Source organism: Phascolarctos cinereus, unplaced genomic scaffold (genome assembly GCF_003287225.1).
Source record: "Phascolarctos cinereus isolate Bilbo 61053 unplaced genomic scaffold, phaCin_HiC Scaffold_2;HRSCAF=192, whole genome shotgun sequence".
Classification (NCBI taxonomy): Eukaryota; Metazoa; Chordata; class Mammalia; order Diprotodontia; family Phascolarctidae; genus Phascolarctos; species Phascolarctos cinereus.
Window position 1 is genome coordinate 370,367,729 of NW_027555625.1, and position 144,179 is coordinate 370,511,907.

Sequence of the window (144,179 nt, forward strand, 5' to 3'; positions counted from 1 at the left end):
AGGAGAATGTTTGAATAAAGATCTGAACAGAAGCAATATTGCAGGTGAGTATACTATAGACTACTTGACCAGGTGGAGGAAATGGATGATAAAATCTATAAAGACATAAAATTACTGTGGTAGCATTATTTAGTAATGATGGGGACTTTAGCTATCCAGATATCTACTGAAGATCTTTCTCTAACAATAAGGAACCACTGCTAGGCCCAAGAGGCTGGGGTCCTACATCTCTTATGGCCTCTCTTCATGGGAGCCATGCCCACGGTCCTTATCAAGTTTAGTCTTGGAGGAGCCTGGCCTCTAATGAGAGGAGGGAGAGTTTCCCTTTTTCTCACACTTCAGCTACTAAGTCCTCACTCTGGTATCGTAGAGAAAATTGCTTAAACTTAGGTTTTGGCTCACGTTTAGGTCTGCCCAAAATGAGAGTAAAAAGGTACTCAGTGTGCAATATAATCAGGTATGGGACTGATAATTATTTTACACACAAAAGAAATGCTAACAAGTGTACAGTGACAAAAAGACTTAAAACAAGACTTGGTAACTTAACTTTTAACAACTATTACAATATCTACATTATTTCCTTCAACATCTATATCTTCTGGCAAGCCAGGCCATGATTTGGCCCATTATCCTGTCAGTCCTCATCTTCTCTAGGAGTGCTGGAATAGTTGCCCGAGACAACTCTTCTTGCCAACAGTCATCTCTAGACCAAAGACACACATGATGTCCAAACATGAGGCTGCCTCCAAGCCTGGACACATACCATCTCAGGACAGTTGGCATGAGATCAGAAAAGGACAAACACAAAAAGGTAACCCAAAATCCAGGCTCAGGCTCATGTGGGCAAAACCTAACTGTTAGCTGCCCCTTGCTTGTGGCCACATGGTGGCGAGGGTGAGGGTTAGGTTAAGCTTCCCTTCTCCCCATCGCTCAAGAGAAGACTGCTTGGGATAATCCTAACAAGATCCATAGCCAGAAGGAAGGAAAATGTTGAGAGTGGGGGTCAGTCAGTGGTTTCTTCAGTGGTGTCCAACTCTTCATGACACCATTTGGGGTTTTCTTGGCAAAGATACTGGAGTGGTTTGCCATTTCCTTCTCCAACTCATTTTACATATGAGGAACTGAGACAAATAGAGTTAAGTGACTTGCCCGGTTTCTAGTAAGTGTCTGAGGCTAAATTTGAACTCAGGTCTTCCTGCCTCCAGGCCCAGCATTCTATCCACTGTGCCATCAACACTTGTAAATATCCAGTGCTCAGCCACCAATAAGAAGCCTACATTTTCCTCTCAAAGCATAGAGCTTTCTCAGCCCTAAATCCACCCCCACATGGCTGAAAACAGACGGGAAGTTTGTCATCCCCGAAAGGCTCAAATTTTGAGTCACACACGTGGTCAACCAGAAGCATGCAGGGAATATTTGCTCATGCTCTGTACATCCCACTGTTACATTTGTTTGAAGAAGAGTAGCTGATAAATTCTTTTTTTTTTAAGTGACTTGCCTAGGGTCACATAGCTAATAAATGTCAAGTGTTTGGTCTGAGGCTGGATTTGAACTCAGGTCCTCCTGACTTCAGGGCCAGTGTTCTATCCATTGCACCACCTAGCTGCCCCCTCTGATAAAATCTTTATTTGTTTGGTTTTTTAAAAGGAAGATGAAGATGGAAACCACTGTATTGTATCTGATTTTGACCAAGTAGAAACTGCTTGCCAGAAATAGAAGAGAAAAGGGAAAGTACCCCCTATATACCAGGCTCTGTGCTAAGTACCTTACAAATATTATCTAATTTGATCCATAACCAGATTGGTTGAGCTTTGCCTCCAGTACTGCAGAATCTGGTTGTCACCAAAAGCCAGCTCTTCCCCTTCTCCTCTCCCTGCCTTCGTAGACATTGGGAAGTAGCAAGGGTTCCACATGTAGGAGACCAGGGTGATGATAAGAGGTGCAGGACACCTCCTACTGCCTCTCCAAAGCGGTCATTTTTCTTCCCCAGACTCTGACAACTCTTCCAGCTCTTCTGGCAAGCATGGTCCACCTGTCACTGGGCCAACCCTGAGAAGGACCACTGCTGACCCTTCACCATTAATTAACTTGATATGTTCTGATGAACTGGCTAGGTTCCCAGAGCACATCTCCTGAGAATTGGCTAAATTCTCAGGTCAACATAGATAACCACACTCTGGCTTATAGTCCAATGTTTAGAGTCATACAGGGGACATGGTAGATCTTTCCTTATAAGATTTATCAATCACTCCATAAGGGAAATCATCTGGTCAGCAGGATGATGACTTTCTTAGCCTTGTCTCAACCAAGTGAGAAGGTCTCCACATGGTCAAGACTTTTGATATCCTTAATCCTGTAAAATACTCAAATCTTGAAGGCAATTTCAATGTTTTTTAAAGAGAAACTAGCCTAATCTTCATGGGATAGGGTCTAGGAAAAGCTATCCAAGGCCTCCATGAATCAGCAAACATTTATTAAACACTTACTATGTGCCAGGCACTGTGTAAACACCGGGAATACAAAGAAAGGCAAAACGAATCTTTTCCCTCAAGCTCACATTCAAATTCAAATTATTACATACAAATAAAACATAGGCAGGATAAATTGGAGGTGACTTTAGGAGGAAGGCACTAATATTAAGTCAACAGATTGACTATGAAAGATTTTTAAAGAAGATGCAATGTTAGCTGAGACTTGAAGGAAACCAGGAGACAGAGACAAGGAAGGAGAGCATTTCAGGTATGAGGGACTGTCAGTGAAAATGCACCAAGTTGGAATATGAAGGTGAAGAGCTAGGGGTACAAATAGAAAAGTAAGACAGTATTGGTTAAGAAACAGAGAATTGGATCAGAGAACAGATTAAGTACATAATATATTTAAGCTAACAAGTAGTAACCTCGTGCTCAATAAACCCAAAGATCTAGCTGTTGGTGCAAAAAGTGTTGGGAAAACTAGAAAGCAATCTGGCAGAATCTAAATTACACTACTATGTCACACCAGATACCAAGATAAATTCCAAATGAGTACCTTACTTAAGCATAGAGAATAACATCATAAACAAATTAAAGGAGCAAAGAAGAAATTAACTGTCAGATCTATAGATAGGAGAAGAGTTTGTGACCAAACAAGAGACAGAGAGGATCAGAGAAGGTAACATGTAAAATTTTAATTATATAGAATTTAAAAATTTTTACATAAAACCAATGCTGCTAAAATTAGAACAGAAATAGGTAAATGGGGGAAATTGTAGCAAGTTTCTCTGATAAAATTTCACTTTCTAACCTATATAGGGAACTGATTCAAAATTTATAAGAATAAGAGCCAGTATCCAAATGATAAATGGTCAAAGGAGCTAAGAAGATAGTTTTTTAGTGGAAGAAATGCAAGCTATCAATAGCCATATGGGAAAATATTCAAAATCAATAATAATTAGACAAACGTACATTAAAACAACTCTGAGGTACCACTTGATACCCTTCAGATTGGGTAAGTAGACAAAAAAAGAACAATGACAACTGTTGGTGGGGCTGTGGGAAAACAGGGACATGAATGTATTCTTGGTGCATTAATGTGACTGGCGTAGCCATTTTGGAAAGCAATTTGGAACCATGCTCCAAAAGCTATTAAACTAAGCATAATTTTTCAACTCCATAATACTGTCCATGCCCAAAAGAGATCAAAGAAAAAGGAAAAAGACCCATATGAACAAACGTACTGATAGCAGCTCTTTTTGTGGTGTCAAAGAATTGGAAACCGAGGGGGTGTTCATCAATTGCTGTTGAGTTGTTTCAGTCAAGTATGACTCCCCATGACCCCATTTGGAGTTTTCTTGGCAAAGATACTGAAGTGGTTTGTCATTTCCTTCTCCAGCTCATTTTACTGATTGAGTAACTGAGGCAAACTGGGTTAAGTGACTTGCCTAGAGTCATACAGCTAGTAAGTATCTGAGGCCAGATTGAGTCTTCCTCACTCCAAGCCTAGCACTTCTTCCACTGTATCACTGGCTAAACAAGTTACTGCAGATTAATGTGATGATTCTGTAAGAAATGATGAAGGGGCTAGTTATAGAGAAACCTGGGAAAACATGTATGACCCAATGCAGAGTGAGGTGAGCAGAGTAAGGAGAACAATTTATACAACAACAATAAGACAGAAAATTTGGAAAGATTTGGGAACTCTCATCAATACAATGATCAGCCACAGTTTCAGAGAACTCATGATAACATATGCTGCCACCTCCTGATAGAGGTGATAGACTTAGAGTGAAGACTGAGACATATTTTTTTGGACATGGCCAATTTTGGAATTTATTTTGTTTGACTATTCATTTTTGTAACAGAAGTTTTGTTTTTTATGTTTTCTTAATGGGTTGGAGGAGAGATACAGAAGAGAGAGAGGCAGGTCTTCATTTGAAAATAAAATAAAATTTATAGTCCCTGCTGTCAAGGAGTTCACATTCTAATGAGGGAAATAACACATATAAAAGGTTTTAGCTGCAAGTCACATGGATAGCTTCAGTGGCCCTTATGGTGTAGTGGCAAAGCAGATGGTAATGTCTCTTCTTTAAAAAAAAATACATTTTTATTTGTTTTGTTAACTATTTCTCAATTACATTAAATTTTTTTTAAACATTCATCTTTCAGAGTGTTGAGTTCCAAATTCTCTCCCTCCCTCTTGCTCCTCCCCAACCCTTGGGAAGATATGATATTAATTATATGATATAATATTATGATATTAATTATATATGTGAAGTCATGCAAAACATATTTCTGTATTAGCCATAGTGCGAAAGAAGACACACACAAAAAAAAGGTAAGAAAAATTAAAAAAAATAAGTCTTCAAAACATATCTAGAAAATGCACTGCACCATTTGGTGCATTTTTCTAATGAGGAAGTCTAAGAAAAAGTCACAGTGAGCCATTTTTCTAGCCCAGGACAGCATAGGAAGACAGAGAGAAAAGTCTGTGGACACTGGGTACATGCTAGTGCTAGGGAGTAAAAGAAGAGGGAGGCTGTTCACAGGAGGAAGACTAGATCTCAGACTGGGGTAGGATACACGATGTGGGGACAGGTACCAACAGGCAGCTTTGTCACTCACTACCTAGTTTCAGATCACAAATCCAGAGAAGACTAGGAAGGAGACAGTTAAGCCTGGGAGCCTCATTATGAGACAAGGCTTGGTTACAGGCCTCAGGCTGCCTATTGATTGAGGAACAAATTCAGAAGCAGAGCCAGTCAATTAATCTATAAACAGGTATTAAAGGCCTACTCAGTCCTGGCCTCCCTGCTAATTACAGAAGAAACAAAAAAAGGCAAAAGACAGTCCCTGTCCTCAAGGAGCTCATAATCTACCTGAGGAGACAGCACAAACAACTATACAAACAAGTTGTTATTTGTCCTTTGGGTTTTGTTGTTGTTTTGTTTTTGAAGAGGACCAAGGACACGCACAGGTGATGTCTAGACTTGCCCATGAATTGGATTTAAGTGAGACAGAGGTGCACAAAGTCATCAGCCTCACTCTCTCTTCCACAATCATTGACGTCTGGTGGTAAGACAAAAATCAAGGCCACTGGCAATGGTCCAGGGATGCAGTAAATGACCTTGGTATCCTCGATGTCTGACCAAACTCTAAGCACTCCACAGCGCCTGCTTCAGTCACCTTTATGGCCATTGGACCAAATTGTTCTCATCCATCCATTCTGCTGAGGGGGAAGTCTTCACGTGCTCGGGGTAGACATTTCCCTAACTCACTGAGGGGTCTGAGGCCCATTGGTTACCCTCAACCTGATTTAGCCCGTTTACAAAGATGGTTTTACTGGGGTGTGTCCTACAGCTTCTGGGAGCCACGGGTAAGAGTTGGGTGAAGGTGGAGGACACCAAAGGTGGATGAGCAGCCCTCCTACCGGAGGAGCTAGTCCTCCTGAACACCCCTTACAGCCCATACAGAAACAAGCTACAGGCCGAATAAATAGGAACTAATTAACAGAGGGAAGGTGCTAGAAGTAAGAGGGATTGGGAAAGATTTCCTGGGATTTTACCTGGGACTTGAAGGAAACCAGCAAAGGCAGAGGCAGAGATGAGGAGGGAGAATATTTAGGTATGGGGGACAGCTTATGAAAATGCCTGGAGTTGGAAGATGTGATATCTTGTTAGGGGAGGTAGGGTGTAAGGTGTAAGAAGTCTGGAGAGGTATTGGCAGAGGAGCTTTGATTATCAAAAGGAGGATTTTATATTTGATCCTGGAGGTATTAGGGAGACGTTGGAGTTTACTGAATATGTGGGGGGAGTATGTGTGATATTGTCAGATTTGTGCTTTAGGAAAATCTCTTTGTTGGCTGAATGGAGGATGGGTTGGAGTGAGGAGAGATGCGGCAAGTAAACCAGCCAGCCACCAGGCTATTGCAGTAGTACAAGTGCAAGGAAACGAGGGCCTGCACAAGGTGGTTTCAGTTCCAACTTCTAACTTAGTCTGAAATCGGCAGAAGAAAAACCAAACTAGGAATCCCCGGCCAAATGGAAGGCCAGTGTTCTGTCACCATGAATCAACAGTGTTCCAATGGGCTGATTGTGATTAAGCCCAACAATAGTCTGCTGAAACTCCAAAAGAAGTAAACCCATGGCCGGTTTCTCAAACCTAACCCCAGGTCAGGAACTTATAGAGCACAGACCAGGGTGGAAAGTGACCAGACTTTGCCCTGGATTAGCCCACTTTGGGATCGCTGAAAGCTTGCGGGTCCCCAGCCTAAGCTGTTTCTGAGATCCTGGAATAACACAACACTCAATACATCAAGAAAGCAACAGCAAAACCAACCCAGACTTTCCCATCAGATGAGTGTGGAGCCCAAAGACAGAAAGCAGGCTAGAATATGAGTAAACAAACAAACAAAAAATTCCACAATAAAATGTTATTATGGTGACAAGGATGCTCAAGAAACAAACCCACAAGAGAATGGCTTCAAAATGTCAATAAGCAAAGTCTCAAGGAAAACCACAGCTTACACATAAATTCACTTGAATTTCTGGGAGAGATGAAGAGTTTTTAAAAAAAATTTTAAATGTTTTTTATCAACTAAATGAGGGTACTGGAGGAAAAAATGGAAAAGAAATGAAAGCTATGGAGGAAAGAATTAGAAAGGGAATTAATACTTTGGCAAAAGAATTATAAAACCTTTCCCAAGCAACTAACTCCCTGAAAATTAGAATAGACCAAATAGAAGTCAATGACTCCATGAGACAACCAGACATATCAAAACAGACGAAAGACTGAAAAAAAAAAGAAAAGAAAATATAAGGCATCTCATAGCAAAAATAACTGACCTGGAAAACAGATTAAAGAGGAAAAAAATTTAAGAAACTTGGGCTTCCTGAAATCTGTGGATAAAAAGAGAACCTAGACATTGTAATTCAAAAATGTTTAAAACTACCCAGATCTCTAAGAATCTGAGGGCAAAGTAGAAATAGAAAGAATATACCGGACACTCCCTAAAAGAAACTCCAAAATTAAAACTCCCAGGAACATTATAGTCAAAATCCAGAGCTTCAAGGTCAAAATAAAAATATTGCAAGCAGCCAGAAAGAAAGAATTCAAGTACTGAGGAGCCATAGTCGGGATCACATATGATTTAGCAGCCGCAATAAAGGAGTGGAGAGCTTGGAATACAATATTCTAGAAGGCAAAGGATATAGGCTTACAATCAAGAATAATTCACCCAGCAAAACTGGTCTGGAATGATTTGAAAGACCGGGGAATTATGCTTGTTTGCCATTTGTTCTTATTTTGCCTTATTTTTTTAGGCAATTGTGGTTAAGTGACTTGCCCAAGATCACATAGCTAGTAAACGTCAAGTGTTTGGTCTGAGGCCGGATTTGAACTCAGGTCCTCCTGACTTCAGGGCCAGTGTTCTATCCATTGCACCACCTAGCTGCCCCATTTGTCCTATGTTCTTAAAGAGGACCAATGACATCAGGAGAGTGATGTCTTGACTTGCAAATGAATTGGATATAAGTGAGGCAGAGCTGTGCAAAGTTATCAGCCTCACTCTCTATTCCAAGGGTCATCTGAATCCAGTGGCAAAACACAGGTCAGAAGGTGACTCCCAATGCAATGGGAGACCTTGGTCTTTTTAAGCTAAGGTCCTTCCCAGATCTCAGTTTGCCTGAGGCAACACCCATTCTGTAATTTAAGGCTAGGTAAGAAATGAGGCAAGAGATGGCCTAGTTGGCCTACTCAAAAACAAAAAAAATCAAACTAGGAGGGAAAGACCCTCAGGGTTTCTGGCCAGAACAGAAACAAGGGTCATCTCCAGTTATCCTGACCTATATCTTGGCACTGGACTCAGATGACCGTGGAAGAGTGAGTGAGGCTGATAACTTTGCACACCCTTGCCTCACTTCAATCCAATTCACTTGCAAGGCAAGACATCACCCTCCTGATGTCATTGGTCCTCTTCTAGAATGAAGGGCAAACAACAATTTGTGAGGAGTAGCAGCTGGGGACCCAACTGACCAGTTCCAGTTGGGTAATGCTTCCTTCCTTCGTTTCTTCTTTTTTGTTTCTTCCTTCTTTCTTTCCTTCCTTCCTTCTTTCTTTTCTTCCTTCCTCCTCTCCCACTGTCCACATGGGGAATCATACCTCTGCATGTGGGTGCTCTGTCCAAAAGAATATAAATTTTGATCACTGAAACCTTGCAAGATATCTTAGGGTTTGAAGGTTAGATTTTTTTTCCTTTTTCTCCTCCCTACTTATTTATTCTATCATTTAAAAAAAAAAACTAGGACAATAAACTCTCTTGTCCCATGTAGTTTCGGTTATGATTTCTTGAAATAGTGCTCTGGAAAACCAGGGTTGATGAAGCCCATTGGGGAGCTACTTGACTATGCCTTAAACCCAGATCATTCTGGCTCTCACTGAGGGGCCAATAATAGGCCCCAGCCCAAGCCTCACTCGGTCATTGTTTGAGTTTTGATGGCTCAGAGTGAGTATAAATAGCAGTGGTTTTTGTTCCAGGGAACTCTGATCAGCACGATGACTTACCATTATTTCAGAGCAGTAATGATGAAACATGGTATCCACCTCCTGATAGAAAGCCTCAAAATACAAAATGAGACATTTTAGGGGGATATAGTCAATGTGGAAATTTGTTTTGCTTGACTATAGGTGTTTTTAAGAGGCTTTTTGTTTTTCTTTCTTTCTTTCTCAGCCGGGGGTCGGGGTAGGAGGAAGAGTAGCAAAAAAAAAAGTTTTAAATTCTACAGCGCAAGAAGGATAAGAAGCCATCAAGATTGAAATTCTTAAGACACAAACATTTCTGATAAGGAAGAAAATATAGAACTTTTCTAAAGTACAGCAGTGTGGATGCGTGGAAAATTCACTGACCAGTACAGATTTTTAATATCTATACAGAGAAGGAAAACAAGAGTAAGAACCAGATAAAACAAATTCCCACATTTGCGCTAGGGTTCTGTAAGAATACTTCCAGGGTCACTAAAGCTCAAAATGAACAGGCTAAGAATGAATGTTTAGGACAACAAAAAGAGCCTTTTAAAGCTTTCTTATGAACAAAAGTGAAAACAATGAAAGAGTAGATAAATGGTTGGAATCAGAGGTTCGATAGGAATGGATGACATGAAGAAGGCCAAAGTATTTCACTGTATTACACATAAATTTTTGCTGCTACAGAGGATAATCTTCAAACTAAGAAGGACAGAACATTAATGGTTAGCAGGAAGTTGAAACCCAAGATAAATAAATAAGGAGATAGTAATAAATATCCATCAGCCTTCAGTAAATTTAAGTCAGCAGGCCCAGAGAGACTAACTACATTCCAGGGTATTAAAAGAATTGGCAATATTATTGCTGAATCACTGTTGATTATCTTTGACAAATCCTGGAAAACAGGGACAGATGTGACTAGACTACAGACAAGTAAATGTTCCAGTTTTCCAAAAAAAGGGGGAAGAGAAAAGAGTCTTCTAACTACTGACTGATCAGTTTGACTTCATTTATTAACAAAATTCCAGGACATATTACTAAAGAGATGATTTGTAACTATAAGGGAGGTGGTTTTTTCACTGACCTAATCACAGAAAAGAGGTCAAATAAAATAGTGCTAAACCAGATGTCAAAATATTGGCAAGCCAGGAAGTATCTTATGAAGTGAGAATTAGTAAAAAGGCCATGAGATGAAGACTGATAGACCATAAAGTTGTGCATCCTTTGACCCAGCAAGAGCACTTCTAGGGCTATATCCCAAAGAGATCATACAAATGGGAAAAGAAGCCACATGTACAAAAATATTTATAGCAGCTCTTTTTGTGGTGGCAAAGAATTGGAAATTGAGGGGATGCCCATCACTTGGGGAATGGCTGAGCAAGTTGTGGTATATGAATGTAATGGAATACTATTGTTACATAAGAAATGATGAGCAGGCAGCCTTCAAAAAACCTGGAAAGACTTGAATGAACTGATGCTGAGTGAAGTGAGCAGAGCCAGGAGAACATTGTACACAGTAACATCCACATTGTGCAATGACTGACTTTGATAGACATCTCTTCTTAGCAATGCAAGGATTCAAGACAACTCCAAAGGACTCATGATGGAAAACGCTATCCATGTCTAGAAAAAGAAAAACTATGGAGTCTGAATGTAGATTCAAGCATATTACGTGCTCTCTTTCTCTCTCTTTTTTCTTTTTTTTGTTTTTTCTTTTCTTGTGGTTTCTCCCGTTGGTTTTAATTCTTCTTTACAACATGACTAATGTGAAAATAGGTTCAATATGAATGTATATGTAGAGCCTATATCAAATTGCACGCTGTCTTGGGGTGGGGAGAGGGGAGAGATGGGGAGAAAATCTGGAACTCTAAATCTTGTGGAAATGAATGTTGAAAACTAAAAATAAATTAATTAATTTTTTTAAAAAAAAAGATCGATAGACCATGCCTCCCCCCTTCAGGCAACCTTCAAAAGTAAGTTCACCAAGTCTAGGAAAGAGATTCAAAGAGGCCCTTCAGGAAGCCCAGAATATAATGGATCTGAAGAAAGGGAAACTGTAAGAAGCCACATGGATCTGGGAAAGCTGAAGCAATGACAGAAGAAAGGGACCATGACTCTGGGAGTGAGACTGCTTGAGACAATTGGGTGACAGAAACTACGCTGCTAAAACCCCCTTCCCTACCTCCATAACAAGGTGGTAAACCTATATCTCTTTTCTTCCCTTAAGGACCTTTATAATTACCTGGAACCTTTTCCTCTGAGCATAGGGGAAGTCTATTTATGTTTCCTATATATAGCTTGTTTGAATATTTTTGTTTGCATGCTGTCTCCCCCATTAGATTGTGAGTTCTTTGGGATCAGGGACTATCTTTTACCTTTTTCTCTATCTCCAACACTTAGCACAGTGCCAGACCCATAGTAGGTGCTTATTAATAATTTTTTATTGGCTGACTGCCCTTTGCTGTTCACGATGCCAGCATCATTCCAGTTACCCAGACCCAGCATCAGAGAGAGAATATCAGCACCTACTTCAATCAATAACCAAACAAGATTCTTATTTATGCCATATTTGACAAGTGGACCTCCAAGCCTTTGCTTTCTCTTCAAGGGAAAGGGAAATTACTCCCTCTGAGACAGCCCAAACACTGTGTGCCTCTTCTGGTGCCATGGGAAAGCTGCTTGACCTCCATAATCCTCAGTTTCTTCATCTGTAAAATAATCATAATAGCTAATGTTTATATAGTGCTCATCCTATCTTCAAAATGCTTTGTATATACAATCTCATTTGATAATAATACATTTGTAACACAGGCTTGTTAGATTAGGTCCCTTCACTCATAGAGAGCTTGGGACAAGGAATATATAGCTAGAGATAGCTTGAGTGACAGATTACTATATATACATGAGTGTTGCTACTGAGTCCAAAGGAATTTTGTCAATACCTGTGCTTAACCTGCAAACCTGAAGGCTGATGCTTTTGTGAAAAGTTTTGTAAAAGGGTCTTTTTGTCTTCTTTGGTATAAAACCTTACAGATTCTTAATACCCACGGGCCATCCATAACCAGATGACTGCTTGAGCTGAGTGAGTTTCCTGGGATTCAGCTCCTGTGTACCGTGGTGTGAGGGCTTGCCAAGCCCTTTTCAGGGCTGCTCATACACCTTTGGTGTCTACCTTCACCCAACTCTCATCTGTGGCTCCAGGAAGCTGTGGTATGCACAGTAACCAGAACCCAATTAAACCCAGTTGGCAGATGGGCTAAACCAGGTTGAAGGTAACCAACAGGCTTCAAACCCTTTGATGAGTTAGGGGGATGTCTACCCCAACCGTGTGAAGACTTCCCTCGGTGGAATGGGCAGATGAGAACAATTTGTTCCAACTGCCATGAAGGTTACTAAAGCAGGCCCTGTGGAGTTCTTAGAACTTGGTCAGACACCGAAGATGCCAAGGTCAGCTACTTCATCTTTGGCCATCTCCAGTCATCCTGACTTTTGTCTTGCCATTAGACTTGGATGACTCTGGAAGAGAGAGTGAGGTTGACAACTTTGTACAACTCTGCCTCATTTAAATCCAGCTCATGTGCAAGTCAAGATATCACCCTCTTCAAAAATGAGGGACAAACAACAACAATTCTCTTAGTCATCTGCACAGAGATGACCGAACCCATGAAAGCTGATGAGGTCACAGAGAGAGAAGAAGAGGGCCGAAAAAAGCTTTGGAATACATCCATACTTAGGGGGCATGATTTGAATGATGACCCAATAAAGGAGACCAAGGATAGGAGGAGAACTAAGAGACAGCAGTGTTGATGAAAAAAAAAAGAGAAAGGATATAATGTCTAGAAGGAGAGGGTCTTTAATAGTGTCAAATGCAGCAGTGAGCTCAAGAAGAGTGAATACCGAAACAAGATCACCAGATATGGCAATTAAGAGAGCATTGGTAACTTTGGAGAAAGCAGTTTCAGCTGAGTGATAAGGTTGGAAGCCAGAATGTAGAAAACTGAGGAGCTAGAGGTGAGGAAGTGAAGGCAAAGAGTGTAGATAGCTTTTTCCTTTCTTTTCTTTTCTTTTCTTTTCTTTTCTTTTCTTTTCTTTTCTTTTCTTTTCTTTTTTCTTTTCTTTTTCTTTTCTTTTCTTTTCTTTTCTTAAGGAACATCATAGAAATCTGAAGTAATTATTTTAATTTTTCATTAAATAGTACATTTTAAGCAGTGATCTTTTTAAATTTTATTTTATTTTTAATTTATGGAATAAAACAAGCATTTCCATAACATAGTATAATAAGATGACTGCATATGAAACTGCAAATATACTATGTACAACTTGCTATTTTAAATATGCAACAAAGTTACCATGTAATTTTTTTCATTTTTTTCTTACCTCACCCACCCCACCCTAGAGATAGCCACCATTAGTCACAAACATATATATATATATATATATATATGTTTATACACATATATACTTTGTAAAATTATTCTATAAATATTTCTATTTATCAATTCTTTTTCTGGATGCAGATAACATCTTTCTTCATGTGTCCTTCATAGTTAATTTGGGTATTTATAATAGTCAAAATGACTTATTCACTCAAAGTCTTTCTTAAAACAATATTGCTGTTACTGTATACAATGTTCTCTTGGTTCTGCTCACTTTGTTCTTCATTATTTTGTGCAAGTCTTTCCAGGTTTTTCTGAGAGCATCCTGCTCATCATTTCTTATAGCACAATAGTATTCCAACATAATCATATGCCACAACTTGTTCAGCCATTCCCCAATTCATGGGCATCCCTGCAATTTCCAGTTCTTTGCCACTACAAAGAAAGCTGCTATAAACATTTTAAAACATATAGGTTCTTTTCCTTTTTTCCTAATCATCTTGAAAAGAGACCTACTAGTGGTATTGCTGGGTCAAAGGGTATAGGCAGTTTAATAACTCTTTGGGCATAATTCCAGATTGCTCTCCAAAACAGTTGGAACAGTACACAATTCCACTACAAATTAGTATCCCAATTTTTCCACCCCCCCCACATTTGTTGCTTTCTCCTTCAATAATTTTAGCCAATGTGGTAGGCATAAAATGATATCTCAAGGTTGTTTTAATTTATATTTCTCTAATCAATAATTATTTATAAAATTTTTTCATATGACTACAAATTGTTTTGATGTTTCCAGATGTTTGCAATTGTTCATTGGAAAACTGTTCGTATCCTTTGACCATTTATCAATTGGGAAATGACTCATATTCTTATAGATTTAACAAAGTTCTTTATATATTTGAGATAGAAGACCTTTTACTGAGAAATTGTCTACAAAATTTGTTTCCCAATTTGTTTCTTACCTTTTTTTCCATTCTGATCTTGACTACATTTGTTTTATTTGTATAAAACCTTTTTAATTTAATGTAATTTAAATTATCCATTTTACATCTAACTTTGCTCTCTATCCCTTGTTTATTCATAAATTGTTTGCCTGTCCATAAGTCTGATAAGTAATATCTCTTTTTATGTAGGTCATGTATCCGTTTTGACCTGATCTTGGTAAATGGTGTAAGATATTGGTCTATGCCCATTTTCTGCCACACTGCTTTCCAATAATTTTTGCCAAATAATGAATTCTCATCCCCAAAACTTAACTCTTTATACTTGTCAAATAAGTTATTATATTTAATTTAGCTTTTTCTTTTCTTTTTTCTTTTTTATCACAAACTTGACAAATATTTTTAAAATGAATGTTTTCTTATGCAAAGAAAATTTTTTAAAAACCAGATTGTATATGAAGCTGTAAATCTTGATTATATGCAGAGGTATCAAACTCCAGGCTTTCTGGCCCTCAGAACTCCCCAGTACCTTGGAACCAAATTAAAAAGTAATCAGGAAGTGTTTAACAAAATAAATAAAAGTATAATCCAACATAAATAATGTTAATTTGTGGCTTTCTAAATCAATAGAGGCCCCGCCAGGGATCTATTTCTATTTGAGTTTACCATCACTAATGTAAAGCTTATTTAAAAAAAAATAGATATGGCAGCTAGGTGGTACAGTGGCTAGAGCACCAGCCCTGGATTCAGGAGGATGTGAGTTCAAATCCAGCCTCAGACACATAACACTTACTAGCTGTATGACCCTGGGCAAGTCACTTAACCCCATTGCCTAGCCCCCCCAAAAATATTAAATTTAACATAGTAGTCTATGTCCACATCTCAATATCCTTTTGCTCTCTTGTTTCACTGACATACTTTTTTTTAAAGGAAAGTTTGTAAAGAAAAAAATTTTTTTTTCCTTTCCAACATGTCTCTAAAGCCATGTTTTTAAAAAATCACCCAACTGGTAAACTCTTGGACAGAGTCTTGTCACCATTCCCAGAGTCTGATGTCTCTATGGCAGTGCTCTCTGTATAGCAGCCTAGGAGCTAAAGACTAGTTACATTCATGCATGTACAGGTTGCCTTCTCTTATAGGATAGTAGTGTTATATCACAGATCTACAGTTGATAGAATAGAAATTCCTTGAGAACTTGGTGTGAGATCAAATTAGTCAACCAATTAGCATTTATTAAACACCTATTGTGTCCTAGGTACTGTGTGAGGTGCTCCTTGAGAATGGAAATTTTCAAAGAAAAAAAAGGAAGAGAATAGAAATTTTCATTTTTGTCTTTTTGTCCTAGCACCTAGAGTAGTACCTGGCACATAGTAAACATTTTTGTTTATTGATTGAGTCTCACATTAAGCCTTCTATAAATTAATTTTTCTCTCCACTGTTTCTTGCAAGTTTATGCTTTATGGTACTGGTCATAATCTACCATCTTTCTCTGTAAGATTTTATAAATGAGTTTTTATTCTAAACCAGTGTTACCTTTGGCTTCTATATGTCTCTGATTGCCAAAAGGGCAGAGGCCATTTTTTAAAACCAGTACCAAATCATTTTGCTGATTACTGCCTTGTAGTATAACTTGAGATCTGGTTCCGCTAAATTCCCTTCCTTCCCATTTTTTCATTGTTTACCTTGGGATTCTTGATCTTTTATTCTTCTAGATGAATTTCATTTTTTCTAGCTCTGTAAAATAATCTTTTGGTAATTTTATTGGCATGGCATGGAATAAGTAAATTAACTTAAGAAGTATTGCCATTTTTATTATGTTGGCTTGATCTACCCATGAGCAATTAATATTTCAATAGGAAGACTTTTGAAAAGCATGGCGTTAACTATGATAATTAAGGGGGAGAGGAAATAATGAAGGAAATTTCAGCAACAATGGCAGCTCAGATTAAGCAGCAAAAACTGGCCTGGCGCAACCCTAAATCATACATGAGATGAACAACTTGATATGTGGAAGGAGACTGACACATGAATAACTGGAGGGATAAACTACATGGAAAAGTAATGCCCAATATAGTCATACAGATATCCTGCTTGTCATTCTACTAATGAAAGCTTTGTAGTAAAGGCACATCTCATCACACTATTTGGGAAATAATGCATTTGGTTTGATTGAAGAGATTGGCAGGGATACATGGCCACTTACACCAGGCAGAGAATTATCAGAATCAAAAATGTTTTGCTGATATAATTTATATTTATATTTATATTTATATTGTGTATATTCTCCGAGGATAATAAAATGCATTCAGAGAGATTAAGCTGCTGACTCTCAAACATCTCAGTGAAGGATGAAGAGTGATAATAATACCTCCAGTTAGATGTTCAGACAGTGGCATCCTAGTGGTTAAGTAACTTGCCTAAGGTCCTAGAGCAAATAAGGGATGAACTCAGGACTAGAATCCTCATCTCCTAGAGGAGTAAGATTGAAGGCTAAAAGTTTAAAAAAAAAATCCGATCTGCAGCATTTAAACTGTGTGTACTCATGGTATTTTTAGGGAGCTTGTCATGGCTGATTTTTCACAGTTCATTTTTTCTAAATAACACATAATAAAACGAAGAAAGCACCATTGAAAACAATGTGTTCATTTCAATAGCTTTGACTTTATTGTAGACAGACCACTTTATATTGGTCCTTGGCTAACCATTTTATGGCAGCATGGGGATGTAGCTACATGTATATGCTAAAGGCTCCTTGAAATGTTCACACATTGCCAAGAACCAGAAACACAAGATAAAGTCATTAGAACTGTCATTCAGGCCCCAGGACAAATGCCACCCAGATGGAGAAGGATTTTATGACCACAAATGAGATAAGGCATGATAACCCCTTAGATATAGGCTCCCTAATTGCCCATCTCCCCCAAATAGGCAGCATCTATAGACAGAATGGCTCTAATTTCCCAACCCCAAATAACTAGGGTTTGAGGAGGTATGTGGAAATCCAAATTTAAGGGACCCTAGGCTTTCAGACCAATGACTATGCATTTAAAGTAGGAACCAATCTGTGATCAAATGATTTCAAGGAGGACCCAGAATAATTGCCCAGGCTATAAAGACAGGTTGGGAGGACACATTTCTGTGTTTTTATATATTTCTGAGGCTCCTCTAATGGAGTGTGGAAAGTCTTCACTTCCTTTCTCTCTTGGGCAAGAAATGGGTCATAAATGGAAAAAACAAAAAAAAAAACTCTGGAATTTTGTTTATGGTTCTAGTGTTTGTGGGTGTTGGTCTTATTATCAGCCCATTTGTCTGCAAGTTGCTTTCCCCTCCTATTTCTTGCTCCCAGTCATCACAATGCCTCTGCTGGCCAAGAAGGGACTCCCTCCTGAGCAGATGTCAGTGATGCTTTCCCAAATGCTAGCAGGGGGCTAGAAGGGGTGGGCTGTAAAAAACCAATTTGGCCAGGGAACAAAAGGAATCCATCACAACGGTGTCATCAACATTTGATTGGAACTGAAACAGAGCTGGAGTGGAGAACTCTTGAGTCAGACCAAGAGTGAAACAAAAGAGAAAGATGTTCATCTTTAAAAAAAAAAATCTTTCTACAGTGAACCACCAAAGGGTATTGGTATCAGGATCACAGAAGTTGCTTCCTGTTTGTCCTTCATTCGAAGAGGACCTCGTGGGATAAGCTCTGACAGGATAAGGGAAAACCTCTACCATTTGCACCCTCTGGAAGCTCCATGGTTATAGGCAAATCACTCAAACTCCTGGACTCTACTGTTAGTGCCTTTGTAAAGGGCTCCATTGATGCTGAGAGTTACTGAGGCTTCATTAAACATGGCAGTTAGGGATCTAAGATGAAAAGTAGATTGGGAAGTTTCTTAGGGGAACTAACAAAAATAAGGTATCAAAAAAGCAACCATGTCACTGGATCATCAGGACTTAAAGGGCAAATCATTGAAAAGTCACACATTTAGAGCTTAAGAGATCACCTTGTCCAACCTCCTCATGTTACAGATGAGAAAATCGGGGTTCAGAAAGGTTAAATGATAACTCAATGCGATCACACAGGTTAAGTAGCAGGGCCAGAAATTTGAACCTGGAATCTCAGATTTCAAATGCAGGCTGTAACATGCAAAAATGACAACTCAGCCTGAATACTTTGTTCTCACACTACATCCGCACGAGGCTAAACTGGTAACATTTCTGAGTTGGAATGTGCTTCTGTCCGAGGTGATCCACATGTGTTTTGCAGGTTTCTAATAATGGGATCGTTGCAAAGTGCTTAACACAGCTCTTGCGTGTAGTAAGTGCTCTAAAAGTGTTAGCTAGCATTATTATTATTATTACTAATTATTATTATCTCATACAAAATATACTTGAGCAGGCAAGGCATTTGCTTAGGGTTCTATACTTTGTGGACTTCTCAGCTCCCCTCATTTTCCAAATCCCGTGCTGGTGTTTTTAAACAAGGACTAGAAGAGTTGAACCAGTCTTTTGACCGAGCATAAATATTAGCTGACATGATCTGAGTCACAAACTCAGGTATCTGCAAATACTCATCCTTCTCTGTAGAGGCATAAAGGTAACCAAACTTGGGCACAAAGGACAGCCTGACATTCTTTCACTTCCCAAATCCCTAGGGGGACTCTGAATATAGGAGGGCATACTAGTGAATCCACAATCACCTTTAGTTTTTTTCAGGGGGAGGGGAGGCAATTGGTGTTAAGTGACTTGCCCAGGGTCACACAGCTGGTGTCTGAGGCTAGATTTGAACTCAGGGACTCCTGACTTCAGGGACAGTACTCTATTTCGTTGTCTTTAAGCTTTGAGAGACCTATAGTCTTCCTTTTCTTCTTCTGTGGCCACCTTCATTTTTCTGAACTCAGGCTGTTGGCAGAAGGGACTATATAGCACTTTTAATATCCTAAACTAGACTCCTCTCCTCAGATTCACCATTCGCATTGCTGGCACTTAAGGCTATACCAAAAAATCCACTCATACTTCATTATGATTGAGAAAGCAAGGGTTTTCTTGTCCTGGTTAGTGACCTGCAGGGCCAGGAATTTGCAAGGCTTCCTTCTCTGCTGTTGCTCTCTGGTCTAGCCCCTAGGCCTTGGGATAGGATATTCCCATCAGTACTCTCCTCAGGTCTGACCCTTCTCCCCGCTAAGGAAAAAGAATCTCTCTTTCCACATGAGGAGCATCGAATTCTAGAAACCAATGGGCTCGTGAAGGCGTTGTCATGGAGTTCCGCTGCAGACACACTGCCTGCTCTCCTGTTTTCTTGTGGGTGCTGCTCAAAAGACAGAACCGTACATATTAACCAGGCTGGTGGGGCCACACAAGTTTAAGGGAGACAGCAGGAAGCAGGGAAAAACCCTGGACGTAGCAGGGTTCAATTCCCAGCTGTGACCTTGGGCAGGTCACTTGACATCTAGGAGTGGGTTTCCTCATCTGTAAATGAAGGGGTCAGACAAGCCGACTTCTAAGAGCTCTTTAGGCTTAAAACCTGTGATTCTAGGCAGGGTTGTATCCAAAAACACAGCTGACTTAGCCCATAACGAGGATTAGTCATATATCCATTATGCTAATAAGAAAAAAAAAGTGCTCCTCAAGTATGTAGAGATTGTTTTGATCTTTGTATTTGTAATTTAGTCAATTTTTTTCTTATTGATTGTGGATTGATACATTCAAACTGTGGGTGTTTGGAAGTCAAAATCTTTCAGTGGCAATTATTTTTTAAAATTAGATTTTGTTGTTTAACCAAAATTGTACTTTCCTCCCCTATTTCATCTCCTCCCCCTCCCCCAAATGAAAAAGAAAAAGCCTTTGTAACAAATACATATAGTTAAGCAAAACAAATTCCCACCCTTGTAATGTCCTAAAACTATAGATGTGTCCGTCCGTACCGAGCCCATCACCTCTGTCAGGAGGAGGGGAGCTGGCTTCCTCACGAGTCTTCTGGACATGGTAATTGGCTCAGTGTCAGTGATTTCTCTGGTTTGATTGTCAGATCCTCACCAAAAGCTTCACATGAGTATATTGTAAGACTTGAAGCAAATTAAAATCCATACGACTGCAAATGAAATGAATTACATTAAAATAGTTGCCCCTCGAATTATTTTCTCTATTTTATGGACTCTCAGATTAAGAATCCCTGCCCTAGAGGGTGACACAGCCAGAGTTAGGTCGGGCCTTCACGATGCCTAAAAGGGCAGAACCATATCTTAGATCTGGCTTAGTTGCTTATGCTCAGTCACACCAGTGATTATACCTCCTGTACCTAGGGTGTCTGAGACGTGTACATAGGACAAGTGTCCGGAAAAATGAGTCATTTTTCCACCGAACGATAACTAAGATAAGATTTCTATTAAGTAATTCCCGATGGTTCAAATCAAACCCTCATTCTATGTTTGAGTCTTGTGTTGATTTGACTTTATTTGATGCTTACAATACTCTTAAAATTATTTCCAAATAAGATTTACTTCACGCACAATTTCTTATCATCCCTATTTTACTTAGAAATCATGTTAACAAAAAGCCAGTTGAATAAAAGCCTCTTAGAATAACAGGATAGTTCTTGTTAGTCTAGTTCTTCAGTATCTTTCAGGATGTTTTATTCTCATCAGACTCTTGCACAATTTCCTGGTAACAGAATTTAGGTTTGTTCGGATTGTTTTTAAGCAGCCAATCAGCCAACCAAATCTAAAGGAAAAAGAAAAAAACTTAATCTTCCTTCAGTGTATACGATACAAATGAAAAGCTTATCAACAATGAGAACTGGGAAAGTAAAAATTCTAATTAAAAACCACCAAGTGTCTCTCATACGGATGACTGTCAAATTATAGAAGCCTTGAAAACAAGATTAAAATTTACCTGCCTGGACATTCTTTACTTCCCAAATATCAAATGGTATTTGACCCTGCATTAGGAGGTGGCAGTGGTGTGAATATAAACGGATGTTGTGTGGCACCCGTATGAATCTTTGGGATTCTAAATAAATTATATAATCACTCTGAGGTGAACAGAGAAATTAGATGCCTCACTGAAGAAACGAAGGATCATATGCAGACTCTAGGGTGTGTCTGAAGCCCTGACCAGCTCAACGTGGGCATCTGGAGGCAGGACTCCTGGTGAACATCCGTTCAGACCTAGAGAACCAGACACTCTGTCAAGCACACCGTAAGGAATTTGAGTACTTAGGTCTAGGAGAGGCTAGCCTGTCACTTTGAGCCATGAAGCCCAGGTCTTGAACGACGTAGGCGGTAAAGGTAACTTTTCCATCAAGGGCTGAACCAGCCAATTATTTGACCAGTACTATATGTGTTAGGAGACTAGCCAGAAGAGAGACACAAGTTGAGGCTAAAGGACAGCAGCTTCTAGGGATGAAAGGGTTGAAGACTTCTAGGTAAGGGTGAGGAGAAGTCATAAGGCCTGAAACCAAGGGAAGTTAGCTTTGAGACCCAGATAGGGAAGATATTTTCTTACTGGCAGTTTGAGGAAAGGCCACAGAGGCTCAGGTATCAGCCAGGAGACCAAAGATGAAGCAGACGAAGGCTGGATCGAGGGATCATATAGAAAGACAGTCCCTGTGTGGGTTCTAGTCTCCACTCCCAAGCCAAGTTGAGGACTGAGAAAGACTTTTTACTGCTAAGAATGGTAGCTCTATCCAGTCAAATGCTGGGTCATCAAATAAATAATAATACTAGCAGCTAGCATTTATATAGTGATTTCTTAACATGGTGTTTAAGGTTTGCAAAATGCTTTGCATGTTAGCTCATTTCATCCTCACAACTCTGTGAAGTAAGTGTAAATATGACTAGCGTTCATGTCAAGACCAAGACCAGGACCAGGGCCAGGGCCAAAGTGAGGAGTGCGGGCACAAAGGGGAGCAATTAGCTGCCTAGTAGCTGATGCTGAGGACCAGAACAATAAGAACATCTGCAAGTAAACTGTGAACGGCTAACCTTTTAATCTCATCCTATAGCCTCCCTCCCCCCCTTCTAGTCCACCGTCTATATTTCACCATAGCTTTCTTTTCAATCACCTGAGAAGTTTGATCACCCTGAGCAGAAAGGGGTGAGGATGGCACAGACCCTGTTGTCTAGATCACTAGATGTGATGAAAGCTAGAAACCTGCAAAGGGGAGGGAAGAATTCCTAGAGAACTGACCCACGAACTTGCTGGTAACAAAGCAGTGGGTAGGAGAAGTGCCCATGAAGGGTTGTTAGAAGCTTGAATATTCCTTCGTAAAAGGGAGAAAGACAGCCAGGGAGGTTAATGAAGTAGAGCTGTCTTGAGCATAATTTCCCTTGGATCTGCTTAAGGGTCTTCAGAGCAGCTGAAAATGGCTAAAAAAAGAAAAAAGCATCCAGGATACCTGGCCTTAATGGATGCTTTTTAGCCCCAATAGATAAACAGCCATCTTGTTCTACCATTCCCCCTCCCCACTCCTACCTAGCCCCCTGCATCTAGCTGAAGGACATGGATGGCTTTGGGAAGAGTTTGGTTTTTTTTTTTAATTTGAAAAATTAATAGAATTTACTTGAGAGCCAGGAGCTCTACATAGAAACAAGATTCCCTTGCTCTTTTCTTCTGTTTGTATATACAAACATATATACTGTAGTAGAAAAAGCACTGAACCTGGAATGCAAGGCTCCAGCTTCCACTCCCTGCTCTGCCACCTAACCAGCTAGCTGTAGATCTCACAAAAAGTGATTTAATCTTGCTAAGCCTCATTTTTTTTCATTTGTTTTAAAAAATGGGGATATTAGTACTCACTTTACAGGGCTGCTATAAACACTTTATAAGCAGGAGCTATTTATACACAGAAATGCCATTCAATGAGAGATACTGTATCAAGAAAAGAATATTTTAAATGAGTTGAAAATGTAGTTTGGGAAATCAAACAGAAGGAAGAAACTGAAATACAAATAAGATTACAGAAATTTCATTTGCCAAAAAAACTCAGTCCCTTCATTTTCAGTTGGGACTTTTTCTTTTGAAGGCTAGTAGACAACATTATTTTAGTATGAAAGAGATGTTTCTTACAAAGGGATCTGCTGGTTTGTGCTTACAAAGCTCTGAGAGTCCAGCCAACAGAGTTGGATTTACATACAAGTTCAGGTAATCCTTAGCAGCTTCTCCAACAGGGATGGGTTCAATAACCACTAAAACAAGAAGGATATTTAGAATCAGCATGAGACGATTGAACATGTATAATCTAGAACAAATTTTTTACCATCTCAGGGAGGAGGGAGATGAGGGAGGGAGAGAGAAAATTAGAATTCAAAATTTAAAAAAAATGTTAAAAATTGTCTTTACATGAAACTGGGGAAAAATATTATTAAAAAAACCCCAAAATAAACCACGCTTCAAAAAATTGGTATGAGAGTATAAGAAAAAGGAAATAGTCAAATTTCTGCTCTGTCATATTACTTTTTTAAATTTAAAAATGTTTTGTTGATGCTTTTTGGTTTTATATCACAGTTATTTCTGGAAATACTCTTCCATTCAAAACTGAATCTTCCCTTGTAAAAGAGAAAGCTAAGCAAAAAAACACTCAATAACAGTAACTCCATCCGATTATATCCATCTATCCATCTACCTACACATATATACACATATTCCCATGTTATCAGCACACACATTATATATAATGACACGGCACTGGGACCGATATCTCAGTTCTTTTGCCTCTCCTAAGAGTGGGAGGTGCTGATCAGCTATCTATTCTCTGGAAGCATAACTGGTTTTTCAATTGCTCACAGTTTGTGTTACCTTTTAGTGATCTTTTCAATTATATTATGGTAAGCATCATTTACAATGTTCCTTTATTTCCTTATTTTTAACAGGATATTCACAACTTGGGATAAACTGTCTTTTCAGCTGTATAGAAGAATGCAAAGCCCAAGTGCGCCCACCTTAAAACACAAAAGGACAACAATATATACTACACTTTGTGAACATTTTTATGTTTAATAGGCCTCTTGAGAGACAGAGCTTTACTAGGCTATAAATCTAGGTTAGGGAACCTATTACTGTCTCATTACCCCAGAAGAAGCATAAGGCTTTGCATATAGTAGGTGCTCAGGAAACATAAGCTGAATGTTGTCGAATGAACAAATGGTCCTTCCTCTGAAAAAGTTCTAGGATTGAGTCTCAGAATCAATAAAGAAACTGAGTAATCTGTATGGAGAGTGAAAGGAGAAAAGCAAAAGTCCCCGAATTGGGGAGGGAGTACGGTGAAGAGAGTACAGAATTGGGAGTCACAAGAATTCAGTTTGAATCCCAATTCTTCCATTTACTGCCTGTGTGATCACTAATCCCTTCTGCACCCCTAGTTTTCTCATCCATAAAATGAGGGGCTTACACTAGATACTTCTGAGGTCTCTTCCAGTGCTAAATCTACGATCTTACGAAGGAGAAGGGCACAGACATTTACTAAGCACCTATGACGTGCCAGGCACTATGCTAAGCAATCATATTATTATGGTATATTACTACATAAATATTATATTATTATAATTATTATAACATTTGATCCTAAGAACAACTCTGAGAGGAAAGTGTTATTATTAACTATAGTTTACAGTTGAGGCAACGAAGGCAGACAGAGGCTAGGTGACTTACCCAGGGTCACACAGTTAGTAAGTGTCTGAGACTGGATTTGAGCTCAGGTCTTCCTGACTCCAGGCTCAGCACGCTATCCATTACACCACCTATGACTATGTCTTTATTTCCTTGTGTTATTCACTAAAGTGCTCAGCAATGAATTTCACTTGCTCAGTTCTCACATAACACCATCTTGTTTTATTATTTTCTAATGTATTTATCACATAATCTGCATAGAATAATTATCTCTGCTAGTGTCCTAGTCTCTTAACCATAATATCAGCTGCATTCTGAGAGGCACTGTGTTGTATCTAAATTTTGTGTTAGAAGACAACTAAGTTTTGCCCTGCCCAGACAACCCAAAAGGCTAGGAATGTGGGCCCCTAAGGGTGATGGGAATGATGACTTTGTCTTTTCCCTATAGCTTTAGTTCTTGTTCAATTTCATCTGTATGCTGATGAGAGAGACACACAGCTGGGACTGCGAGGTGGGGGTGGGTCACTGATTTTGGCTTTAGGTGCACAGAATTCCCATAGAGGTTGAATAGGAGCTACATTGAATTTTTGACTCTTAAGTCAAAGTTGTCTGGGACCAAAGACTTCAAGCACTAGATAAGAAGCAAAGGATGCTCTCCTTAGGGAACAACAAAGAGCAGCCTGATGACATCAGAATCCCTGTAATGTTGGAGGGAATGGGTGCTCTTATGTAAACAGCCTCAGTCTTTGTGAATTATAGTTTTCGGAACAAGATGATTAGTCCCACTGTATTCTCTACTTGGGCAGCAGATGGCACAGTAGATAGAGAGCTGGGCCTGGAGTTAGGAAGACCAGAGTTCAATTATGATCTAAATACGTGCTCGCTATCTGACCCTGGGCAAGTCACTTCACCTTGGTTTGCTATATATAAATGTTTATTGTCTTCTCTTTCCATCCCCCACTCCAAGTATTATATTCAGTTTTGAGAACCACATTTTCAAAAGAGTTTGACAAGCTGAAATGTATACGGGGAAGGCAACCAAGGTGGTAAGAGTGGACTCAAAACCATTGCATAGAGGAACCAACTGAAAAAAGTGAGAATATCTAGCTTAGAGAGAGCTTCAAATGTTGAAAGTGCCACTGCAGAAGAGATTTGTTTTTGCTTTGTTCCAGCCAGGCAGAATTAGAATTGATAAGTAGAAGTTACACAGGCAGAGTAAGCGGGAGGACCACTTGTTTGAGACGCTGGAGAAGAGCTGCTGTCTCAGGTAGAGTTTGAACCACAAGATTACCTCTGAGGCCCCTTCCAATGCTTTTATTCTGTAGTCTACCAAACAAATTATAGTTATTCATTGCATAAGGCTGCCCTAACCAATGTTCTTTCAGAGAGCATCAATACGTTAGAGGAAGACTTCCTGTCCACTCTCCCACCCCAATATAACGACATATGACAAACAGCTGACTTAAAATGTTCCTAGGGAACCAAGTGGGCAGCTAGGGGTGCAGTGAATAGAGTGCTGGGCCTGGAGTCTTCCCAGGTTCAAATCTGGACTCAGACACTTACTGGCTGTGTGACCTGGGCAAGTCACTTAATCTGTTTGCTTCAGTCTCCTCATCTGTAAAATGGACTGGAGAAGGAAATAGCAAACCCCTCCAGTGTCTTTGCCAAGAAAACCCCAAACGGGGTCATGGAGAGTTGGATATGATGACAACACGGAACCAAATGCCCCCAGGCAACATCATCTCATGAACATCATGAACCCTGCCCTGCGATTAGTACTCCCTCCCCTCCTCCAATTGCTTTACAGTGCGCATCTGTACACATATAATATAAGCACAATACAAGCATCTTGAAGGCAGAAATGACTTTTGTTGTTCGTGTTTTTATATCACTTAGTGGCTTGCACATATTTGTTTGAGTTGTATCTACGGACATAACTTCAGATCTGGTAGAAGGGACTTCTTAGCAAATGGTCAATAACTCTTCATTCAACAAACATTTATTAAGGTGCCTACAGTGTGCCAAGCAAGACACAAATGCAACATCTAATATGACCTCCTCGCATGTACGCTACCACAATGGTAAAACACATTTTGGATTACCACCCACCCAAAACCACAGCTCATGAACTCCCAACAATATGTTTACTTCTACCGGTCAGGAAACATATTAATTCAAAACTTAAATAGTGCAGCCAATAGTGGTTTAAAAACAAAATAAAACACATCCATGTATAGATAAGAAACTCTCCTACAAGTTCCCATGTTATCAATGCATACTGCGTATGTAACAGATATGAAGGTATACACATAGAGAATATATATGACTACAAAATGTGTGCTAAATACCTCTTGCTACACACCAGGAGCCCATGAGGCTAGGACACATATACAGAAGACACACACGTAGCCCAGGCAACTCTGATCTCTAACATCAGAGGAACCTAAGGCCGAAAGGGAAAAGAGCTTCCAAATTCTCCAAATTTGTAAGCCTTCTCTATCTAACTCCATCTTCCTCCCAGGAAGAATGCTGTCCTTCCAGAAGCAGCCCATTCCATTCTTGGGAATCCTTCATTGTTATTAAGGTGTTCTTTCTATCAAGTCTAAATCTGCTCTTCTGCAACGTCCAACCATTAAAAGTCCAATCTCTTTTCCACTCAATTATCCTCCAAATACTTGAAGACAGACATCACATGACCTAGTCCCCACTTCAAGTCATCTCTTCTTCAAAAGAGAATAGCTGTTGATGAATGTCTAAATTTTACAGTAGAAAATGCAATGTTTTAGAAACTCTTTAACCTAAACAATGAAATAATCACTAGTGTTATTTTTGTTACAGTTGCCAATCATCTTTTGATCTAAATTTTGTTATTAGTCTTATTCTATAAAGGAATCCCTTTGGTAGTTTGGTCTGATACTGAATCTGTAAATTGATTAAGATAGTATTGTCATTTTTGTTAATTAGCATGGCCCAATCACGAGCAATTAATATAATCATCTCTCACTTTGAAAACGACATCATCCCAATCTACTTCTCAGAGCTGGTGATGGTAATGAAGTCTAGAAGAAAGGCTAGATGACCTAGGTATCTACAAAGTGAAAGAGAGCCATCAATGAAACCCCATATAGGGTAGAAATCTTATGTGATTATAAAGATAAAAACCGGATATGTGCAATACATTATACAAAACTCCTTGTGTATTTCTTGAGAAACACTGGAAGTACTAGTATTCTATTTAGAACCTAGATCGTTTGAAACTTTCAAGTCAATTGCCTACATAAAAAGAGAGATGACAACAAAATAGCAGGAGACCGCCTGAAAGAAAAATCAAAAGAAGATACAAGGTATTAAAATTAGTCAATTCTTTAGTTACATTTTCTTTTTCATGATGAAAATACTCACAAAAAAAAAATAATAATAAAAAGGGGCAGCTAGGTGGTACAGTGGATAGAGCACTGGCCCTGGCCCTGAAGTCAGGAAGACCTCAGTTCAAATTCGGCCTCAGACCGAACAGTTGACACTTACTAGCTGTGTGACCTTGGACGAGTCACTTAACCCCAACTGCCTCACACACACACACACACACACACACACACAAAATAATAATAATAATGAAAATAACTCACAGTTAGAAGGGAAATAAAAAGCTAGCAGTGAGATGGAACTGTAGGTCTTCATAAGAACTTTTCTTCAGAAAAAAGTCTTAAAACACGTATCTCTATTTGGTAATGAGAAAACATGTGGTAATTACTCATATATTTACATTCCACCACTGGAAATTCCACCCTTTCAGATCCGAAAATCCTTTAAAAGTCTAGCTTTTCTTTAGAAATCAGGAAAAAAAAAGAATTGTTAGAAGATTCACTTAAATTTACAACTCACATAACAACTCACCTTCAGGAAACATGAATCGAATTTCTCTTTCTGCTGAGGCAAAATTTTTACTTCCATGAAGTGCATTCCTCAGGTCATCTGTTCCATAGATTGCCCTTAGACTAAAGGAAGGTAGAATTGATGTCAACTCAACCTAACATCCTTCCCAGATCTTTTATATATGCATTCATCTTACAAATGAAGTCCAATTTACAAAGATATCGTCACTTCTCACTTAGGGAGGCTTTAATTTATTTTGAACTTGGGTTCAAAACTATCTAAAAGAGGGTCAAACAACACATTTAAATTTGCAGGAAGGACACTGGACAAAAAGGTGGGGAAGGGGGTGAACATGATGGCAAGGAAAAAAAATAAAACAGAGAAATTTGAAAGATTAGGAAGGAAAACCTTGACTAAGAGGATCAAAAAACCAAATTTGGTAGCATTGACAATAGTTTGAAATACTAACATCCCAATTCTGTTAACATGCTCACTTCACTGGCAATGTTATATAGGTATGAGAAGAAAATCAGACACTTCCTGGAGATAGTCCAAGACTTTTTTGTGGTATCTGTTATTTCATGCGTGCCGCACACACACACACACACACACACACACACACATACACACACTTAATAAAACTGAAAGAAAACAAGGAAATTTCCAAAAGAAAAGGAATATCTCATGTTACAGGAATCAGACTCCAGTTACAGAGGTAAATTAAATGTTCTCCTAGGTAAATTACCTGTCTGGGTGTGTCTCCTTAGCTTTGAAGCTATTGAATGGTCCCATAAGATCCAGCCAGTAAGAGATTGCATTATGTCTTGCTAATATCATGGCAACAAGTGGGCCTGAACTCATGTAAGCTGTTAGATTAGGGAAAAACAATTTCCCATACTGTTCCACATAAAAGTTGCTACACTGTTCAGGGCTAAAACGTAATTTTCTTCTCTATAAAGGAAACAAACAGATATGCAAGAAAACCTGATTAATTCAGACATGAAATGCAGACAATCTGATCAGCTAGGATCTAATGAAAAAACAGTTTGCCAAGAAAATTAGGACTGCATGCATAGTGGACAGAGGGCTAGCCTCAGTCAGGAAGACCTAGGTTCAAGTCCTACCTCTGATCACTACCAGCTGTGTGACTATGGGCAAGTCACTTAAACTCAGTGCCCCAGGCCACTCTAAAATGTAGATGCAGGTGAGTAACCCTCGGTATCAGCGGAGAGTTTCCAGCATGGATGATATCAACAGATATAGGCCAATTTCCACCGTCTTGCCTCTCTAGGCCTAAGACTATGAGAGTGAATGTTTAACCTCAAGGAAACAAAACTTTCAATTAGGAGATCTGACCCCTTATTTATATGATTCCAGACAGCTATGACCCTCTTCCAGCCTCAAGTTTCCCATCTTTAAGATGGGGCTGGACTGGATGGTTTCTAAGGTTTCTTTCTGCTCTGAAATGCTATCCTACTAAGTAATTTGTATACAAATTGAGATAATGTGCCAATTATAAATAAAAATGCCACCTCATATTCAGTTCAAGAAACATTTAAGTGCCTAGTGTTTAAAGGTACTGTTGTTTATATAATTCACATAACACCATAGTTTTCAAAGATCTTTTATACAATCATCTAAAATGATCTAGTAAGAACTCAAAGATGTAGGCACATCTTGCAGGAAGATTCATCTGTAAAGCAGACCTAAGATATCGACCAGACAGGACTTTAACAGTTTATAACAATTAGATAACAATTCATAATTATTAAGCTGTTTATTTAACACTATATAATTCAAAAGTAATAAACTGGATTTCTCATAAAACTTGTAATTCAGACCTTTCACAAATTCACACTGACCTTGTGACCTCCCCCCCCAGTGTTTTAATATACAGTTATCCCTTCCACATCACAACTTTCCCCACCACGGTTTTGATATATCACAGGTTGGCATTAAGAAATGAAATGGGAGCTTTTGGGGAGATTTGCAGAAGCCACAGATGACACGTGGAAGCCAGTAGATGACACAGGAGAAGTTTAGAAACTCAGAAATGAATAAAATATATGTACAGTATTATATATTATCAACCCAAATTTTACAATAGGGTACTGTAAGCACCCCATAAAAGAAAAAGAAAAAATTCAGACTTCTACTTTGGTATGAAAGGAGGGCCAAAAAATTTTATGTTGATTTTCCAGATGTCAGGGATGCCCTACCCCTAACCCCTGCAATGTGGAAGAAATAACTGTATTTCAGAAAGCAATCTCTATTAAGGGTTCAGACATGAATGTTTTCTAAATAGGCTCAGAGGAAGGGCTCTAAAGGTTCATGTTCTTTTAGTTCTGACCCCCTGGCTTGTTGATTAGTGGCTCTGAGAAAATCATTTCCTCTCAGCAGTCTCCATTTTATAGTTATTACAGTCTCACTAAGAGAGGGACTACAAGGATTAAGTCCATTTAAAAAAATCATAGAAGCTTCCTGACTTGCTAAAGGACAACATAGAAACAATCACCTTCTTGATCTGAAGGTCTCATGTTTTTCCGCTGCTCAAGTCTACGAGCTTCAGTTCCCCACATAATAGCAGCTAGCCTTTATATAGTGCTTTAAAGTTAAAGCACAGTGTTTTAAAACATTATTTGATTTTATTTTCACAACTCTGAGAGAAAGGTGATACTATTATCTTAATTTTACAGATGAGAAAATAAAGGTAAACAGAGGTTTAAGTGAAGTGTATGAGGATGAATTTTGGACTAATGTCTTTCTGACTTTGGGTCCAGCAGTCTATCTACTGAGTCACCCAGTTGCCTCTCGTGCAAAACAAGGGACTCGAAGGAGATGAGTGCCTGCCAGGTGCAAGGTACTGCTACGTACTCTTTCAGCTCTAAAATCTACAATCTTAGGAGATATGTAATATTGGGATGACAGGGGCCCAATCATTAAATGAAAGATGGATTGGAGTGGTGAGTGATGAGGCAGATAGCCCAACCACAACTATTCTAATAGTCCAGGCAAGAGATAATTGGGGGCCTGTATTACAGAAAGGTGGCTATATGAGTGGAAAGAAGTGGAGATATATATATATATATATATATATATATATATACACACACACACACACACACACGTATATGTATGTGTATATATATGCATACACATATGTGTGTGTGTATATATATATACATATATATGTATATGTATATATATACATATATATGTATATATATACATATGTGTGTGTACATATATATATATATATATATATATATATATATATATATATATATATGAAAAATGTCACAAAAATAGAAACAGATTGGATATGTGGGGCAAATGCCAAGTGAGGAGTTGAGGATGATACCAAGATTGTAAGCTTAGGTGACAGGGAAGATGGTAGTTAACTCAACTGTAACAGAGAAGTTCAGAAGAAGGGACCATATTGGTGGAAAGAGAATGAATTCTATTTTAGACATGCAGAGTTTGAGATGCTTATAGGACATCCACTTAAAAACATGCAAAAGGCAGTAGGAACATGGACTAAAAACTCAGGAGAGATTTGAGTAACTGCTCTTAATATGGGATCCATAGACCCTCCACCATGGCCAGATTTCGGGGGGTGAGGGGTGTTTGATAAATCAGATGGAAAAAATTACATATTTTTTCATTAATCTTTTGTTTCCTTTGAATCCTACGTATTTTATATTATGAATTTTAAAACATTCAAAGAAAAACGAAACAAAACAAAACAAAACAAAAACCAATCTTGAGGCAGCTAGGTGGTACAGAGGATAGAGCTCCAGCCTTGGAGTTAGGAGGACCTGAGTTCAAATCTGGCCTCAGACACTTGGCACTTACTAGCTATGTGACCCTGGGGCAAGTCATTTAACCTCGACTGCCACACCAAAAAAAAAAAACCAAAAAAAAAAACATTCAAAGAAGGGGTCCATGGGGTTTAGACTGCTAAAGGTTTCCTTAACACATAAAAAGCTTAAGAACCCCTGGTACAGTGGGAGAAGAGAAGAGGGCTTATGACAAAGGTTTGGGGGATATGCACAATTAGTGGGTATGACACAGGAGACAAAGAAGAGAATGGTCAGACCGGTGAGGAGAAATGAGAGACAATAGTGTCACAGAAACCTAGAGAAGAAAGTGTCACTTGATCCACAGTGTCAAAGGCTGCAAAGAAGTTAAAAAGAATGAGGCACAAGTGGGCAGCTAGGTGTCGAAGTGGATAGAGTACTGGCCTTGGACTCAGGAGGACTCCCGTTCAAATCTGGCCTCAGACACTTGATACTTACTAGCTGTGTGACCCTGGGCAAGTCACTTAACCCCACTGCCAAGCAAAAAAACAACAACAAAAAAAGAATGAGACATTAAATATGGCAATTAAGAAGTTACTGGTAGCTTTGGAGAGGGCAGTTTCAATTCAATTATAAGGTTAGAAGCCAGTGAGGCCCACACCAGACTAAAATATAATTGGGAAATATTTAACAAAATAAATAAAAATATAGTAAAACAGGCAATATTAATATGCATTTTTCTAAGTCAATATGTGGCGTGCAGGGTTAATTATGTACGGTTCAGTGCTTCCCGTTTCTATATGAGTTTGACGCTATTGGTGTTGTGGGGCTTTCTTAAGGAATTTATTTGAGAAAGGAAGGAAAGGTATAGGATGATAGCTGGTAGGGAGAAATGGATCAAACGGTTTGTTTTTTTTTTAAGGATTGGTCATATTTGTAAGTAGTAGTGAAAGAGCTAATAGGGAGAAAACTGAGATTAGAAAAATCGGGGATGAAAGTAGGGGCAATCTGGTGGAGAATAGAGAGCGTTGCAATCAAGGGTATTTGTAGAAGAGTTTGTCTCAGTTTAGGAGAAGGGTCACCTAAGAGACAGGAATGAAAGAGGGGATGGCGAAGGAAGGTATCCACTCCATATGAATGGAGGAGGAAAGGAGAAGTGGAAGTTCCCAGATAATGCTGTCAAATGGAAGGGGGAATCCTTAGTTTTCAAGGAGTGTGGTAAGAGGCTTAAGGGGAGTTGAAAAGGTTAGAAATAGCTATCAGGAATGTACACAGTGAATTGATTAGGAAGGAGAAAAAGTATGGCCTTGCTGCTCAGAGAGGCCAATTGAGATTAATGTATAGTAGACCCACCTGGCACAGTTTTGTAAATTTTCTCCAGCTTCTCAGTAGCATGTGAATAGAAGTGAAGGCAGTGAAAGGTGGGATATGCCAAGGTTTGGGTTTGGCCAGACATGACTGGTGATAGGACCAAGGGACAAGTCAATCAGTAGATAGTATAGAGTTAACTTGGTTCAGCAATGGGTCCAAATAAAGATGGAAGAGTGTGTAGCCAACGAAAGGGGTGGCTTATCAGGAAAAGAAAATGAGGAGTAAAGAAAGCAGAAGATGGCAAAGATGAAGATCAGTGATAGAGTCCCTAAGGAATAACTAGCAAAAGATAAAATAAAAGATTATGAATTTTGGGACAAATTATGTAGATGTTTTCCAATCTCCCTCAAGATAACACAAGAGGGAAAAGGCTTAAAAGCTGCATTATTCGAATTAGATATCTTTCAGCATTTGGCTATTCTTGTCCTAGAAGGATGAACATTGAAACATGTTACCAAAGGAAGCTTTCTTTCTGTGGAACTCCAATTTTTATGATTAAGTCAGAGCTATCTTTCCGCAACAGGGATCTAGAATGCCCAATTATATTCTATTTGATAAATAATCATTATCATCCAAGTCCTGCCATAAATGGGTAAAGAAGCTTGTGGCAAATCACTAAATCCCCATGAACTAACCCTACGATAGGAATACTATTCATTAACTTTTCATCAAGTACGAAATAAAAGAGCCATTCAGAAAAGTATTGAAATAAGTTCTTCATTTGCAAGGAAACATTTGTGCCCCAAACTTACCTGAACAATGGTGAATCCTGATTTGAGGACGATATCTTCTATCTCCTCTTCTTTGTCCACAATATCTGGTTTGATAAGAGCCAGTGTTTTTTCTACGTAAATCTGAGGTGGGGGCATTAATAGATCCATCTAAGCTTTTTAGGTAAACTTAGTTTCTTGATGGGTATGAACTACAACGAGACCCGGCCCACTTCCCCAACAAAATGCAGAGATGGTGATTAAGGAGGATGGAGAGTCCTCCGAGCCAGATAGCTGGTAATTCGGAGGAAATTTAACAACTGCTGCGTATTTTCCCAACTATTTAAGTACCACCCCGAGGGTCTGAATCAGAACCCCTCTAGCCAGTCGTCAGGTGCTCTACGATTTTTCAGGCGCTTTCCCACCTCGGTCACAATCGCGCCGTCTCTCTCCCCAGGAGGTGGGCAGAGCAGGTTGCCCAGCTTTGCAGATGAGGTCCCCTAAGCCCACAGAGCAGGTGGCGGGGATCGTGACCGGTGATAAACGCCGCAGCAGCTTCCGAGAAGGGAAGAGCAGCTGCAATGCGCACGCAGGGCTTTCTCTGACCCTGCCGGTGTCTCGCTTCCGCTCGGCCGGCCCTTCACGCCCGGGCCGGGGCTGCACTCACCGCGGAGCCGCCAGCCCTCAGACCCCGGCCCCGCGCGGCCTCTCCAGTTGCTAAGGGACACCAAGGACGCGCGGCGGCGGCCACGCCCCAGCCCGGCCCCTCCCCCGCGACCAACAAGGCCCCGTTCGTGGGTAGGACGATGCTCCGCCCGCCTCCCTCCCTCCCTCCCCCACATTAAAAGGCAGTTCGAAGTTTGTTAAACAACGTTTATTCTAAGGTCGGTCACACAAGAAGCCCGGTGAAGTGGGCGGCCTCTGGGCGGAGACACAAGCCGCAGACCCGCCCGCTCCTCCGGGGTCCCTGACTAAAGCTTCTTCTCTTGGGTGACTTAAGGCCTCTCACTCTTACGAACAAAAGATAACTCATGAATTCGAACAATCTCTGAGATACGATCCAGGGGTCGGGGCCGAGCAGAGTGCCCCTGACTCCAGAACGGCCTCGGCCCGGTCAGAGCCGAGGTCAGAGGTTAAAGTCAGGCTTGCCGCCGGAGCTGCCCGGCTGGGAAGCCCAAGGGCTCTCGGTGGTCCCCTGGTTAATCAGTCCACACCACTCAAGTCTCTTCTTCTAACCAAATACTTAGCACCTGTGCCAGGCAAGAGGAGAAAAAGCTGTAAATCTCAAAAGCGCTTGGATGTCTGCACATCGTGACAGCAGCTAGCTGCATATCCTTTCCCCTTCTCCAGCTAACAACTTTTTATTAATTGAAAAAATTCAATGCAACTAAGGCATACGGTCTTCGCATGCAGGCCTTTTTCTGACTGCTACACACCTTGGGAATGGGCAAAGATGGAATGATGTCAAATTTATATGAGCAAAAGCAGCTGCCTGAAAATATTTAATGGCTATAGCTTCTTGCTTAGAAGTTTGGCTGCAGTTTCTCCTCCCAGTGGCTGTTGACTTGTGGCTTGGGAAATTGCTCCAGGCAACCTGCAAGATCTCACCACAGAAATTCATCCTTTCAGGATTCCTTTCCTCTTCCCCCAGCTCTGCTGCTTTCCCCTGACTATTTGTGGTGTAGTGGAAAGAGCCCTGGATTTGGAGTCAGAGAACCTGGGTTAAAATCCCAGCTATGTTACCTTGGGCAAGTCACAACCTCCCTGGGCCTCAGTTTCCTCATCTGTAAAATGAGGGTGATGGATTAGATCAAGGGTTCTTAACTTGGCATCCAAAAATTTGTTTTATCATTTTGATAACTATTTCAATGTTGCTTCCTCTGTAATTCTATGTATTTTATGCATTAAAAAAAAATTATTCTGAGAAGGGGTTCATAGGCTTCCCCAAACTGCCAAAGGGGTCCATGATACAAAAAAGGTTAAGAATCCCTGGAGATGATCTCCAAGGTATCTTCCCAACCCTAAACATATGATCCTATGACATTCCATTTCTCTAAACAAAGCTGCAACATCCTCGTAACCCACAGCTTGCCTTCTGACACAGGTTTCAAAAATGGACTGATGAATCTGGTAACGGACAAAGCCTAGAAGGCTAAGGAAAGCCCCAGGCAAGTCACTTTGAATCAAAACAGGAAGAAGATGGAACAGGTTAACTTTAAATTCCTGTGCTCATCTATGCCAGCCTCCTCCAAGGAAACACTAACTGGGGCTTAGGATTTGCTGGGCTATAAACTTCACTGTGAAACCTATGAGGGGCTCAGGACTACTGCTGGTCATGGCCCCTAATCTCTAGGGGATAAGAGCATTACTCCTAGACCACCACTTATGTGAATGCTCTGCAAAGTGGCATCCTTTTCCTACAAGTCCCTAAAATATAATACCTGGATCTGCTCTAGGACCTCTTTTTGCATCTCTACAGCCATGTGGTAAATATGGTGGTCAGAGTCATTGTACATTACAGCATTCTGGAACATCAACATCAAATCACGTTGGAACTGGGCCATGCTGCGGATACGTCCTTTAGAGAGGTTCCTCTTCAAACTGGTTAAGTCCATGGGTCTGCAAGTGGCCAAGAGAGACCAGAAGGAATTACGTATGGAATATAAACTGGTCTAATGAATTCTTCTAGAAAACTGACCTGCCCCTGCAATATGAGCTACTGCTCCTGATAACACATTGTGAAACTCACATGGTTAGTAAAAAGTAGTGTGCAGAGCACTATAGACATCTTTGACTTATTTACTCCCTTTCCCTAGATAATTCAAATGCTATGAAGAATGATTTTTTCCTCAGGTGGAGAAAACCAAAGGAAGAGAAAGGACTCAAGTAGGAAAATAACCCAAATGGGTATTTCTTAAATAGAAAATATTTTTTATGAAAATTGCTGCATTAGTACAAAATTCTACTTTCATTCATATGTGGCGTACATTTGGGCTTTCTTGCTTAAAACACCAAGATTAACATCCTAAGTTTCTCTTAGGCTTAACAAACAAAAACAATTACACCCAATGAGCCTGAAAAAGTTAAGTGAAAAGTGACCAATGCTGACTGCTCTCACAATGACCATGCAGATTTTCCTTTTGAAAGTTTTAGTTCAAAAGGAAATGTTCAGAAATTACCAAGTACTAACCACAGTCTTTTAGACTCAAGAGTACATACTGCTGCAAATGATCTATTTGTCTTTTCTCACCCTCCTTTTCTTCCCAAAGAGAAAGATGTTGACTTCTTCATAGCTCTATTAACATCTTCTGCTGACAAACATTATTTTCCTTATTTCTAAGTGCAGCAAATAAGGCATGAGGTCATTTAAAATACAGGGAAACAGAATAAAAAGAGAACAGGCACGAGGATATGAAGCAACCAACCTTTCCCTTCCCCCTTCTTCACTGACCTTTTCACCACATCCTTGTACCCCGGAGCTTGCCTATCTGACACAGGTTTCAGAAATGGACTGCTGAACCTGGTAAGGGACAAACCCAGAAAGGATAAGGGGAGCCCCAGCAGGTCACTTTGAATCAAAACAGGAAGAAGATGGAACAGGTTAACTATAAAGTCCTGTGCTGTTCTATGCCAGCCTCCTCAAAGGAAACACCATCTGGGAGTGCAAAAATCTGTAAATTCCCTCGATGGGTACACATATAGAACACTTTATGCTAATGCTACATTACCATGCCAGTTTAGAGCTCAGATACTTGTTTGTGACCCTGTCTAGTAGGGTCCTAGTAGAAAGGCATTTATTTTCTATATAAATTTGATCTCAGAGGTAACACAGTGTAGTGAATAGAAAGCCAACCATGGGGTTGGAAGACCTCGGTTCAAGACCTACTTCTGACATAGTGGCTAAATGATCATGCACAAAGGAACCTCTTAGTTTCCTAGGCACTGTTCTGCATTGATAGAGGGAGTTTCCTTTCAGAAATTCTTTATCCCAATGAAATAACAGGTTCAGAAAACAAAATTCACAATTTTATCTCTTAGAAGTCCCATTTCTGAAGAAAAGCTAGAAATTTAATTCAAATGACAGTTACTTTTTCTTCCAGAGACCTGCAAAAGCAGGTTTATAAAGGTAGTTGCTGGTGCGCTGATGGATGGAAAGGACTGAACACAGGATAGATAAGCTTTTGTCTTATGTGGCCCACTTCCAATATATATTCATGTCTTCTGCTATGCCTGACCTACCTATCTTATGACAACAGAGCAAGGGTAATATGCTTCAGTGGTGAATAGCCATCCTACCACCAGCTTCCTGTCAAACTTGAGACACTTACCTGTGACTGGCAATCATTTTCCAGACTGGAAGAAGGGTTTTCTTGAATAGCAGCTGTTCCTTGACAGGATCACCCTGGTTTGGATCAGTCCTATGGGAAGGGACATGGTCATTTCCCAAATGCTGTTCTTCTACTTTTAGGCAGACAGTCAAGGTACTGCCTATGTTTAGGCCTTAACTTTTTATCAGGGCTCACCAAAGGAAGGAACTTTACTCCTTGCGTGTCTATTCAACATTAAATAACTGAAACACTACAGAATGAGAGATATAATTATGTGTTCCCATAAATGAGACTCAAAACTATGAACAAACTCAGTCTTCATGGTAACTCAATGATGGGTTTCCTTCTTTATAAGGCTTTTCTGTGATCCTGACAGCACATCTATGATGATCTTTGCCTTCTTCACTCCTGCTAATCTGCTCTTCTGCAATTCTGACATAACATAGTTGGGCTATGAAGTTCATCCCCTGACCTCAGCCAGAATGGCACTCAAATGTTGAGACTCTCTTCTGTATCTTCAGGAGAGAAGATATTTAGCCACTAATTCAATTTTTAAAGAAGTTTCACCTTCAGGAAATCCCCTTCTTGCCAAAATAGAATGCCCAAAACAGCTTAATTGTATGTACTACTTCCCCACACACATTTACAGATAGTTTTGTATTTAAACCCATGTAAATGAGATCTTATAAATTTAATGTAACATATTAACCCTGTAAAAATTGAGAAAATTGAGTTTAATATTTCTGGATTAGTATGGCTGTGAATTTCTGCCTAAGGTTCTAATGTCTCACATAGCACAAGTGGAATATGTTTCTTCTAAAGTTGGCATCATAGGTAAAGTTTTCAAAATTTCAAAACATATACCGAATTACAATTTGCTAGACATCATAAATAAAAAAGGCAAAAAGCCTTTTCGGGTTCTGAAATCATCTGAACAAAATTAAACACCTTTCATTTTCCTCTCATTTTGCTTCCAAAAGAAATAAAACCCACGAAGAAGCTTAGCAAAAATCTTAAAACCAAAAAAAAGCAAAACTTAAAAAAAAAACAACCTTAAAAATGAAAACAAACAAACAAAAAAGCCCAACAACCCAGCATTCTTTTACTGATGCAGCTCTTCCATACAGGAAAAACAGAGTTCTATCTAAAACAAGATCATTAAAAAATAACTCTGATATAGCATAGCTACTACCACATCTCATAAGCAGGTACAGGATGCTTTAGAGGTGGTAAGATGTGAACTTGGGCTCAGGCAGACTCCAAGATCTTAAATCCTGCCTCGGACACTTCCTAGCCATGTAAACCTGGACAAGTTACAACTTCTCTAAGACTTCTTTACCTCATCTATTAATAGAGACAATAACAGCATACGCCTTACAGGATTATTGTGAAGGTTAAATGAGATTTATATATATGGAGAGAGAGTACATTTTATTAACTTTAAAGTCTATGTGTCAGCTATTATTGTTACTATTTTCTTAGTATAGTACTTACTGTCTTATGTCTATGGTACTAGAGAATACAATTGAGAACATAATTATTTGGCTTCATTTTACTTTTCTAACACAAAGTTTGAGCAAGAAGGGCAGTATGACTGCTCTGACACAAAAATGTATCTTCAAACGAAGTAATATTTGTAAAAAGTGCTTAGCACGGTGCCTGGCACATAACATATCTATATAAATTTCTATGTGCTTCTCTTCCCCCTTAGCTATGATTTTCTTTAGCTATAGTTTTAAATGTTTATTGCTCTACTGGAATATTAGCTAAAAACAATTTTTTTTTTTGCTTTTTGGGTGAAGGAACTGGGGTTAAATGACTTGCCCAAGGCCACACAGCTAGTAAGCATCATGTGTCTGAGGTCAAATTTGAACTCAAGTCCTCCTGACTCCAAGGCCAGAGCTCTATCCACTGCGCCACCTAGCTGCCCCTAAAAACAATTTTTAAAACCATTTCCTCCCGCAATGAAGATCACAACCCTTCCGTGCCTTTAGTAGACGGTCTTGACCAAGTTTGGTCTATGGCCAAACAAATTTATCACAGGATGGACCGACCTGGCGATGGACCGACCTGGCAATGGACCTCTTGAAACAGGCTAGTCCTTTGACAAAAGAGAATCCATTACAGGGTCAATATTTGAAGCCCTTCCAGCTCTGAAGCACCTGCCAGAGCTTGTGCTCCTGTGACATAGCCTTTGAGAACTCAGAGCCACTTCTATGTCATGATGCTAATATTAGGGTAAGACTTTAGTGGAAGCTTGTTATTACATCCTATGAATAATAATCACCCATATTTCTTAAGACAGTTCTTAGTCTCTCTATAGCTTTCTCTCCTCAAAGATAACTTCTATAGCTATTCCCTTAAGCTCCTAAAGTCTTACTGGACCTAAGTTCAGAAAGGTTTATCACCAGAACACTGATAACCAGACAATCATTTTTGCCAAGTGACTCACAATAACAATGTAAGAAAACAAAGAGAGAGTCTACCAGGGTCTGCACGATGATAATTCGGATATTCTTTAACCTTTTAATCAACTTTGGGATTTCCCTGAAACGCAATCCCTTGCTTACTTCTGCTTCTACTTACTTTAGGTGTAGAAATAGAAATTATGATCACATGAAAGATATTCTTGAATTTGTAGAGCTCCCAGAACCCTGGCTTTCTACTACTAGGTGACAGTACAAACCAAGGGGCCAAAATTGATATGTAGTCAATAGTCAAGAATAGTCAATAAACATTTATTAAGTGCCCACACTAAATGCCAGGCACTGTGCTAAGTGCTAGGGATACAAATAAGAAAAAGAAAGCCAGTCCCTGCCCTCAAGGAGCTTACAATCTAATGACGAAAGATGTTTTGGGAGACAGACATCCATTTCTGAAGAATGTTGCCTTCAGAGGTGTTTTTTGCTAAAAGGACAACTCACAATCCCCACTTTTCAAATGTCTGCTTGTAATACAGTCAGGACTCAAGTTACTCATAGTTCTTGCATTTCCAATAAAAAGGAAATTTACTAAATTTAACCTACCTTTTGGTTTAGAGATGGAAAGCTGCCATGCAAATAGGCTGAAAAATCACCAAAAGTAAAAACATTCCAGCGTACATTTGTTGTTTGACATTTATCACACACCATCTTTGCACCTTTTTTGTTCATATACATAAGGAGTTATGGTAAAGTTTAAAAAAACAAACAAAAAAGCCCAGATCATTAAGACACATCTGACAACTGTGGTTAAAGCTGTTACTCACATCTTGGAGGAAGAGGCATTGCTGAAAATTAAATCCACCAATGGAGTCTCCTTAATGTTGAGGCCATCATCACACTCACCCAAAGGCGGTCTGCTCTCTACCTCAGAGACACATCCTTCACCCTTTTCTTCTTTGGGTTCTTCCTTTGTCCCCCCCTGGGGAGGCCAGGAGACAGAGCAAGCTTTAGAAAAAGCTTCAGCATCAAAGCAACGTCTCTTCCTGGCTAAGGTGACTTAAGAACCTACTATTCTTAGGAAGCTAATTCCATAAAGTACTGAATAAAAAAGTTAAGACTAGAGGAATTAGCAGAATACTTAGTTAATTCTACAACAGAACTTTCCCTTTCTTCCTCCAGAACAAACAGGGAAACACTACATTCTTGATATCAGCAAGCCCTGCTATGAAAAGCTCTCAAGGATGGCTGGGATGCTATGCTCTTCAATACCTACTGTCAGGGCAGTCTTCCCAGGTTAGACTAGAGCAGAGAGTCAAATTGGATGGGCAATGAGAAACCTATCCTAGTTAAACAGCTGGTTTAGCTCTTCACTTACCTCGTCACTCTCTGGGGGTGGCCCCTGAACTTCACAAATATCTGAGGAAACTGGGGCCATCTCTGGCCTCTCATTTTTTCCCTCCAGCTCCTTCTGTGCTACTGAGCCGTTTCCCTTGGCTGGAAACTCCTCGATCTCCCTGCATGGCTCCCCTGCCTCTCCCTCAACATCTTGAGTTTCCCTTCCTTCTTGCTTCCTAGAGCCAGGCTGAGATCTGCAGCCCTCACTTGTTCCCTTGCTGCTGATGCACAGTGGTTCCATCAAGTAGGCTACCTGCAATAACAGTTTATTTCCATATTCATAAGGACACCAATGGGAATCATCAACTAGACCCACAACTGAGCTAGGGACCAGGTGTGTTCCTGGTCATTCTTGAGATGGCTTTATCCTGACTGCCACACAAAACCCTTCCATCCACCACCTCCCTCGAAGCCCAGTCCATTTCAAGGCACTTAGCTCTCACCCAGAGTTATGTTTCAGCTTGAAGTCACAAAATACCAAAACCATTATCCTCATTCATATTAGGTTAATTGTTGACCTCCCTGGTTTTACCGAAAGAATGAAATGCAGCAATACTATACATAGGCCTGTGCTGCTTTAAAAAAAAAAAGCAGCTGTTCCTGTAATTTCCTAAACTCCCATATGGAAATTTTCTCCAGTGATAAAGAATGACAATTCATCTGTAACAAAATCTTAAAAGAGCTGCCTTGGTCACTGAGAGTTAAGTGCCTTGCCCATGGCTGCACAGCTAAGGTAGCTGACTGTGAAAGAGGCAAGATTAGCTGAGGTCTGCCTGACTTCCTAACTGGCCCTCTATATCACACCACACTTTGTCTCAACTCTGACACAGCTTGGTGAGCAGTGATCATCTCAGCTCCCTCAAATTGGTGTTTTAGAACAACATGAGGGTAAAGTATAAAGGAAAAGTTCTCTAAGAGGGTGAAAACTTGCCCTCATTCTGAACCTGACCACTCTGAGCAAACACGATTACCTCAGAGAGGAAATGAAGGAGGTTCTGGTGGTTGAATTGCTCTGTCTCTTCCTGGGATTCCTCACTGCCTCCATCCCCCATAAGGGGGTCACTGGACTCTCTGCCTAAGTTGCTCTCCTCTAGCTCCTCTGCTCCTGGCTCTTCTGCTTCCCTCCAGCTGCCCACTTCAAGATCCAGACTGGAGTCCCATGAGCTGAAGAGGGACCTGTAGTCGTTGCTCAGCTCAGAGTCATTAGGATAATCTTGCTCAGAATCCAACCAAACCCAGTCATGCCCCATCTGCAAATACACAGAAAAAAGGATTAGATTTATTCAACATTCCAGAACCATCCCCAACATCCACCTCTCTTCCATAGTTCAGAACAGTCGAGCAGACAGGAATTTCTCTATTAAATCTTTAAGAAGGGGAAAATTATCTAACTTCCAAGTTAATTTTTGGTCTCTTTCTCCTAATTGCAGCTGAAGGGAAATAAAGAGTGAAGAGAAAGTACTGCAATCGGCAAAATATAGCAGCTATTACTCCCGATCCCAAAAGTTTTGTTTGCGATTTCCCAAGTGTTCAGTCCAAGGCAAAGAAAATAGACCTAATAATACAGGCAAACTTCTGAAAAATACCCTTCTCCTGGAGAAGAGGCACATGTGACGAAATGCAGCAAGGTAAACCTGAGGAAATATGCCCACTAACCACAGCCCTTAATTGCTACCTTCATCTTTGTCATTCCCATGACACTGTTCCAAGTTTGCCAACGTTCTCCCAGCCAAATCTTAAAATGACAAACCTCTACTGCTTCCAAGTCATAATGTCCAATTTTCCTAGCCCTCTGACTTTTCTTTCTATCTTTCACTGGACTTATCTTCTTGCTCCCTAATGACAAACATCAACCAGGGCTTAGCTCCTGGACCTCTGGCTCACCTTATACATATTTTGTTAGACTTCAATTTTCAACTATTTTAATGACTCTTAAATACATATCATCTCCAGTTCCGACCACTCAACTTTCAGTTTCTTAGCTTTCTCTGCCCAAAAGACAATACTCCTTGGGTGCCCTGACATCATAAAGTCAACATATCCAAAATTCAACTTATCAGTTTTAAATAGAGGTTTCTCCTTTCCAACACCCCCATCAATATCAGTGGCATTCTTACAGGGTCATCATGAGCTTACAACCTTTGAATATCCCTCCCCATATCCATCTGCCGGATTCAGAGTCAAAAAACCTCTGTATAAATTGCAGCTCTGCCAGTTCCTACTTGGGTAACCTTCAGCAAATCATTTTAAACCTGAGTCTTAGTACCTTCATCTTTAAAAACAGATGATTAGAAGGGCAGCTAAGCAGCACAGTGCATAGAGCACTGGCCCTGAAGTCAGGAGGAGCCGAGTTCAAATCTGGCCTCAGACCAAACACTTACATTTACTAGCTGTGTGACCCTGGGCAAGTCACTTAACCCCAATTGCCACACACACACACACACAAAAAAAAAGATTGGACCAGATGACCTCTAAGGTCCCTTTTAGCTCTAGAATCATAATCTTATGAAGTCCTAATGGTCTCACCCCCTGCTAATTTTCACATTCACCTTTTCTTCTCTGCTCAGGCTGTTCACAGATTCACATCTAGAGTGATGGAATATCCTCCTTACCCTCAGGTCCTTCTTGCGTGACCCGACATTGTTCTAAAAACCTACATTACTTTCCTAATGAAGAACCCACTAAGATTTCCCATCACTCATTAGATCAAATCCAAACTCCTAACATTCGAATTCCTTCATCAACCAACAGACTGCTCCAACTATTCACACTATCGCTCGCCACAAAAACTCTATACTTACTTCTGCCTCTATGCTCACATAGAAAACCCTCCAACTTCTCCATCAACGTATGTAGCCAATATGACCTTCAACGCTCCCTTCCACCACAAAGTTCTTTTCTATACTTCTTTGACTTTGACATTCTCTCACAGCATATCATGTCTGCAAACAACTTGAAAATGACTTCCATTTCTTCTATCTACAACTTGACTGGAAAAGACTTTCATGCTACAGGGACTTTAGCATCCCCCTTAACACTAAGTAATGGCGCAAAAAATCAAACTCAGTAAGTGCTTCTGTTTGTTAAGGCTAGAGCCTTTGCGATTTTTAACCACAGTTAACATTCACTTATACTTTAACACACCTTCCTCCAAAGATCTCAAAGTACTTTATAGATATCATTCTTTTAATTACCCATAATCTCTCTCTGTAATGAGTACAAGATTATCATGAAAATGACCCTTTCTTCATCTGTAAACTAGGAATCAATGAAAGAAGCTAGAGTAAGGTTGGCCAAATCAAAGAATAAATTTAAAAGGCATTATTCATCCTTCACACAAAAATCTCGGAAATTCATTTCCAAAACAGACACAAAAATTCAGTGTAAACTGAGGCTTCAATACAAACAGGGAAAAGAATAGCAGGCAGTCTTCTCCTAGAAATGTTATCTGCAAAGGTGGCTTACATCACTGAAACGAAGGATAATCCTTCCTGTATGTCTACGCATTGGCTAAACTCTACTCTGAGGAGAATTCCATCAAAAAGCTAAATGCTGGCCTCTATTCCACAATGCGACTAGCTAAACATATGGCTTTAAATTGTGGGTAGTTACTTACCTTCTCTAATCACCCACCATAGGAACATACTTGATATCTTATGGACAATTTTTCCTTCTTGTAGTCTCAAACCCAAAAAATGGTGAGACAACTGAACATACACAGAGGCTAGCTGACCTCATAAAGAAAGCCATCGAGACTGAAAATGAGCACACAAAATGGCTAGGTTTTCTTTCTTCTAGAGTTTATTGTATACATAGACACTTCACAGGTTTAAAAAAGTCTGTACACTTCACATGACAATACAAACTAGCCACAATCGCTAGCTACACATGGGGACACGAACACAGGTCATCACTTCTGCCCTAAAACGGGCAGTCCGCTGAGGGCTCTGCCTCTCCGAGAGTTTACTTGGTCTGTGCAATCGCCCAGACGCCTCCTGTTCCATCCTGGGAGCAAGGCCAACAAGCCCAAGCTCATCTTCTTTTCTCTTCTTTTCTCTCGGCTTCCATACAGAAAGAAGGCGATCTAAAGCCTCACTTCTTCATCTTCAGGTCAGCTTCAATGGCGCAGCGGCGCCCTCTTGTGCCCCCATCCTAAATGACAGGCAAACAGAGAAAGGGAGCGTCAGACAGGAGTTAATGGTTAGGGGAAGGTGGGACCCGGCACGCTTGGGAGTCAAGTTTCTCAGGAGACAAATCAGCAGAGGAATCCAAGGAAATGTGGTGCATTTCTGTCTTCCCACAAAGTGGCTGAAGAGCACCTGGTGGTATGTGAGAGGAGATGCAGGGGAGATACAGGATAGGGAATCCTGTTCAAACCCAAAACAGAGGCCTTTAGCATTCACCTTGGGGGTCCCCACAGAATGAATCTTAGTTACCCCACCCACAGTTCCCAGATCCCTGTGCAAAGGGACAGGAAGAGTCAAAACAAAGATAGAAAGTCAGAAAGGGCAGTGAACAGTGAGATTCTTGGCTAACGTACCTGTCCAGCTGTTGGGGTCCCTACAAGAAAGGCCTTTCCTGCCGACTGACCCTGGCACTAGCTCCCTAGCACCTCCTGACAGCTGCTTTCCATGAGGGCAGGATAATCAGAAGGCTTCTTTCCATCTGCTGCTCTCTCCCTGCAGCCCAGCTCCTTCCTCTTGTGCAATATTTTGCTGTCTTCAATAGATAAAGGTTAGAAGACCAATCCTATAAACCAGCCTTGCAGCAGCCAGACACCTGTCTGGGTGATCCAGAGTCACTGATGATGGGCAGCAGGCCAGTAGGAAAGAATGCTGATTGTATTTAATTTGTTCTTTCGGTAGTACAGGCTGGGAAGCCTGTGGGAGAAGATGAGCTAGTGAACATCTTTGGTGGGCCAGTAAATTTTTGTTACTAATTTGCCAAGTCTTTAAAAATTTTTCTGTTCCCAACTCAAGGACACAGGTTGCCTGTGAAGCAACAGGAAGAATAATAAAAATAGCACCATCTTGCATTTGTATAGCACTTAACTCTTTTCAAACCATTTTTACAACTATAGTTTAATTCTGTCCTCACAACATCCCTGTGAGGTAGGTAACACAGGTATCATTAGCTCTATTTTGCAAAAGAAATGTATAAATGAGGCACAGATAAACTGACTTGCCCAAGGTCACAAAGAAAATTAGTGGACAAAGCTAGTATTCAGTGATCAGTTTTCCTAATCCTTAGTCTGGTGTTCTACCACACCATGCTGCTTCTCTGACCCACAATGAACAAAGTGGAGAAAGAAAAGTCCAAACCACTTCTTGATTCCATAAAGCAAACTTAAGCAGGCCACTCCAGTGGACCCCTCATCCCTGCCCCCCCCCTTGTATTATCACTGTGCAAGACCCTCTGGTATACTTGGTCTCGTAACTTATTTTAAAGGAGGAAATGAGGACAAACTTTGAATATCTGCAAGGATAAGAAGCTGTTAGAAAGCCAGCCAAACAACTGTTTCATTTGCAAAGGGATAACTTATAATAATCCTACAAAAAAGATGGAGAGAAGGAAAGAAAAGAATATGCATTCTAGACCCTTCATAACACCACCCAAAGAATACATAATCCTAGCCGCCCAGTGACCCCTTATCAACATAGGCAGTACCCACCCAGCGCGCGCGCGCACACACACACACACACACACACACACACATGCATGCATAGAAGACAGGAATATAGTAGAGAAAAACACTTCTTACTCAGTGACCTGAATAAATATAAAGTTCAAGACATTGCTAGACTCTGCATGTCAGTTTTCCCTCTACCACCCTCCCCTACACCAGGAGCTGAGAACATTTGTGGCATCAACATCCCTTGCAGCCATTCAATACTTACAAAGAGAGAGAGAAGGAAGGCAGGAGAGCCCATGGGGACACTGTCCTGTTAGAGGACAAACAAACACTGATCAGGTTCCACGGAAACTCTCAGCCACAAGCAACCCACACTTTAGGACAGGGCCTCAAGCACCATACACAAACGTATATCCACACACACAGACAGAGATACAGACACGGACACAAATTTTTAAAACTCAAGAACAAAAGGAAAGGACATTGTGAAATAGATCTAAAAGCAATCTGACCATGAAGCCTCTAGCATGGGAATTCACTGGCACCCAAACCCTTGCAAACTGAGTAGTTTCCCCCATCTTGAAAGTGCTGTCCCCAGCAAGATCACTCACTCAACTTACGGTTTCCCCCAAGTGACTGGATCTGTGTCTCTCAGTCACTCCCAGCTTCTTCAATGTTTGGTTTGGGAGAAAACATCCACCATGCTACAGGGAGAACACATCAGGACTTCTGGGAGCAGCCTATCCAACACCCAGAGGTCTGACTATTGATAAAAGGTGTGTCTTACAAATTATAAGGCATCCAACCGCTATAAATGTTGCTAAAGTCCTAAAGGTCTACGTGTATTTGTGCGTCGGGAGCAGCAGCTTTCTTAGATGTTTTGGGTTTCTATCACCAAGATCTCTGCAATACAGATTTGTCCTAGGCATAGGTACAGCCTGGCTCCCTCACCTTCTCTGAAGCATCCTGTTTTCGGGTAGAATCCCTCCCTCGAAGGCTTTTGGCACTGATTCCAGACTCGGACGTCTGCATGATCAGCTGGGTGGCCAGGAATTGCTGTTGGGAAAAGACAAGAGTGTTGGAAGAGGGCACTAAAAGACTTGGCAATGGAAGCAAGGACAAGAATGTCAGTGGGCAAAGCACAAGATTCTTAAGTATCGTTCAGTAAATAATAAGCTGGTAGAGTTAACAGCATAAGCTTTAGGAAAGACAGACTAGTTGAATAAATATAACACCCAAATTCTATAGTACTTCTACAAGTATGTGGGAGGTTTGATTTGGGAGTTTGGCAATGAAACCAAAGGACAGAGGTAGAGAAGATGCTAATTATTTGTAGAGTTCTTCTGCTGACTCTCAAAACTATAGGTGGAACATTCAAAAGTGGCTGAATGACCTCGTGTTTCCTAGGTGGGATCCCCAGGGCTACAAACTCACATTACCTCATGCCATGACTAATTTTATTTTCTGGTGATTTCTTTGAGGTAGGGAACTCCTTGGTTAAGGAAACTCCCTCCACAAATGCAGACCGACAACTGCTCTGCATCTCACAGTCATAGAAAATTGGCTGGGGTGTCAAAAGGTGGAGAGACATGCCAAGTGTCACCAAGCCAAAACGTGACAGAGCTGGGATAGGAAACCAAGTTATCCTGACCCCAAGACTGGTCCTGTAGACACTACACTAGACTTGTCAAATTCAGAGCCAGATTAAATTGTAATCAGGAAATGTTTAACAAAATAGACAAAAAACACAACATAATGTTCCTTTTTTAAAGTCACTATCTGGCTGGCAGAGATCCCTTCCTGTTTGCATTCGACACCTATGCACTACACCATGGCTATATCTCATGACTAGCATGGCCCCTTTCACTCAGAGGCCAAGCAACAAGGATTCTGCCATTACCTGGATTTGTTCCAAAACATCCCTCTGCATCTCCACAGCCATGTGGTAGACATCATGGTCAGAGCTATTGTACATCACAGCATTCTGGAACATCAGCATAATGTCTCGCTGGAATTCAGCTGTTGTCCTTATTAGCCCGTTCTCAATGTTCTTCTTAATGGTTGACAAATCCATGGGCCTAGAAAGGGAGCACGGGGTAAACAATAATGAATAAGGTGCTGCTTCTGAATTTTTGTAAGCCAGCAGCTCTATCTAGACTACACTCAGACCACAACTGTCATGACTCTAGCCCCCAACTCCAGAATGATCAATATTAATTGACCATTAACCAAGAGGCAAATAAATGTTGTACGAAGAACTCTGGTGATGGAAGAGCTACGACACTAGACTCTGAAAAACCAGCAACTGTATCATCTGTGTATTCTGCATACCAGTGCTTACCATACTGATGCTGTTGAATTATCAATCACCACTCTAGTTGAAGCACTCACTGCCATATGCCCAAACTACTGAAATAGCCTCCTAAAAAATCATTTCCTCTCCATTTCTCATGACTGGACTAATTTTTCTCAAGTTTCAATCACACTTGAGTATCTTCAGTGACTCTCTTTTGCCTACTAGTAAACAGAATTCCATCTTCTTCATCTCACATTCAAGGTCCTCCACAATCTGGTACAACCCTACCTTTCTACCTTCATTCCATATTATTCTCTACACTACACTTTGCTTTCCATCCAAAAGGACTCCTTTGCTTTGAACATAGCTGTTGCTTTCCTGCCTCTACATCCTCACTCACACTGTTCTTTATGTTTGGAATGTTTTCCCTCTTTACCTGTTAAAATTCCTACCTATCATTTAAAGCTCATCTCAAATGCCACATGTTAATAAATTCTACAGAACGTTTTTATAAAGCCAGCATTTGATACAGTGTGGGCACTTAACAAATGTTTATTATTGTTCTCTGCACCTTTCTCCATCCCAGCTGATTTCCACCTTTCGCCCCTTGGAGCTCATTTTGTTTTCTACCTTTTTAATGCATTCATTATGTATTATTTTAAGTTGCACAAAGGCAGGGAACATTTTTTTTCAATAATTTCTTCACAAGGAAATATTGTAATAGTTGCTTAAATGAATGTAAAATTTGCTAGGTTTTCTCCAAGTCACATGTCTGCTCCAAGTGCCAAGACCACTGCTTACCTCTGTACAATGCTATGGTAGCCAGGTGCTATGTCATCTGTGACAGGTTGCAAGAAGACATTGGCATACCTATCCAAAATAAAAGTCATTAAAAATTCATTTTACTGGCATAGATATGAGTAACATTTGTGGTTACACAGCCTAATATTATTTGAACATTTCTTGCATGAACAGAGAGAAGCCTGCTTCTAACTTAACAAAAATCTTACTTGCCTGTGATTGGCTGCAGCTCTCCACACCAGCATGATGGCTTTCTTCCATATCTTCTGGGCCTGAATTGCTTCTTGATCCTCACTGCAAACAGAACTGAAATAAAAAGAAGTTATGAGATAAAGGAGTCTCACATTAGGCACAGGTCCAACAGAATACACTTCCAGGGCCCTCAGTCAACTCTGAGACAAAAAGGGATGAAAAGGTGAAAGAGAGAAAAAGGTGAATTCCTATTTCTTACCCTCCCTACCCTGGGAACCCTAAGAGCATTCGATACTCACAACTGTGAAGACGCAGGGCTACTGGGGATGGAGTCTGCTAAAGTGTGGGACTGGAGAGTAGCATTGTGAATACTAAAGCCATCATCACTCTCGCTCACAGGAGGCTCATTATCCATTTCTGACAGATAACCCTCTCCCTGGTCTTCCTCCTTGGGTTCTTCTAGGCTGGCTGCTTCACTGGCCCCATCTTCATCTTCATCTTCACCTGGGGCATCCTGGGACAAAACAGAGTTACAATCAGCAAATTTCTGGTTTGGGAATCAAGTGAGATTAGTTATAAGAACAACCTAACACTCACATTTACTGACTGTCCCTCATCCACCTACACTATACACAGGTTCAAATATTACTTGTACTTATGTTCATAAAAGCTTAACACACCTGGGAAATTAAAACGTAAGTTTCTAATTAAGTCTAAACTATGAGGTTCCCATTCCATCCTTGGCTTTTGAAGGCACAGAAATGAAATGGATTTAATGTGGTGTGTCATTTTACAAATTCAACTTCAATTACTTTCTGAAAACTGGAAAGCTGCAGTGATCGAGAGGTAGAAAAAGACCAAGATTTTATTTTCTCTTTGGATAGACAATTTGCCTTTTTTGAAATGAAATCTTTTTTCTTGCCTATATAGATCTTTACTCTGGTACCACGCTCTGGTATTTCCAAGGCATATCAAAAGCATTCTATCTGTAAAAAGCACTAAGATGAGCTTTATGTAGCTCTGAGATAAGAAATGAACACAGTTTATACTAGAGATTATCAATCTTGCTCAATCCCTAGAATCAACTGTTCCATTTCCCCCCAAGCATTCTAGTTTCAGAAAAATTTGGGAGAAAAATGTTGAAATTTAGAGGCATTGCTATGTAAAATCGAGTCACAAGGCAGGAAGAAAGAAAAGGCTAAATTACCTTTATCTGGCTTCCAAAAATAGTTCCTGATTCTTCTTTCATTGAATCTGCAGAGAAAAGAGATATCTTCAAGTACTTCTCACAAATTTCTTCCTCTTCTGCTCCTCCCTCCCATGCTGACCTGTGCTCCCCTGCTGCCTACCCATACTTCAAAATATGTCAAGAATAAGAATTGATCCCACTGAGTTGGTTGGCTAGAAAGCAGAACTTCCTTAATTTACCTGACAACTCAAACTTGTGTTGATTATCTGTCTCTGAAGGGTCTTCACTGGGATTCTGACCATGTGGGAGAGACATCACACTTTCAGGAGAAGCCTGCAGAGAGAAACACATAACATTCAGTATCCGAAAATCTGACTGACAAAGAGACCAAAAAGAGAAATGCCAAGTCCCATCCACATACTCAACCACCACAGATCTAGCTTGTATAATAAGCAGGAATGGGATAGAATTCTCTTCATCATGGTTTATGGGGTTCAGGTAGTACTCAACATAACATTACAAAGAAAAGCTCAAATCAGTGCTATGGCACATGCCACTGGGAAAAAGAAAAGTGTGCCCTCTGTCACTTCTCCACCTTAATGTAACCTATCACCCACTCTCCCAATACCTCTATCTTTACTGCGGGATGTGCTGTCTCATCAACTTTCCCAATCAAGGTCTCCACTTCAGGAATCTCTGCTGCTGCTGCAGCGGCGGCAGCGATGGCAATGGTGGTGGCAGCAGGAGCAGCGGCAGCAGCAATAGCACCTCTGGGTTCTCTGGGTTCCTCTTCTACATCTTGACTTTTAAGCTCAGGGGGCTCTGCATTTGCTGTTATAACAACTCCAGCTGATGCTTCAGGGCTGGGATGACTGGGTCCTGGCTCTGCTGGTTCAACCTTGATCTCAGCACTTGGTTCCACAACGTCCACCAGATCACGGATTCCCTTGGTCTCTGGTTCCTCAAAGTCAAGCCTCTCCTGCTTAACTGTCATGTCTGCTGGGGGAGGAGGGATTGACTTCTCCTGCTCCGGCTGAAGAGAATGCTCCCAAGGGCCAGGCAGAGACTGAGGGTCATCGTTGTCTTCACAGAATGACAGGGCAGCCTCCACAGCTGCCACATCCAGGACTTCTGGATGGTCATCCACCTGTTCCGTAACAGAGAGACTAATGAGGCCATCAAGGGAAGCCTCAACCCACCAATTTCATTAGGAGATGGCCTGAATCTTAGTCTGAGACCACGGGGTCAGCAACTTTCCTTTGGGCCACAAAAGGAAGACAGGGACAGAAGCAGGAGAAATTTCCAGCAATTCTCATTCACGGAGTGAGGAGAGGCTGGGGAGAGGAATCTCGGACAAGGCTTAGGAAAAACTCTTAGCCTCAGCTGGGCACTTACCTTGTCCTCAATGATGGCGATGATATCTCCCACAGTCTCAAAGTCCAGCTCTTCTCCTGTGTAAGATACAGCAATGTCCATCTTCTCTGCCAGGTCCAAATCTTCTTTCCCATCAATGCTGGGGGCTTTTGATCCTCCAGAGGCCTCAGCTGCCCCAGATCGGAAACATTCCTCTTTGATAGAATTGATGATCATGGAAATTTCACTGCTGTCCATGGAAACAGTCACAGTGTGCTGATCACTTACAGCTTCCATAGGTACACGAGTGTCAGGCTGACTTACTAAACAACAAGAAGAATAAAACACCTCAAGAGCTTATCAGGTACAAACTGACCACCAAAGATACCATGCCTGAGAGAGGTAAGTGTTAAGTACTTAGCCATTTAGACCAAGAATAAGAACCTTCATGACTGTTTACCCTTTCCCAGTTCCGTCCAGGAGGCAAAGCAAGAACCTGGCCCCTAGTAATATCCACCCACCTGCTTTTCCATGACACAAAAGCCACCCACCCTCCCTCACCCACTGTTCTAAGAGCATCAGTCTGTGGATAAAGAAAATCAAGTTCTGAACTGGGGCTGATGTTCTTAGTCATACTTTTCCTCCCTGAAGCCCATAAGGGAATTTTGCAATCTTGGAGCAAGTGGTTTCTTGAGTGTTTGGGTCAGGGACGCACCTGGAACTACACTTTCTGATGTGGCGGCAGCTGTAGCAGAGGATGGTGCTGGCAGGGCAGGCATCATGACAATGGCAGCCTGGGGTACAGACTCTACAGGGGGTGGTAGAAGTTTAGCTGGAGACTCACTGGCAACAGCAGAGAAGGAAGTGAGAGGTGTGGTGAACTGTGTAGGACCAGCTTCTAAAAGCCGGGAAAGAGTAGGAGCACCTAACAGACAAAGAGGTACACAAAACGGAATTGGCGGAAAAGCACACGAACAGAAAGCAATAGCTACTTTCTCTAAGACTCAATTAAAAATCATTCTCTAGAAATCAGAGGATGAAAAGAAATTTTTGTGTTGAATAGGCCCTACACATACGTCACTAAGGAAACCTTTAGTCATTATCTATGATAGAAATGAGCCACCAGGATGCTCATCACATGGCGTCTGATAGGTAAATGAACAAAAAAAGTTTACACAAATAAAGCCATCAATTCTGATAAAATCAACACAATCATCTTCTTTTTCCCAGCTATAGTGATAGGTCATAACTGCCCAAACACAACTTTACCTAAGCTCTACAACTAATACCAGCCCTACCAACAACACATGAACCCTTCACTCACTTTCCAGGTCACCCCACCCTCTCCCTTCCCATCCCTTTACACTAAAGTTTATCCAGTCTATGCTATTCATTTCTTCAGGGGTGAGGTGGAGTGAGGGGTTTCAAATTCTGAAGCTTTATGAGGTTTGTGAACCAGTTTGAGGTAAGGCTGATGTGTCAAAAAACAAACCAAGCCCAAACCACCACCCATCTTTGACTGATATTAGCTATATTTCAACAATCACTAAAACTGCACCAGTAACCGCACCAAGCTTGACAACCCTGAAAGAAACAAAAGGAAAGAGCAGCAAGACGTACCTGAGGCAGCAGGAGAGGCTGCAACAGTGCTGGGTGTTGACTGCATTTCCCCTCCATGCATCATAGGAAGGACCCCGCCTACCTCGAGGAGAACACCGGCACTGTTCAGGTGGCCAGAAGCCACGGTCATCTCACTCTCACTCACCTATCAGAGAAGAAGAGAGGTGAAGGCTACAGTTGAGATTCCCCCAACCTACCCAAAGAAACTCCTGCAATGGATCAAACTTTATAAAAACTAAGCCTATATTCCATCTGACACGAAAAATTCCAGACCCACGAACACACAGGTTCCCATTTAATAGAAAGAGGTTCTCTAGGGAAGAGACCTCAGAAAGTTGTGGTTCAGATGCCTCAGGACTCAAAGCACCTGTAAAAGAGCTAAGAGACCACTCCCACTTTTGGACCTTTCTAAGGGAAAAAAAAAAAAACACTAAACATTTTAAGTCCCAGACACTCCCTTCCAAGTACTGAATGCTTATAGCTCTCAAACACCCACAGAAGTCTCCATACCAGTCTGGGGCTAGTAGGCAGGAGGCTGCCCTTCTTCAAGAGCTCTGACAGCAGAGGGGAGGGGGGTGGAGTTGCTTTCTGTCCAAGCATCTTTTTCTGGGGTGAGTCATCTGTGACTGGGGTCATGGGGGCTTCTAAGGGTGCAGAGCCTGGAGGAGGGGTATCAGGAATCCCAGGAAACGAGGTAACTGGGGTACTCGGCAGTGTCCCAGGGGTTACCTAAGAGATAACAGAGAACCTGTATCTGACTTCTCACACTCAAGGTTTCTACTAATCTGAAAGAGTTAGTCTCTCTTATCTACATGGTACTCCTCACTCCCATCCCGTCCAATCTAAGTCCCAAGCAGAATGCTTAGAAACACTTTCTAAATAGCTCCTACTCACAAGACAAACAGCATACAGAATTGTTTTGGCCACCCAAACCAACAATAAATTCCCTCCAATCCCCTCAGTAGAAACTGCTCACTCCCACTTTGCTAACAATGAATTAGATGAAGTGTGTCAAATTTCTCATCAATTTTATCTCTCAATCTAGAAAGCAAAATACCTGGCTTCAACTCTCATATGCCTAGAGACCTTAGCAAACCCCTAAGAATGAACATTTTCTTATTCAGTTTTTCCACAACTCACTCATCATGCCCTCCACCAGCTCAGTGCATGGGACACAGAAAATTAGGACTTAAATTTTCATTGTTCAGTTATTTTTCAGTCATGATCCCTTTTTGGGGTTTTCTTGTTAAAGATACTGAAATGATTTGTCATTTCCTTCTCCAGCTCATTTTACAGATGACGAAACGGAGGCAAACAGGGTGAAGTGACTTGCCCAGGGTCATATTAAGTGTCTGAGGCCAGATTCATACTTGGGAAGATGAGTCTTCCTGACTCCAGGCCTGGCACTATCCACTGTGCCACCTAGCTGCCCCTCAATTTTTATAACAGGAGAAAAATTTGGAGGAACTAGGATTTAAATGATTTCCTTATTTCCCTGCCCTCTGCTGGCTTATCCTCCCAGCAGCAGTGACTGCGTATCAGATAAAAACATACCAAAGACAAAAACATACTTACTCCAGGACTAGTTTCTTCAATAGCTGATGAAGCCAAGTCACCCAGTGGATAGTCACCTCCTGGAGAAGTAGAGCCTGCAGGTGATCGGACCATCACACTTGGCAATCTCCGAGGGGGTGTTTTCACTGCCTGTCGAGCTAGAATAAACAAAAGAATACCACCCAAAGTCTCAAGACAGAATAAAGACACTAGTTTGTATATACTAAAAAGCCATGTTGTGGCATTAAAACAAACTTAGGGCAAGAAAACCAGTGTCCTTGGCTTTCTTTTACCAAATATGGAAAAGCATCTTCTTTCAGTTTAATTTCTTCCTTACATTCAATTTCCTTCTCAACTACCCACTTCATAATCCTAATGGTCCCTGGTGTCAGACAGCGTTCATCATCATGCCACCTTTCTTCAGAGGCGATTCATACTTACAAACATCTCTGTGGTGTAGTGGTCACACTAAATTAATGACTAAGCTCCCTTGCAACCATGTGAATAAAGTTATTTAAAAAAAATATTTACTGCAAACTTACTATTGAACATTAATAAAAATGCTTAGTAGCCACATATATTTAAATTAGCTTCAAAGTATAAAAAATAAAATATTTTTCTGTCACTCCCTCTAAATAAGTCTCTGTCTCTTCTCACATTCACTCTTCTCATTTGGTCATAAGGTATACTCTTTTCTTCCGATTCTGTTTTTCTTGCTTTGCCCTATTCACATTATATAGAGACTATAATGGTGTAGTGATTTGAGAAGTCTAGAAATCAGAAGACTGGAGTTCAAAGTCCAGCCTCTGAAACCTACTGGCTCAAGGGATCCTGGGCTAATCACTAAACGTCTATTCGACTCTCTAAGATTGTAAATTGCCAAGAAGGTGCCAACTTGCATTAGGAGAAGCTGTTTGCTAAACCGATGAAATCATAGGCCCAGTCCTTAGTCCTACACTATTTTAAAAAAAAGTCTTTCCACGTATATTAGTATTATTCATGTTTGATCTTAATTATACCATGGTATTACATTACACTGATATACCTAAATTTATTTAACCATTTCCCTTTCATTGAGAATATTTAGACTGTTTCCAGTCTTTTTTTTATAATTACCAACTATGCTGTTGTGAAAATCTTTTGAACAGGCAGTGTTTTTTAACTTTTTCAGGGCATGGTCCCAACAACAGAATTATTAGACCAAGAATATAAATTTAAAAAAAAAAACACCTTTAATTCGTACCACCAGATTGTGCTACAAAAAGATTCAAGTCTACAGTTCCATCAGCAATGAAGAAGTGTATCTGTTTCACAATTTGTCAGCACCAAACTCCAATTTGATTATTTTTGCCAAATTGATGTGAGACAATATTGCAAAGTTACTTTAATTTGCATCTCTTTGATTAATGAACTTAAGCATTTTTTCAAGTAATTATTCATTATCTACGTTTCCTCTTTTGCAAACTATTCAAATCTACACTGAACGAGCCTTAATTTAAGAAGTATTTAATTTCTACAGCTTGATTCCTGACAATCCTGTGCTGTCTTCCAATCATACCCATCTAGGGTCAGATGAGGATCAAGCAGAGCTCCAAAGTCCCTGTTCTCATTTTCCAAAAGATTATTTTGGCCTTCTAGCTCTATTTGTAGGCTTAGTTCAGTAAACATGAAAAAGGAGAGAAGAAAAATTGTGGCGTAATTTGAAAGGCCAGTTATCTTTCTGTAACGTAACCTATAACGCCATATCTACTAACTCTGAAAAGAATACCTTGTGTCTCCGCTCACCCTGATATGCAGCATCTGTAGCCTTCCTCTTCACTTCAGCCTCTTCTTCCTCCAGTTTCTTTTTCCTGGGCAGAGGACATTAGGTGTTAGCTGCCAGTTAACTCCATTTCTCCAATTCTATGGTGGTTCCAGGAATACTCTGCTAGGCTGAGCCAGGCCTCTTTTACAGACTCCCTCATCAGTGAAGCCAAAAAGGAATGCAATCAAGCTCATCTACGAGTTCTAGACTCAGGCAGAGTACAAACATTTTCCAATGAGAACCAATTCAACTGCACCAAAGGAATGCAATCAAGCTCATCTACGAGTTCTAGACTCAGGCAGAGTACAAACATTTTCCAATGAGAACCAATTCAACTGCACCAAAATTTATTAAGTGCCTATTCAGGTATAAAATGCTAAATTTGGCACTGGGGATAAAAGACAGGTTACTATAACAATGTGGCAGTGTTTTTGGAAATCATCTTCTAGAACCAGCTCCAAACAGGCCACTGGGGCTATGTAAGCTACCTGGCAGCTTTTACCTTTAAGACTGTCTCTAGAGTCTAAAGGGATAGCAAGCAGAATATATAGAATAGATTTTTCTCTAGGGGAAAGAGAAAAGATACACAGAGATGAGACCAATACTACCCACATTGCAATGTCATTGTACAGTTCATCGAGTCGGTTGTCCATATGTCCAGCTTGAATAAGTTCTGCATCTTTCTTCAGTTGTCTTCAGGGAGAGAAAAAAGATCTTTTGGCTTTTATCCGATTTTCAACACCTACCTTCTATTCTGGCCCAGTACTAAAAGTCACCATTTCTTGACTGTCAGCACTCTTTATGATTAATACCTGTATTTTTCCTGTGTCTCCTTAATTACTTTTTTCAGCTCTTCAACTCTTTCAGCAGTCAGTTTCCGAACAATAACATCTTCTACTGTTTCTACCACTTCCCCTTTCTCACCACGTTTCCTCCTGCAAAAGGACAATCCACATACTAGCAAAAGAATATCCCTTCAAATTCAACTATTATCCCTATTTCCCCACCACTCAATCATAAGTACTTTCTGCTCTAACTATACCTCCCATCAATATAAAACCAAACTTTCCTAATAACTTCCCTCTACCTCATAAATATGCCTAGAAACACTTGGCAAATCCCTTGGCTTGTCACTCACTTTGGGGTCTCAGTGGTCTCTAGAAGTTCCGAGTACTGGGAAGCACAATGCTATGGAAACAAAGAATCAAGAATCTAATGAAATCAAATGAAATAATAACCATAAAGTGCCTAGCACAGTGCCTGGCACATAGTAAGCACTATATAAATGTTAGCTATTATTACTATTAATAAACAGTTATCTTAACAGCTCAAGGAAAGATCTGATTTTCAGTAACCCAGTGAACTGAGATCAAATTGTGGGAGGGGAAAGGAAGTAGCTTCTAAAAGACAATCTTCTTTGTAACCAAGTTACTCTATTAGCACCAGTTTCAAGCCTAGCCTAAGAACATGTGTGTCTTTGCAAAGATAACTGAAGAAAAGGTAGGGAGATGAAGTAGAACAGAAACACAGGACTATTATATCAAAAGAACAATTGAATCCAATTAAATACACACACTGTGTGCTAAGAACTGAGGATACAACAAAGTACAAAACACTCCTTGCCTTCAAGTAGCTTATATTCTACTAGGAAGATGTAACCTACAGATGGATAACTATACACATGGTAATTCTGGAAGAGGAGGAGTACTAATGACTAAGGAAGGCAGGAAAGCTTTTTTAGAGCATTCTCATAATTATAAAACTAGTCTCTAAAACGGGGGCTATCCTTCCCCAAACACCCATGGTCTGATAGCAAGGGCATGTAATCAACCAACTGAAGAATAAGAAGAGGGGTTATATCCTAGGATCCCCACAAGAGCCAAGCATGTGCTTGTTCCAATACAACTACAGGACCCTATTCTTATTGATCAGTACTTCCCTACTTCAACCTGAGGGGTGGAGGTAGAGGCAAAGAGGAACAGTTGTAGCCATAATCCTGATCCAAACATCTGCAGCAAACAGAGGCACAATTTCCTGCCTTATCTCTCCCCAGCATCCTCCACACCTAGACACCCCCTCCCACTGAAGTTCCCTATCTCTTTCCACTTTTTATTTCCTGTGGGACAGGAGGAACAGCACAGAATAAGCAGGCATGGATAGGTTGTGATCTGCATCACAGATTTCAGTACATCATCTTTCCCACCAAACCAGCCATGTACTGGAGTCAGCTCAAACTGGCTCTCTGAAGAGAACTGTTAAAAGTTTGAGCATGAACGTTTCTATCTTTGAAATCAAACTCTACAAATCAGGGCTTGATTTATTGTTTGGCTGATTATCTCAACATAAAGTAGAAAAAATATTACTAATGCAGATTAAAACTTTAAAATGTATTATATGTACATCCCCCCCACCCCAAAGTGCCAACTGTTAAAATTTACCAGCAAAACACTACACCAAAACCACTCCTCTTCTGAAAGTCACCATTTCTTATTAAAGGGAACCACCATCCCTTTCAGTCACTCATGTTCAAAATCATGTCATCTTCTAGTCCTCACTCTCCCTTACCATGTCCTTTCTACCTTCAGAAAAACTCTCCAACGTGTCCCCTTTTCTCTACTCATACAGCTATCATGGTAGTTCAGGGCCTCATCATCTATAATAACCTTCTACTGTCTCTGCCTGGCTCAACCCTGACTTTTCCATAGAGCTGCAAAAGTGATTCTCCTGAAGTGCAAGTCTAACTATAACACTCCTACATTCAAAACTCCAGTGGCTTCTTATGAATACTAGGATCAAATATTATTTAACCTTTTTTACATCTTTCTAATGTTTATTTTTTGTGTAAGTTTTATGACTATCACTAGTTCAACACTGCACAAATATAATCTGTAAGTAAATATAGATACTGGAGGCAAAACAGCAATGTATAATCAAAAGTTTGGAGACCAACGCCATAAAAAATAGCTCATGAACTGAGGCTTCAGGGAAATTAGGTATTCTAATGGGTAGAGATGAAAAGGGAATGGCCTAAATGTAGAATGCATGATGGGTAGTAATAAACAGTAAACATGGAAAAAAAAATAAGCAGTATCCAATCTGTAAATTGCTTTAAATACCAAGCTTAGCTTGTAAGGTAGCTAGGTGTCAAAGTGGGTAAAGCACTGGGCCTGGAATCAGAAGACCAGAGTTCAAATCTGGCCTCTAACACTAACTCTGGGCAAGTCATTTAACTTTTGTTTGCCCAAGTATCCTCATCTATAAAATAAGGATAATTATACCACCTACATCCCAGGGATGGTGTGATAAAGAAATGAGATACTAATCGTAAAGCATGTAACACAGTGCCTGGACCATGGTAAGTACTATATAATTGTTAGTTATTATTATTATTATTTTATCCTAGAGTCAAAAGAGGGCCACTGAAAGTTCTTGAGAAAGCAAAAAACACAATCAGATCTGTGCTTTAGAAAGATTAGTGACAACTTTGTGGAGGACGTATTGTCCAGAAGACTGGAAACAATGCTAACCAGTTATTGCTCTAGTCCAAGTAAGTGGTGGTGAGGACCAGACCTGCTAGGATGGTTATACTGTGAAAAGAGAAGAGGATGGATTTGAGAGATGAAAACCTGGGAGAAGGAAAGGAAGAGACAAGAATGATTCAAGAATAAGGAATACAATAGCAACAACACTGTTTTAAAAAAAAAAAAAGCAACTTCAAAATGACAATTAGAATACTTATGACTGAATATGCTACCTGCCTCCTGACAAAGAGGTGAGGACTCAGGAGTGGAAAAAGAGATCTATTTTTTTTTTGGAGAAGCCAATGTGGGAATTTGTTTTGCTTTGATGTTATTTGTTAAAAGGGCTTTGGTTTTCCTTCTTTTTCAATGGGAAATGATTGGTGGTGGGAAAGAGTGATGTTAGATTTTGATTAGTTGAAAAAAATAAGTTTAATTAAAAAAAAAAGAATCCAAGACTGAAAAACTAGGTAAATGGAAGGATAATGGTACCCTCAATACAAATAGGTAAATTTGAAGGAGGGATAACAAGGAAATAAAAAGCAATTTTCACTATCTCCTACAGTAAAAGTGCATAGCTTTAAATTCTCTCAACATGGCAAAGGTCTTCTGGTTAAATTAATAGGGCTGGGTGGGAAAGACTGCTATAGAAGGACACTATCCCTGGAGCTTACTTTCTGAGAGAACCAGTCAGGAGGTCGGCCAGGTTCAGCAAAGGGCTTGATTGCTCTGCTAACTGACACCCTACAAAAAAAGAAAAAAATAAGGACCTTCAAAGCATCAGTCTCCGACCACAACACACTATAAAACTCCATCATGAGAGGACAAAAGATATGTTGGGAATTTCAGGTCCACAGGTTAGGAGCCACACTTTTAAAACCAAAAGGATTATAGTTAGGAACAGTGAAGAAACAGACTTTGAATATGGAAGTATTTAGAATGAAAAGTAATTTAGAAGAATATTCCTAAGTATAATTTCTAGGTGAGAAAGAGCAAGAATAAGTACCTAATGCTATATCAATTTGGAGAATATGTCAGTATTTTCATTTTGCTATGGCTCAAATGCCTTAAAAATAAACAAGTACAGTGCCAGTTCAAACTACTTCACTAGATGTTTTGTGGAAAGTTGGGCTGGATTTTATACTACAGTAAAATTAAATATTTGAGTTTGTTGGGTTTAAAAAATTGACAGTTTATTGTTTATTCTGGTCTTTGGTAATGTATCACTTGAGGGTTTACAAAGAAATTTCCTCACAATAACCCAGTGAGGTAAATAACAGAAGTATTATCATGCTCATTTTAAAGATGAGAAAACTAAAACTCAGAGCGTGGGATTTGCCCAGGATTATACAACAGTGACATAACTAGGATTCAGCCTCTGATCTGAGAGGGAAAAAAAAACAAAACAAAACCAATAACATCGCTCTCTCCACCCCATTATAATCTCAAAATGATGCAGAACAATACCACGATCATATCTCCTACATGTAATAACTTACATTTATATAGTGCTTTTAGGTTTCCAAAGCAATTGCCTCCCAATACTCTTGTAACATAGGGGGTTACAAGTACTATTATCCCATTCTGCAGATTTAAGAGTCATTACCAGGCTTTGTACATGAGGACCCCTTTCTGATATAAAATAAATCCACCTCTTTGTGACAATTTTAACATTAACATCCAATGACTGAAGAATTACCTAATGACTAAAAGATACTAAGAAATCAATAACATTTTTAAAAATTTGCATTTTATTAATCCCCAAAGCATTTGGATATATTTGAAACAACTTCTATTTACAACAATTACATAGGAGCTGTTGGAACTAAAGGTTATAAAGACAATGCTTTTCATACACACGGATTTAAAGACAGCCTGGAACAATTTCATGCTGCTCACAAGTGTGACACCACTAGATTAAGAAATACCACAGCAGTGGTTTGTAACTAGGCCCAGGGTCACAAAGTTCAATATTAATTCAGGCAGGAAATCAGGCCCAGATCTTCCGACTTTAAGGCCTGTAGTTTTTCCATTCTATTATGAAGATAAGGGATGGCTCCTGAATTGTTACTACTTACAAGGTAGAGAGTGACTGATATTATTCTCTACCACTACTGGATATACTTCCATCAATGCATGGGAAGCAGGACTACAGTGCTACAAATTCTAGCAACCATTTGGTCACTGTTAAAAAGAAGTTCTCACATTTTTCATTACACGATTCCATCTAAGGGACTAGGTGAACACCAGAAAACAAGTATAGAAAGTTTTCTGTAGAGAACAGTATCTTCTATTTAGTGAATGACTAGGTTCTCATTTAAGCTAATGATATAACCCCTCCAAAATTAAGGCTAGATTGAGGGAAGAAAAAGTAATAAAAAGTGTGTGATAACAATTAACAGAAAGATCATAAGACTCGTCAAGAAGGTGCTCATCCTATTGTGAAAATCAAAGATTTAGCTAAAAAAAATTTTTTTTTTTGGCCTGGGCAATAGGGTTAAGTGACTTGCCCAGGGTCACACAGATAGTGTTATGTGTCTGAGGCCAGATTTGAACTCGAGTCCTCCTGAATCCAGGGCCAGTGCTCTATCCACTGCACCACCTAACTGCCCCAGACTTAGATCTCAGGACTTGAGACTCTTCTCTTTTACTCTTCTGGAACTTCACAATAGTCTGAGATAAAAGGGTTTACTCGAATTCCTGGCTCCTACAGATCAACCAACCCCCCAAGTACAGGAAAGCTACTCAGCAATTTCAATGTCCTAAGCTACTGCTGTCCTACATTTGATATCCTAAGTATCTTACCAGTTTTGATCTCCACTCCTCATGACAGAGGAGGCCAGACATAGCTTCTCCCGAATAGACCAAGGCTCTGTGGGGCCAGTACTCAGCAGTTTATGTTCTGTAGAAAGAGAAAACTCAGTGAGAGTCCAATGAGAAGACACCACTCCCAAGCAAAGGTCTAACAGTATACCAACCAAATGAACTAAACCAGATTGTTCTCAATACAACTCTTTCCACTGAAGACTGGGCAGCAACCAATTTTGGACCAGTACCTACTCTATGCCTTCAAATCTCAACAACCCACCGTGATAACAAGGTAAAGAGGCAGTTGAGTAAGACCTTAGAAATCATCTAGTTCAGGGGTTCTTAACCTTTTATGTCATGGACCCTGTTGGCAGTCTGGTGAAACCTTTGGCTCCCCTTCTCGAAATGTTTTTAAATGCATAAAATAAAAAGCAAACCAATTATTTTGAAATAAATATCTAATTTTTTTTCCATCCAAATTCAAAAACGTAGGAAATCTATTTAAGGACCTACCCATGCGCTCCAAATTAATATTCCCCTGTATGTAGCCCAATTTCCTTATTTTACAGATAAAGAAAAGGGAAGCTAAATCACTTGCCCATTATCTCTTTCACACTTAGTAAGCTGCAGAGCTGGGTGTGTGAACCCAGCCCTTCTCTTTCACGTGTACCACAATGCATCTAATCTAACACCTCTTTTTCCTAACCAGTTTACAATTCAGGCAACTACGGCCTAAAGATCGCAAGCTGTAGGTCCAAAACATAACCGAGTAATCAATTTTGGGCTAGAACCCAGGCCTCCTGACCCCTAACCCATAATCTTTCCACTGCAGAGAAGGTTGTGGTTGTTTTTTAAAGGGGGAAAAAAAAGAGGAGGGGTTGGCCGCCTAACGCCTAAGGCCCCTCCCAGCTCTAAAAGCTCTGCGCCACTCGGGAGAGAAGGCTCGGCCCCCTGCGGACAGGCAGCAGGCAGGCCCGGATCCCAAGCTATCCGTTAGGCAAGGAAATCCGAGCCGCTGCCAGGCCAGGCCAGGCCAGGCCGCAGGAGGCCGCGCCCCTCCCAAGCTGCGGGGAACGCAGCACTCAGCGACTGAGGCAGGGGCGAGGGCGGGCTGCGGCCTCCATCCTCGGGTCTGTCCCGCGCCTCGAGGCCTAGCGGCGCTGCCCCGCCCCGCCCCCCCCCCCCCCGGTCTCCGCACACGACCGGGGCCCCTCCATAACAACCCTTCCATAACAACCCATCCTCGGCGGCCCCCTCGCAAAGCTCGAGTTTCGCCTAGCGCGGATCGCACAGGGCCCCCCGGCCGAGGGCTCCGCGAATCCCCAACCCTAGAGCTGGAAGCGGGAAGGGGGAGCGGACGGGAGGGTTCTGCCACAACCGCCGCAGCGGCCCATCGCCGAGCAGCGCAGACACTCACTTCCCGTCCCTGTCGCCATCTTGGCCCCGACTCTTCCCAGCCCCGGGAAGGGGCAGGTCCTTATCGGGCTGCGCCCCGAGGGACTCTGGGAAATGGAGTGGGGTCCTTGAGTCGACGCGCAACCAGATGGTTTCTGGGAAATGGAGTTTATTTGGGGTGGTGTAGCGTTGGGGGAGGAGTCTCTAGTTCTCGGCCAAGCTTCTGGATAAGAAAACGGTAGGGCGGGGGATGGTGGCTTCAGCTGAGGGTTTCCCTTCACGTTTCATGGCGGGATAGGCTATCGAGGGTTCTTAGGGATGGGCCGGAGCCCGAAGCCCAAAATCCCAAGACGCGACGGTTGGTAACCCGACCCGCCATCTGAGCGCCATGATTGGTGGATGTGATTTCGCCGCCGGATTGGCTGAGAGAGCAAAGCGCGTAGTTTGAAACCTTGCTTCAGAAACAAAGCTGCCCCTCGTGGGTGGAGCGGACCTGGGCCAGGAGCTGCAGGACTACCTGGGGCTGAAGGACTGTAGCGGTCGGAGGCTACAGGGAGAGTAGAGACCTAGGACGCCAGGAGAATCCAGAGCGAGTTCCCCGCACTGGAGACAGAGCTTGGAGAGTCTTCGCGCCAACAGGTCTGCACGCCCCGGGGCTTGGTCTTTTGCAGGTACCGCTCACCTGGGTGATCCTGACCTCGCAGCCCTTCGGTATAGGCTTCCCTAACCGTCTGCCTGGGGTGAGGGACCAGACTGCGAGCCCCGCCTCCGGGGCTCCGGCCCCCGCCCCGTCCTGGTAGATCAGGGGAGTCTGTCTCCCCCGGCTGCCGGAACAGGAGTTCACACCTGGCTCGGTGGCACCAGGTGCTCTTCAACCCCTGTTCGGGTGCCGAGGCTTTGCCAGGAGTAACCTCGCTCCTGGATCTGGGGAAGCGGAGAATTGAGGGAAGAACGAGTAAACACCTCCAGGTGTGGAAGGTGCTCATACCCCCCCCCGCCCTATCCCCATAATACTTTCTACCTCAAGCTGCTTTTCCTCTTCTAGGAGGAACTAACCACCGTTGTCATGTCTCGGGGTATCCAGACCCCGCCTGTGGGCCTCCTCTCGGATGAGGAAATCGTCGTGTCGCCCATGTTCGAATCCACTGCTGCTGATTTGGGAGTTGGGATCCAAAAAGACCTGTTGTCTGAATTTTCTGCTATCTCCCCTACCCCGATAGAGGACAAAGAGCAGGTAAAGTCCAGGGAAATGACACCCACCCATTCGTTCCCCTCCTACCCATTCACACTCACACCCATACACAGAGATATGCATACCTTCCCACCCTCATCTTGGTGCAAATGATATGCTGGCTTTTACTGGACATTTGTGGGCAGATTGGGTCTTTAAAGGATACTGAAGGAGGAATAAAAAGCCAAGCAGCAAAATGGCTTTTCTTTAGTCCCTTAGGATGAGCATAGCAGTAGAGGGAGATCTAGAGCATTTCCCTGGTGTGGCTCCTGAGTAATCTATTGTTTACCTATGATCTAAGGCTCAGAGGTAGTTGTTCAATCTAATCAGTTGTGCTCTTGGCTGGGTTTCTGTCACAGGTTGTACCTGAGGATGGTACAGAGAAGGTAAAAGTATACTTGAGAGTCCGACCCCTGCTGCCTTCAGAGGTGGAGAGACAAGAAGAACAGGTGAGTGCCTAGGGAAGCATATGATATAAAAGGGTAACAAGGCTGCTTCTTTCTAACCTGTTTATGTATGTTCCATCTGCTAGGGCTGTGTTCGAATCGAGAACCCAGAAACCCTTGTTCTGCAGGCACCCAAGGACTCTTTTGCCATGAGAAGCAATGAGAGAGGTGTGGGCCAAGCCACTCATAGATTCACCTTTTCCCAGGTATCAAGCTAGAAGCCAGGCATCTTCAACAAGGCTGCCAGTGAGCTATATAACCAGTGGGAGAATGTTTTTTTCTGACATGTTTGCTGAGAGGAAGATCCACAAAGTTGTTGAGTCCACAGTGGTCTGGGGAGTAATAGGGAGTCATAGGAGGAACTGGCTATCAGGGGAGGAATTGGGCTGCTGGAGCTGAGTGCTGAAATAAGCCTATGTTAAAAACAAGAGACTTCAGGGAACTGTATTGTTTCTAGATCTTTGGACCAGAAGTAGGACAAGCATCTTTCTTCAACCTGACAGTGAAACAAATGGTTAAAGACGTGCTTAAAGGCTACAACTGGCTCATTTATACATATGGAGTTACTAACTCTGGAAAGACCCATACTGTCCAGGGTGAGTGAAACTCTCAGCATCGTGAAATTCTGGTGAGTTTTTAGAAGGATCTCTTAGCATTTCAACTGCTAGCACTCAGCTCTCTGTCTCTTTTATATTTCTAGGTAGCAACAAGGATGGGGGGATCCTACCTCGTTCTCTGGCTGTGATCTTCAATAGTATTCAGAACCAGCTCTATCCAGCCTCTGATCTGAAGCCTTCATTTGCTAATGAAGTGATCTGGCTAGATAGCAAGCAGATGAGGCAGGAAGAGATGAAGAAGTCAGCCCTGCTGAATGGCAGCTCTCGGGAGGTGAGTGCCCAGTTCCCAGAATCATGTCAATGAAGGGCAGGAGTACTCCCAGAAAAACTTTGTGTTTATTTTCTCTTGGGGTTTCTCTAGGAGGAATTGATAAACTCTCTGAAGAAAAGCCACAACACTGAATCACTACGGCTGGGGACCAGTGCCAGTTTTGACAGTGGCATTGCTGGACTCTCTTCTACTAGCCATTTGACTAGCCAAAGCAGTGTCAGCCTCAGCCAGATGGAGGGTAATTTTGGAAAAAAAAAAACCCTTTTTAAAATGTGATATAATTTCAGTGAACACAATCTGTTTTTTCTCCTTCGCATTTCACCTCGTCTGTACCCCTCGCCAAAAAAGAAAAACCAAACTCTTGTAAAAAGTGTGCATAGTAAGGCAAAACTCCCAAATTGGCTGTGTGAAGGACATGTTTTTAAACTTAACCCCTTCAAGTTCAGTCAGGCACCCATTACCGCTCTTAGGATTGAAGGCCCAGGATGGCTCTTTGCTACTGAGACGACGAGCATGAAAATCAGGGCTAGGCTTGTGGCTGACTGTTTATTGTACCTTCCACAGACACATGTTGTAAATGGGCTGAGCCAGATACTGCCTCATTCTGTGTCCCAGCTGATGTCCGGTTCTCTATCTGGATCTCCTTCTTCGAGATCTACAATGAGATGATCTTTGACTTGTTGGAGCCCCCTAGCCAGCAGCGAAAGAGGCAGACACTCCGGCTGTGTGAAGACCAAAATGGCAATCCCTATGTGAAAGGTAATTCGGTCGGAGGTCAGGGGAAGAGAAAGAAGGGGAGTAAGAATTAGATGTTTTTAACTTATTCCCTTCTCCCTGTCTTCCTCAGATCTGAATTGGATTAACATCCAGGATGCTGATGAGGCCTGGAAGCTCCTGAAACTAGGTCGTAAAAATCAGAGCTTTGCCAGTACTCACCTGAACCAGAACTCCAGTCGCAGGTGAGAAAGGGATGCATCCACAGCCATTGCTGGAAAATAGTGAACTTTGGGCCCTGTCAGGGGAAAATGCCCACTGTGCTTATTCCTGCTTCTTCCTTGTGTCCTTTAGCCACAGCATTTTCTCCATCCGGATCTTGCACCTGCAGGGAGAAGGCAACGTGGTGTCTAAGATCAGCGAGTGAGTTTTATGTTGTAGGAATCTGGCTCCTTGGTCCCGGGCAGTTCTCTCTGAGTGCTAGAATGGCTTAGGAGTTAGAAAGCTGGACATCCCCAGGAATTATTGAAGTATTAGAATAACGTTCTCTCCCAGGGTCGGGACAGTAGGAGGGGATAAAGGTTCAGACTCAATTCTTCCCTCCAGGTTGTCCCTGTGTGATCTGGCTGGCTCAGAGCGCTGCAAGGAACAGAAGATGAGTGAGCGGATGAAGGAGGCAGGGAATATCAACACTTCCCTTCATACCCTGGGCCGCTGTATTACTGCCATACGTCAGAACCAGCAACGGTCAGTACCCATCCAACCTCAGGAAGGACAGCGGGGACTCTGAATTTTGCTTGTGGCCAGATGGAAAGGCCTGTCACTGGACACTGATCACTCTTGACAGTAGTACTTTGAGATCTCATAATCGTCAGGGTCCTTCCCAAAACTCACTTGTCTCTTCTCCCTTGCCAGACTCAAGCAAAACCTAATCCCCTTCCGTGACAGCAAGCTGACCCGAGTGTTTCAGGGCTTCTTCACAGGTCGTGGCCGCTCCTGCATGATTGTCAATGTGAATCCTTGTGCCTCTACCTATGATGAGACCCTTCACGTGGCCAAGTTCTCAGCCATTGCCAGTCAGGTGAGTCCTTGGAACTTACCAGGTAAAATGGTTGGGTTCATCCCCTTTTGAGATAAAGCCAAATGGGTATGAACTAAGAGATTTCTCTTTCTCTCTAGCTTGTTCATGCTCCACCTGTGAAACTAGGACTTCCATCCCTACATTCATTCATTAAAGAGCACAGTCTACGAGCCTCTCCCACTTTGGAAACAGGGGTTAAGCAGGAACCAGGGCCTGATGAAAACAGTGGTGATGAAGTTGACATCTCCATGTATGACAAAGAGGTGAGGAAGCAAATGGACTGTTATTTCTGAGTAATTGATGCTGGGATTTGCATTCCCTAAGTGAAACAGGATACTAAGATGGTAGCTGCAGTTTAGGACACAGGAATTATCTGGCTTCCCTGACTCTCCTAGGAGCTACTGCAAGTGGTGGAAGCCATGAAAGAGCTTCTGCTACAAGAGCGGCAAGAGAAGCTGAAATTGGAGATGCAGCTTCGTGATGAAATTTGTACTGAGATGATAGAGCAGATGCAACAACGGGAGCAGTGGTGCAGGTAGACTCTCTCCTAGAGAAGCAGGGTTTTGGGCATGGAATGAAATTCTGTCTCCGAGTCTGTTTTCTTCCACATACCTGACTTAGCCTCAAAGAAAACCATTGCTCATTTTTCTCTTATCTTTTGCATTACAGTGAACACTTAGATACTCAGAAAGAGTTGTTGGAGGAAATGTATGAGGATAAACTGAAGATCCTGAAGGAGTCCCTGCAGAGTTATTACCAGGAAGAGCTCCAGGTAAATAGCAGAGAAAATTAGAGGGACCACGCTGACTCTTCTCCCCAGTTAGATGCTAGGGTGTCTATCACCAAGCTCTCCCCTGAGGCTGAGGCCTCTAGGAAATGGAATGGGAGTCTTTGTGGCTTTAGTCTCAGTGGGCTCTCACCAAGCAGGCATTGGGAAAAGCAGGTTATCACACAGTTGAGGGAGGCCAAGTATTGTTCACAGCATTCTGCTCTTCCTTCAGGAGCGGGATGAAAAGATTAAGGAGTTGGAGGAAGCCCTGGAAGAGGCTAAGAAGCAGTCTGTGCCCCAAGAGACAGGCCTGCATTTGGATCCCGAGCAGTCCTTGCGCAGATCTCAGCGAGTGGCTTCCTCTATTTTTAACAAGCAGCTTCAGGAGACTAAAGCCAGACTGGAACAGTGCAAGGCAGAGCTGGCTTCTACCACTGAAGGTGAGGAGGTCAGGTAGGGGGGCTCTAAGCTGGAGGGAAAGGGGAGGTCTCATTCTCAGGAAGTGTCAAGTCCTAGTCTGTCTGATTCCATCTCTTCCCAAAGTGCTCCGTAGAGCAGACCCAGACAGGAATGTCCATTAACTGGGCTGGTTCCTTTCTTTTCTCAGAGCTGCGGAAGTACCAGAGAATGTTAGATCCACCTCCTTCAGCCAAACCATTCACCATAGATGTGGACAAGAAGTTAGAGGAGGGGCAAAAGGTAGTAAGAATGAACAAAAGGGAGGAGGGGGTGCATCTCATTAGAAATCACCTTGTATTTATTACACATCCTTACTTTTCAGCTTCACTAGCTTGTCTCTTTGTTCCCACAACTCATTCAATTAGTAATTATTCTACACTGCCCCAGATCTTTATGAAAACTGTACTGTGTATGTCTGGGGTTGGGGAGCCCAGCATTTCATCTTTTAGCTAGTTGTGGCCACAGTACAGTGACAATTCTTCTTTCAGAACATCAGGCTGCTGAAGACCGAACTACAGAAACTTGGGGAGTCCCTCCAGTCAGCTGAGAGGGCCTGTTGTCATAGCACTGGAGCAGGAAAACTCCGCCAGGCCCTGACCATCTGTGATGACATCCTGATCAAACAGGTAGTCCGGCCTACCTGTCCTTGCCTTGCCCATACTGCCCTACTGTAGGAAGCAGAGGATAGTAAGGGAGAGAAAGCCCAAATCTAGGGTGAAACTTTTTTGTTAATACCTGAACACTCATCTATACTGTTTTGTCAGATTTATTGTTCTTTCTCATGAAAAGACTGGCTGCTAAATAACTGACATTTTATATAGTGCTTTAAAGCACTTTCTTCATAACGCTCTGAAGTAGATGTTAACAATTAATTCTATTATGGGATAAACAGAACCTCGAGTTGAGTAAAACCAAGGCAGTCATGAGGATGTATGTTATGTGGTAGGAAGTGAGGAGGTCTGTCAGCCGCTACCTAATGACTGGGTTCCTAGGGTAACTCCCTGCAATCAACTGAGCTTTGGCTTCGAGAAACATTTGCCCACAAAGACAAACCAACAGGATCAGGTGAATTTGGCAAAGATTTGAGTTACTTATTTACAGACCTCCTTATAGGGAAAGGAATACCTCCTTTAATTTAGGGGAACAACCATAAATAATCTAGTGATCTCATCCCAGTGGTTTGATTTCCAAAATTAGTTTCTCAACCCACAGTACTTAGTACTGCATACATGACCCTCTTCCCTTTCTTTGTTTTGGTCTTTAGAACACTGCCGGGAGGTGGGGTGGAATGGGACTTAAAGAGATGGATTCTGAGATTTAGCTCTTCTGTTAGCTTAAACATCTCTCTCTTTTCTACGTAGGACCAGACCCTAGCTGAACTACAAAATAACATGATGCTAGTAAAACTGGACCTTCGGAAGAAAGCTGCCTGCATTGCTGAGCAGTATCATACAGTCATGAAGCTGCAGGGTTCTTCCTCCTCTGTTTCCTTAAAAAAGCGGCAAGGTCCCAACCAGGAGAACCAGCAGCCCCCCCAGCAACCCCCAGGAAAGAAACCCTTCCTTCGAAACTTGCTTCCTCGAACGCCTACTTGCCAAGGCCCAGCAGAAAACAGTCCCTACAGCCGCATTCTGCGTTCCCGGTGCACCCCTTTACTCAAGTCTGGGCCTTTTGGGAAAAAATACTAAGAGAACAATTATAAAACTAGCACTTGAGCTAAAGTGGGGCAAGTTGCTCTATGCATGAAGTTGTGATGTTCTTTATAAGCTTTAATGTACACCAAGGGCTTTATCCAAGATGGTATATTCTAGTGGCTGCTTTTTTCCTTATATGTAATATAATTATGTTAAAATCTGCTTTCATTTTTTTTAATGGTTCCTATGCACTCAACATGTATGTATGTACATTATAATAAATATACTTAGCCTTTGTTAGACTTTTTTTAAGCCCATCTGAGGGACTGCATAAAGTAGTTGTAAGTTGCTCTCATGCATAAGCAAACACATATTTTTACAAAGCCATTAAGTCACCATGGAAAGGTTTCTTCGATGGGGATAATTTTTCAAAGCTTTGCTTGATACAAAATGTATTGAAATACCTGTTAAAAGGGATGGTTCCATCACCCTGATTTAATTTTGGAAAAATAAATGCAGGAAATTGGATTAAAAAAATATCTTTATTAAAACAGACTGGCTCTTTAGATACGAGTCTTATGTCCAGACTCTCCCTCTCCTCCATGATGAGTTAGAGAGCCACCTGTGAGATACACTGTTCTAGACAGGAACATAATGAATACTGTTCATTGAGTAAGACAGCTTGATCATCTCTTCCCCACACCTCAGAGCTGAAACCAGGGGCCTGTCCAGGCTTCATCTCCCTCTACACAGCATCAACAGTTTGCTCTCTGCTGTCCTAGCCTGAAAGAGGTTTCAGCAAGCTACTAGCAATCTTCTGAGTATTTAGCTTTGACAACCTGCTTTGTTCCAACAGCATCCCATATGTGCTGAAAGCAGAGCTCTTGGGAGAGCTGCCTGCCTTCCTCAGCTTCAGAAGGACAATCCCACCAAGGAGCAAAGAAACAAAGCTCTTACAGCATCACCTGGTAAAGTGCCATAAAGGGGTTGTTCTTTAAAAGATTTTGGTTGGGAAAGAGGATTAAAAACTGCAGCTAGTCTGAGTCAGGAGGGGGAGAAAAGTGCTTCCTAAAGAGTCCAGCTGCTCTAACTGTAGCAAATAGATACTGTCTTCTTCAGACAGGATTCAATCAGCCTGCACCTGGAGCACTGACCCTATATAATCCTTAAGCAGTGGTCTCCAAATGCAGAAACTGAAAGAGATGAGGTCCTTGAAGAACAGATCCAGCTTCTGTCTATGAGTCAGGACTTAATAAGGGACTGAATCCAGAGTAGAAAGTGGTAGTCTATGGTGTGACGGAAGAGAGGTTGAGTGGAGACACCCTGCGTGTAGGAGTGTTGTTTGCAGAAAGTGATGCAGGTAGAAAAAAGGGAGCAGATATCTCGGTGGTGGAAGTCTCCCCTTGATTCCTCAGCTGTAAGATCTGTCTCAGGAGGGCTTTGCCTTCCTCTCGAGTCTGAAACAAAAAATGTATCCCAAGTTACAAAACGGTTAGGTCAATACTTCTTTTTGAAACTATATATTTTAAAGTTATCCCTCAGTCTACAACCACCACCCTTGAAAGATACACTATGTTCAAATCAGAAATCTTGGCTGAATATTGGCACTCACATCATTGAACGAACAACATTTCTGTGCACAGGCTGAGGCTTCATCCCAGAGTTTGCATTTAAAGTAGTACTGAGCCAGATATCGGAAAGCAGTGCTCACCTCTAAGTGCTCCACTATTTCCTAAAAAGGCAAAGAACAGAAATGACTGAAGTGACAGTGACAGATGCACTGACTTAATTCCCTTGCCTCTGACACATACCCCACATGAATAGATATCCTGGATGTATTTGATGTAGCACTGAGCTGCTTGTTCTGATTCAGTCAACTGCTCATGGAGTCTGAAAGAAATGGACCGTAAGCATCAACAGATCTCTGAACCAAGGCAACACACAATCAACACAGGCCCAGAGTCTAAAATAAACTGGACTACATGAAAGTAAAAAAATTAAATATAAACAACCCACGGCGTTAGTAATGACCTCTATATTTAATAGTCACCACCATTAAAAATATCATCACTTTGCTAATGATAAATATGGGAAGAGCTGGGAGGGTCAATTCTGGAGGAAATTAAACAAATTATATTTTTAGGAACCCAGGAAGGAGCTAGAAGGGATCACACCTTTTAAAAAATTAAAAAAAAAACACCTATCAACTGGTCACAACTTATGTGGGTTTCTAAGTTGTCCTGGCCATAGCCAAGGACAAAAATGACCCACTGTAGGACAAAAGAGCTTTCCTAACTCTTTGCCAGGCTGAGTATATGATTAATTTCCTCCTTCCACCATACCAATGTACTGCTTGTAAATTTCCTTTAGTTCATTCTTAGCCCCTCACCTGGTTGAGAACTTCTTCATAATATACTGATGTGCCCTAATTTACCTAAGGGAAAATCACATTTCTTGCCTTTTTTGCAAGTCCTACATCTTTAGTCCCTTTTAGGATTATTCCCAGACACTCCCAGAGCGTATGGGGCTCAAACACTTAAGAATGTTTGGTCTTTTTTACTCACTTTGCTAGTTTCACGAGAGCCATTTTCTCCACATCTCCCACAGCGTAAGCTCTCCAGTAACACTGCCAAAGGGACAAAGTGGTTACTGGAGCCACCCCACGCCTACCAACAAGCAGACAATTACCTTGAGGCTCAGGCTTCAGCAAACCCTGCTCAGGCTGGTGCTGAGAGTGCAGAAGAACGCTTGCTTATGCCAACAAAGCTCAGGTGGCAGGCACCTGGCCACAGACAGCCTTCCACAAACTGAGGCTTCTGGCCCTGCCTTGCCTGATGGGGAATTGCAAGTGAACAGACAAGGTATAGAGCCCAGCACATACCCTGCTTGAGACTGGCGTATGCATCAGATCAACACCAAATGACGTCAGAAACAGACCGACCAACCTTCATGAAACTGCAAAAATGTCATGCAATGCCCCAGTACCCAACCCCAGGCACCTTCTTGGCTTCCACGAGCTGATTGAGTTTCTCATAACATTCTCCTAGGGCCACCAGCATACGGGAATCGTTGGGCCTACAAGATAAGGGAGACTGCTGTCAGCAGCTATTTGTAACTTCTGTCCAACCACTGCCACCACCCCAAATTAACGTATAGACTATCTTACTGCTTTTCAATGTCCTAATAAATTACTAAATTTATTAATGGAATTCCCCAAAGGAAAAATTTTAAATGAATCCAAAGCAGTGTCAAAGATTTTATATAAGTCAAACTATTCGTTCTGATTCCTTGAGCAACTAATCAGTGGACACTGATTAGTCTTAATTAGCATCAAGTTGTCCCACACCAAAGTGTCAGACTTACCTCAGCTGGTGGGCCCTTCGGTAGTAATAAAGGCAGTAAAATGGCATCTTAAGAATTTCATAGGTTTGTCCAAGGCCATACCAGGCTCTGTAGTCTCTCTTGTTTACCTCAATAGCATGTCTGAGGAATGAAAATGTATCGTTACACAGGTGAGGATAGGTTGGAACAATGCCGATACCCACAAAATACTTGTTTGCCTAATGCAACCTGGGCCTCACCCCAGGACACACACACCTGTAAGCTTGGATAGCTGCAGATGTATTTTTCATTTCCATGTACTCATGTCCCATGAGGGTCCAGGCCCCAAGATATCGGGGATTTAATTTTAGGGCTCTCTGGAAATAAAGGGCTGCTTTCTCATGCTGGGAACGTAAGCTATAATAATTACCTGAGAAGAACAAGAAAATAAGAAAAACTAGACAGTCACAAATAGAAATTCTCTAGGACAGAAAGAATCTAGTTGGAGACAAAATTAGCATTTTGTCTATTTTATCTGGCTCAAGGCAAGTTTCCTAAAATTAAGTATCTGCAAAGCTGCTATCCCTATGCTATGCAGTTAAAATTAACAAAAACAATTTCATGCAAATCTAGCATAGTTCCTATAGCAAGACATAAGGTCTGGTAGCCTATGAAAAAATATATCTTGAGACAGACGGCCATTGGTGACGAGATGGGAAAAGCAGAAGACTAGTGACAGAACCCCAGATGTCCAGTCATGGGAGAAAATGGATAGTGGGAATGTCTAATGTGGGTAGGCCAGGCTGGATAGCCATATGGTGGCAGTACAGGAGTGGGAAGCAGGAGCCACTACTGAAGAGCAGGTACATCGGGGAATCTAGACAGACCAGTGATGTTGGTTAGTGATAGAGGATGGGGGGGAAAAAAAAGCTAAGATTGCTACAAAGAAGTCAATTTAAACCAGTGCCTTGGAAACAGATGCCAGCAAGGAAAGGAATGCTGTGGAAAGTGGGCTCAGGCAAATGGATGTCAGTTTCTCTGTCTCCAAGTCTCTCTTTGTTTCTTTTCTCTTCAGAATCTCAGTCCCTTTTTTCCCCTCTCTCCCTATCAAATGCTTTCCCTAATTTAGTTATATTAGAAAAATAAAATATTTTTCTTAAGTTATACTCATTGAAAAAGTTTTGTTCTGCCTGTGCCAAACTGTTTAAATGGTTAAGTTGAAGACCATATTCATTTTTTGGTCAGTACCCATGATTCAATTGGTATAGGGAACTCCTAGTGAGAAAACATCCTCAAGCAGTACAGATCAGCAGCTGCTGCCCTGAAGGATTGCCTGGAGCACTAAGAGAGGTGAGTAAGTGATTTTCGGTGGGTTACAAAGCTGGTAAGTGTTAGAGATGGGACTTGAAAACCAGGTCTTTCTGACTCTGAAGCCAGCTCTCTCAACTTCACCATGCACCCTCTTGAATGTTTTAAATATTTCTCTCTTAAGAAAAAACAATTTAGCTGTAAGCTTCACAACTAACTTTTCCAAAGGGTCAGAAAAAGGAAGAAAGATATCTCAGAGGTCCATTCTCTTATTCTGAAATCTGCAATTTGACCATTCCTCTTGGGAATCTAGTCAAAGTTCCCCCCATCCCCATTTACTTAGTACGTCCTACCCTCATCACTAGGACTACTCCATTTTGTGAGCTCTCTTCAGTTTGTTTATACTGTCCTGATGTTAAGAGATGAAGCTAATACTTTTAAAACTGGTCTCTGGGAAAAGGAGGTTCTCTTACCATCATGAAATCTAGGCTTTGGATGATTACCACTTTAACAGGAACACCCATTCATATGAATGTTAATAATGCTGCCAGGCAGAAAAAAAGAGATCAACCTGACTCATCCTGTGCACTGATTTTCTGCTTTAACACGTCTACCCCAAGGACTGACTTCTTTAACCTCTTCCCCTACCTACTCCCAGCACTCCAATTAGAAAAATGACCCTTACCTATAACACAGCAGGTCTCTACCCCGATATTTGTCAATTTCACATAGATTGTGAGCCAGATAGCTCAGTTCAGGTTTCATGCTCTGAAAGAAAAGAAAAAATAAATTAGATCATAAAAAAAGGAATCCCCAGAACTTCACATGGAAAAAAAAAGTTAACTGGAGGAAAAATTATTAATTCAGCTGGATGATACCTATAGCCAATAGATTACTGAATCAGTGTTACTTAAAGTCAAGGCAAAAAGGAAAAACAGCTCACCCTGACATAGAGCAAATTGGAGAATGTGTCCATGTTTTCAATCCGGTAGGGGTCTTGCTTCCTTAATTCATTGAAAATAGAGAGGGCTTTGTCAATATCTGCACAATAAAGAGAGTTCAGTAAGTATCAAAGGTACTTATCTGGTGGCTTGATGGCATTTCAATACCCTGCCTCACTTACCTCTGATATTGTGATAGGCAACTGCAATTTGGGAAATGATGTATGTGCTCTTAGAAAAGCCCACATCAATGAGAGACTGATACTTCTGTAGGGCCTCCTCTATCAGCTGCAACTCAGTATATATATGAGCCAAAAAAAATTCTTTCATCCAGGTGTCTGGCAAGGACAGGAACTTCAGCTGGTAGCAATTGAGATCAAAGAAAGAACATATTTACAAATTGGTTAATTTATGCCCCAACTCCCTTCCCAAACACCAACCAACCAAAGAGCAGTTTACTAGGTATCTACTGTGGGCTCAGCATTGTATTAAGCAAAATAAAAGACAAGATCTCTGACTTCAACATTTTTAAACTCTAATTTAAGAAACAAAATCAAAACAGAGACCAATAACGATCGACACAAGACAGCATAACTAAGTGCTATGTTGTAACATTTAGACTAGAAATTTATAGTAAGGAATTCAGAGAAGGGCAAGTTAGGGAAGGCGTCAAGAAGGAGGTAGAACTTGAGAAGAGTTTTGAAGAATGGCTAGCATGAAGATAAGAGAAGAGAGAAGAAAAGGTTATCACAAGGAAAAAACCAGAATGGGAGGAAATGAGTCTAGAGTGTAAAGAGGACAGGAAATGAAGCTGAATGGACTGCATGGTTCATGTACAGAAGAGGAAGAAATAAGTTTCTCTCTCTACACACATACATATGTATATGGTATATATGTATGTGTATATATATATGTATGTATATATGTGTGTATATATAGTGTCTGTAGGGAGAAACAGAGAGAGCTTCCCAGATTATAAGGAGCTCCACGAGCTAGGCAGAAGCATTTCGATGTGACAGAATTTTCTTAAAAAAGGAGAAAGAGAAGTCAAAATATGATGGTACCACTGCCAGAGAAAGGAAGTTGGAAGGTGAAGCTTATTTGCAAGAAAAGAGGAAGTGTCTAGTTTTGGAAATGTTGAGTTTGAGGTAACCACAAAATAACTACATGGAAATGCCCAACAGACAAGAGTCTGGTGACTGAATCTTGAGTGAGAGGACAGACTAAAAAATGCAGGCTCGGAAGTCATCAGGCAGCATCTTCGTTGGGGGAGAGGGGAAGGAGAGACCAGAGGAAAAGAGAAGACAAGACAACTCTTGGCTCTTTAAATATGCCAAAAGGAGACTTTTGTTGTTAGTCTCCTTTAATAGACAGTAATACCTGAAAAAATAGAAACAAACTCTAAAGACAATCCAGCTCAAAAGGGCCAAAGACATCAACATCAAAGAAATTATCAAATTTTCACAGAACTTAACTAAACTCATTTAATTCAATTCTTAAGGTCAGAAAAAGTATTCCTAAATTATAGGGGCAGCAATGGAACTGCTAGACTACGCTGAAAGCTAAACAGTGCTGATGGAAAGTAACAAAATTTAGATGCAGTAAAACTCCATGTGAAGAAAGAATTTTCCAATCAAATTTTGATACCAAACCAATATTAACCATGAAACATGAGTAGCCACAAAGGATCAATCACTAACTATCCAGTGATCTTTAATCTTAAGATCAAATTCCCATATTAGCAAAACAGATCAACAAACATACGTAAGAGCCAGCTATATTAGCCAGCAAAATTCCCATAACAATTGAAAGGGTTGGCTGAGTATTTTCACAGTTACCTAGTCCACAGGATGGAAACTGCACATGAAAGATTTTTCATAGTTCCTTCCTCAACTTACCATCTCTTTGTCTGTGATCAGGTTACACAGTTCTAGCCAGGCTCCCCAGTGTAAAGGTAAAATGTGGGTGGCTTCCACAAAAACGTCAATGGCCTCTTTTACCAAGTCTAGCTTCCGAAGTACCACCCCATACCTATGAGGCAAGAAAATCATCAGGGAGCATGAAGCAGAAATCAAGACTTCACATGACAACTATCATTCACATGAGAAAGGGAAAGACCTAGAGTCAGGAAGATGCTACTTCAAATCCGGCCTAAGACATGTACTGGCTGTGACTCTGGGCAAGGCACTTAACCTCCCCTTCCTCAGTTTCCTCATCTGTAAATGGGGATAATAATAGCATCTACTTCCTAAAGTTGTTGTGAGGATAAAAAATGAGATAATATTTGTAAAGTACTTTGTAAATCTTAGAGTGCTACATGAACACTAGTGATTATCATATAGCTCCTTATGTTTTACAAAGAGCTTTACTCACAAAAAAGCCACATGGTCACCAGGCAAGTATAATTGGTTTCATTAGACAGATATAGAAAATAAGGCTCCTAGAAATTAATGGGGCAGCTAGGTGGCACAGTGGATAGAGCACTGACCCTGAAGTCAGGAGGACCTGAGTTCAATTCCGTCCTCAGACCAAACACTTGACACTTACTAGCTGTGTGACCCTGGGCAAGTCACTTAACCCCAATTGCCTAAGAGCAAAAAAAAAGAAATTAAATAACTTGCACACAGCCAATAAGAGACAGATCATGGACTAAACCCCAAATCTTCAGATTTCTGGCCCAATGCTCTTTCTGCTTATGCTCTGGTGCCTTGCTATACTGTGCCTCTTCAACTCAGGAAAAAACAAAAACCTCCAATGATCATTCAGACTTACAGATAAAGGCCAAATCCATCAAGCTCTCGTGCCTGGTGCTTTTTGCTGAGTTCAACTCTTAGCTCTCTAAGGGCTTCATTCTTCACCTGTCCTTTCTCCAAGGGGCCTATGAACAAAATAAAATCTCTGAAGATCAAACTAGTTTTGCTTTCTTCTCTTAGGTTTCACTACTCCTTGTGGCATGAAGTGAAGAATTCACACTTGCTTAGTACTTCTAAGAAACAATGGCTACAAGGAGCCAGTCAACCTTAAAGTTATCTTAATGTGGTTGAAAAAAGAAGCTTTTGGCCATTCAGCACTTACACAGCCCAACAATCATACCTAACAACACACACATCAAGTTTGTTGGTTATTTTTTTTTTCAAAAGGTAAGATGAATAACTTCATACCCAAACTATCGACTGTTTCATCATCCTTCTTCTTTTCTCCAGACTGTAAAAAGGAAAATCAAAAAGTAGGTCTTTCATTGTTCATTCTAAAACCTGTTTATAACAATAAAAAAACTAGCCTATATTTTTAAACTCTTCCTAAGGGCCTTAGTCCACACAAAACAGTATCTACAACTGGTCAATGCATATATTTGTCTCACTTCATCACTCTCTAAGGTTTTGATGATGTTATTTGCCCTCAAAAGAGTACATCTTCCATATTTCAGTAAATGTTGTTTCTCTTTATATAGCTGCTTGTCTAAAACACTTTTAGTATCTTGAAGTCACTTTGAATAGAGCATCTAGAAAGAAAACTGCAAAGTCTATAACTGAAGATAATTTTTGAAATTAGTTTCTTAATAAAACTCAAAGCTCACAATTTTGGTGAGTTGGCCAAAAAGTACTCTTTCATGGCTCACATCGTTATTGATACACATCTGACAGTTTGCAGAGCAAATTGTATCACAGGAAAAACATTAAAGCACTGAAAGTGTCCATTACAGCTCTAGGAGTCAAAGAAACATGGGTAAAGTGCCCACAACAAATGTTAATAGCTTTGAATGAAACAAAACGCACCAACTGAGATTTTAGGTCAAGATAGGCCAGGCTACCTACACTACAGTATACAATGGCAATTCTTGAGCATTAAGCATCTTAACTTATCATCATAACTTGAAACATATGACCTGGAAGTTGTAGCCCAATAGAAATATTTCTAACTTTCTTTCATCACCATAGTGGGATATTTAGGAAGCTATTTCAATAAGTAGCTCTTTGCTATACCTACTGAAATCACAATTTAAGAGTAACACCTGGTTCCCTAGACTCTCCCATAAAGACTATAGATATTGTTACTATATCTTTAAGAGCCAAATGGGATGCTGAGGAAAGGGCAGTTTGAAGTTACAGTTGTATTATAACTGTCATTCTATGAGGTGTTTCTCCACATGAAGTACAGGACAGTTTGGTTTCAATTTTGATCTATGAGGAGTTCTGGAGAAGAAATACAAAAAGAAAGTAAAGAGAAACTTCCTTCTTGTTAGAACTGTCTTCAATATTAATTTATGAAAAACACTGTAAAAATAATTTTGTGGAGAGTCTGTGAAAATTCAGAGGTTACAGTGCATTCTGCAGAGACTGCCTATGATGGCTCAAGAAAAATAAAAAGAATTAAAGTAACTTTTTTTCCTGAGAGACTGAATTTAACTCTTATCTTGAGAATAAATATGAAGAGAATTCTTGAGAGACATTAATTTGTATCTTGAGTCAACCAAATGGTAGAATTGTGTTTCTAGAAGGGAAAACAAATCATTTGCCATCAAACTAAGAGAAGATTACTCTGGCTGTGCTCTCTCATAACTAAAATATTGTAAATAATTGTCAGTTTTATTAGAGATTTTATCATTCATAAACTACATATTCCCTAAGTTTAAAATTTATTAATCCTAAGAAATTAAGAGATGTAGTGTACAGAGCTATACGTAACTACTATTGGAAAAGGAGATTCCTCCAGTTTATTAAATAAATAAATAATGTTTAATGACCTGGGATAGGGGCTTGAGCTAACTGATAAATTAATGAGAAATAAGTTGCAATTTTATTAGCAAGAAAATGTTCAAGCATATCTCTGGCTTACTTTAAAGTTCAAGATGATAAAATTAAATATGGGAATGAATCATTAGCAGGATGAGTTGCCCTACAAGTGAGCATAATTGACCCAAGATCCTGCTACATAAGCAAAAGAAAACATTTTTCTTTGTGTAAGAAATCCTTATTTAGGGGCAGCTAGGTGGCAAAGTGGATAGAGCGCTGGCCCTGGAGTGAGGAGGACCTGAGTTCAAATTCGGCCTCACTCACTAGCTGTGTGACTCTGGGCAAATCACTTAATCCCAACTGCCTCACCAAAAAAAAAAAAAGCCTTACTTACAATAATAAGAATATGATAATAAGAAAGTATTAAGGTCTTGAAGCTATATCTGCTCCTACAAGTGTTACAGCTACAGCTACTAAAGGCCAGAAAAGTTCTTGCTACCAAAGTCCTTGGAACCATCAAATGAATCAACATCAGAAGCTGATATAATTTTTTTATGGCAGAAATGTCATTAAAGAAGAGGCATTGATATCTGTTTTACTGCTGCACCCTAAGGACCATGGTACTCTTCCATCTGACTTGCAACTGAAATCTTCCCTATGTATTATCTCCTCAATTAGAACATGAGATCCTTGAGAGTATGGATTGTCTTGCTTTTCTGTTCATATCCCCAACACTTAGAGCTTTGCATGTAGTAAACATTTAACAAATGCTACATTCATATTTGGAAACAGTTCTCACCAGGTATCTGGAATACATATACAGGAAATAGGCTTTCTGGCTCTTGCAGCCACGAAGGAAATGAGCTGCCCGATCATATTCTTTTACATCAAAGTAGGCTTTGGCCAGAGTGTAAGCATCCAAATCTTGTGCATCCTCCTAGAAAAGAAAATTTAGAGAAGATTTTTTTTTCCCTGAGGGAGAAAAGAAAAAGAAGGGAGAAGAAAACCACAGGTAGTAGAGAGCAAGCAGTGAGATTCCAGGAAACACATTCGTGATTTCAAAACCGAAGAAATACCTATTTTCCTTCCCCTTATTGATCTTTATTTCCTAACACCAACACTGATCATGCATCTTCCACTTATCACTTCTTTATTCATGTTGAAAATTAAAATAAGAGAGCAATAAAATTCCTGAAAAGAAAATTTCCTACATGTTTTAATGTCATAGTCATCACTTACGCTGACATAAACCCAGAAATATGCACCTAGAAAACACTGAAAATTTGAATACAGGCATTATCTTATTGAATTTCCAGATCTTGGCTCTGCTGCTGACTGATAGGAAGGTCTTAGAAAAACTATTTAATTATCCTTAGTTGCTTAATAAAGGGAAGAAAGCGTGTTAAAACAATTACCCCCAAAATCACTGTTCACTGTTAGATTAATTCAGGAATAACAACATGATGGAAGGTTAAAATGTATTTATCCAATCACAAACACATAGGTATGTGGCAATATCCCAATGACAGAAATTTTCAATTTTCATTTAGCTATTAATAAACAGCTAAGGCAAGAATTAATTACTAAAGGAGGCATTTATTCATTTATTTTAACAATTTCAAATAAGGAAATTAACACACAAAGAAAGATTTGCTTTTAAAATGTCAATCAAGTTTCAAATACGACACTTCTAACCTCATCCAATACTATGTAACCCAATTCCCTAAATTTGCCTCTCATAAAGATGTGGGGAAAGAATAATTATGAAAGATAAAAGGCAACCAGAGAGTTCAAATACTAAGAGGAACCAGGAACCATAATATTAGATTATAGTTCGCCTATTTTAAAAATTCTTAGACCCACTTTAAAAAAGAGAAAGTCTCCCAAAATTTTATGAATAAAACAACTTACACTTTTGAAAAAAATAAGTATAAGAATCTATACTACTTCATGGAGGATATTATATATTTATGAAGATATTATATGATGTCTTATATAATATTTGAAATTAAACTCCCATATAAATGCAAAATAATTGCTAATTATTTTGACTTATACTATCTTTTAAAAAAAATTAATTCATTTCAACCTAAATACAAAAAGGCAAAATAAAAACTTCCATGTACACAATACAAAAAGAGGATTCAATATGAAACCATGAATTTCCATTTCACACTGTTTACTTTTTTTGAAAAACTATGTAATAAATACTACATATTGTTTTCAAAGCTTTTCTACTCTCCCTGCCCCCCTTTCCATATCAATTATATATTTTTACTATATGGGAACTGGTTGATGCTAGTAAATGGTAAAAAACCAAACCAAACCAAACCTGAAGAACTCAAGAAATCACAACTCTCAGGAATAGCAATAACACACTGATATAAAGAGACCTAGCCTATTCTTAGGAGACTGCAATGGCTATTCGAGTATAAGCCAATAATCTAAAAATATTAATACTTGAAATTTCTATGGCATTTTAAGGTTTACAAAGTACTTTCCTCACAATACTTCTACAACAGATAGTAAGAATACAGTGCCATTTACTTCCCATTATTAAAGATCCTGGAATACCCAGTTAGGATTAGAGCTGATAATTCAAATCCTGTTCTCCTGACTCCAACTCATCACTTTTTCTATTAATCAATTATAAATATATTCATAACTCTTCTTACCACCTGAAGGAAGAAATGTTTAACCTGGAGAAGAAGAGAACCGGGTCCCACGAGAGACATCGTCAAGTATTTGAAGGGATGTTACATGGAAATAGGATCAAACAGAGAGAAAAACTAGGAGCAATGAATAAAAAGTTTCATGGAGGTGAAATTAACCTTCATGTAAAGAAAAACATCGTACCAATTAAAACCTCTCCCCAAACGGACTATGGATGTGCAACACTGCAAAAATTTGTTAAACTTTTTCAATATATTGGTTAGTTTTGACGAACTGCCATTTTCCCCGTCTGCATTCTTTATTACTAGGAATGTTACAATGGAAAGGGGAAGGGAAAGGATAAACTAGGCAGGTATTTAAAAATGAAAATTATCAATAATTTTTTAAAACTATCTCAAACTGAAATAGGAAGCCTTGGGATATAGGAGTTCCTCTTCATTAAAGATCCTCAGACAAAGGCTAAATGACCACTTATTGGGTATACTATAGAGGGTTCAAGTATGGATTAAAGTAGATGGCTTCTGAGAGGTTCTTGATCCTCAGAGAAGAGATTCTGGCATAAATGTTAAGCTTAAAAATTACAATCAAAACAATAACTCTACAAGTAGTCATAAAGGAAAACACTGATTACCTTCCAAAAATCAATTTAACTGTTACAAAGAGAAGTGATTCTGAAAACTAAAATATATGGGTTCATCCCAAAAACCAGTCTTCCAGGTAAGATAAAATTCTTTTGAGATAAAAGATGGCAATGTAGGAGTCCACAAGAATTTCTGAATCTTGTGGCAGGGAAGAACACTTTTTGATATGCAAAACCAAAAAGAAAGCAGAATAACAACAAGGTAGGAAAAGCAGACAATTACAACTCTGAATAATTAGTTGCAATCTCAGTGTAAACAAAGAGAAATTATGTAAGGATAATCAAAAGAATAGTTGTTCTGATTGGCAAATGGGTTTGAAGAAAAAAGGGAAAGAGAAGAATATGATGATTATGAGTATCATATTTACTAATAAAGGAGAAAGAAAAAAGGCAAAAACAATAAAATGGAGAGAAGGAAAAAATCCTAGAACAAAATTTCTATCATAGAGGAGGGGATACAAAAGTTCAATTTGTTTAAAAGTTACAGAGTTATTGTGCAAGTGTGTGTCAAACTTCAGAGATTATTACAAGTAAAATAAGAAAGATGGTATTCCTTTCTGATATAAATGAATAAAGTCTGATAGAGAATAAATTAAATTTAAAAATTATAACCTTCGATGAATTCCATTAAAGAAATAAAAAAAGGTTACTGAATGGATGAAAAACATCATTTAACAACATATGACTACAGGAAACAAACCTAACGCAGCGAGACACACACAAAAATTTACGACAAATGGATGGACTAAAATTTACTATGCTTGAATTTATTCTAAAAATCTAAAACTGCAGTGTTGCTATTGGAAAAAAAGTCAGAATCATATTAGAAATCTTAAGAAATAAACAAGAAAATTATGCTTATAACATATCATTGACAATCATAGAACAGAAATATTAAACATCTACATACCTAATGGCATAGGGAAATTATAAAAGGAAAACTTAGCTGGATTACTAAAAGAATTAGAGAAAAATAATTACAAGCTAGAGAGGTCAAAGGGCTCCACTAACAGGAGCACTACAAACAAAATGAAGAAGAAAACTAACATTTATAGCATAATAAAGAAACTGAATTTAACACATATAGAGAATACTGAATAGTTAAAGTAGGGAATATAGCCCTTTTTTGCAAACGAATGAAACATTAACAAAAAGAGAATGTTCTAGAACCCAAAGAAAAAGTTAGAAATTATAAACACTATTTAGAAATATTGCAATATGACACATAATGGATGTGTGGCCCTGAGCTAGTTCCTTTTTCTTTCAGTGCTCCGGGCAACTATCTAAGATTGTAAATTGTAGAGAAGGCTGACCTGCATTGGCAGAGTAAGAATTACCTCACCCAAGAGTTCTCCATGTCACTGAAATCACAGATCTAATCGCTCTGCCTGTTACGATAAAAAAAAAAAAGGAACTAGCACAGAAAATAACAAAAATATGAAGGGCCTACATAGATAGCAACAAAAAAAAACGTATATTAACGTATATTAAAGATATCATAAATGCGATACTTATATACATGACATTAGACCTTCCATCTCCATGTCTGCACTGTTCATCATTCATGCCTAGATAGAATACTTTCCTTCTGCACCTCAGCTTCTCTTGAAGAGGCATTTCCTGATTTCCCCTAAATGACTGTGTATTTATCTAGATACACTCTACATGTACTTATCTCTGAATATATTATGTCCCCCCAACAGAATACAAGATATTTGAGGGGCAGGATCTGCCTCAACTTTGCATTTGTATTGCTAGTGCCCAGTGTATAGTAATCAACTAAACCTATTAAAAGTTCTGGGATTTAGTCAAAGCCGTACTCAAAAGCAAATTTATATATAGGAATGCTTTTATTTACAAGGGAAAAAAAGAGAATTAACAAGTTGTTTATAGTTTTAAAAATTGAAAATAAAAGTATAAAAGCTCACTCTTCTCTTCCCTACCCCTAGTAAAAATAAGAATAAAACAAAAAACAACCATCAGTGATGTGTACAGTCTATAGTAGAAAATGTGCTGAATTTGCAGTATAAGGACAAATCTTTAGTCATCTATGTCAGCATCAGCCAATAAACATTGATGACCCTGGACAAGTAGTTTATCTTTTCTAGACCTCAGTTCCACATCTGTAAAATGAGGGAACTAGACCTGATAAGATCCTACAAGATGTCTAATTGTCAAACTCTGAGAGATTCATTGTTTAACTTTAAAATAAAGGCACAATGTTTCAATGTTCGACCAGAAATACAAGAATGAAAATTTCCTTAATATGACATTTTTTTAACACTTATTTTATTTTTCCAATTACATGTAAGAACAATTTTTAACATTCACCCCCTAACTGAGTAGGCAAGGAATTTGATACAGGTTATACATGTGCAATCATGCAAAACATATTTCCACCTTAATATGATTTTAAAATTTTGAAACTAAAAGCTAACATTATATGAACGTAGGTAATGAGCTTTCCCATAAAGGTAATGTTGTCCTCTTTAATGTACTACACAGAAAAAATGCTAACTATAGCAATAAGGCAAGGGGGAAAAAGCAATTAAGACAATAAGTGTAACTACAGGATCCCACTACAAAGACTATATCTTAAGGACATTATTTATAAGGGCAAAAAAAGGTCTGCCTCCAAACAATGCATCTGCAAAGCCTAAGCAAAACTCTTTAAGAGCTAGGGAAATAATGGTAAAGCTTTAAGACTCACTCTGGTTTAAATTCACAAAATCAAAGACAGATTAGTTGTCAGTCTTAACAAGAAAGTAAGGAAACATTTCATCAAATGATGCAGAGTACTGGACCTAGAGTACAGGATCCTCAGCCCACACCCAGGTCAGATACTAGCTAGTTGTGTCACCATGGGCAAATGCCTCAGTTTCCTTCCATGTAATATGAAAATATAAATATTTTCACAATCTACCTCATAGTTATGAGGAACATTTATAAACTTTAAATCACAATATGAGTTATTTTAATCATAAGGAGTTTTCAAAAATACAAATATAGAGCCAATATGGAAACAACAGATACAACACAATGTTTCAAAGAACACATTAGATTAATATACCTCATGGGAGAGCGAAGTTTATCAGTACAATAATAAATCTAATGCTGGCTCAATACCTAACAAATATTAGCTAATCAATATCACTTGCCACAACTTAGTGTTCAGATGACCAAAAAGTAGGGGGAAAGCACTTAAAACTAAGACCTTATTTTAGCTCTTATTTTAGGAAAGAAGAATCAATTTACAAGTAGTTCCATTATGTACAGAAAACTTCTGATTTCTCCAATTCTGCCTTTAGGATAGATTTCAGAACCTAGGCTGCCTTAATTTTAGTGTTTGAGTGTTTTCTTTTTAGGTTTCTAGGTAAATTGCTTAGAACTAAATATAGGACACCACAGACTTAATTCAACAAAACTCACCTTTTCAGGTTTCTAATCCAAATTCATAACTGGAATCTAAACCAAATCATCTGCTTCTATTTCATTAGAAGGTAATTAAGCACATCTCCCTTTCCAGGGTGCTATGGGGATCAATTAATCAACAAACATTTATTAAGGAGTGTGTGTGTGTGTGTGTGTGTGTACACACAAAGAACTATATTACATGGGAGCAATATTTAAAATTTAGATTAGTTATGACTCCTTACCTCAAGAAACATATAATCCAGTAGGGGCCTTAGAATCCAATACTGATAACTAGAATACACACTTATTAAAAAATAAAATTTTGTATCATAACTCTTTAATACACTAGTATAATACCTGAGCAGATAGGTCCTAATCAACATTTCCAATTGAATGTTTCATAGACATGTAAACTCAATATGTCTTATCTATTTCTGTGAAAGGCACCATCACCCTTCTAGGTATCCAAGTTGACAATAACATCAAGAGTCTCCTCTCAACTTTTCACCCTCCCTCATCCTCCCTTCTCTCTCTTCCCAATATCCAATTAGCTGCTAAGTCTCAGTAATTCCATCTCCACAACCACTTTCTCATCCACTCTCTTCTTTCCATCCACACAGCCACCACTCCAGTTAAGACCCTCATCACCTCTAAGCTGCACTACAGTGACAGTCTCTTAATTGGTCTCCCTGAATCAAGTCTGTTCCTTCTCCAGTCCACACATATAGCACAGGAATATGTTACTCCTCTTCTCAAAAAGCCCTGATGGCTCCTTATTGCCTCTGGGATCAAATACAAACTCTTCTGCTTAGCATTTAAACTCTTCCCAATCTCGTTGTAGTATATCTTTCCAAGTTTATTAAATATCACTCTTCTTTCATGCGTTTTATGTTCCAAACAAAGGGGCCTCCTTGCTGCTGCTGACACACAACGTTCCATCTCCTGTCCTCCTATATTTGTGCCTCTGCACAACCTGCAATGCACTCCTGCTATACCTCTGCCTCTTAGAATCTCTTGCTTCCTTCAAAGTTGAGCTAAAGCGCCACATTAGGCCTTTACTGATCACGGGCAACTAGAGCCTCCCAAAGAAAGCTACCACGTGATAACTTTGCATACAGTTTGTTTTTACATATGTCTCCCAATAGAATGTAACTTCCTTCAAAGCAGGAACTATTTAATTTTTGTCTTTGAATCCCCAGCACCAAGCACAGTTCTTGATGGGTAGTAGGCACTTGATTGATTTATTAATTGGTGGGCGTAAAGGAAATCAGAAAAGACTTTGGGAAGAATTAGGATTAGATTTAGGGCAGAAAGGGACCTTAAAAAATCATCTAGTCCAAAGCCTCATTTTAAAAAGGAGAGCACTGCAGCATAGAGAGGTTAAATAACTTGCCTAAGACCACACAGCTAATTAAATATCAGAGACAGAATCTGTACTACTACTCTAAATTTACCATTCTCTCCACTATGCTGCCTCCTAGAGAGCATTTGGTTGAGCTTCAAATGATGCACAAGAATTCTACAGGCAAATAAGGAGATAGGAGACATTCCAGACATAGAATACACTGACAACAAAGGTACAGAAACATGTTCAAGAGCCGTAAGTAGTCTAGTTTAGCTCAGTCAGAACACATGGATAAGGCTAGAAAAGCACAATGGCACCAAATTATAGGGGTCTTGAACTCCAGCAAAGGAGTTTGAACTTTACTTGGAGGAACCATTGAGTACTTTTGAGCAGAAGAGTGAAATGACAGATCTATGTGTAAGAATGACTATTCTGGAAGGTCACAGAACAGGAATGAAGATAAATTACTAGGAAGAAAGGGATTTCACACAGTATAATGAAAACACCTGATTAGGAATCAAGATACCTGGGTCCAGTCACAACATAATACTTACCATGGAACCAACCATTAGCAAGTTTGTTTAATCTCCCTGGGCCTAAATTTCTTTATCTGTTAAAATGAGAATAAACAATCCCTGCCCTGCCTTCTCTCAAAACTGAATGTGGATGTCAGTATAGGAAGAAGTTTTAAAGATCAAGTCCCAGGCTCTAGTTTTATAGAAAAGGAATCTGAGACCTAGAGATGGGAAGTAACTGGAGACATGCTTAGTAAAATGTAAAGGTATGCCAAAAAACTTTTACTCCTCAACCCACATTATTATGAGAAAAGCACTTTATAAGTTGGAAGCAGCTGTGTTATAGTAGCAAGAACACTTGCCATGAAGTTGGTTAATGAAACCTGGAGAAGGAAAAACTTAGTGGGGACATGTTAGCTGTATTCAAGCTACTCTCCCAATCCAGGGTTTGCTTAATCACCAGCTACCCAGCATTAAACTATGCCCAACCTCTACCTCCAACTCTGTCAACCCCACCTTCCTCAACCTTACCCCACCTCTCACTCCAATCCTGCCCACTCCTACTGCGCCCTCTGGAATTTACCTTTTGTAGTCCACAAATTTCCTTTCTTTTTGGACATCTTCGTCTCATACTCTATCTTCTTGCTCTCACTGAAACCTGGCTTCCCCTAAATACTACATCCCTTGCCACACACAACCTATGCTGTTCCCAAACAGAGCTAGAATCCTTGCTCCCCACTGCCACCAATTTTGTAGACATCATTTGGAAACTTCTCCTTTTAAGTTCACTCAACTGCGATTTTTCCACCTTATTCAAATCATAGTAGCTGGTGTCTAGCAATTCCTTTCTCAAGGAATTCAGCACCTGGCTCACTGTCTTCCTCTCCTTCCCAACTCCTTTCTTATACTAGGAGACTTCAACATTTTTGTTGATAATTCCTCAAACATCCCAACTTCCCAGTCCATCAATCTCAAGTCCTGTGCCCTGCTCTTCCAATCTCCAAACCCTCTTCCCATTCCCCAGGGATGTTTACACTCTAGATCTCACTACTACCCACAAGTATTCGCTTCTTTGACCCAAACCTTTTACATTCTTCTAACCATAAAGTCCTATCATTCCATTCTCCCCTATGCCTCCTCTCTGAAACCTTTTCTTCAAGAAGTAATACTTGTCAGCAGTCTCCTAGCAAAGTGCCTGACAGCTATGGGGCCTTTGCACTGGCCATCCCCTATATCTGGAATACATTCCCCGTACATCTTCTCATAAAATCTTACTCTTTAAAGATGTAGTTCAGGCACCTCCTTCTATATGAAGCCTTTCATGATTCTCCCAAACTACTAATGGTCTTCCAATCTTATATTTATGTAGCATATACACATGTACACACACACACAGCAGGAAGTTTTGTTTTTTCTATTTGTATCCACATCATCTAGCAGCATGCTAGATGCCATATTTGTTGTTGTTCAGATGTGTCTGGACTCTTCATGACCCCATGAACCAACTTCTCCATAAGGCTTTCTTGCAAAGATACTGGAGTGGTTTGACATTTCCTTTTCCAGTTTTATGCAGGCAGAGTTTAAGTGACTTGTTCAGGGTCACAGAGCTAGGGTCTGAGGTCATATTTGAACTCTGCTCTTTCTGACTCCAAGACCAGTGCTCTATCTGTTGTGCCACCTAACAACCCCAAATGCCATATACTAGGTACTTAATAAGTGTCTGTTGATTGACTGAAGTATATGGAAGGCTGTCAAGTTGAAGAGGAATTAGATCTGCTCTACTGGGCCACAAAGGAAAGAACTAAAAGCACTGAGTATATATTACAGAGAGGCAAATACAGGTTCAATGTAAGGCAAAACTTCCTAAAAACTAGAAGTGCCCCAAAGTAGAATGTGCTGCTCATGAGGTAATGGGAGTGCCTCCTCATCGATCAAAATCTCCAAATGGGAAACTAGACAATCAACTGTCAAGTCCAATATGTTACGGATGTAATAATCCTGGTCCCTAGACTGAATGACCTGTTCTTTCCATTCTGAGTTAATGCTCTACACTTCCTAGCTGGAAGGCTTTGGGCAAGTCACTTCACTTCTTAGGGCCTCAGTTTCATCCACAAAACAAGGGGGCTGAGCTAAATGATCTCTAAGGCTCTTTCTACCTGTACACCCTATGCTGGTAACTCAGTTTAATCCTTTTAGCCTCGGTTTTTCTCATTTGTAAAATAGGGCCAGTAATACCTGGACTGCTGCCTTTTTTTCTGAGAAGCCAATGAAACATGGTACGCAAAGAGTTTTGTAAATGTTTTGTAAATTCCCGGGCCGGGAGATGAGGAAGGTGTCATTATTCAGGCACTTGTAACGGAGGGGAGGTGGGGGTATGAAAAGATATTACCTCAGTGATGGGTGGAGGCGGCGGCAGCTCAGACAGGGGCAAAGGGGCCAGGGAGAAGGCCAGTTCCGAGGCCCTGAAACAGAGAAAGGCAGAGCCAGTGAGGGAGAAGGGCATCCGAAGCAGACCGCCCAGGCCCGGCTTCCCACTCCAGACCCTGAGGCCTTTACCATTTCCCACTGTGCTGCAAACCTCGCTCCCGGCTCAGCCCCGCGATCCGGAGGAGCTGCTTCTTGATTTCTCGCAGATCTGAGAAGTCGCTGCAAGTCCCCGAAGCCACCACAGAAGGCATAGATGCCGCAGCGACGGAGACCAGAGCAGCCATCTTCCTGGCTCCGTCCCCTTACCCTGGCCAATCACGCGAGGTGATACTTGCTGGTGATCATCTAGCAAGGAGCCCCGTGGCTATAGGGCACCTCCCGTGGCAGAAAGACCAATCAGAACGAGGGCTTTTCATCCCGTCCAGAATAGACTAAGTAGGCACAGAGGCTGAGCCCTCTGATTGGCTGGGTGTCGTTGAGGCGGGAAAGTCTGAACTAAAAAGTCAAAAGGGCCCCGACACCTGGGCAGGAGGTGGCGGGGAGGAGGGAAGAAGAGAGCAGCGGGCCCCTCCCAAATAGGAATGGTGCTGGACGTGAACCGGGGACGATGATTGGATGCTGGACAAGACTGGTGGGCGGAGCCTGTGTAGAGCTGGGTGGGACCCTGGAGGCTTGGTTTGTTCCTATGGTGATGAGAGGCGTGGTCAGAATAAGGGGCGGGGCTAAAAATCTGCCAATTTAACAGAGTACCTACCAGGTGTGGCCGGGACTTTCCAACTCACCTGAGTCTGCAGGGCAAAGTCCTCACTTCTTGTGTTTATGTCAGACCGCATTTGTACTTATGGCTGTAACATGTTCTCCAGAGAGGATGACCACCATTCAATTCAATCAAAAAAAACATTAAGTGCCTACTAGAGGCCATCTCCAGCCGTCCCGATCTATAGACCTGCCACTAGACCTGGTCTAGACTTGGTCCTCTTTTTTTATGTCTGGCACGGTGCTAGACTATAAATAGAGACACTATAAAAGTCGGCCCTCAAGGAGTTTACATTTGAAAGGGGGCTGGGAGGAAGGAGGAAGGTGATGTGATATGTACACAGATGAATTAAAGCAAAGTAATTTCAAGGGAGAGAGCTGAAAAAGGTGAGGGAGGGATGGGAAAAACCTGAAGCAGAAAGTTGGCACCTGGGAAGAGAAGAAATTTCCTTTAAAGGGATCAATTCAGCTAATGGGACAGTTTGAGTGGTGAAGGAATTGGGAATTATGTCATTTAAGGATCATTTCAAGGAGCTAAGGATGTTTACCCACAGAAGGAAGGGTTTTGGGTAGAGATGATCACATTTTTCAAGTATTTGAATTGTCCCAAGGAAGAAAGGTTAAAGTAGTTTTGCTTGGCCCCCTAGTGGAGAAGCAGGGGATTGAAGTTATTGCAGAGGCAAATTTAAAATCCTTAAAAGGGAAAACTTCCTAACAGTTGTAGTTTGTGCTGTTTTAGAAGAAGACCATGACATCAGGGAGGTGATGCCATGACATGCAAGGAAATTGGATTTAAGTGAGGGAGGGCTGTGCAAAGTCACCAGCCTCCCTTTCTCCACTGGGTCCAGTGGCAAGATATAGATCAGGATATCTGGAGAGGACCCTGGATGCAGTGAGACACCTTGGGCTTTTTAAACTCAGGTCAGATCTCAGTTTGACTGAGGCAATGCCTAGCCAGCGATTAAAGCGAGGTAAGAAATGACCAACAATTAGAGCTATCCAGATAAGGAATAACCAGCCTCAAAAGGCAGTGAGTTCCACTCCCTGGAAATCTTTAAGTGGAGATTTGATGACAAACTACAAAGATCTTATAAAGACATACACAAATCTCTACTGTATTTTCAGTTCATCTTTACTTATATGTTTCTATGTTGATTCCACCCAGAAAATGGAGGTTTCTTGAGAGCAGGGACCATTTCTCAGGTTTGTCTTTGTATCTTCACCATTGAGCACTGTGATTTGCATATATCTGACACTCCTTGTTTAACCATTTTAATAATTTGCTGTCAAAATTAGCTAGAACGTGGAAATTTCTTGGTACTTCAAAACAACCCAATGTGAAAGACTACTGAGACCTGAAAAAGTGACGCTATATATTTAATATATATATAAATTTTATATGTGAATTTTCTATAATTAATCTTAGCTATTTAAAGGTATGACCAGCTAGGTGGGGCAGAGGATACCAGGCCTAGAGTCAGGAAGACTCACCTACCTGGGTTCAAATCTACAGAAACTTATTAGCTATGTGACCCTGGGCAAGTCACTTAACCCTGTTTGCCTCAGTTTCCTCATCTTTGAAATGAGCTAAAGAAGGAAGTGGCAAACTGCTTCAATATCTTTGCCAAGAAAACCCCAAATGGGGTCACAAAGAGTTGGACAGGAATGAAAAACGACTGAACAACAAATGTAAAGGTATGGGCCATCTTTCTTAGTCTGGCGTATTGCTTAATAAATATTAGATCTATGATGTTCACAGAATTAGTTGGTGGAGGCCATATGATACACTGGGAAGAGTACTGGATTTAGTGCTAGAGGACCTACATTCAAATTCTGACTTTCCTATTTAATATCTAGGTGAACATGAAAAAGTCATTTGACTTCTTTGTACTTTGCTTTTCTCATCTATAACATCCGGAGGCTGGACATAACAATTGCTCTCTGAAGTGCCTCCCAGCTCTAAATCTATGACTGACATACAGGATTATCCTATGATAATCCTAGGGACATATTAAAGGTGCAGGGCCCCTGCTCCCTAGTGACGGACTACAAATACTCTTTTTAGTACATAGTTATTCATTCGGATAAAATGTGCATTTGAATATTGGAAAATGGGTGGGAGAAGACGATCACATCTCCAACACCTGGAAGTAATCTGTGATCATTTACTGCCCTTACAATCCCAATGCCTTCCCTTCTAGCAAGAGCCTCAAATTTGGCTCTATGCCATGTAACCGGCCTTTTCCTCAAATCTTGCAGTTCCATTCCCTTAACACACATCTCTTTTTTTTTTTAATAAAGCAATTGGGGTTAAGTGACTTGCCCAGGGTCACACAGCTAGTAAGTGTCAAGTGTTTGGTCTGAGGCCAGATTTGATCTCAGATCCTCCTGACTTCAGGGCAGGTGCTCTATCCACTATGCCACCTAGCTGCCCAACACACATTTCTTACATACTCTAATGTTAATGAGTACTAATAGCTTGGTGCTAAGATTTTTTTTAATATGTTTTATCAATACCTTTTGTCTTTATATCACAGTCATTCCTTCTCTCCCTTCCAGATTGAACCCTTCCTTGTGGGGAAATAATTAAGCAAAATCATCTGATACTGAAACATTATATAACACTGTACAGAAGGCTATTCTAGTAATAGTCCGCCATCTCTCTGCCATAAGAAAAAGGTATCATTTATTACTTTTTGGAGAGACATTTGGGAGCATTTCTTAGTTATATCTCATAGCATAGTGTCACAGAACCACAGAATGTTAGAGTTGGAAGAAATCTTCAAAATAATCTAGAGCAGTGGTACCAAACTCAAATATACAGGGGGTGGCATTTCTGACTTAGAAAACCACAAATTAGCATCATCTATGTTACATTGTATTTTTATTTTGTTAAACACTCCCCAATTACATTTTAATCTGGTTCAAATTGAACTAAGGATTTTTTCAGCTACATGGGCCAGCCCTAGTGAGTTTGACACTTTTGATCTAGCGTAATCCTCTCATTTTATAATTGATAAAAGTAAAACCTAGAGAAAGGGAAAGGCTTTATCCAAGGTCACATGGATAATTGGAGACAGAATCAGCATTAGAGTCCAGGTGTCCTAACTCCCAACTCAATGCTTTCCCCTATGCTATATATAGTTTAGTTAGATTTTAATGATATAAGACAAAGGCTCTGGTACTTATTTTTGTTAACAAGATGGAGATATATGGATTAGGTAACAGAGCAATTAGGATATAAAAAGACTGATTAAATCCAGTTACAAAGAGTTAATGATTAATGAGCCCATTGGAAAGAAGTCCTTAGGGGAGTGTTTCAAAGTTCTGTGATCCATGAGGGAGAGGAGGGGAGAGATATAGGATGATAGCTAGCAAAGTGTCAGGACAGAGACAGTGCAGCCAGTTGGGGCTATGTCACCCCTGTCCCAAAGCCCACTGGTATGGGACTCTCTCCTCACTGGTGAAGATGAATGCCTTGTCTTGCATGAAAGATGGTGTGGAGTTGGCAACACTGGAAGAGCTACAGCCTTCCGTCCTCTGTGAGCTTTGAGTCAACTTCCAGCTTTGAGAGAGAAGATGGAAAAGACCAACCCCACATTAGGTTACTGAAGGAAAAGACTCTGAGAAGATATGAAAGGGGCAGGCAATTTCCATTATGTCCAGATTCCCAACTAGCAATCTTAGAGACTTAGGGGAACTTCTCCTTGTGTGAGATCTAGGACTCTCTCTCTCTCTCTCTCTCTCTCTCTCTCTCTCTCTCTCTCCTCTCTCTCTCTTTCTCTCTCATGAGCTGAGTTATCTTGCTCCCAACAGGAGAGCTCCTTCACCTTGTTTTTTCTGGTATATATTCTCCTAAGTATCCTTTCTATGATTTCTGTTTTGCTATGATTTGGGTAAATGGCTTTCTTTTCTTTCTTTTCTATGTATATTCATTATAGAACTGGTGTTTGGTGGGAAAGAGGTAAAGCCTTGGATATAGAACTTGGGATCCTCCTTTATCCCCAATAATGACACAGTGATCAGAAGTTAGATTAATTTCAAGCATATCCTCTAGACCAGGGGTGGGGAACCTTCAGCCTCAAGGCTTGGTGTGGCCCTCTAGGTCCTTGGGTATGGCCTTTTGACTGAGTCCAAGTTTTACAGAGCAAATCCTTTTATTAAGAGGCCTCACCCAAGGACCTAGAGGGCCATATGGAGCCTTGAGGCTGAAGGTTTCCCACCCCTGGTCTAGAGTAACAATATCTAAGGGAGCAGATAGCTATAATTCTAGCCCAGTGTCCTCTCTCTCAGGAGACAGCAAAGTGGTAACCTCTGGCCCCAAATTCCTGCTTCCTCTTCTGACGAGAATTTAAGTATCCCTTGGAGAAGAGTGAGGATAGAAGAGGCTAGATATATCTATTGAGTCTCCCTTTCAACTACACAACAACACCCCCAATGCTATAGGTGTGGGAGACGGTCTTTGCCACATGTGGGGCCTCTCTGTATTTGGGGCTCTCTCTCTGCAGGTGATTTTCTGAGAAAGCGCTGAGGGGTGGAGGGATTGGAGATCAAGATGAAGACAACCTCTATCCTTTCACCATATATTATGTTCAACAAACCATATGGGTATAAGTATAGTAAGTACTTCATTCAGTACATGAATGGGGTAGAGGTTCATAACCAGAGAGAAAGGAACCTAGATGGTTTGGGGCATATCATGATCTACGACCATAGATTTTATATTTTAATATTTTGAGCAAATCTTCCACTTCATCTTCTAGGTTAACTTTGGAACTGGCCAAAAGAGGTTGAACTAACTGCTCACTTCCCACACTGAAGCTGTGGACTTGGCAGTTCAGGAGCCTTTTAGATGTCTGCAAGCTGAACTCTCTCTACTAGCCAGAAGAGTCAGTGCTGCCTATTAGAAAGGCTATCTCACACAGGAGCCAGAAAGAAACCAGCAAAACCACAGATCCATTGATTCAAGCAGAGCTCTACTCAGTGGGCAACAGAGACATTATTCTCTAAAATTAGATAATTAATACAGTGATATTATGTCTTCCTATAGGCCTAAGAATGGAGCATTTTTAGACGGCTTACGATACACAAGAGCACGCAAATCAAATGTGGTGCCATTACTTATGAGTACTATGGCAAGTGACTTAGGAGACTAGAATAAGGAGAATAATAATCTTCTAAGGGGTAAGAGACTAAAAGTAAGCTATAAGTAGTAGATTTTATATTTTAATATTTCATTGGGCAGATAGGTGGCACAGTGGATAGAGCTTAGGGCCTAGTAGTCAGGAAAACCTGAGTTCAAATGAGGCCTCAGACACTTACTAGCTGGGCAAGTCACTTAACCCTGTTTGCCTCAGTTTCCTCATCTGTAAAATGAGCTGGAAAAGGTAATAGAAAACCACTCCAGTGTCTCTGCCAAGAAAATCCCAGATGGGGTCATGAAGAGTTAGACACGACTGAAGCAACTGAAGAACAATAAAAATATTTCTCCTCCTAGACTCAACTGGAACCCAGCCAACAGGGAGTTTAAAAATGTCGCTTCTGAGCTAAGTGCACGAAAGTGGCCATTTTGAGGGTGGAGAGAGATACCAGGTTTGTTCAAGCCTTCTTCAATAGAAGGTGATTAGCTAGCTAGGGGTCATGAACAGCAAACACCAATAGTTTACACAGAGTGCCACCTGGTGGCTATCTCAAATATTGCACTCTGTGCTAATTTAAATTACCTGAAATTAAGCAAGGGTCCAAATTTGCCTATGATTGCTGACCCTTCAATGTTTGAACTCCCTTAAACAATTTCTTAGCACTGTGAACTGATAGACACATTTGCACCCACTCCTGGTGCTTACTGTATAAAAAGCCAGTACCTGTATCCACTCACTTGGTCACCTGGGGAGTGGGGATCCAGAGTGTGCTGTCATCTCCCAGATAGTGGTGGTTCTATGACAGTTGTGTCTCTACATAGCCCCAGAGGCTGGAAGTCCTGAAATACGGATTGCAGCAGATGTAATACATTCCTACGTATATCCTTTACTCAATTAAAAAGCCTCATTTGACCTGAGGCTAGTGAGTGTTGCAGTATCTTCCCGCACTCTAATTCATACCTGAGAGTCACGTTAACCCCTCTCATGTTCACACTTATGAGTTATATGACTGAGTAAATAATTTTGCTTCTTCTAATGAGAGCATACTCCTCAAAATGGGGATAATAATCTCTATACTAATTTGCAGGTTTACTTAAATAAGCTTAAATAAGATAACAGATATAAAAGTTGCTTGTGTATATAATTGTACTTTTATATACAAGTGTATTTAGAATTACCCTCCCCAAGAAAGTAATAACCACTCACATTTGTTTAAGGCTTTAAGGTTTGTAAAAAGGCTTTCCTTACAACAGTCATTCAAGCTACATGACATAAGCATTATTATACTCATTTTATAGATGAGGCTCAGATAGATTAAGTAACCTGTCCAGATTTATGTATCTTTTAAGTGTCTGAAGTGGTATTCAAATATGCTCCCCTAATTCCAAGCCCAGAATTCATTACCTTAGTGACTTAACTGGAGATCAGTAGTACATGATACTAATCTCCTCTTGTCTACTTCATGGGAATTCACTTTCCTCAGTGTGAGATAGTTCAAAGTATTTCAGCCCCCTGCCACTGGAGGAAAACAATAATAATGACTCACATTTGTATAGTGACTTAAGCCTTATAAGTTGGAAGATAAAAAAATTACCCTGAGTAGTGCTAAGGTTAGTAGGCAGGTAGGGGTGGTTCATAATTAATACAAAAATCACAAGGTATAATGTAAAGAGAACTGTTTTGGGGTCAGGAAGTGGGAACTCTCTTTCCCCTTCCCCACTGGACCTGTTTGCCTGCAGAGTAACTGGAATCAGTCAAAGATTAAAAAGATGTTACTGTAGTCTGTCCTGATGTCATTAATTCTGGAAAAACCAGGAAGCCTGACATCCCCTTTTCCCCTGTTAACTGGATCTTCTTAAAGTGAGGATGGGAAAGAATAGCATTCCCATGCCTCCTCTTCTCTGACTCTGTTCACTTCCTCAATTCATTACTCTGTTCACCAAGGTTGATTATAACCCTGCCAAGACTTAGTAGATGGCCTTCTGTTTGAAACAACCTGATGGCCCACCTTCTGGTAATGAGCCTTTCTGAATTCTTTAGCTGAGATCACCTAATGACAGATGCAAAATCTACCTCCCTCTCCTGCCACCCCTGGCCTGTACTGCAAGTCTTTTAATCTTGGTACAGCAAGCCAGAGCTTAAAGTCCACTGAAGTAGTCACTGTGAACGGTGTGTATGCTGTGAAGAGAGCCAAATGCTTTCCTCTTCTGGAAAGCCTCAACTCTATGTAAGCCCTAGAGAAAGTGGAGGCCTATTGAAGAGAGAATAAAAGTTGTTTTGACTATTTAGGGGCTAGGGTGTAAGTCTTTTGTGTTTTTCTCTCAAGTTAAATAAAGCCTGTTTTATAGTCACTGTATTGTTATCCTGGATGTTTGCATGACAGCTAAAGGTCCTTTTATCTTTTCTGTAGAGACTAGATGTGATCTATATCCTGATGTTCTTGGTAAGAAAACCTAGGGGGCAGTACAGACTAAAGAGTGATTTGTGAGAAATCCCAAATATTGAACCCAGTCTGTAACAAACATAAAATGTCAGTTCTAGGCCACAGGTTATGGCAGGTACTAATATGGGGTATTAATTAATGGAATTTATTATTATGTATTAGGATAAGTTAATTAATTGAGTGGTAATTAATTGATAGATACTAATTAAGAAATGTTATTCCTTTATCAGTAATTTTTAAAAAGTTTTCTTGACTGCTTTTCTAATATTGGAGATACCCAAGGTAATGGCTATGTCCTCTCCATCCTCCATGTTCTGTTTCTATAGGTGCTCTCCATCCATGGGTTTATGTCACCAACTGACCGACCGGTGATGGCTTTGTAGGTCTGGAGTAGTAGTCATGTCATTATTCTTTTTTTCCTTTCTGGAAAACAATTAGAATTTTTATGAGGAAAGTCACTAAACTACTCACTCACATTCTTGGACTTAGCAATCTTACTCCAGGGGCATATAGCCCAAGGAGGTTAAAAACAGAAAGCAGCAATTAAAAAAAAAACCTAAACAAAGTGTTCACTATTCAGGAAATAGCTGAACATTTATGGTATATGAATGTAAAGCTCAGAGAAATATAGAAAGACTTATATGAACTGATGTAGAACAAAGAAAACAGAACCAGGAGAACAATATACACAATGACTACAATAATATGGATAAAAACAATACAGGAAAGCAGCTGAACTTAGATTAAGTGCCATGGATTATTTGCCAAAACTGGTCCTGGACAATAGATGATACAACCCGCTTCCTTCCTTTCAGTGGAGAAATGGGAGACTACAATGTGGAATGTTCTATATACTGTCAGATGTGATCCTTGTGTCATTCAGTCTTATTTAACTGCTTTGGGTTTTTTTTCTCTTTTGTTATAAGCAAAAATTAAATAGAGGAGTGTGGGAAATGACCATGGGAATGACCATGTTGTAAAAAAGCAAAAGGCATTAATAAACAATTGTGCCAGACCCTTCAATATTTCATCTCTGGGGGAGCCAAATGGACTCTGAAAGATGCCACAGTGGAAACTCAGTTGGCAGAAAATCAAAAGTAGGATTGCTCCCCTGGGCTCTGGACAGGGATACAGCGACAACACAGATCAGGAGACGGGACAAGACTTGATTCAACCCTTCCTCCTTTTTTTTTTTTTGATGGTTTTTGCTGTTGGAAGGAATGTTAGTATGCCTTTCCATTAGTCTTTTTATGTGTCTGGGAACAGAAAAGGGAAATCGAGAGCTGTCAGAGTGACAGTCAGTTGCCAATAGCTGCTTGTAGCTTGTAGCTGCTAAATGTCTGCATGACAAAGACAGATCTTTGCAGATCGTAGTATAGATCTTAGGGAGCTTCAGTGACTAGTATGGAAACCCTGAGGCGGACACAAAACCAAGATGCTGAAGAGACAGAGACACAGCAGGACTGAACTATCAGCTACTATAAAATCTTAGAAGATGGTGAAATCAGGCCAGGAGACTGATTCCCGATCTCCTGTAATTTTTCCTATTTCCCTGTTTCTTGACATGCTGATCTAGACAGATTACATATAATTCCTTCTCTAAATCTTTCCTGAGATCTGGATGAAAGTTTGCAAGAAGCATTTTAATAAAATGTGTGGCCACTAAAAAGTCCATTGTATGAATATTACAAATGCTATTGGTTGACAAAAGGATACTTCCCAGAAAAGGAAGGGTGGAGGCTAGAACTATATTGAGATTGTCATAATTTTTAATATTTCAGAATGCTTTCCACTTTGTTTCCATTCTCCCCTAAGTTAATATTGAATTAGAGCCTGATCTCCTACCCAATCTTCCCTCTCCTCCTTGGACTGTGGAAGGGGATTAGTCTAGAGCAGGTTCCCCATCCTGGCTGGAGTGTGTAGGCTCATCATCCTCTGATGATAAATGGGAATACTGCAGCCTTTGTGACAGCCCCCAACAGGCACATAATATATATATACTCTCTGAGGGAAGCACTCGTCAACCATGGTAGCTTGTTTAATGCTACTTGGTGGCCAAATTATTTACTATACTCTTTTGCTGATTGACCAATTAATTAATAGGATGACAGCTTGCTTTTCTGATAGAAAACTAACTGCAGTTGCTGCTATAGCACTTTAAGTGTGACCCGGGACACCCACCAAGTGCACAAGCAACCCACTGTCACATTTAAAATATAAGTAATAAAAATAGGAGTACCATAATGTGTAGAAGTGTTGTTGTGCATCCTTCATTCTCAGAGAGGACCAATGACATCAGGAGGACGATGTCTTGACTTGCAAGTGAATTGGATTTAAGTGAGGCAGGGTTGTGCAATGTCGTCAGCCTCACTCTCTACTCCAGAGTCCAATGGTAAGACACAGGTCTGGCGACTGCCAAGAGAAGTATAGGAGTCAAGACAAATGGACTTACAGTAGGTTCTCAAATAAATGTGTGGAATCAAATTTAAAGTTAATAGCAGAATAAAAACACAAGTCTTTCTGATGTTGTGGACATTCCTTATTTGTTGAAGTTAAAAGGTTAGCTGCAAAGAATCTTGCTAAAGTTTATCTTCAAGATCTATACCTGGGCTACAACATTTTATAACCTCAGTCGGACACCTTTGTCTTGGCTATCATCCCTCTGGGCCTCCCTCCCTTGCTCATTACCCTGGGGCATGTAGCTGATTTCATCAGAGACTCTCCTTATAAAAGGATTTGATTGCCTCTCCCCTGATTTGTTGTAGCTCTAAGAGTCACTAACTCCTTTTCCCGTGGCACTTCCTATGACTGATTAACCTATCACAGATGAGCTGCTCCTGAGGACAGCCTAGGATTAGAGAATAGGAAGGGGTCAGTGCGGCATTTTCTGGGATAGACCTCTCTTTTTACTTCTTACTGGGAAGGGGGGGATGGGAGGGATAGAGACGTTAGTGATCAGAGCTGCAGGACACTTTGTCCGGTGTCCTATCATTCATTGTAGGAGGTATCTGGACCGCTTCAAGATAAGGAGGGAAGTGCTAGGAGAGGAGGAGTAACATCTAGTCGAGGAGACCTAAAGTGTGGTAATACCGTGATGAGAGGAGAATTAGGTGGAGGACAAGGGAGAGAGATAGACAATGGGACACCCCAAGGCCAGATGTATCCATGTCCAGCTTTCTCAGTGATACCAAAGCTATACCAAACCAAAAAGGTCTCCAAGACAAGAAAGAATGCTGCTAATGGGGGAAGCCCTTCCCAGAAAAAGGACTGGTGGGAATGGGAGGGGTATGATTAGGAGGCCTATACCTTCATCCAGCTCTGACAATTAAGGAGCAGGGGTAGAAAGTATGGCCAAATCCCTGTATTTCAAGCTCTCCCTGACAACTACATTGGGGCCCTAGAGCAAAACCTCTGTCATTCACCCTGTTTAGAGCCCTACAGGAAGGTGAACAAGAACCCAGTTTTCCTACCTCCCGGTATGGTGCACTTTCCACATCTGCCCTCCCAACAGCTCAGAGGGTTTATTTACGGCCTTAAAAGTGAACTGAGATCTTAGAACGGACAATATGAGAAAAGGAGACAACATAAGGACAGTGTAAAATGTTTTGTTTCTTTCTTAATAACCACAAAAGGACAATCATCCTTCTTATGGCCCCATCTTCACTTATCTAAGCTCACACTTAAATGGATATCTACTTGAAGAGCCATTTCTTAGCATAATGGAATTTCTACCTCCCCAAGGTAATCACCCTAGGGACATAATGGACCGTCCTCAGCTTGATGCAGTTTCCTGCCAGCAGATTCCCTAGTCCTTCCCCTTCCCCAAGGTCCTCCCCTCCCTTCCTTCTGACCATCACATATTGCTCAACACCATTCCTCACCCCACCCCCCCTCAAAAAAAAGTTTCACCTCCAAGGTCCTGGCTGAGAGCAATCAAAGAGAGAAAATTGATTAGGCTGATGTCACTGCTCTGCTTGGAATCGCCATTGTGTCTGTCATACATGGATGTGCTAGAAAATGCTAGAGAAACAGAATGTCAGAACTGTAAGGAATCTTAAAAAAATCATCTAGTCTTACCCCTGTCATTTGACAGATCGTGAAATTGAGGCTCAGGGGACATGACTCGTCCAAGGTCACACACCTGGTGAGCCTGCAGCTTCAGTATAAAAACTTGACTTTCCTAATCCTCAGTCTAAGATTCTTTCATATACACACACACATATTCCCCTACTGGTTTTCAAAGGTTAATTTTTTAGAATTTTATTTTGTTATTTTTTTCAATAACAAACATTTATTTTCTCTTCCTCTTGTTCTCACCCACATGAAACAAAAAAAAAAAGAAAGAAAAACAGAAGCCTTATAATAAATATGCGAAGTCATACAAAATAAATTTCATTTCCATAGGCTTTGGAGTTTCAACTTTTTCTCCACCTCCTCCCCCCCACCTCCTCCCCAGTAGGGTGTGCAATCTGATGTAGGCTCTACATATACATTCCTACTAAACATATTTTCACATTAGTCATGTTGTAAGGAAGAATTAGAACCAATAGAAGGAACCGCAAGAAAGAGGAAACAAAACAAAACAAGAAAAAAAAAGAGCAAATAGTATGCTTCGATCTGCATTCAAACTCCATAATTCTTTCTCTGGGTGTGGATATTATTTCCCATCGTGAGACTTTTGGAGATGTCTTAGATCCTTGCATTACTGAGAAGGGCTAAGACTATCAAGGTTAGTCATTGCACAACATGGCTGTTACTGTGTACAACATTTTTTCCTGGTTCTGCTCACTTCACTCAGCATCAGTCCATACAAATCTTTCCAGGTTTTTCTGAAGTCCACCTGCTCCTCATTTCTTTTTTTTTTCCCTTTTTTTCTTTTGGTGAGGCAATTGGGGTTAAGTGACTTGCCCAGAGTCACATAGCTAGTGAGTGTTATGTGTCTGAGGCCAGATTAGAACTCAGGTCCTTCTGACTCCAGAGTTGCGTTGCTATCCACTGCACCATCTAGCTGCTCCTCTGCTCCTCATTTCTTATAGCACAATAATATTCTATTATATTCATATATCACAACTTATTCAGCCATTCCCCAATTGATGGGCATCCACTCAATTTCCAATTCTTTGCCACCACAAAAACAGCTGCTATGAATATTTTTGTACATGTGGGTCTTTCTCCCATTTTGATGATCTCTTTGGGATACAGCCCTAGAAGTGCTATTGCTGGGTCAAAGGGTATGCACATTTTTATAGCCCTTTGGGCATAGTTCCAAATTGCTCTCCAGAATGGTTGCATCATTTCACAACTCCACCAACAATGCATTAGCATTCCAATTTTCCCACATCTTCTCCAGCATTCATCATTTTCTTGTTTTGTCATGTTGGCCAATCTGATAGGTGTGATGTGGTACCTCAGAGTTGTTTTGATTTGCATTTCTCTAATGAATAGTGATTTACAGCATTTTTTCGTATGACTATAGATGACTTACATTTCTTCATCTGAAAACTGCCTGTTCATATCCTTTGACCATATATCAGTTGGGGAATGACTTGTATCCTTATAAATTTGACTTAGTTTCTCTATATATTTTTGAAATGAGGCCCTTATCAGAGATATTGGTTGTAAAAATTCTTTCCAATTTTCTACTTTCCTTTTAATCTTGGTTGCATTGGCTTTGTGCAAAAACTTTTCAATTTAATATAATCAAAATTATCCATTTTGCATTTCATAATGTTCTCTATCTCCTGTTTAGTCACAAATTCTTCTGTTCTCCATAAATCTGACAGGTGAACTATTCCTTGCTCTCTCAGTTTGCTTATAGTATCATCCTTTATATCTAAATCATGAACACATTTTGACTTCATTTTGGTAAATGTTGTAAGATTTTGGTCTATGTTTAGTTTCTGCCATACTCTTTTCCAGTTTTCCCAGTTGCTCATGGGTAGGCCGAGCTAATATAATAAAAATGACAATCTTACCTAAGCTAATTTACTTATTCAGTGCCATACCAATCAAACTACCAAAAAATTATTTTATAGAGTTAGAAAAAATAATAACAAGATTCATTTGAAAAACAAAAGATCCAGAATGTCAAAGGAACTAATGAAAAGAAATGCAGGGGAAGGTAGCCTAGCAATTCCAGATCTTAAATTGTATTATAAAGCAGCAATCATCAAAACTACTTGGTACTGGCTAAGAAATGGAGTGGTGGATCAGTGGAATAGGTTAAGTATGCAAGACACAGTAGTCAATTATAGTAATTTACTATTTGATAAACCCAAAGACCCCAGCTTCTGAGATAGGAACTCACTATTTGACAAAAACTGCTGGGAAAACAAAATAAATTTCTTCATTGGCTTATATCTCATTCTGCATTTTGGTTCTACTACCTCTCTTTCAGAACGGGGGTAGCAGGTTTCATATTTTGTGTTCTAGAATTGTGGTTTGTCATTGCATTGATCAGAGTTCTCAGGTCTATTTTTTTTAAAACAATTTTTAAATTTTTATTTTCAGTTCTAAATTCTCTCCCTTTCTCCACCTCCTCCCCCACCCACTGAGAAGGCAAGAAACATGATACCCATTATATATATGAAGTGTCAACTCAACAGAAGCAGCCTCTAACATGCGGCAGCCGGAGCCGAACAGAGCAGGCTGGAGACAGAAGAGTCAGGAATCAAACAGAAGTTTAATTGCAAAGTGAGGAAAATGGCTTGCAAGCAAGGATACGTGTGCTGGAGCTCTGCCCCTAGTAAGGGAGGACTTGATTTAGTATAAGGAGATCTCAATACTTAAACCAGTGGCTGTGCAGTGAGCTGTAGCCCTGATAATGAGGGGTAACAGCAAGAATGTGACAGGTGTGATTTTTAGCAGGGCTTCATGACCAGAAACAATTCTGGAATTTTGCTGTGGCTGGGATCATCCAGAGGGTGAGCACAAAGGATTGTTGTCATGCCAAGTTCAGGGCACAGCTTACTTGCTGGGCCTTAGCTCTGGAAAGCAGGTGAAGTCATGCAAAACATACTTCAGGTCTTTCAAAGTTGTTTTAATTCGTAGTGGTATTGTTATTATATAAATTGTTTTCCTAGTTCTATTTACTTCATTTATACAGGTATTCCCAGCTTTCTCTGAAACTTTTCTTTTTTTTCATTTTTAATGGTATAGTAACATTCAAATATCATAATTTATTTAGCTATTCCCCAATACATGGGAACTCTCTTAGTTCCACATTTTGTTACAATGAAAACAGATGCTGTAAGTATTTTTGTAGAAATGGATTCTTTTCTCTCTCTCTCTCTCTCTCTCTCTCTCTCTCTCTCTCTCTCTCTCTCTCTCTCTCTCTCTCTCTCTCTCTATCTCTGTCTCTCAGTTCTTTGGAGTATAGTCCTAGTAATGGTATTACTGAATCAAAAGATCACAATTTAGTAACCCTTTGGGCATTCAGAGATTAATTTTCATAATAAAATGAAACCCTTCAACTCTTCTAATACCTGAAGAATTAAAAGTTCAACTGTTAGGAGACCTGGGTTCCTTCAGACCAGCAAACACCCCCTCTCCTTGACCTCACTCACAGATGTCTTCGTGATCTACCAGAATCTAGCCTTGCCAGCCAGCTGAAAACCTGGTCTTTATGTCCAGGCCTGGTGTCTTACTGATAGCCATGGCTGAGTTATCATGCTACTAAGACAATTTACAAGGCTGCTTTCTTTTCTGCCTACCCTGAGTTTGGAATGTCAATACTAAACAGGACTCAGGAGCTTTGGGATAGAATCATTCAACTTAATTTGGTTCAATTTCATTCAACCAGGATTTATTCAGCATTTCATAAGACAATCATGGCCATTTTTTTCAGTTGTGATTCTTGGAGCCCAAAGAATATAACTGGTGACAATTATGGAGTCAAACTTGTGCTCAGGGCCAGGCAAGTGGCAACTCATTGCCATGTTCTCAGGGTAGGGCTTCCAGAAAATGGGGGAAGCCATTAGAAAACAGAGGTCTTGGACATTCTGAACCCTTCACTGTTCTCTTTAGCCCCACAAAAAGCCAATGTGGTGGTTTCATGAAAAGGGAATATGTCATTCTTCTCCCCCAAATACCTTGCCCATCTCATGTCATGATGCCTGAAATTCCACCATTAGAGAATCATTCCAATGGCTCTTGAAGATTGGAAGCAGCAAGGTAGATGACACAGTCTGGAGAGCATTGCACCAGAAGCCTAAGAACCTTACCTCCAACCCTGGCCAGTTACTGACTAGCTCTGTAATTTGCAATTTCCCCTTTTTTTCCTCTGGACCTCAGTTTCCTTACCTATAAAATTAGTATAATAATCTCTTTCCTGCATCCCTCCCTAGATGGTTATGAAGCACAGATGAGACCATAAGGGAAGGAGAAAGAATGTCCCACTCAGGTCAGAAGACCCGGGCTCAAGTTCCAGCTCTGCCCTTACTATGTGATCTTGAGCAAGTTCCAAATTGAACTAGGTGATATGTAAGGCCCCTTGCAGTTTTGTGTAAGCAAGAACATAATCTTGAAAAAAATAGATAGGGCAGCAAGGTGGCACAATGGATAGAGCACTGGCCTGGACTCAGGTGAATATGAGTTCCAATCTGGCCTCAGATACTTACTAGCTGTGTGACTCTGGGCAAGTCACTTAACCCTGTTTGCCTCAGTTTCCTCATCTGTAAAAATGAACCAGAGAAAAAAATGGCAAACCACTCCAGTATCTTTGCCAAGAAAACCCCAAATGGGGTCACAAAGAGTTGGACTGGACTGAACAACAAAACCTAAAAGAAGCATCAGTGTTCCCAAAGGCCTTTTTGAGGCTTATGGAAATTCTAAGGTGATTTGCATAACTCTGGAGATAGCTTCCAAAAGCATGATGGGAGTGGAAAGGAATTTAATCATCCCAACCTAAATAAGAAGAGAGTAGTAGTGAGAAAATTCCCATAGAGGAAAATTGCATGGGTTTTGGCTGGGGGGGGAATAGAAATCTTTTCCATTCCGAGGGCTGTGACTGTAGCTATGGGCTCAACTATTCTAGGACCTGAAAGGTGCTGACTAGCTATAGGCACATTTTGGTTGAGCAGCCTTACGAGAGAACGATAATACTCTTATTGAAGAAATCCCCAAGTTCAGAGTTGGTAGTGTTTCTTCTCTCGCTGGGAAATTTGTGGGAGATTACGCTCCTTGGTGTCCACTGTTAGTCAGTCAGTCAGCAACACCTAATAAATAATGCCTAGTGTGTTCCAAGCACTATGCTAAGGACTGGGAATTTAAAAAAAAAAAAAAGGCAGAAAACAGCCCCTGTTCTGAAGGCGCTCTCAGTCTAATGGAGCAGATGACATGAAAACAATTCTGTACAAACAAGCTATGAACAAGATAAATAGGGGAAAATTAATAGAGGCAAGGCACTAGTATGAAAGGGATCAGGACAGGTGGGATTTTACTTAGGACTTGATAGAAGAAAGAAGGGACTGTCCTAATGAAAAACTTTGCTCTTTGACTAATTATGATTCCTGGTCTATTGGTAGAGAATGCCTGGATGGGGGCTTGATATTATTAAGATTAGCCCCAGACACTTCATATTGAACCTTGCGGGTAGCAAGTAGCTCCAGAGTATGTGGGACCAGTGCTATGGCTGTGATTCTATGAAAGCAGCTTTGTTACACTAGCCCCTTCACAGATGTAAGATACTATTAGATCTCTTCTATGGACCTCCCATATTCTAACTTGTGTCATCTTGATATGTTTCTTATCACTGTACTAGATTATAAGGTCCTTTAGCATAGGGAATGGGTTTTAATTCATCTGGCCTTGCACACAGCAAGCATTTACATGTTTGTTGAATTGAATGGAGGGGTTTTTTTTTATTTAACATTTGAAAGCTTTAAAAAGGTTTATTAATTTCTTTTTTCACATCATATTAATTTCTAAATACATGCTTCCACCTCTCCTACCTAATGAGCTTTTCCTTGTAACAAAGATTAAAATAAAACAACAACTATTTAGCAAAAGCAACCAATGCAATCCACTGCAATCTGGCAAAGTCACTTGAACTGAGTTTTCCAGAAGACTGTATTAAAATATAGTATCTACTTATCTACTTCATAGTTTTACCTCAGTCCTATTCAGGGGCAGTCATATGATCCTAAGATTTACAGCCAGAAGGAATATTAGGAATCATCAAGTCCATTGAAGATAATAATAACAGGAGAAGCAGTGTGGTATAATGGATATATTCAGTGCCAAGAATACCTGGGTTCAAGTCACATCTCTGACACACTGGCTGTGTGACCCTGGGCAAGTCACTTAAACTCTCAGTGTTCTAAGCCACTCTCCAGGACAAGTTACAGAAAGGTGCCACCTATATTGGTGGGGATGTTTCCTCATCCCAACGTAAAATCATAGGTCTAGTCTCTATTACTAGTATTACATATTTATATAATGCTTTAAGATTAATGATTTAAGATTTACAAAGTGCTTTTCCAAACAACCATCTGTAACCATTTTTCATATAAGAAAACTGAGGCCCAAAGAGGTGACATGTCCCGTCCAGTATAATACAGCTAATAAGTGGGAACCGACTCCAGAAGAAAGAGAATGAGATAAGAGGGGAAGGGGGTGGGGCGGAGAATAGAGGAAAGGAAGCTGAAAGTCAAGAGTGCCAAGAGGTGCTTAGCAAGCTAGCCAAGAGGCAGAGTGATTGGTCAGGACTTGTTTCCTATGCCCTCTGCGCATACAGGATTCCAGATAGGAGATGGCACCCAGGGCTCTGATTGGAGAGTGAGGGAGAGACCCTGGCTGCTGAGAGTTGGGTAATTCAGTTCTCCCCGCTGGCTTTCTAAGGAGAGCAGTCCATAATTCCTCATGTTCTTCAACCCTATCACAGAATCCGTTCCACCTAGTGTCCTTGCTCAGGGCAAGAATTGAAGGACATCTCTCCAAGACCACCTTGGAATCAAGCTCTGCTAGGCTCATCCAGGAAGAAAGGAATGAGGTTGTAATCTTGCCAGTGGTGACATCACCATTGATCAAGACAGATTGTTACTCTATAGATTTTCCCTAGGGGAAGAGAGAGAGTGAATCTAAGACTGACCTGATCTCCATCTCCCCTCTCTCTGCATGGCCCTGTCCCCTACATCTGACTCCTAGGTAGAAGAGTGTATTCGGTGTTTATTGACATAATCAAAGGCTGTGAAAGGAAACAGCTCCAAGAACAAACATTTTTCAGCTTGTGGTTCAAGTGCTCTCTCATTAGGGAATATTTCAAGGGGGGGGTCCCACTCAGAGGAAAGAATGATGGATTTGGAGGTTTGCTGTCGTTCAGTCATTTCAGTCATGCCCGACCCTTCATGGCTCTATTTGGCATTTTCTTGGCAAAGATACGGAAGTGATTTGCCATTTCCTGAGGACCTAGATTCAAACGCAGACTCTGCTACTTGCGTGGACTTGAACAAGTTATTTCATTCCTTTAGGTCTCAGTTTCCTCATCTGTAATATAATATAAAATAAGGAATTGAACTAATTCTGGGGTTCTTAACTTGTTGACCATGAATTTGTGTGTATGTGTGTGTGTAATATCTTAATACTTGTTTTCACTATAATTAGTTCGCTTTGTAATTCTTTGTACATGTATTTTATTCATTTGAAGCCATTGTAAAAAGGGGTCCATAGGCTTCACCAGGCGGCCAGAGGTCCAGGACACAAACAAGATCAAGGACCCGAAGGTACCATCTGGCTTGAAATAAACCTGGAGTATCAATCACTCAAGCAGCATTTATTAATCACTGATTATATAGCAGGCACTGCGCTAGAAACTGAGTACAGACACAAAGAATAAAACAATCCTGACCAGCAGGGAGACAACTTTGCATGTAAGTAAATATAGAATTGAAATAAAGAAAATAATTAAAACTCAAACTAATTAATTAAAATGAAAAATATTATAAATACCCTAATTACTTATAAAGGACATATGAAGGAAGATGCTATCTGCATCCAGAGAAAGAGATGATAAATAGAAGTATGTATAGAACAATTTTACATATATGTATTTTTGTGTCTAATGGTAGCCACCTCTGGGGGGCGGGGGAGAAAAAAGAAATTTGTATGATAACGTTATTACACATTTAACTGGAACAGCAAGCTATGTGTAATAGACTTGCAGTTTCGTGTACTATCTTTTTTATTATACTATGTTATGGAAATGCTTGTTTTATCCTATAAATTAAAAATTAAAAAATGAACACACAGTACTTAAACACATAAATATTTAAATGCACGGTTTGGGGTGGAGGACATTAGCAATGGGGAATCAAGAAAGGCTGTATGCAGAAAGTGGTGCTTGAGTTGGATCTAAAAGAAAGAAAGGGGCTCTATGAAATGAAGATGAGGAGATGGTATATTCCCAAGAGCCTGGGCAACGGTGGGGTACTAAGGAAGACAGAGCAGAGAAAAGGCAAGTTTGGCTGGATCCAGAGTACAGGAGGGGAAATGATGCACAGCGAGGCTGGAAAGATAGCTTGAGGCAAGGTTTCAAAGGACTTAAAACTAAACAGAGGAGTTATATATTATCGTAGAGGGAACAGGGAGTCGCTGGTATTGAGGAGGACAGTGACATGGTCAAATCTACTTCTACAGAAAAGCACATTGCAAAGGTGTGGAGGATGGATTGAAGCAGGGAGAGACAAGGCAATAAGGATGATGTTAGCTAATGTAGGGGCTGTGTGAATACAGAGAAGGGATGAAATGTGAGGAATGTTTGGAAGTAGAAAGGGTCAGATTTGGGAATTTATTTGGTATGAGAAGTGAGTGAGAGTGAGGGCTGGAGGATGACAGTGAGGTTATAAACCTAAGGGATTTAAAAAAGGGTGAAACTCTTATCAGAAGTAGGAAAGTTTGGAAAGGGGGACAAGTTTTTTGGGTAAAGATAATACGTTCTTGTTTTGGACAAGACTTTGTTTTTGAACATTGTTAGTTTATGATGTCTTTGGGACATCCAATTTGAAATGTCCTGTTGGTGGTTGGAGACAAGACTGAAGCTCGAGATCCGTAGATCTGGAAATCAGTTGCATAAATCATTAAACTCAGGGCAACTAGATGATACAGTGAATCTGAGTTCAAATCCAGCCTCAGACACTCACTAGCTGTGTAATTCTGAGCAAGTCATTTAACCCCGATTGCCTTAAAGAAAAAGAAAAAAAAAGACAAATATAAATCATTAAACTCAAGGGAACTGATCCAGGTCACCAAGAGTATAGAGAGGAGAGAAGAAGACCCAGGACAGAGCATTGGGGATTACCCATAGTAAGGGGGCATGGTATGGATGATTGATTAGTCAGCAAAAGGGACAAAGAACAGTCAGGCAGGAATGGTAAGAATAGAACCAGGAGAAAAATAGAGCCATGAAATCTCAGAGATGAGAGTGTATCTAAGTGGAAAGAGTGGGGGAAAGAGAGAGAGAAAGAGAAAGACAGAGACAGAGAGTCAAATGCAATGGAGGAGTCAAGAAGGATAAAGACTGAGAAAATAACAGACTTGGCAATGAAGAGATCATGGTTAACTTTGGAGAGAGAAGTTTCAGTTGAGTGGTGAGGTCAGAAGCCAGATTTTGTAAAGGTTGAGGTAAGGAAGTAGACCCAGTGAGTGTAAAGAACTTTCTCTAAAAAATGTCTGTCAGGGTGCAGATATTAATGGATAGAGAGCTGGCTTCAGAGACAAGAAGACTTTGATTTAGATTCCACCTCTGATACCTAAAAGAGGATTCCAGCACTTGGTTGACTACAGCTGACATTTATCTGGTCTTTTGAGCTTTACAAAGCTCTTCCCGCACATTATTTCATTTGGTTCTCACAACACCTCTATGATGGAATAACGATAACAACAACATGACACATTTATTAAAGGTCTACTGCATGCTTAGGAGATATAATGTTTAAGTAACACAGGATCCTGGATAAACACTAGTAGGTGGTCAGTCAACAAGTATTTATTAAGCTTTTGTTTACATGCCAGGCATAATGCTAAGCACAATGGATACAAAGAAGGCGGGGGGAATGCCTGCCCTCAAGAAGCTTATGTTCTAATGGGGAAGACAACATGTAAATAGCTAGGTATATACAAAATAGATGGAAGGTAATCTGACAGGGGGAGGCAACAGCAAGTGGGAGGATCAGGAAAGGCCTACTGTAGAAGGTAGAACTGGAGCTGAATCTTGAAGGAAGCCAGAGAAACAAGAAGGTGGAGTAAGTGGCAAAGAATTCCAGGTATGTGTGACAGCCAGTATAAAAGCATGGGATGAGATATGGAATTGTTATATTTGAGGACTGCAAGAAGTTCAGTGTAACTGCACTGCAGAAATATGTGGAAGGGAAGGGGCAAATGCCCCAACAAAAAAGTTTATGTAACCCCAGGTTCAAGCCTGGGCATTTGCATGAGAAAGTCCTCCTTGGTGTAGAAGATGATTACTCGATGTGCCAGGGCTGTCTAAGAGGCAAAGTAAGTGAAAGTTTGGGAGAAAAGAGACTCTTCTTTTGGCTTCTGGTTTAGAGAAAGGACATATGGTTCCAGGCTTTCTTCAGGGAGGGTGCCCCAGAAGGAGAGAAAGACTTTGGGAAGAAGCCAAAATGTAGAGGTGCTGGTGCCTTAAGCACGTCCCTATCTCAGTTCAACAATCTCATTCAAGGGGAAATTTCCTGAAGTCTCTAGTGCAGCAAGATGGAAATAGGGACATAGACAGGCTTCAGTTCCTCTACATGGGTCACATGTGGTAGGATTACATGCAAAGTACATTGGATAAACAGCTGACACACAGGTATCACATAGGATACAATATCATGCTGTAGACTTATATGAAGTAGACTTAAAAGGCACTCTATCCTCTGAATGCCATCACTCCCCAAAGACTATACATGGCCCTGAACCAGCAAGTGCCAACAGAACACGAGTAGCATTCTCATCCACCACCCAGGGCTTTGAATATTGGCCTGATGACTGTCTACATAATCTGACCACTTCTACCTTGACTCGATGTCCCTTCTGAACATGTGGTCTTCCCATCCTCTATGTGGGAACAGGTGTCCTTTATCCACTGGCCTGTGAATATCTTGGGTAAATTGGGGCTATCTCAAGCTCCAAAGGGCACAGAGCAAAGTCTACGGCATGGTTCCTGGTAGCACCACAGACGTACACCAAAATGTCCATGATAACTACACCAGACCTTATTCCCTTTGACCCAATGTTCTAACCTTTCAAGATCTGTTTGAATTCTAACTCATCCAGTGGGTTAGCTATCAATCCCACTTTTGTATCATCTGTACATTTGATGAGTGTACCACCTATTCCTTTATCCAATTCATTGATGAAATCGTTAACCGGCATGGTGCCAAGCACAGATCCCTGGAGATCAATTGTAGTCTGATCCAGCATTCCATGGCAGAGTGCCAACTCCTGCCACTCCCTCAACGATAATGTGTCCTAAGGGGAGGCATAGCTAATGTCTCAAGGGTCTCACCCCTTTATTTTGACCAATATCACTACTCACCAACCTTTATCCTACAACTGAGCTCTCTGCCAATAGTCCATATTCATTCAGGACAGGAAATATGATTCACAAAGTCACAAACTGGCACATTCTCCAGAGTAAGTCCCAAACTCTTAGCCATGATACTATGTTTTAGTAGCCCTGCTCCCTTCATGTCATGGATCATCTGATTCAACCCTTTCCTCTATGGGAATCACCAGGGACCTACTGGACAGGGTTTCTTCCATAGTGGTTCTCCTTGGCCAGTAAAACATGCTGAGCTCAGAGTTAGCCAGAGTTTCTTTCCACCTCTGGCTGGTGCTATCCAATTTAATACTTGCCGGGATATATGTCAGTGAATCTTATTTGTCTGTACTTGAAATTGAGGTCTATGCACAAAGTCTTGGAACTTTTCAGTGACAACTCCATGAAAGGCTATTTATTCCAATTTATAGATGGAAAAAGGGGCTCGCTAAATCCTTGTCACCTCCAAGATAATATATGAAATCCTCTGTTGTTCGAAGCCCTTCCTAACTAACTCCCTACATCCCTTTCCTAATTAACTCCCCACGTCCCTCTCCCACCCCACACCACTTCCAGTCTTCTCATACCTTACACCGCACCATACGCTCTGATCTAGCAACAATGGCCTCCTTGGTGTTCCTCAAACAAAACACTCTGTCTCTGAACTTTGGGCGTTGTCACTGGCTGTCCCCCATGCCTGGAATGTTCTCCCTCTTCATTTCCACCTCCTGGCTTCCTTGGCATCTTTCAAATCCCAGCTAAAATCCCACTTTCTACAGGAAGTCTTTCCCTATACCTGTTCATTCTTGTACCTTCTACTAATTATCTCCCATTCAACCTGTACATAGCTTGTTCCTACATAGTGGTTTGCATGTTGTCTCCCCCATTAGATTGTGAGCTCCTTGAGGGCAAGGACTATCTTTTGCCTTTCTTTGTATCACCAGTACTTATCACAGTGCCTGGCAGAGAATGTGTACACATAGGTGCTTAGGAAATGTTTATTGACTGACTGACTGAAGGCAAATGTAGGAGTCTTCTAATGGTCATTTTTTTCTCCTGGTACAAAACTATCCCAACCCCTGAAGGCTGGCATTACAATACATGTACAATACAAAAGGATCATAGGACCAGAGATTTAGAGTTAGAAAAGACCTTGGTCAACAAATCCAACCCTCTTATTTACAAAAGAGTTAACTGAGGCCCAGACAGGTTAAGTGACTTGCCCTGTGGTCATATTAGAAAAAGCCAACTATTATTTTGAGGCAGGTAACCAAGTCCTAATAAATCTAGCTTTTTTTCTTTATCCTAGCAGAGGATCCAGGATGGGCTCCTTTCAATCCTGCTTTTGATGGTTCTTTCTAGCCATATATCAAAATATGAGATCGTAGATAGTCTTTACAATGATAACAGAATCATTCACAGATCTGATAATAGGTACCAGATTCCAGAAATATATTCAGTAATCAATAATTTTTCAGATGCAGCCTAGTGACAGTGCTTCTGTCTTCTCAGGGTGAGCATTTTTCTCCTATACGCAGTGTGGCTTTGTGGATAGAGTATTGGAATTAGAGTCTAGAAGACCAGGGTTCAAGTCCCTCCTCAGACACAACTAGCTGTGCCGCCCTGAACAAGTCAGTTAACTTCTCTGGGATTCACTTTCTTCATCTGTAAAATGAGAGGGTTGGACTTTGTGGCCTCTGCGGACCCTTCCAGCTCAAATGCTTTGATCCTGTTATGATCCTGTCTAAGGTACTGTGTGACCTATGAGACTCAGCAGAGACTCAGCAGAACTAGCAACTGTCAATCAATCGCTTTAGAATAACAATTCTGAGCCCATTTAATAACTTCAATGGTATATCCTCGTCCTTTTTCAATGTCTTCCCAAATACAGGGAGTTCATCTAGATTAAATACCTATGAGTAATTCATGAATCCTTTCCATAAATCTTTGAAAAGAATAATAATAATAACTAACACTTTTAGGGAGCTTTAAGGTTTACAAAGAATTTTACATATATTATCTTATTTGAGCTTTACAATACCCTGTGAGATAGGTGCTCTTAGTGTTCCCATTTTACAGATGTGGAAAGTAAGGATAAGAGAGGTTCAGTGATTTGCCCAAGGTCTTACAGCTAATAAGTATCTGAGGTGGAATCCAAACTCAGGTCTTTCTGACTCCAACTCTAGCCCTCTATTCACTGTGCAAAGCTGTTTCTCAGACAGAGGCCCTCAGACATCCCTTGGAGCATGTGCTTACATTGATAAAGTCTCACTGGATGGGTGAATATAAGTCTTCTCTCTGCCATAGACAACACTGAAAACCACTGTCTCTCTAGAAAACAATCCTGTGTATTTTGATCTCATGACATAGTGAATACATCTTAATTCTTTTATTCAAGATTTGATATTCTGCAGATGTCCTCCTCACTCTTTTGCATCACCTGTATGGGTAAAATACACCAAATAGGGGATTCTCTGATCCTATCATTGACTAATCATTCTTTTCTCAGATTCTTCTTTTCCTGCTTCTCAGAGAGGATGATTTTCTAGGAGCAATCTCAAAGAGATTGGGAGTCAGGGAGGCGAATCATGTTTATTGGACCTTGGGTACATCTCTGCTACATCTCATTCGTGCAGTGAAGACATACCAGGCATGAGGCTGAGTTTCTTCCTCAGATAATCCTTACATGCTTTGGGCAATGGGGAATCTTCAAAACTGAACTCCTCTGGATCTATTTACAAGCTGGAGTTTCTTATTATTCTTTCTCAGCAATGTCCTCTTTTCCCCTAGTTAGCTTCTGTACAAAAGACATGGATTGTCAGGGTGCTAAGGTACTGAGTCCCTGCTTGCTACCTATAGTACTCTGAAGAGGTTGCAATTGGACCCAGTCAATGCCAAAATACTAAAAATATTGGCCAGCTCTTGACATACCAAGGCTGTGGTGTCTACTTTCTTCCTGATATTCACAAATCCTCTGGGAAACTATAGATTTACTCTAGCAGGGGTGAGTAGTGTGGTCTTTTGGTCCATTTGTGGTCCTTTATGAATAGGTAAGACCATGGTCAGGAATAGCTATCAATCAACATAATGCCCCATCCCCTTTCCCTAGGTCCTTCTTATCTAAGAGTATAATTTATTCATTTTGCTACCCCAATCCCTCTAACCACTCCCTTTTTTCCCTACTCAGATTTGCATCAATCAAAAGCCTCTGACTAAAAGAATATTATCTCAGTAAGCATTTTAATTGCATTAGAAAAAAGAGTATTAAATTGAAGCAATAGACACATATAGTTTAGAAATAGCCACCACCTCAGTTCTCACTTCACTGGCTCCCCTTGCAGTGTGACACAAAAATTCAAATGTTTAATGCAAAATTTAAATCTGATTCCCACAAGAATCTAGAAGGGAGAGAAACAAGTCAATTGCTATAACCAGTGCCAGCAGAGGAGCTAAAATTCTTCTCCTTACTTTGAATGATTACAGAAATCTTAACAACAACCCTCATGGCTTTTCACATTGTTCACTTATTAGTTTGGTTGGACAGAGATTCTTTCACTAATACTGATGCCAAGTTGTAGCTCCCTTCCAATACTTTCCATGCCTTCTGGTTTCTTCTACTTGAGAAGTAGGAAAATTTTCTGTTTACCACTGTCAGTCAAAGACTTCCCCATTGCTACCATGCCTTTGTATTTCTGTCCTTCTTTTACCTTTAGTTTCAAAGTCCACACCCAGTGACATCCGTGCATCACCCATGGGATCTTGAGAAATTGCTTACCAGACCCACTTTCTCCCTGACCAATGTACTTATGGGGAAGTGAGAGTTGTGTATAGGGTATATGAGGTGTTCAGGGAGGACTAGCTCCTCTGGTGTGAGGTCTTGCCAAGCCCTTTTCAGGACGGTTCATTTACCTTTGATGTCCACCTGTCATCCAACACTCATTTGTGACTCCAAGAAGCTATAGCATGCACAGAGGCCACACCCTGGTAAAACTGTCTCGGTAGACAGGCTAAATCAGGTTGAGGGTAACCGACAGGCCTCAAACCCATCAGTAAGTTAGGGGGATGTCTCTACCCCAAGTATATAATGACTTTCCCCTGGCAGAATGGGTGGATGAGAATAATTTGTTCCAATGGCCATGAAGATGGCTCAAGCAGGCACTTAGATCTCGGTCAGACATTGAAGAGGCCAGGGTCAACCACTGCATCACAGGTCATCACCAGTCATCCTGATTTTTGTCTTGCCACTGGACTTTGATGACTTTGGAAGAGAGAGTGAGGATGATGACTTTGTGCAACTCTGCCTCACTTAAATCCAATTCATGCACAAGTCAAGACATCACCCAATGATGTCATTGGTCTTCTTTGAAAAGGAAGGAGAAACAACAGCTTATGGGGAAAGATCTTTAAGTCTCCAGAGAGGTCGTTACAGTTCTATGATCTACCTTCTTCATGTGCAGTCTTGGCAATATAGAGATCAACTCTTTCATAAACTGTATACACTTCAGGCATCTACTTCATAGAATGACAGATACAATTGTCACTGTGTATCCACTCTCCAGCACAAGACACTCTACATCTTCAGTTCTCACAACCATTGCTGCATTGGGTCCTATGAGTCCAGGTAGAAGGACCCAAGAAAGATTTCTGCAAAAAGAGCTTATTTTTTAGAGGCTTGTGGTAGCCCCTGGTGCTAGAAGACTAACATTGTACTCTCAAGTATACTTCTCATCATCTTGTCCATAGTTGTAGCCAAATACTTCCTGGCCCATTTTGGTGGACTCTTAGGGTACCGTTCCCAAGTTGGTTGTCTTACCTTCTGAACCTAAGCCTATTTGACCCTCTGGGAAGAATGACCCCAAGCAACAGTCAAAAAAATTGAAGTCCTGGCTCAAACTTCTATAGAGAGGTTTCTCTTGTTGGCATTGGCCTCTAAAAAGAAGTCCACATCTGTTCCACAGCTAAGAAGGTCACTTAGAGAACAGTAAGGAACCACTTTTCATAGCCTCTGGCTACTCTCGTTTTTCCGTAAGCCATGCTTCTACCTCCCTGATTGTATGGGCCAGATCTGAGGAGCTGAGTTCCTGGAATGTAGGCTGCTCTAATTGCAACAATGACAATTTAACATTCAGTGATTTCCTGAACACTTGACTCAGCCTAATACGGTTCACATGCTACCCAGTCATGGCATCTTTGACCTCTGCTCTCTCTAGTGGTCCTTCTAACCTTTTCTCTTAAAAACTTTCTTTTTAAAAAAATTTGATAAACATTGACAAACACGAATATTTCTATATACCAAAGAGATTGTATGTGACATCACAAACCTCTATTATGTACAACTTTTTAAAAAGTACTTGTTAAATTTAACCTGGTGTGACAGGGACACCGGCCCGGGAGGACCCAGTCCTGGAAGCGTGAGTATTTTGTGAGCTTGCTTCTGAAGATGCTTGATGATGCAGAATACCAAAACCAACCATTACACTTCAGAGCACGCATATGTATTCTGTAACTATTTCTTTTCTGCTGACTGATCTAGGTGAATCCACAAAGCCATGAAGACTGACCTGCTGACCCAGCTCAGCAGTGCATTAACATGGGTCCTGAAAGCAAAGGAACAACCGAATCCATTGGCTGTGCCACATTCACATGTGAACTTGGCTGGTGAAATACTTAGCAGCAACTGATCTAAGTTTGAGCCTATTCTTCCCAAGGACCAATGCAGAAAAGGGAAGATTGTGCCCCTGTTATTGAGAGGCAATGCTTTATAACTTCTATTCTTGCTGCACCTTCTCAGTACATAGCCTTTACAAAAGCTAATTGATAATAAATGGTTACATGATGGGGGGAACTAATCAATAGTCTCCTTATTGAGGACATAATAAGTGATGATTGATATTGGGAAATTTAAAAAACCACTTGGGCTGATAGCATGAGAGAAAATACCCACCATCCCTCATGGATACCCCTAGAACTCTGGTGGGAAGAGATAGCTAGCCATTCGGTGGGTAACTAACTTGCCATTGTGAGTGTAAGGATTATCCCCCCCAATATATATGGACCACAATGGTATTTATACATTGTTCTGATTCTTAATGTCCCCTTCTGATCCTCCTTCTGCTCTCTTCTGTGTATATTTTAATGTTTCATTTGCTTTCTTTTCTTTCTTTCTTTTTTTTTAATTATCACTTCTCTCCAACAATGAATTTTAAAGTTTTCAACTATCTTTACTTATTTGTTGGGTGCAAGGTGACAAATCAAAGGATAATAGGATCACTGATCTAGAGATAGGAGGGACCACAGAGATCATCTAGTCCAATACCCTCATTTTACAGTTGAAAAAACTGAAATCAGAGTTGTTTCAGTTTTAATGCATGATTATTCACCTTCTCAAATGATTGGTCCTATGTGAATAGGAAGCAGAATAGTATACAGGCATACCATGGAAATACTGCCGGTTCAGTTCAGACCACCACAGTAAAGTGAATTATCACAATCAAGTGTCACATGAATTTTTTGGTTTCCCAATGCATATAAAAGTTATGTTTGCATTACAATGTAGTCTATTAAGTGTGCAATAGTATTATATATAAAAATGTATATATCTTAAGTAAAAATATTGCTAAAAAGTGCTAACTATCATCTAAGCCTTCAGGAAATTGTAATCTTTTTGCTGTGGGAGAATCTTGCCTCAATGTCAATGGCTGCTGACTGATCAAGTTGGGAGTTACTGAAGGCTGGGATGGCTGTGGCAATTTCTTAAAATGAGACAACAATGAAGTTTGCCATATCGATTGACTCTTTCTTTCACAAAAGATTTCTCTGTAGCATGGGATGCTGTTTGATAACATTTTACCCACAGTAGAATGTCTTTCAGAATCGGAGTCTTTGAGATACAGACCTAGTAGTGGTATTGCTGGATCAAATCAAATCAAATCACAGTTTAATTGCCCTTTGGGCATATTTCCAAATTGCTCTTCAGAATGGCTGGATCAGTCCATAACTCCACCAACAGTGCATTAGTGCACCAGTGTTCCCACATCCTCTCCAACAGCTATCATTTTCCTTTTTTGTCATAGTAGCCAATTTGATAGGTGTGAGGAGGTACCTCACAGTTGTTTTAATTTGCACTTCTCTAATTTAAAAAAAGAGCACTTCTTCATATGCCTATAGATAACTTTGATTTCTTTGTCTGAAAACTGCTCGTTCATATCCTTTGACTCTTTATCAATTGGGGAATAGCTTGTATTGTTTTAAGTTTGACTCAGTTCTCTATATATTTGAGAAATGAGGCCTTTATCAGAGACACTTGCTATAAAGATTGTTTCCCAACTTTCTGCTTTCCTTCTAATCTTGGTTGCATTGCTTGTGTTTGTGCAAAAACCTTTTAATTTAATATAATCAAAATTGTCTATTTCGTAATGCCGTCCTTCTTATTTGGCCATAAATTCTTCCCTTCTCCATAGATCTGACAGGTAGACTACTCCTTGCTCTTCTAATTTGTTTATGGTATCACCCTTTATGTCTAAATCATGAACCTACCCATTTTGACCTCAGCCAATCAACATTCTGGAATCATTCCCTAACCTCCCCCCACCCCTCCCAAAAAGGAGGCAAAATCTCTGACACTTGTAGGAGATAGGACTTTCCCTGTATAGAAGGGGAAGTTGGGAAGCCATCTTTGAGAGAGCTGCCATACCATTACCCCAATCCAGATGCAGATTTGGAGGATAACAGCACCCTTTTCCCATCTATAGCTGGCTATAAAGAATTATCCTTTAATAATTTGAACTCGTGTTAAGTCTTGTGTGTGGGTTTTCTCTTTTTTCCTTATCTAGTGCAGGCACTGAATTAATACATAATCATTCATTTGGAAGGGGCTTTGCAGCCAAATGTAGGAATTGAAAGAGGCAGGAGAAATTGATCAGATCTCCTTTTAAATCTCCTAGAATTCACACTGAGCCCTCCTTCAAACTGCTGCAGTGAATGGCCTTAATTTACCTAACAAAATAGGGAAAGCTTCATTTCTTCTCTGGTCTAAGGTTTGATTTGGGGCTGGTTTCTTGTACCCGGACAAAGGAATAGATACTATTTGCTAGGCTGTAATACTTGGCTGACCTTTGGGAGGTGGGGCAGTAGGGAGTAGAAGAGAAAAGAGCTCTTGAGAGAGGAGAGACGGTTCCTACTTTAGTGCTCTCTTGGGAGAAGTGGGAGTCTCCAATCATTGCAAACCACCAGCTTCAAAACCTAAAGCCACAGACACAGGCTGAGAATGTTTTCTATGTGCCCTGACCAGTGACCTCTAGCACTGTTTCGATTGTACCTTCAAGAGCTCCTACCTATTAGAATCATTCATGCCCATTGGAGAAGAGTGATGACCTCAGATTAGACCAAAAGCAATTACCCAGAGTTGCAGAGAATGGAGTCTCCCAGTAGTCCAGGCAGGCCCCCTGGAGCCCAGTCTGATTTAATCCTCGTAATGGGATATGATTGAGATAACGCTTTTATCAGCCCTGCCTGGGCTGCCTAAGTCAGTGGATGCATCAAAGCAAGGAGCATTTCAGCAACTGGATGCTTCCCCTGCTTGACCCTAGCAAGATCTACAGGAGCCAGGATCGGCTGGGAAGGCAGAAGGAGCTTGCAGAGAATAGTGAGGAGCGGTTTGCTTTGGAAAGCGAGTAAAGAAAGGACTTGGGAGGAGGGGTGGGCAGAGATTCAACATCAGAGTTAGAAAGGCAGGGAAAACCAGGAACAGGTTGATGCCATCTTACCTACCAGAGAAAGAAGTGACCCTCCTAAAGAAACTCACCTGCACCTCTGTTCTCCATGACTTATAGCCCTCCTCCTCTACGGAGACCACCAACAAGGCCATATGAACTGAAGTTTTTACCAAACACCCCAGATATAACAAAATGGAAGAAGCAGAGAGAGAAAAAGAATTAAAAAAAAAAAGAGAACTCTACTTTACCTACCCTGTATATATTAGGTACTTAATAAGTATTTATTGCAATGAATTATATTAAAGTGGTAGCTCCCTCCAATTTCAGGTCACTGTTATATGGGCATTAAAGGTGAAGTTTCACCTCATACTAAAAGAAAGAATATTCATATTATTATTATTATGAGAGCCTACACTTGCCAGCTGTGTGCCCCTAAACAAATCACTTTACCTCTCTGAACCCTCAGTTTCCTCAACTTGAAAATGGAAAAATAATGCTTATATTACTCAATTCACAAGGTTGTTATAAGGGAAACCCATTATAAATTTTAAAGATGCTACAGAAGTATGAGCTATTATTATTCTGTTAATTGCCTCCTGTCTCTCCTATCTGTTCTTTGCTTTCTGTTCTTCCTGCCTATCCCTCCCAGTCTCTTTGACTCTGTTAGCTGTAGATTGAAAAGGCAGGAGTGTGAAGATAGAAGAGAAGCTAAACTTTCACCCTTGGTTTAGGTCCAGTTAGTTATCTCTTCCACATTGAGACTCTCCCCATTGCCGTTTTGATATATTGCAGGTCAGAGTAAGAAATTAAATGGGAATTTTGGGGGAGTTTTGCCAAAGCCACAGATGACATGTAAAGGCCAGCAGATGACAAAGAAAAAATTTAGAAACTCAGAAATGCATAAAATATATGTATAGTATTATATAATATCAACATATTTTATCTTTTAATACCATAACAATTCAGACTTCTTCTCTGGTATGAAGGGAAGGCCAAAAAATCTTACTGGATTTTTTAGATTTTCCAGATTACCAGAAGCAGGGCATCATGCCCCTAACTTCCCCCCCCATATGGAAGAAATAAGTATATATCTCTGTACCTTCCTTGCTCGGCCTTAATCACCCCCCTCCCATTCACACCCCAACTCGTCTGATTGGGAAAATGGAAGGGGTTTGAGAAATGAGAAACTGGAGGACTCCAGACTCAGAATAGCCTTGACAATTGTTGAGCAAATATCCCCTATGTAGATAATAATTAGGTGTAGTCTAGTTTTCAGAGACTAAAACTGGGATTCATAAGAAATACTCCCAAATTGTAGTACCTTTTTTTTTCCAGGAAGTGAGATCTTTATTAAACAAATATAAAAAAAAAAGAATTGGTTCTAGATATGCAAAGGAAGGATTAACGTAAATAAATTGTTGGTGAATAGTTTTTGCCCAGAATTTTCTTTTCATCATATTTTTCTTAGTTTTCTTTTTTAAATTAATTTATTTGATTTATCAACAATCACTTCCATAAGCTTTTGAGTTTAAAATTTTTCTCCCCCTCCCTCCCCACCTTCCTCTCCAAGATGGCACACAATCTGATATAGGCTCTACATACACATTCGTATTGAACACATTTTTACATCAGCGATGTTGTAAGTAAGCCACAGTGTGGTACCTTTTAATCAAGAACATGGAGTAAGGAAGAGTTTGAATCCCACTTCAGACACTATTTGTGTAACTCTGAATAAGTCACTTAAACTCTCTTTCGTCATCTATAAAAAGGCAATTAATTAATAGTAGCACCTTTCTCACCAGCTTGTTATAAAGATCAAATGAGAAAATATGTGTAATGTGCTTTGTAAACCTTAAGGCTCTGTACAAATCTTAGCTATTGCTATTGTGCTTTGAACAAGTCACTTAGTCTTCCTGGGTCTCAGTCTCCTCAATTGTAAAATTAAAGGGTTGGATTAAATGGCTTCTCAAGTCCCTTCCAGCTTTATATTTACATTTATTTATGATCTTATGACCATCAATGGGGAGAGAAGAAACATATAGGGAATGTGTGGCCAGGATGCACACAACAGGGCATATGTGAAGGAAGGAAGGAAGGAAGGAAGGAAGGAAGGAAGGAAGGAAGGAAGGAAGGAAGGAAGGAGGGAGGGAAGGAAAGAAGAAAGAAAGAAGGAAGAAAAAAGGAAAGAAAGAAGGAAGAAAGGAAAGAAGGAAGGAAGGAAGGAAATATTTATTAAGCATCTACTCTGTCAGGCACTGTTATAAGCACTTTACAAATATCTCAGCTGATCCTCTTAACAACCCTGTGAATTATTATGACCCCCATTTTACAGAACAAAACCTCCAGTGGGCTTTGACCCAAGGACTGAAGAAGACAGGACTATTCTCTTTCTCTCACCCTAAGAGAGGGAGAAGGGCTAAAACCTCTAAGAGAAGTGGGAAGTGAGCATGGCAGCTTCACAACATATCCAGAGGGGATGTGTCAGAAGTCAGGGTATCCACCAGAACAGCCTCTTGCCGAGATCAACACAGAGCAACTCCATTAGAAGTAATGTGAGGAAATCACCAGAAAACATCAGCAGCCCTGAAGCACAGGCGTGAGCTGCCCCTCCATCCATGCATCCATTTTCCCTGCATGGGGCAGCTAGGTGGCCCAATGGACACAGCACTGGTCCTGGAGTCAGGAAGGCCTAAATTAAAATCTGGCCTCAGAAACTTATTAGCTGTGTGACCCTAGGCAAGTCACCTTAAAAGTAAAGTGGGAATAATAATAGCTCCTACCTCACAGGGCTGTCATTAGGATCAAGTGAGATAATACGTGTAAAGAGCTTAGCACAGTGCCTGGTACAGAGTGTGTGCTTGCTGTAGGCATCCTGGCCATACATTCCCTGTATGTGTCTACTCTTTCCACTGATGGTTATAAGATTGTTGCATCATAAATGCAAAGCTAGAAGGCATCTAATCCAAAACTTTCATTTTACAAATGAGGAGACCAAAGGAAGCCCAAGGAAAGTAAGTGACTTGCCCAAGGTCTCACAGGCAATGTGCTTTTGTGGGAAAGTGGGCCCCAAGTTGTAGGAAGGATTTCTTGTAACGCCACTTTTCTTACTATGCTAGATCATTTGCTTTTATGTTCAACTAAGTCCCTTGGCTGAATACTAAAGGTCAACACATCAGTAGGGGCTCATAAACTATGGTTTTTGTTGAGGATCCAGAGAGTACTTTGAAGCATGGGTAGCCTTGTCTAAAGGGACCTAGTCCATGACTTGAGTGTTCCCTCAAGTGCTCTACCTCCTTTCTCATTATTCCCAACTCTGACTCAATCAAACTTATTTCATAAACACATCTTATTCAGCCAAACAACACACATTTACTGGGAGGGAGAGCGGTACCGTTGAAAGGACTGGCTCTGGAATCGGAGGACCTGGCTTCAAATCCTGCTTTTGATCACACCTATGCAACCTTGGGAAAGTCATTTAAACTCCTTGGGCCTCAGTTGCCTTATCTGTAGAATGAAAAGGTTGAAGTAGATGGCCCCTGACTCCATTTTAAATCCTAAATCTAGTATTCTAATGAGTCTATTATGTGCCAGGCACATGCTCAGGAGTATTGGGGCACAAATAAATAGAATATAACTCTTGTTCTTAGGGAGATTATGGAGCTAGTGGTGTAGGAGAGAGAAGACGTGAACCCTGATCAGTCATTTTTCAGCCGTGTCTGACTCTTCATGACCCCATTTGGGATTTTCTTGGTGAAGATACTGCAGTGGTTTGCCATTTCCTTCTCCAACTCATTTTACAGATGAGGAAACTAAGGCAAACAGGATGAAGTGACTTGCCCAGGGTCACACAGCTAGGAAGTATCTGAGGTCAGATTTGAATTGAGGAAGATGAGTCTTCCTGACTCCAGGCCTGGCACTCTATTCACTGCACTACCTAGCTGTCCCTAGACATAATCCTAGAAAGAGGAAAACTTTTTTTTTGAAAAGGAAAAAAAAAAGTAGTCCTCAAATCATCTTCCTGGATAGTCTTCCCTAGTGATTCCTGCCTGGCTCTGCTCTTTTCTCTCTAGGCTACCACCCTTGCTTAAAATCTTGGCTTCTCACAACTGCATTAATTAGCACTTGCTTTTATGGATTTCTTTGCCAATATTTTCATGTTTGTGTCTCTGTTTCAGGGTCAGTGGAGTAAGGTGGAATTTCTGTGCCAAATTCCAACTGCAGTAGTCTCTTCTTTGCCCCTCCCAATACAAGGGAGATTTCCAAAGGATGCAAATTCACCCTTACTGTCGGAGTTCATAGAATTAAGCCAGGTTAAAATAAGTCTTTCATTTTAACTTCATATATTAATCTGTTACAATTTTACTTTGACATACAAATTGCATGCAAAGAAATTCAACAGTTTAATTAAAAGAGAATGAACCAAGTTAAAAATATTCAGACTATTTATTTGATTTGGGCCAGAAATTTTACATTTTAACCCTATAGTCATGAATGTAAGGAAGGGGCAATGTAAATCTCCCCTCCCCCACCCACTCAGTTCAGTGGATGTAGTTACAGAATTTGATCAAATGATGAGGTTTTAATGTGGTAACAAGATGTTAAATTAATTACAAAATTGTGGCCATAAGGAGAGACCCTTTCATAAAGTATGAGCCACCTCTCAGATTGAATTAGAAGGGAGTATTATGATTGGTTAGACAAACAAATTAAGGAAACCCTGAGGACTTTAAACAGATGTCCTGGGGTGTTTGGAGGAATGTAGGTTCCAGAGCAATTGGTCAAGGAGACTCTTAAAGGGAGGGAGGATGGACTTTATCTCCCCTCCTCCAATTGTCCGTGACATCTAACCACAATTTGTTCTGAGGGAGAAATCCCATTTAACAGTTCCAGAGTTCACCAGTCTTAGAGTTCAGAGGTACATCTGAAGTAACAGACAAATACTCCAGACAAACAAGGACACAGGATGGCAGTTGCTACGAGAAGCACCTTTTAGTGGTGGGATCTCTGGCAGCAAAGAAAAGAGCCAACTATGAACTCAAGAGGGAGACAACTCTAGCAACTGAGAGTTGGGCTAACAGAGGACTATACAAAGGGCTCCCACGTAAATGGAAACAGTCCCCACACCAGTAAAATCACAGATCTTCAGACATGTTGAAGTATGTTTGCCCAGTTCTCCATGCTTTACAATGCATTTTCATATCCACTGTATCATTTGATCCTTACAATAATCCTGTAAAGTTGGCAGGGTGGGAATTTTGATCCCTATTTTGCAGGTGAAGAATAGGAACTTAGAAAATGGAAGCAATTTCCCCAAAATCACACAGCTAGTAAAGCAACAAGGGCTGGGAATCGAACTCGAGTTGTCTGGCTACAAGTCCACATTGCTTCTCAACAACAGTCACTGCCTTTGTAGAGCAGACAATCTTGTTAGGGAAGAGAAGATTTGTAAGAATTGAGATATATTTCTTCTCATTTGTCTTCAAATATGTAAAAGTGCAGTATAATGCATTGAGAGAAGGCTTGGAAATCATGGTAGGTTCAAGGCTGTCCTTGACACAGATCTAAAAGTTGTGTGATCCCAGGCAAGTCACTCAGACTTTCAATGCCCCCAGACAACATTCTTCACATAACAGAATAGTAGATATGTATCAGTAGAAAGAATTTCTTCACCTGGAATTGCCACCACCAGTGAAACCACAGGTCTGGACCACAAAAACACCAAAAAACATGTGCAAGAGGGATTATACCTCTTCTGTTTGGCCTCAGAGAGAAGAACTAGGAGTAGCAGATGAAAGTTACAGGGGGTCAAATTTTGGCTTAAGGTAAAACAACAACAACAACAACAACAACAAAAAACTCCTTAACACTTAGAACTTCTCTCAAAGTAGAATGGGCTGACTCAGTAGGTAGTATAAGTTCCTTATCACTGGAAGTATTCAGAGCAGAGGTGAAATGGACACTAGTCATTAAGATATTATAGAGAGAATTCTTGCTTATAAATGAATTGGATCTGAATTCAGAGGTGTCAAACATACAGCCTACTAGGCCACATTATAGCCCAAACATTAAAATGTAACTGGCAAATATTTAACCAAATAAATAAAAATATGATAGAACATAGATAGCATTAATATGTGGTTTTTCTAAGTCAATATACTGCCACAGCGATCCTTCTGTGCTGATTAGCGGTACCTCTTTCTATTTCAGCTTGACACCACTGGGCTAGATGACCTCAAGTGTCCCCAGGTTCATAATTTTCACTTCCTTTTCTCTCAAAAAAACCTTTTCTGCTAAGAATTCCATATCCATGTTATAAATGAGAAAAAGATATGAAATGAAGGATGGTTTATTTTCATGTTTCAATTGGAGAAATTAATTAGGAGCAAGGCAATTTTCTTATACTAATCCCCCTCGGTTCTGCCCCTTACCCCTGACAGACCATCTAGAAAACAAAACAGGGTCCCCATTGTAGGATCCAGAGAAGTTAAGTAGTTTGCCCAAGATTACACAGGTGGGGTGGTAACAGAGCCAAGATAGAACTTGAATGAGGGACTCATTAAGATCAGAAGATATTTCCTCTTTTTCTTTCTCCCTCTCTTCAGTTTCTCCTCCTTCCCCTGTAATTTTCAGAACACACAAACACACAGAGTTCGGGGTTCCTCTCATAGTTCATGGCTAAATACATGTGTGTGTGTGTGTGTGTGTGTGTGTGTGTGTGTGTAAGTCCCAGGTGTGAAGAATAAGGGTGGATAGTTGGAAAAGCCCAGAGAGATTCTGGCTGTAATTGTCTCATCTTTGCACTGTCTGGGTTGCCTGGACAAGCTTAGGCAGACTGTCTCAATCTGACATCTTGTTTAGCTTTGATAATGCTACAGAGGGTCCAATTAAAGTGTTCCGTGCAGCCGCCCCAACACAAGCAAACATTGATTGCCTACTAATGTGTATTGAATTTTAGCTAAATAAGGCCCCAGGTACCTGGAGAGAGCTCAAGCAATTCACTGTCAAAGGCTCTTAATTCTTTTTGTATTGATTCCGCAGCTAATGACATAACCTTCTCCTCTAATTAACTGACTTCTGCATTAGGCTATTCCCGCCCTCCCCCACTCCTGAGGAAGCTCCATTCATTCCCTGGCTGCAGGGCTGGGCTGGACTCTGACACCAAGAGACACACACAAGTGTTTCAAGCAGCACTCTTCTCTGAAACCCTGTAGTCCCTAAGGAATAGCTCAGTCCCTTAGGAACTTCCTCCCCCTCGCTCTCTCCTTCTCCCCACCCCAATGCCCCACTTTCCTCATTCCCTGAGGTTGGGCCTCTTAGATCCAAACATTCTTACCTCCCATCTATCCCTCCCAGGAGCAAAAGGGGGCCTTCCAGAGTCTGGGTAACCCATCATTCAAAGATCTTTTAAACAGTGTCTAATTTGTGTGCTGTGAAGGGCTGTATGCTGTACAAGGAGGGTTACAGAGTTGGTCCCCAGAGCTAGAATTAGGAGTACGCAAAGTGGATAGTCACTCTAGTCACTTAGGGACACTCCCTACAAGTAAGAAAACAAGGTGGGAGGATGGGGGAGGAAATGCTTTTTAAATGACTTTTTAAATAAATGCACATTTTTTAATGCCAGAAAATTCTGCTCGTCCTGGCAGGCAGGAATTTTTACTGATATAATGTCATGTGTGTTTCCATGATGGCTCAAAGCTTCTGGTGGGTAGTAACAACCGGGAGTGCACTTTTTCAAACCAGAAGGCAAATGCTGGCTTTGTCCTACCTTTGCTGGCCCTGATCTAGGGGAATTTATTAAAATTTCCATGTGAGGCTCAGAGTCAATTATTCATTCATTCATTTAAAGAATATATTTTGAGCTCTCCTCTTCATTCATTCTTTCAATACTCATTTACTGAGTACCCACTGCGTATTAGGACCTGTCCTTGGTGGTATAGGGAAAAGATGAACAAAACTTAGTGCCTGATTATAGTAGGAATGTTGTTCAGTTGTGTCCAACTCTTCATGACCCCCATGAACCATAGCACACCAGGCTCTTCTATCCTCTACTATCTCTTGAAGTCTGTCCAAGTTTATGTTTGTTGTTTCCATGACACTATCATTGCATCCTTTGCCATCCCCTTTTGCTTTGGCCTTCAATCTTTCCCAGAATCAGGGTCTTTTCCAATAAGCCCTTTCTTCTCATTATGTGGCCAAAATATTTAAGCTTCAGCTTCAGTATTTGACCTTCCAGTGAACAGTCTGAATTAATTTCTTTAAGTATCGACTGATTTGATCTCCTTGCTGTCCAAGGGACTCTCAAAAGTCTTCTCCGGCACCACGATTCGAAAGCATCAATTCTGTGGTGCTCAGCTTCCTTGTAGTCCAACTCTCAGCCATATATTGCTACTAGAAAAAGCATAGCTTTGACTATACAGACCTTTGTTGGCTAGGTGATGTCTCTGCTTTTTAATATGCCATTTAGACTTGTCATACCTTTCCTTCCAAGGAGCAAATGTTTTTTCATTTTGTGGCTGCAGTTGCTGTCTGCATTGATCTTTGTTAACTTAGGATAAGCAACTCCATTTTGTGACTGAGTAATTGTTGCGTAAGTTGCTTTTCTGTAATAAGTTAAGGACTTGAGTAGTCTAGTTTGGCAATGATAGGCATGTCCCCCAAATCTGGTAAACAACCACTAATTACCTGTTTTTGTATTCCAAATCTATAACTTATAAACACTCATTTAGGAAACTGAAGCATTGACTGATAGTTTCCTGTCATCATAAGCTTAGGTAATTGATCACCATTCAGAACCTCACATGCCAGAACCATAAAAATCCACCTGAGTCCCCTGAAGCCATCACTTTGCTTTTGAGTGGCCACTAGAACTGACTCCTGCATTACCGAAATTCAGAGACTCAAGCATTGTGTTCACCCAAGAAGAGTACTAATTGCCAAACACTTGTCAAAACACCACCTCGGAGACACACACAGCCTCCAGCTGGGAAGAGAGGGATCCTTGTCATGAGCACCTGTATGAGACAATTGCTGGGACTCTTATGAATCATGGTGGTGGTTTACTCCTAGAGGGGATGATGCATGTATTGTTTGCATGCTTTGATTAATTAAGTTTGATTCATTCATTGAGAAGCATAAGTCTAATTTGATGTTTCCATTACGCTAGTTAGCATATGTGATAGTGAATCAGTTTTATATGTATACCACACATAACCTTTGATGACAAGGATGAGATGCTGTTAAAAGCATCCCATAACAACAGAAAGGAGTTAGTGAAGACAGAATGAGGGTTGACTTCCAGCATTTCCTTTTAGATCCATGAGTAACTGATGAAGGCTAGGACCAGTTTTATCTACAACCACATTTCTGTGGACAAGGTAAGGTGAACAGCTTTGCTCAAACTCCCTATCTTCTCTGGAGAGAACAAGGGATGAGATACCAAACTCTGTGTCTTAATGACAGGAAAATCCTCCCTCTTTAGATTCATAAGTTGCTGATCAGAACTGGACTAAGTCTCATGGCAGTTGTACCTTTGTTGATACCTTCTGTCTTCCCTGGATACAACAAAGTCTACATTACTGAACCCCTGTCTTAGCAAAAAAGGAATCTCTCTCCATCTCTCTCTGTGTCTATCTGTCTCTATGTCTCTCTTTTTCTTTTCCCCATCAAATCAATACAATTCCTGCATCTTTCTCCTTGAGATGAGACTGTTAAAAGTATGCCCAGAGAGGAAAGTAACTTTTATAATGAGCTCAAGTATAATATTACCAAGTATTAAGAGAAAATATTTAAAAAGAAAATGTCATACTAGACCCATCTGTCCTGGTAGCATAGAGATAAGGTGGGACTTTGTAAGCAGCTACAACAAATTTCCTGTGTACACTTAAAACCAATTAACTTTCCAAGAGACCTGGGAAGTACCTCAAGAGGCATGGCTAGCCAAGGCAATGATACTTAGACCAGCAGTCAAAGGTCTCATGACTTTGATAAAATCAAAACCACTGAAACAAAAAGTTTTAAATCCCTCCTTTGCAAGATGTTGGGGATTTCCTACTTAAGAAATTAGGTGAAAAGAATAGATTTGATTTTGTGGAGATAAGTGTATCTCATCCTTTGGAACTAGAAAATAAGCTAAGAAATTGTAAAAACAATGAACAGATGTTTTGAGTTTTATTAGAGGCATTATGCCAAGGATCTTTCAAACATAAGGAAGCCAGAGCAGCAAATAGAAGGCAAAGAAGGAATAATGACCCATTTGATGGTGGGTCAAACAAGTCACTGCCAGGGGGATAGCAGGATATGAATGACCCCTGGCGAGTCTTGTGTTCTTTAAAAAAACAAAATTTTAGATAGAGAGGAAATAGCCACCAATTCAGAAACCAGAGTTTATACTAGGACTGAGTTGAGCCAAATTTCATAAGACTTTGTTCAAAAACCAAAAAACTTGGATGCCACTTGATTGTGAAGAGTCTATCAGTTATAGAGAGGTTAAATGTTTGAGGATGATTAGTAAAGATAAAAGACTGACTCAAATGATTAAAACCATGGCAGTAAAAGGTAGAAGATTAGTAGAAAGCTAGTGGGCATGACATGGATGAAGAACCAGCGAGAGAGACTGAGTGAGAGTGATCAGACAAGTAAAAAGAGAACTAGAAGAGAGTAGTGTCATAAGAAACCAGAGAAGAGAGTATTCAGGAGGACAGGATAATCAGCAGTGTCAAATGTTGCAGAGAAATAAAGAAGGATGAGCACTGATAAAGGGCTGTTAGATGCAGAAAAGGCTTTTGACAAAATACAATATTACTAAAAACTCTATAAATCACAGGAACAAATACATCTTTTCTTAACATAGTAAAAAGCATTCATCTAAACCCAAAAGCAAATCTATGCAATGGAGAAATCAGAGGCCTTTACATTAGGGAAAAGCAAAGATGCCCCTTATCACAATTATTTAACATAGTGACAGAAATGCTTGTTATAATTATAAACAAAAAAGAGGGAATAGCATAAACAAAGAGGAAATAAAATGATTAATTTTTGCAAATGATATGATGGTGCACTTAAAGACTCCTAGTGGGTTAACTAAAATTTAATTGAAACAACTTGAGCAAAGTTGTAGGATATAAGATAAATCCACATAAATAATCAGCATTCCTATATGCAACCAACAAAGCCTAACAAAGATCTAGTAAGAGAAATTCCATCCAAAATAACTACAGAAGCTACCAAATATTTTGTTTGTAATTTTTAATATTTTATTGATCATCCTTTCTCTTTCTCTTTTTCACATCTATCCACTAACTTGCCCTTCCTTGTAGTAAATAAGTATAGTCGTGTGAAACAAATCAACACCTTGGCTCTACCTGAAAATGTTTGTCTCATTCCATACCTCCAAGCCATCACCTCTCTGCCAAGGGGCAGGAAGCATGCTCAAGGATTTATTTAAACAGACAAGCAAACAGTCTCCACAGTATGACAACATAGTCATAATTGGTAAATTGCTATTGATTACTCACAGTCACCATACATTTTCCCACTGCCCTTTTGGGTGATCAGAAACTTTCATTCTTCTGAGACATGGGATTCCGTGATTCACAGTCACATAGCACAGCTGGAAGAATATATTGGTGGCAAAAAAAGATGGGTCTTATAATGATCATGTACTGAATCAAACTATTATCTAAATATATATTTAAATATACATATACACTTAATATAATAGAATATGACTGAGCCATAAAGAAGAGCAGATATGAAGAATTCATGAGCGTATATTTGAAGTAATACAAAATGAGGAAAGAAAGAGTAATCAAAAGACCAAGGCACATAATGTCTAATGCTTATTATGTGCCAGGCAGTGTGCTAAGGATACAAAGAAAGGCAAAAACAGCTTCTGCCCTCACAGAGCTCACAGTCTAATGCAAACAAATAGAGTTGTATTTGGACTAAATTAGGGATAATCTTACTTAGCAGAAAGACAATAGGAGGGGGGAGCAAGGAATGATGGGGAGCAGGAAAGGCCTCTTGCAGAAGGAAGGATTTGAGCTGAGTTTTGAAGGAAGGCTGGAGGCAGAGATTAAGAAGGAGAACATTCTAGGCATGGGAGACAGCAAGTGAAAAGGCAGAGCTGGGTGGTGGAGTGGCACATGCAAGGAACATCCAGGAATCCAACGTCACTGGAGGGAGTAAAATATAATGTGTCCATTTGGTATGGGATTCTCTCCTTATTGGTAGAGATCCACACAGGTAGGAGGGGCAAAAAGATGGAATCTCTTCAGTCTTTTTCCACTCTTGAGTCTCTCTAGATTCATCTGCTGGTGTCCAGCTTCAAGAGAGAAAATGGGAGATGCCAACTCCTCTTCAAATTGCTGCTGGGAGGAAAGGACTATAGGAAGAAGCCAATGGAGAGGAGCTGGCAGTCTCTGCCATGTCTCTATCCACGGCTTGCTCCACTAGATATTTCAGGAACTTCCCCTTGGACAAGATCAAAGACTGCCTCTCTTAGTTGAACTAAGTCACCTGACTCCCAATGGTAGAGTTCATTTACTCTGTGTATTGTCTGGTATGTATTATCATATGTGTACTTTCTCTGATTTCTGTTTTGCTACCCACTTGGATAAATGGGTTTCTTTGCTATCTGCTCTGTGTGTTCATTGTGAAACTGTCATATACTGGGAAGAAAATCAAGGCTTGGATATAAAGCTTGAGGTCTCCCTTTTCTCTTTTAGAAATAACAATCAAGGGGCAGGTAGGTGGCGCAGTCGATAGAGCACCAGCCCTGAAGTCAGGAGGAGCTGAGTTCAAATCCAGCCTCAGACCAAACACTTGACACTTACTAGCTGTGTGACCCCGGGCAAGTCACTTAACCCCAATTGCCAAAAGAAAAAAAAAGAAATAACAGTCAAGAATTTATCTTGAGCTTAAGGAGCTCATCCTCTAAACTAATAATATTTAAAGGAGAAGATAAATGTAATTCTAGCCTGGTAAGCTTCCCCTCTCTCTGAAGAGAGAGGAGTGGCTCCTCCTGGCAAAAATTCTTGAAGAAGTCTTTCTTGAAGTGCCTCAGGGATGAATCTATTCTTGCCTCCCTGAGAGCTATACAAAGACATCCCATGTTGCATGTGGAGGACTTCACTACATGTTACAAAGACTGGAAAGGTAGGAAGGAATCAACTTGTAATGGACTTGAATAGCCAGAGGATTTTATATTGGATCCTGGAGGTAACAGGGAGCCACTGGAGTTTCTTGAATAGGAGGGCAATTTGGTCAGACCTACACTGTAAGAAAATAACTCTGATAGCTCAGCAGAAGATGGATTGGAGTGGAGACAGATTTGTGGCAGAGAGTACAACCACAGTCGATTGCAATAGCAATAGCTGAGGCACAAAATGATGAGTGCCTGCATCAGGGTGGTGGCTGTGCCAGAGGAGACAAGGGGTGAATAAGAGAGGTGTTACGAAGGCAGAAACAATACGGCTTGGCAGCAGAGTGGATACGGAACGAAAGAATGAGTTGTAGAGGATGACATCTAGGTTGAAAGCATGAGTGACTGGAAGGATAGTGGTAACTTTGACAGTGTCAGGGAAGTAAGAGGGAGGGCAGGACTTGGAGAAGGGGAGTAGGTAATGAGTTCTGTTTTAGACATGCTGAGTTTCAGAAGTCTACAGGACATCCAGTTCAAGATGTCCAAAACAAATCTGGAGATGTGAGATTAGAAGTCAACAGAAACGTTAGGGCTAGATAAGTAGATTTGAGAATCATCTGCATAGAGATGATAACTGGATGCATGGAAACTAATGAGATCACTGATTGAGAGGATATAGATCAGAAATAGAATAGAGCCAAAGATAGAATCTTAGCCAAAGTGTGACCTGGATGAAAATCCAGAAAAGGAAACTGAGAAAGAGCAGTTAAATAGGGAGGAGGAGAATCATGAAAAACCTATGGCAGAGAGAGTATCCAAGAGGGTGAGCAACAGTGTCAAAGGCTGCAGAGAGGCCAAGAAGGATGAAGATTAATAAAAGGCCATTAGATTTCACACTGAAGAGATCATTCCTAACTGTGATGGGAGCCATTTTAGTTAAATGATAAGGTCTGAATCCAGACTGTAGAGAGTTTAGGTGAGAATGAGAGAAGAGGAAGTGGAGGCACCAATTATAGCTGATTTCTCAAAGAGTTTAGCCACAAAAAGCAGAAGAAAAATCCATTCAATTGTAAGGTCTTGAGGGTAAGGACTATCTTTTGACTTTTTGTGTATCCCTAGTGCTTAGCACAGTGCCTGGCACCCAGTAGGCGCTCTGTCTAAATGTTCATTGATTGGTTAAAATATAGGATGATACTAGTGGTGATGGATGGATCAAATGAAAGCTTTTTGAATATGGGAGAGACATGGGTGTGTATGTAGGCCAGAGGGAAGCAGACAGTAGACAAGGAGTTACTAACAATGAATGAGATAGTAGGGGTAATAGCAGAATTGATCTGCTGGAGAAGATAGGATGAGATGGGATAATTTGTGCATGAAGAAGGATTTACCTTGACAAGGAGAAGGGCCATCTTTTCATGAGAGACAGCAATGAAGGAAGACGTAGTTGGAGAAAGCACCTGAGCTTTAATTTTTTTCAGTCAAGTATGAAGCAAGATTCTCAGCTGAGAGGGTAGGGGAAAGAGTGCCATGGGGATAAAATTGCTTGTAATAATCACTGTGGCGAGTGGAATCGTGAAGGCTAATTAGGGAGGTGTAAAGGTTGCTTGTTGTAGTGACGGCCTAGTTGACAACACTGAGAGGCAATAAAATTGTGTTCAAATTTAATGGACAATATTATCAAAGTCAGAGCATACATTTTTTCTTTCTGTTAATAATCAGTAACATGGAAAGTGACTCATACTATTTGTAGCAATCATACTATTCCAATTTTGCTTAACAGTTTTCCAGGAAGATACTTTGGAGGCAGGAGGGACTAGGAGGGGAAGAAGGAGTTGTTTGTGTATTTGTTAATGTCCTTTCAGAACAAAAATATGTTCATTATTTTTAAGTGAAACCACAAAAAAAGGGGCTTTTTTCACCCTTGAGGAACTTGAGGTTATTAAAAGAACTGCAAAATCTCCCAAACACTATCCAACCCACTCTCTTCCTTTAATTCAATCATAGCCCCAGTTTATTGTCCCACTGAAGTATCTGTCCAAGACACTGATGTGATAGAAAAGCTCAATGGACTGTCCATCTAGTGGCAAATTAAAATCTGGGCAATAGGCATTCTTCTTTCCCGTTGTTTTTCCTTCATGGAAAGATAGTCCAAAGTGAAGCAATTTTTGGATTTAATTTAGGAGGTTCTCAGGAGGCTCAGCAGTGTCCTAGGCCTTGATTTAATTCATTACAATGTCATCTGCAAACAGTAACATCTGGAAGACTCACCACCTGCGGGGGATTCTCCCTTCTGTTTGGATTCTATGATGATTTTCCTTCAAGACAGCAGCTAGGACATTGGGTGAGCATACATCTCTGTTGTATGCCTTGCTCGACATTAAAAACCAGAGGGCTATTGAAAAGAGTATTTCTATCATATTACTCAAAGAATTCTATGTGATTTTAACATATGCATGAGAGATGCTGTCTCTGCTCAATGGAATAAAACGCTTTTTAAAATTATCAGCAAACCATAAGCACTACGGGATCCTTCTTGGCTTTGTGGTATCTTTCAATCAAGCTTGATTATAAAAGATGTGCTCTTGGCAGATCACTGTTTGTGAAGGCTCATAGCATGATACCAGTGAAGATCTGAGCCACGAAAGAACAGATGATCAATGAGAAATCCAAGTGGGAGAGGAAATGGGCTGGTCAAGTAACAAGAACAAGGGATGATAGATAAACGACCCATGCGCTTCACTGGTATCCACTCAATATCATGTGACCTGGTGGAAAGTTTCTACCCATTTCTAGGATTTCTGGTGGAAAGCTTCTACCCCATGACATAGATCTAGAGCCGAAAGGGATGTCAGAAGCCATCTACTCCAGCTACCCTCATTCACAGATGAGGAAACTGAGGCCCAGGGAGAGGAACAGTCTTGCCCAAGGTCTCACTGGTA

At 40.5% G+C, this 144,179-nt stretch overlaps 4 protein-coding genes across 24 annotated transcripts; 1 reads left to right on the top strand and 3 right to left on the bottom strand.

The window, feature by feature from the left end:
• Positions 1-20,734: 20,734 nt before the first annotated feature.
• On the bottom strand, positions 20,735-35,403 carry NME5 (NME/NM23 family member 5). Of its 2 annotated transcripts, none has more exons than XM_021005204.2 (5): positions 34,703-35,402; positions 29,525-29,730; positions 28,801-28,901; positions 23,368-23,486; positions 20,735-21,021 (listed from the first exon to the last, which is right to left on the bottom strand). In XM_021005204.2, exons 1-5 carry the CDS (start codon positions 34,829-34,831, stop codon positions 20,923-20,925), a joined length of 654 nt encoding a protein of 217 aa, XP_020860863.1. In that variant the 5' UTR covers positions 34,832-35,402; the 3' UTR covers positions 20,735-20,922. The 2 variants fall into 2 exon arrangements, with proteins under 2 accessions (XP_020860863.1, XP_078006568.1); XM_078150442.1 differs by having other exon boundaries at positions 20,813-21,021; positions 23,394-23,486; positions 34,703-35,403.
• A 113-nt stretch (positions 35,404-35,516) lies between these two features.
• On the bottom strand, positions 35,517-67,098 carry BRD8 (bromodomain containing 8). Of its 18 annotated transcripts, XM_021005191.2 has the most exons (29): positions 66,991-67,098; positions 65,571-65,667; positions 63,440-63,509; positions 60,386-60,435; positions 60,060-60,182; positions 59,860-59,940; positions 59,229-59,293; positions 57,465-57,601; positions 56,400-56,618; positions 55,890-56,034; positions 54,985-55,194; positions 54,312-54,592; positions 53,545-54,063; positions 53,156-53,249; positions 52,935-52,981; positions 52,027-52,241; positions 51,749-51,841; positions 51,536-51,604; positions 50,339-50,516; positions 49,390-49,494; positions 48,704-48,748; positions 43,778-44,056; positions 42,787-43,059; positions 42,236-42,390; positions 38,989-39,078; positions 38,112-38,180; positions 37,102-37,279; positions 36,404-36,444; positions 35,517-35,910 (listed from the first exon to the last, which is right to left on the bottom strand). In XM_021005191.2, the coding sequence occupies exons 1-29, from the start codon at positions 67,007-67,009 to the stop codon at positions 35,904-35,906; spliced, it is 3,954 nt and encodes a 1,317-aa protein (XP_020860850.1). In that variant the 5' UTR covers positions 67,010-67,098; the 3' UTR covers positions 35,517-35,903. The 18 variants fall into 18 exon arrangements, with proteins under 18 accessions (XP_020860850.1, XP_078006570.1, XP_020860851.1 ...); XM_078150444.1 differs by lacking the exon at positions 36,404-36,444 and having other exon boundaries at positions 35,517-36,356; positions 54,985-55,077; XM_021005192.2 differs by lacking the exon at positions 36,404-36,444.
• Positions 67,099-67,177: 79 nt separating this feature from the next.
• Positions 67,178-74,485, top strand: KIF20A (kinesin family member 20A). Of its 3 annotated transcripts, XM_021005202.2 has the most exons (20): positions 67,178-67,607; positions 68,014-68,202; positions 68,559-68,648; positions 68,732-68,851; positions 69,103-69,241; positions 69,346-69,533; positions 69,624-69,771; positions 70,098-70,292; positions 70,381-70,492; positions 70,602-70,670; positions 70,854-70,994; positions 71,163-71,328; positions 71,427-71,591; positions 71,724-71,863; positions 71,998-72,100; positions 72,330-72,537; positions 72,705-72,796; positions 73,045-73,182; positions 73,549-73,621; positions 73,918-74,025. In XM_021005202.2, exons 2-20 carry the CDS (start codon positions 68,035-68,037, stop codon positions 73,932-73,934), a joined length of 2,472 nt encoding a protein of 823 aa, XP_020860861.1. In that variant the 5' UTR covers positions 67,178-67,607; positions 68,014-68,034; the 3' UTR covers positions 73,935-74,025. The 3 variants fall into 3 exon arrangements, with proteins under 3 accessions (XP_020860861.1, XP_078006577.1, XP_020860859.1); XM_078150451.1 differs by lacking the exon at positions 73,549-73,621 and having other exon boundaries at positions 67,178-67,639; positions 73,918-74,485; XM_021005200.2 differs by lacking the exon at positions 73,549-73,621 and having other exon boundaries at positions 73,918-74,485.
• Positions 74,486-74,713: 228 nt separating this feature from the next.
• CDC23 (cell division cycle 23) lies at positions 74,714-95,835 on the bottom strand. Its single transcript, XM_021005203.2, is given in 17 exon segments — positions 74,714-75,647; positions 75,803-75,922; positions 76,002-76,080; positions 76,755-76,816; positions 77,190-77,265; positions 77,554-77,673; positions 77,788-77,941; positions 79,505-79,526; positions 79,528-79,587; positions 79,763-79,860; positions 79,943-80,120; positions 81,659-81,791; positions 82,533-82,638; positions 82,922-82,964; positions 85,293-85,430; positions 95,470-95,542; positions 95,637-95,835. Coding segments are annotated over 17 exon segments (1,788 nt in total). The 5' UTR covers positions 95,792-95,835; the 3' UTR covers positions 74,714-75,476.
• Between the last annotated feature and the right edge of the window lie 48,344 nt (positions 95,836-144,179).

Bases quoted from the DNA above. Each gene is read 5' to 3' on its own strand.
- NME5 (XM_021005204.2), bottom strand. From the start codon at position 34,831: ATGGATCTATTAATGCCCCCACCTCAGATTTACGTAGAAAAAACACTG. The intron at 23,487-28,800 runs GTGAGTTGTTAT...TTCTTGTTTTAG, and splicing joins TCGATTCATGTTTCCTGAAG to TGGTTATTGAACCCATCCCT. The intron at 21,022-23,367 runs GTAAGAAACATC...TTTTTCCTTTAG, and splicing joins ACAAACCAGCAGATCCCTTT to ATTTGGTTGGCTGATTGGCT.
- BRD8 (XM_021005189.2), bottom strand. The intron at 59,294-59,859 runs GTGGGTAGTATT...TCCTCTGCCCAG, and splicing joins CTGTACAATGACATTGCAAT to GAAAAAGAAACTGGAGGAAG. The intron at 52,982-53,155 runs GTAAATTAAGGA...TTTTCTCTGCAG, and splicing joins ACACAAGTTTGAGTTGTCAG to ATTCAATGAAAGAAGAATCA.
- KIF20A (XM_078150451.1), top strand. From the start codon at position 68,035: ATGTCTCGGGGTATCCAGACCCCGCCTGTGGGCCTCCTCTCGGATGAG. The intron at 69,772-70,097 runs GTAATTTTGGAA...TACCTTCCACAG, and splicing joins CAGCCTCAGCCAGATGGAGG to ACACATGTTGTAAATGGGCT. The intron at 71,329-71,426 runs GTGAGTCCTTGG...CTTTCTCTCTAG, and splicing joins TCTCAGCCATTGCCAGTCAG to CTTGTTCATGCTCCACCTGT.